The sequence below is a fragment of the Dermacentor variabilis genome, chromosome 3 (genome assembly GCF_050947875.1).
Source record: "Dermacentor variabilis isolate Ectoservices chromosome 3, ASM5094787v1, whole genome shotgun sequence".
NCBI classification, from domain to species: Eukaryota; Metazoa; Arthropoda; class Arachnida; order Ixodida; family Ixodidae; genus Dermacentor; species Dermacentor variabilis.
The window spans coordinates 116835626-116979804 of NC_134570.1; the positions used below are offsets into that span (position 1 = coordinate 116835626).

At 47.2% G+C, this 144179-nt stretch overlaps 1 protein-coding gene across 2 annotated transcripts; it reads left to right on the forward strand.

The window, feature by feature from the left end:
• Positions 1–41276: 41276 nt before the first annotated feature.
• LOC142576218 (uncharacterized) lies at positions 41277–119811 on the forward strand. 2 transcript variants are annotated; one of them, XM_075686237.1, is made up of 3 exons: positions 41277–41672; positions 115374–115678; positions 118857–119811. In XM_075686237.1, the coding sequence occupies exons 1-3, from the start codon at positions 41613–41615 to the stop codon at positions 119089–119091; spliced, it is 600 nt and encodes a 199-aa protein (XP_075542352.1). In that variant the 5' UTR covers positions 41277–41612; the 3' UTR covers positions 119092–119811. The 2 variants fall into 2 exon arrangements, with proteins under 2 accessions (XP_075542352.1, XP_075542353.1); XM_075686238.1 differs by having other exon boundaries at positions 115374–115669.
• The last annotated feature ends 24368 nt before the right edge of the window (positions 119812–144179 follow it).

The following is a 144179-nucleotide window of genomic DNA, read 5'->3' on the forward strand; positions in this document are numbered from 1 at the left end:
CACAAACCCGTCCAAACCTACCAAATTCTGTTAGTGGGTGCTGAAAACAGTGCGTTCGCGAGCGGGGGGAACTGTATGCATTGAGTATAAACAGACTCTCGCTGCGTTTACCTTGCGTAATTATTTGTACTATTTGGTGAGGAATGTCAATGTTAGTAGTATGTATGCGACATGTAACATGTTTCGAAACTAAGGCTCCCACAAGAGGAGAGACACCCGAGAACGTGCTGTAGCCGGATAAAGAAGGGGTGCAATTGACTTCCTGTAAGAGGATGACATCGGGAGGGTTCGTGGATGTGTCGATATACTGCTGTAGGGAACCTCGTTTTCGGCGGAATCACCTGCAATTCCACTGCCACACCACTAGTTTCTCCGCGTTACGCGGCGCCATCATCATCGCGAGAGGAAGCAGGCGGTCGTGCATAGGGATGCGGGCGCCGGGTGCCCACATTTGAAGGTTGCGGCCGAGAGCCTTGGTCGGAAAGCGCGCTTTCGTTGTTACCGCTAAGCTCAGGAACTTGCATGCGTGCGAAAGTGCACTCTATACATGATTTCACTTGCTCCGTAATCCCTATTTGAAGGGCCTCCATTTGACGTTCTATCCTGTCCAGAGCCTCCTGCATACTAGTGCTCATGTCTACCACCAGCGCGTCCATTTGTTTTTGCGGGCGCTCAAAGCGCGCCTCCATGTCACGACGTAGGCGGGCTATTTCAATTAGAGGATGGGGATTTGATAACGAATTGGTAATAGGGGAAGGGGTAGGGAGAGATTTACGGGGGGAAGCGAGATGTGGGGCACCCTCCGCCTGACCTACCTCCCGAGGCGCCTCCATTGCTGTTTTCTTCTCCGGGGTCCGCTGCACCTCTGAAGGGACGAGGGTCACCTTGGCTGGGGCGTTGGTCTGCAGGGCCTTCTTGTAGGGTTGTTGAGAAGATGGGGAAGGAGGGCGCTTCTCTGGGAGGCGCACCGATGCCTCGCGGGATCGGGACCAAGACTTGGGGCGGGTCCGGAACTTGCGACGGGATCTCGAACGGGTCTCTGACCGGGTTCTTTGAGAATATGTAAATTTCGACGAAACAACTGAACAAATGCCGAATGCATTTTTACGCTATAGACGTAGGTATAACTGTTTCGTGCCAGAACCAACTAGTTGTATGGCATGGTCGCCACGATGATTATTCTCATAGTATGTTTAAATACCCACAACAGAGCACTGACGAAAAAGCGGCCTGTTTATATCGCGCTACCAACAAGCTTTTACAGCGAAGCTGTTTATGGCTAGGGTTTCGTGGATTTTTTCGTTTCGGTCAACAAATCCGCCTGTGCATTAACTCTGCTCGCGAATTTGATGGAAAACCGCTTCATCTTATGCAAAATATTGTACATCTCATCACTCGAATGTGCACTTTTAGTAAATAAGTTATCAATAGGCACTGTTTCATGATCAGTAGACTCTCAGGTAGATACTATTTTTTGTTTGCTTGCTTGCGGCGGTATGAGCCATTGCTTAAGCGGGTATGAGCCATTCATTGTCTTACGTGACGGATAAATTTCTTCTTGGCGTAAGCATAGACATGCTTACGCCTTGAATAACATAGGTGATACGAGAATGTGTGTGCGCACCTATCGTGATGATGACCACCAATCGGGACAATAGATGTGTTCGTACCTTTGTTCAAAATTCTGCGTCACTTCGTTGTCGTGGGCTAAACAGCTTTACTGGTCGGCGACATTCACAGAGTGGAATAGATCATGACTTTGTCAGATGATCACCCCGTGTTGGTGATGATAACGTTTGCCAAACTATGGTGCACACCCAAAAAGGGGTGTCGGCCAATCATTGTATCCACGTGTTGATTATGATGACGATTTTCATACAATGGCACCAACCCAAGTCCCCTGTTGTGGGTATGTACCCAATGGAACATGCCCACCATGGGAGATTGGCCAATATGCGAACGGCACATATTCCGACATGCAAAGTCTCCCTCTGCAACGATCACCCCGTGCTCATGATTGTGATTTCCACAGTATTACAGATATCCAAAATGAAGAATCGGCCTAAAAGCGTGTCCGCGTGCTGATTATGATGTTTATTTAAATACTACGCCACATACCCACGACGGGGAATTGACCTAGAAGTGGGCGCTACATATCGTGCCACCAGCTATATCTTCGAAACGATCGCAGCTTGTCGATTATGATTTTCATGCACGTATCCACAAGGGGGGATCCAGCACTAAGTGCGCGGGCGTGTTGATAATGATGCCGATAATTTTCATACAATGACAAATACCCACAATCGGCGATCGGCCTAGAAGTGGCCGGTACATTTAAAGTAAATAAGAAGGCGTGAAGAAATACAAGCCAATATAAGGTTTGTGAGTTTGTGTAGCACGGATGATCGAGAGCACATACGCGCGCGCCAGTTTAATTTACGCCAAAGACAAAGAAACTAAACGGACATATTTATAGCATATTATCCATCACTTTATGAACGCTTCGGTTGACAAAGATTCGAACACGTGCGTTGGATTTGCATAATATTTGGGGGTATTATTCTTTATGGGTGTGCGAATAGTACTTTTCGAGACCGAATACAGTACGAATAGAATAAGGCCAGAAGAGAACCAAATCGAATCAATTACCGAATGGTTTTCTTGTCACCATCAGCCGTTTTCAGAACTACCATAAAAGCATAATCACATCCTAGCATATTCAAAACGTTGGCAAGCCTCTATCACAACATTGCATATTTGAAAGCCTAAAGAATAACCGGTACGAATGCTGTCTATAACCGGCGTTCGTGTTGTCCTTCTCTTCTCGTCCGTGTTCAATTGTGCGCTGGAACGATGTTTCTATACCAACTATAGCTCAGCTGCCCATGCTTAGACTATTTCTTCACGTGCTAGTGCTATGGACAAGAACGGCACCGAGAGCGGCGCTGCTGCGCCGGCGTTGAGAGCGCCGCATGCGAAGCAAAATTCCAATAGCGGGTGGTACCCCTCTCCCATCTCTCGTTCGCACCGCTTTGATTGCCTCCTGCACTGCGCGTGTTTGGGCACGTTTCGTGCCGCGCGCGGTGTGTGCCTACGTGTGTGCGCGTGGACATTTCATTCGAAGGGAGATTTACAGTCTGTTTCACATTTAGGGAAACTCGGAGCGCATTGCATCGCGATGCGGCGAGCGCTTGAGTCAGGAGGCGGCAGCATCTCGCGCAGCTGCACGAGGGGCGGGATCTTGAACGGCGTCGTCTGCTACGGCGGCGCGCGCTGGCCGCATTGTCGGGAAGCGTTCTACTGTCAGTTGCAGGGCGCCGATCTCATGGTTACTGCGTGAAATGAGCCGGTATTCTTTACTAAGCGTTGTGCGACGCCCACTGATACGCCTCGAAGGTAAGTTCATCGCTGAAAGGTGCAGGGCAGTTATAGACGACGTACTGATTCCATACATTCTTGACGGCCCGTTTCTGGAAGGCGACTGTATATTCTAACGCGATAGGTTGCCGATCCACACTGCTCCTGTTGTGCAAGAACTGCCGGAAGAGCGCGCAGTCACTTTCTTGGAGTGGCCGCCTCAATCCCCGCGCCCACATCATTTAAAATGTCTGGGGCTCGTTGAAAGTATCACTGGCGCAACAGTCAGTCGCCCCCGAGGATAGGCTTCGATCCACCATTGTCAGCGACTGAGACGTGTTGCGAATGAAGACATCCCTGATCAAGTCATTCTACACTTCACTGCCTTCCACGATGAGCGCTGTCATCGCTGCCGCTGGGGACATGACGAGATACTAACTGAAGTTCCGAGCATGACGTGTCCGATTCACCGCCGGCGGGCAGGGTCTGCCTGGTGTAGTGAATGATTGTCGAGAAAAATCACTTCCGGCTCATTGTCTTAACCTAAAACATTTCTTTAATCGTATCCGTTTGTTTCATCGTGTTCGACCCCCATAGTTATCATTGTTGAGTGCTTTGTTTTGCTTTCGAGTCAAACAAAGACTGAGCACGTTCCGCGCACATCTTGGTGCGTCTTGTCACTGCTTATTACGGTAGCACACACAGTGAAGAAATATACGTGCACGCGCTCAGTACCCCGGCCTTTCGAAAGAACAAACCAAGCATGCTGTCAAAAGAAGTTTGTGGAACTCCATTATCGCCAATGCCTTCATTGCCTCGGAGTTTGGATTCGCACAACGTTTAGTAAAGAATATAAGCTCAGCTCCCGCAGTACCGATGAAATCGGTGCACTGCCCCTGACAGTAGCACGCTTCCAGACAATGCGGCCAGCGCGCGCCGCCGTAGCAGACGACGCAGATCACGACTCCGCCCCTCGAGCGTCTGCGCCTGCTCGAGCTGCTGCCACCGCACGACTCCATTACTTGCCGCATCGCGATGCAATACGTTCCGAGTTTTCCCCTAAGTGTGAAACAGACTGTACACGCTTCTATTTACCTTTAAGAAGATCGATACGATTGACGATTATTTTTATGGCTGCAAAAGGGCAGCGTCTGTTTAACCGTGTAAGTGACGCTGAGCAGGTAATTGTTTTTTTTTTTTTATTGCGATAAGGCTTGCCCTTAAGGCATAATTCTTGGACTGTATATGTGTATTATATGTGTGCTGTGAGGCCTGTGTTGTGTATGAATTGGAGCATTGTTTTGTGGAATCTTGTCATGTATCCAGCGGTCATAGCTGGTTGTCACACTGTAGCGGAGGCCGGCTTCCAGTAGGAGACGCGAGCGTTCCGATTGTAAACCCGTACATGTCCATATTAGGTGGTATGCATCTGATTCCACCACAGGAACGGAGCAGTATGGACACGTAGCACCCAGTGGTAAATGCGACCAGTTCCACCTTGAGACAACAGCCGGTGTAAGGGCCACCCCGGCCCGAAGCCTCCTAAGCACAACTTCCTCCGCCCTAGTAAGGTGAAGGGGGAGGGAGCAGACACACGGTGGGATAATTGTAAACGACATCGTATGTGCCGCTGGAAAAATCGTCAGCACATACGATGCGGCACATACGAGCTAAAGTCATTTTTGCAGTGTCTCACAATGTTTGCTACAAATCCGTGTTGTCTCTGATGGCGACAACGGACTTCCATCGACACTGCGCGGAAATAAAAAAATATATCGCTGCATAGCACAAGTACGACATGCGCACACAACTTTAACTAGTACGTCCCCTACAATATGGAATAGAGGCAGCAATGTAGACAGCTTGGCCATTTTTTAACAGTGCCCAAGAGACGGAAGTTGAAAGTATTAGTAATCATTCCTGCTTCAGCAATGCCGTCGCGACCAAGACGCGGGCGTGTATCGTCCAGTAAGTCGATCGAGCGATGCAGTGGTGAAGCGGGAATGAACTCCGGTCATGTTCAATGCATCGTGCATGTATTCAATTTCTCGGCACGCGTGAACTTCGGCCACTGCTAGCGCATACAACAGAAGTGGTTTCCATTTTTTGGCAGCGCACACACAAACGAAACACGAGAAAGAAGACAGGACAAGCGCTCGTCGAACAACTCAAAGTTTTTATATGAATAAAAGAATTATGTACCGAGTAATTATTAAATTCATGTGGGTTACATATAAAAACCGTCATACACTCAGGAGTGATTAATGAACGCGCTCGCTTCGTTTGCCAGTTGTTTACTTCACTCGGCGCACCGCAGTAATCCATGTCTGTCGTCTGCTTTTTTCGTACCATTTTCTTGTGGATCGGCAGAATTTCACTGGTGGCATCAACCCTTTCGTGTTTACATTGCTGTCGTGACAGTAAACAACGCAATAATAATTTCCGGTCATCCGAAGAGGCGCCGTCGCGAACACGAGACGTTTCGCGCGCAGCGCGAACTGAACGCGGGCACGACCGCTAAGGGAAGCGGCGGCGGAAACCTACACCCGTTGGAGATGAAATCGTTCCGCCAGGGGAGAAACGAGCGCTGGCGTCTAGGATGAAACTTGGCGTGCGGTCGTCCATTGACGGTTGGCTTAAACAGTCTCCTTGAAGTTGACAAATGTTTATTGCTTCAATAATCTCACGGCTAAGTCCAGCTTGACAGCTGGCGAGATTGCTGGTGTTATTGAAAATAGGCACAAATCTGCAGTTTATGCAATGGTCGGCAAAGTGAGAGCAAGGTGAGTTGTTCAGGACACTTGCATTCTTTTAATCTCACATTAACGCACATGCCGCTGGGACCGAAATACACTTTGCCACAAGACAACCGTTTCGTTGTTTTCTTGACCTTGCGCTCTTCTTTGGCGCTGTTTTGGTCTAGCGCACAAACCTACAACGGACGTGTCCTCGCGAAACGAGCATACACTGACGGCTCGTGCACGAAATACAGTTCAGCGCGTCCCTTCGCTATACCAACATTAAGAGCGCAGCGCATGTTTGAGGTTTCCGTGTTAGCAAACACACGACAACATAACTGTGGGCAATTTTACAAGCGACCAACCTCATTGCGGCATGCAAGCCTCCAGACAGACGGATTGTTTGCGCAGATTCGCTGTCTACACTTGAGCAGCTCTGCAACGTCCAAGTAAATAAGGGCAACCAGTAAAATAATAGAGAAAATTGCGGATTTGACACGCGTTGACTAAACTCGCGGTGATGAAATGGCATTCCATTTAATTCCCAGTCATGCTGGTGCCATTTGATATGATCGAATAGGCCAAATTGGGAAAACGTACATGTGAACACTGAGAATACATCATTCTGTTGAGCGGTTTCGCAACAAGATGAACAACATAGTAGCAGAACTGTCCGTGAGAAGATCTTCTGTGGGATGGTGCAATGAACAAGGCAAACGTTTTTTATATCATAGACCCATGAACTCGGTGTGTAAAGATACCGTGAAACGGGGAAGCATTGTTTCACCTGTTTCCCTTTGTTGTGACCTGCACGCAACACTGTATTTTTATAATCCATCGTGCAAGCCCCTCGTTGTATGCATGCAGAGTGGTGTAGGAGGACATAGATGGCGTGTCGCTGGAGCACAATCCAGAGCTAGGCTACAAACTTTGGGCTTTGTGCAATCATTCATTGTCTCTTCGGGTGATGCTTGGATCACTGCCAGTCAGTAGCCTTGAAAACATATTTCAGTGCAGTTGAAGTCCTTTTCATAGGTTCGGACATGTGATCAAAATACAAGGGACTATTTCATGCAGTGACTGGCTTACGTTGTTGATGTTTCATTTTTTGTGCTTTCTTGTGTGTTGTGTGTACGCAAGCGATAGCTTCCATTGTATCGTGAATATTTTTTTCTTATTTGATAGATTTAAAAGACGAATTAAGCTTTTTTTGTAAATTGTTGAAATAATGTAGCCAGAGGTTGCTGCTTCCAACCTTTTCTGTCAGACTTGTAACTCTGCCTACCTACCTCATCATATTATGTCCATTCAACTATTTCTCTAAACGAATCATTCTTGTTTAGCCACGAGCACCGAAGACATCGGACGTAGCATTGGCTCACGCAAGCCATGTCGACGATGATGTAGATTTAATTTGAATTAATCTGCAGCAAACACCAACAAGGGCATTGCCTCTTTTGACCAGGAAAAAAGCCTTTTAGGAGAGTTTGAGGTGACCCCGCCTCAACAACACTCTGCAGCACAAGGAGAATTGGTCAAGAGCGAAATACAATGTGACAACACACAAAGCAATTCAACTACAACCTTTCATATCGTAGGCTCTGGAAATTAATAATATGCTTAAAATAGAGATAGAAAGAAGAAAAACAAATGGAAAACAACTTGAGATCACGTATGAGGTCGTGACAGCCATAAAGCAGTAAAATATCATGAAAAACCTAAAAGAGTTCAATGCAAACAGAACAGAAATCTACCACAGGTTAGCAAGAGTTCAATGCCAGCATGCTACTATTTGTAATTATGCTTCTCAGTTCGCCCAATGACGTAATAATCAAGCCAATATTTTTCTCATTGTACATGGTGTTCAGCAGTGTGGGCAAATAGAAATGCGGCCGTTGTTTGCCGTAATTTGCGCGGCATATTAAAACGTTTCTCTGTTCGGGTTTCCGTGTGTTATATGTAGTTACATTTTCTACTAGTTTGGCTATCTATTTAAATCTCGGTGCATAATAGCGGGATACCTTGTGTATGGCTTCCATGGTTGCCTCTGTATGTCGCTGCTATTCAGCTGCCGGGAAGGATGCTTCTTTTGTTTTCTTGTATGCAGCAAGCTATGGCAGCCGAAAAAGGCATCCCTAATGACGTCCCGAAAGCGCGGACGAATCAAGTCTGACAACGCCGCCAACGCGATCGACCGCTGTGCTGTGGCAGCGCGCGTGTTTTCAATAAACCTGTGTCCGGGCATATTGTGAATGAGGTTTCATCATTAATAGACAAGATACAGTACAAGAAAATATTATAGAGGCGGAGGCCCCGAGGTCAAAGACTGTAATGAGGCCTCCCGTACAGCGCGTGAGCGTATGAGTGCCAGTCCTGTCGTATTTGTTCCTTCCGTCTTTGTGTTTAGCGCGTTTTCATGAAAAATGTCAAGATTAACTAACTCACCCAAACAAAGGTATTGTTGTAAACTACAGTGGAAGCAACTATTGTAATTTTTTAAAATATCATACCTAGCGTTGGTTTAGGTTTAGAAGTACTGATCAAACTCAGCTATGGACATACTAGTAAAAAGTATAATAATAAATTACATTCGGCTAACTACACAAGTATATATAGAAGTAGCTGTAACGCCCTTATGAAAGTATAAATGGATAACGAGACAGAACCCACCGAACTTTTATTTATGCAGCGCAAGTATTAACGAAGTGTACATTTGGAGCGAGAAAATGGAAGAAAAGACACAACTAAGTGGTTTCAGATGACAAAAGAGGGTATTTCCGTTTTCCTTTAAATTAAAACGATTTACATGAAATTTACATTCACATGAATAGTAGGAGGTAGTGTGCTACAAAACTAAACCGACGAAAAATGTATCTGTGATTACCATAATTGGTGCGTAGCTTGCGAAGAAAGAAATTGTTATTTAAGGCAAGTCGCGTAAGATTTCTTTCGTTAGACAAATTCGAGGTATCAGTCTTGCGATGAGCGTTACCTAGTTGTCGGTATAGAAAGGTACTAAGAATAAAGTTAAGTTCGTCTACACTAATAATATTGACACGTGTACTTCGTTATCTTTATAAGGCGACCAGTTCTCACCGCCTAACAAATGTTATCGCACAGCGCAGGACGCGCCTGCATGTAAAAGAAGTTTCTGGAATGTTATCGATGGTTCCGTCCACTGTCTTTCACCGCACCTTGTGTAATCTGATTGCATGTATGTGCGGCGCGAATAGTGTAGAACTTTGTGGAAGACACGCGGGTCCTAGCGGTTCCTCTGGAACATTCGTCGACTGATCTATAAAAGCCGACGCGCTTGACCCGCTGATCAGATTTTCGACGATCGCCGACCGTGTTCGCCGCTATCGTTGTGCTATAAGTGGAGCTTGTTTTTGTGGGCACAGGTTCACCCAATAATAGTTCGTTTTGTCTTTCACAGTATTGCAACAGTGTTCTTCAACGTCACCACCACTTGTCAACTGGTGGAGGTGCTTTTTGTTCATGTACCGGAAGCCCCCGACAAGCCGTGATCCAAGCCCGGACCGCAAAGAGAACACCAACGTAGTCCCGGACCATCGCGCAAGCCGCCGTCTTCAAAAGCTGCCCCCGGAGCACGGACCTCTACCTGAGAAGACCAATAAGATTGTGGCCAAGGAAATCCCTATGGCAGCCCCAGCGTCCCCCATCGTGCTGAAGCAGCCGACGGAGCCTCCGACGTTGCGCGGTTCAACATTCGAGCACCCGGAAACCTGGATCGAGACGTATGAGAGGGTCGCTGCATTTAACAGCTGGAACAGCGACGACAAACTGCGACATGTCTTCTGCGCATTGGAAGACGCTGCCAGGACGTGGTTCGAGAATCGAGAAGCCACCTTAACGACGTGAGACCTGTTCCGAAGCGGATCCTTGCAAACATTTACAAGCGTGGTGCGAAAAGAGCGAGCCCAAGCTCTACTAGAAACCAGAGCGCAGTTGCCAAATGAGATGATCGCGATTTTCACGGAGGAGATGGCCCGTCATTTCCAGCACGCCGACCCGTAAATGTCGGATGAGAAAAAAGTCCGCTTCCTGATGCGGGAACGTCGGAACGTCGGAAGCTCCCTGGGCTGCTGCCACACGTCACCGACGAATAGAATCTTGACGTCACAACCATTCTCCAGCGCGCCGAAGAAGCCCGACAACTCGCCCGCCTACGGATCAAGAACCAGCAGCCTACCGACAGCGGACACTACAACCTCCAACGACGCTTCGTCGAGTACTAGCCCGGTGACCGTGTTTGGGTTTGGACCCCTATACACCGACGAGGACTGAGCGAGAAGCTTTTGCGTCGCTATTTCGGACCGTACAAGATCATCCGACGTATTGGAGCACTGGACTATGAGGTCGGCCAGACGGCATTTCGCTATCACAGCGGCGCCGCTCACGACCTGAAATAGTCCACGTTGTGCGACTCAAGCCGTACTACCAGCGTTAATGAACTTAGGAACTTCGCGTAACTGACCTTTGGACTTTTGTTTCTTTTCGTTTTGTTACTTTTGTTGAATAAGTGTCCTTTTGTGTTGCGCTCTCTTATATTTGTAGCATCGGGACGATGCTTTTTAAGAGGGGGGTAATGACACGTGCACTTCTTTATCTTTATCGGGCGACCACTTCTCACCGCCTAACAAATGTTATCGCACAGCACAGGGCGCGCCTGAATGTAAAAGAAGTTTCTGGAATGTTATCGATGGTTCCGTCCACTTTCTTTCACCGCAACTTGTGTAATCTGATTGCATGTATGCGCTACGCGAATAGAGTAGAACTTTGTGGAAAGCACGCGGGTCCCAGCGGTTACTCGGGAAAATTCGACGACTGATCTATAAAAGCCGACGCGCTTGACCCACTGATCAGATTTTCGACGATCGCCGACGGTGTTCGCCGCTATCGTTGTGCTATAAGTACAGCTTGTTTTTGTGGGCACAGGTTCGCCCAATAAAAGTTAGTTTTGTCTTTCACAGTATTGCTACTGTGTTCTTCAACGTCACCACCACGTGACAATATTATAGTTATGAAGTAGCTGTTTGGCATAGAAATACTTAGTACTAAAACTAATTATTCTGACAGCCTGGTTTTGCACTACTTGTAATGATTGCAATGGGTTGCATATATTGTTGCCACCGCATGCAATGCAATAGTGTATATGTGAATGAATAAATGAGTAGCATACCGAGCTTTTAAAAGTGTCCTCATTCCGCAGGTCGCTTCTGCGTAATGTTGGTTATGTGTTGGCAAAAATTTCTGGTTAGAATCAATTTCTACACAGAAATATTTACAGGAAGCACTATGTGCGATAAGATTATTACCAAGTTAGAGCGGAGGAATGAATGAGGATGAGCGTCATTTGGACGTGAAGAAAACGAATTTAGTTTTACATGAGTTTATATCGAGTTGGTTAATGTTGCACCAATTTAACACGTCAAGTCAGTATTAAGTTTCGAAGCTAGGTTTCTTGCCTAATTGTAAGAGTTAAAGATAGTTGTGCCATCTGCATAAATAACGCAGTTACAAGAAAGTTGGCAATCAGATACGTCATTAACATAAAACAAGGGTGGGCCAAGTATGGATCCCCGTTGTGCGCCAGGGTTCATTATCATTGAAGGATACCAAAAGGAACACCATTAATCCGTGCCATATTTGTTCTATCTTTTAAGTAATTTTCTATTAAAGTTAAAGCAGGACCTGTTAATGCTATAGTTTCAAGCTTAAAGCATAATATGAGGTGATTAATTTTATCAAAAAGTTTAGTCAGATCCAGCATACATGCCCTTATTGATTTAAATATTAAATTGTTCAGTTAAGGTGATAACAGGTATTTCAGTTGAATAGCCTTTGCGGAAGACAAATCAGAAGGGTGAAAGAATACTAAATTTAGATAGGCAGGAAGGCGCTTGTCTAACAGCCGTTCAATAACTTTACTGAAAAAGGGTAGAATGCCTGTTGGCCTATAATTAATATTCAAGGCACTTTTACCCTTTTTGAATACTGCAGTAATTCTATCTTGTTTTCGTTCTTGCGGGAAAGTTTCAGTCTTAAACATTAGAATATGGATAATTGCAAGAACCTCTGAGATTAAGTGTATAATTAGTTTAATTGGATTTGAATGCATATTATAAGACCCTGTGCTGGTTGCTTTTACATTTCGTGTGGTGTAGTTGAAAAAAAAAAATCGGTGAAGTGGGCGTTGCATTAAATGGCCATTTTGCGTGTGTATATGCGAATCGATACTCAAGAAAAACTGCAAAAGCATCAGCAATTTCTTGTGAGGAGAAATTTCTATCAGCACGTTCTGTCGTTACACTTAATTTCGTTTAAAATACGTAATTGTTTCGCCTATTTAAAAGGGATTTACGATATTTATTTCTTATTAATGTCATTTCCGCACTCTTAATATTTCTTCTCGTACTAAAGTTGTTTGGATTTTTATAGTTCGATAGAAATAAAGTTGGAAAAGTTTTTATACCTGCTAGCGAAGGGGTCGTTAAATGGCCATAGTTTATTTTTATTATACAGGTTGTCTTTTCTTTTTTGCGCATCATCACTTAAAGCTTATCTAGCAGCCAAGGATTCTGTAGGGACGCAAAATATTTTTTTTTAATTTGACTTTGCCGGTGTGGCGGTCAAAATATAATTTTAGTGCAGATATAAAGAAAGAGAAAGCTGTTTGTGGATCTTTTATGCCTGCAATAGCACACCAATCAGCTTGGCTCAGTGAATCAATGAAAGCTTCTTTGTCAATGTTGGCTTTGTGTAAGTGGCTTTGACAGAGTCTTCATTATTCTGAAAGCGTAAAAATATCGGGTAGTGATCAGTCAGATTTTGTAACAGGACGCCCGCATCTAGTGGAGACAGCAAATTTGAAAACGCATGATCGATTAATGTACCACCTTCTTAGTTAGTGCACCACGTAGGAACATTTATCGAGTATTCCTAATTGAAGCTATTGCAACAGTTTAAATACTCTAAGGAGTAAGCAGATGAGCTGTCGAGAAGTTAATGTTAATATTGGCTATAACTATGACGTTTTTATTCTCACCTGCGAGGGTAATCAGCACGTCATGAAGTGTGACGCAGAAATCATTCACAAATGATGAAGGCGAGTGACATACGCAACCTATATTAGATATTTATTGTCCGCATTAATAAAGTCACTTTGAAGTTCAACCCATACTGTTTCACAGTTACCTACGCTGAGAGGAAGGTCGTGCCCTCTTTGGTACGTAAGAGTACTTGAAATATAGGTTGCGGCATCGCCATGATAGCTATAGTGACGATTTGAGTATTCTGCTTCATTGTTAGGAAGGCAAAACAGGTTCTTCTTGTGGCCACTTAACCAAGTTTCCGTGATCCCAGTAATTGAGCATGTAAAGTCAAGTGTCGCAGTAAGACTCGAAGAGTCATCATAGAGCCTGCGTATGCTTCGTGCGTTAAAATTAGTGATAGATTTGGGATTATTAGACACATAATTATTTAGCTCGTTAGTGGTAAAATATGATGATATTGTAAAATTGTCTCGTGATGCGATTTGTCAAAGCCGAAGGCAGCTAAGTGATCAAAGAAAGGTCTGCCTAGGTGACAATCCGAAAGACGCGGCTGCCAGCTCTTTTCCGAGCCTTGATTTGGCAGTTGTGAGTCCGCAAAAAATGGCCATTTCTGGATTTCTTTAGAGTTAATGCCTTAGAAATGAGGGCCTTTTTTTTAGTTGTCAGGTGGTCATTTACGTACAGCGGAGTTTCCTTAGTTTCTGATACGCCGATGTCACCTAGAGTTAGCTGCGTTTTCTTTGCTTTTGTCACGAAGTCAGACGGACAATGGTAATGTTGTTGTTGTCAGCTTTGGTAGGCACACAGTGCCTACTGAAACAGACTACATCCCCGAAATCCTCTGGCAATACTGAGGAAATTTCGTAGCCAATGGTTTGCATCCCCACCAAGCAGTCTTCTCCTTGTGCACATGAGCACCTTTCACCTTGACGTTCAGCTTCGAGTGCTGGTCTACATCCATCACTTTTTCTGTCAATGTGCCCTTGCTAGCTTTCAGAGCGTTATCTTTAGCCATCAGCGTAGTCTTCATCGTTCATTCTTTCTGCCGGACTATTGAGGAATTCAACACTGGTCACCAAATTATCCATTTCTGTTATATTTTTTTTTTCATTTCAACATAGTCTAGTCCTGAAGTGCTCATTTTTCGTAAGAATTTTCCACAGACGTCATCAAGAAACTTGGCATTCAAATTTTCACGTTAGGATTCAAGTTGCGCCCCTCGTTTTGTGAATTACCCCTTCGAGGGCATTACGCTCTCGACAAGAAACCAATGTTTAGGCAGCACAAGAAAAAAAATCACCGCCCAAGCATTCCGTACAGATGGTTACCCAGTGAGGCTGAAACGTACGGCCCTTGTGTTTATCACTGGGTTAATGCCAATTGTTCATTAGGCGACGGCTTGGTAGGCTGCCGGATCCTCGGTACACAGCTTTTGCTTGCGCTCTGCTGCACGAGCCTGTTATTGTGCCCGTGCTTTAACATCGGCACATCGTAGACGAGCTCGTTCCCAGTTCTGGTTGCGGAGTTGCCGATCGAAAGCTGCCTGCTCCTAAGGATTACATATGACGCATGTCCTACCCATTTCGGCCTCGGAAGAAGAAGCTACGCACGCTCTCTGCTGCGAGGGAGAGCAACAACATCACTACTAGCGCAGCTAATTCAACACCACCTATATAGCACAAGGCCTTTTCTCTCCGATCCTAGGCGTCAGGTTACCTGGCTTGACTGCCATAGAATCTAATGGAGATGGTCCTGGCAACAGTGACTTTGAAGTCACCGCTTTCATCACGCCAGCCTTGTCTAGGGAAATTTCGGGCCAGGTAGCGGGGCATTATGGATCGTAGTAAGCAGGCCTTGTGCTATCTAGGTGCTATTGGCTAATCGCGCGCTCCTCTTTTCGCGCATGCGCATGCGGTTGCGCTGGAAGAGTTTTAGGCTTACAGACGACTTACAGATACAAATCGGCTAGCCATATACAGCTTCGCTGTAAAGGACAAAGTAAAACACTAGAACTAAATTCAGTGGGTTCTTGCGCAGAACAATACGCTACGCAGAATTCTGGGGGAAGCTGCAGTGATAGAGGTAATATTACTAAGAGATAATAAGCTTATGACAAACCTGCAGATGCAAAGTAGCTTGCTTATTGCGTGTGCATGCTGTCGCAACCGCTGCAGAATGAGCACCCAGCGTCAGCGCGGCTGCATTTGTACTTCTCGTGTGTGCTATGCGCAGGCGCAGCAGTGCCTCCAGTGGACCAGGTAAGATGACTTGGCCCAGGCACTGGGCGAGGTATGCGCACCTGTATCTTGATTCTTTCTCCGGGAAAGGGTCAAGGCACGTGGTACTTGATTGAAGGAAATCGGGACTACAGGAAAACACAGGGGTGACCGATGCTTCCCGCCTGCGGATGCAAACTAGCCTGATTACTGCACGCGCATGCTGTCGCAACCGCTGCCAGAATGTGATTGACTAAAGAATTTTTATTATTGAATATTGAGTAGTATATAGTGCAATATAAGAATTCCAGCGAGCAAATACCATAACGACGTGCTCAAACTAAACATTTAGCCTTTCCAGCTTCCCCTTAAATGACTCACATGCACGACATGTTCCTAATTAGTTTATTTATTTATTTATTTATTTAAAATACTTTCAGGGCCCAATGGCACTACAGAAAGGAGTGGGGAAGAAATGGCAAGGCGTGCAGCAAACAAACAAACAAAAATATTACAAGGCGTCTTGTAAAGCGATCTTGAACTGGTGGTCATCAGCAATGCTGGCGATTGTGGAGGGAACGTGGTTCCATGCGACACTTGTTCTAGGAACAAAAGAGTCATTACACAATTTTGTGCGACAAGAAGGTAGCCCCACCTTGAAGCGATGATCGGTCCTTGAAGATATGTAATGAGGTGGATGAAACAAAACGTCCTTCATCTCGTTGTTATAATAATAGATTTTATGAAAAAGATTAAGGCGAGATGACTTTCGACGCAACGAAAGTCAGGCAAGTTTGGGTTTTCTTCATAGATGCGACACTGGAATGACGTGAATAATTCGACAAGATGAAACGTGCGCCGCGATTCTGAATGGCTTCAAGAGTTTGAATGAGTGTAGTCTGAGTAGGATCCCATATGGCGCATGCGTACTCTAATTTAGAACGTACCAAGGTTTTGTAAAGTGTTAACTTCAGGGACGATGGGGCATCAAAAAAGTTTCGACGCAGATAACCAAGCATGCGATTGGCGTTGTTAGTTACATATTCTACATGCGTATTCCACGATAGATTAGAAGAAATGTGAACACCAAGGTATTTATAGCTGTGAACAGATGGTAATGGAATATTATTGAGGCAGGAAGTACGCGGAAAATGATTAGTGCTGTGACGAGAAACCTGCATACTTTTACATTTAGTTGTATTAAGTGTCATGAGCCATTGACTGCACCATTCAAATACCCTATCTAGATCACGTTGCAGATTGAGATAATCGTCATGGTTAGTAATTTTCTGATAAACCACGCAGTCATCTGCAAACAGTCGGACAGTTGAGGAAGAAAGGCAAGTAGGAGGATCATTAATATAAATCAAGAAGAGCAGAGGGCCCAAAACGGACCCTTGCGGGACACCAGATGTTACGGCAGAATTACGTGAAGAGAAGTCGTTAGCCGTCACATACTGACTACAGTTAGAGAGAAATTCCTTAATCCATGCAAGTACATTGGGGTCTATGTTAAGTTGATTAAGCTTGAAGATAAGTAGATCGTGTGAGACGGAGTCAAATGCTTTAGCAAAATCTAAATATATGCAATCAGTATCAAAGTCATGATCCGCGTTAATAAACAAGTCGTTAGTAAAACATAACAATTGCGTTTCGCACGAGACTGCTTTACGGAATCCATGCTGATAAATGCTGAAGAAGGAATTTGACTCAAGGAATTCAATGAGGTGCGAGTATATTATATGCTCTAGGATTTTTACTGGAATGGATGTTAATGATATGGGGCGATAATTATTGGGGGAATGTACATCACCAGATTTATGCACAGGGACCACCTTCCCTATCTTCCAATCAGAGGGCAGTGTAGACATCTGTAATGACTGTTGAAAAAGCTTTGACAATATCAGTGCAGAATAAGCTTGCGTACACTTCAGCATTTTTGATGAAATACAATCTGGACCGGCCGACGAAGACACTTTTAAGTTGACAATCAGCCTTTCGACACCAACTGCATCAATAGCGATATAATCCATTGGGAAGAAGTTGGTTTTTGGTATATGCGGAAATACTGTGGGAGTGCTCTTATGAAAATGAGTAGCAAATACATTGTTCAGAACATTGCAGCATTCGCTTTGAGTTACTGGGACATCAGACTGGATTAACTGAATGTGTGTCCTTTTAGTACCGTTAATAATGCTCCAAAATTTACGGGGATTAGAACGAAGTAGTAAAGGAAGAGTTTTATCAAAGAATTCCTTCTTGGCTTTTGAGAGCGCAGTACAAAATTCTCTGTTAAATTTTTGATAGCAAGACCAGTGGTCTATTCTGACTGTGAATTTTGCGCGTCGAAATATCCGCTTCTTTTTGTTGCGCATGCGCTTTAACGTGTTATTGAACCATGGTGAGCGAGTACAGGATGAAACTTTCCTTTTAGGTACAAAACGATCAATAAGAGACAAGAGTTTGTTTTTATAAAGCAACCAGTTGTCCTCAACCGATCGCTGCTCAAAACCGGCGAAATACCGATCAGCAAAGACCTGAAATTCCCCATTCATGCTAGTTACGTCTGCTTTGCCGTAGTCTTGGATGACCCTAGTTTTTTTCTTGTTAGAAATCTTTGCCCGTAGAGTGAAGTGAATTATCGAGTGATCGCTAATTCCCGGTGAATGAGTTAAGCCGGTAACTAGGTCTGGTGTAGTGGTAAGTATTAGGTCTAGAATATTAGCGAAAGTGGAAGTTATCCGAGTGGGAAAGTGAACAAGCTGAGTTAAGTTGAAGTCGTGACAAAAAGTTAAAAATTCTTTGCTTTCAGCTGAGTTGTGTTTTAAGGAAACCAAGTCTTGTTCCCATCTGATGTCAGGAAAATTGAAGTCGCCAAGTAAGAAGAGGGGTGATTTTGGGTATCTGACGAACAGCTGATTGACAACATCGTGTAGTTCATTACAGAAGGATAACGATGCAGTTGGTGGCCGATAACAGACACAAAAAATTATTTCGCGAGAATCAATGAGCACGCGCGCACATACAAGCTCAAGCGAGGATACAATTGGAATAACATGGGAAGCAAGACTATCCGCAACCGCCAGCAGAACGCCACCACCAGACCGGTAATCACGATCACAGCGGTAAAATTTGCAGCACTTTTCACAGTCCAAAATTTCTTGATTTTTAACTTTTGCAGAAAGCCAAGTCTCCGTCAGACCAACAATATCAGCAGAGCAGAAATCAATAGCGGAAGACAATTCCACGCGTTTATTCAGAATACTCCGTATATTCGAAAGAAAAATAGAGGCGTCTTTTGCGCACGATCTGGGCGGACACAGCTATGATGGACTGGAAGTGCCAGCACGTGCAGTTACAGTGCCAGCGAGTTTCGTGACTATGAGTCCGCTTTTATGGGCAACCGTAACTGGCGAGCTCTTAAAATTGGCGGTGTTTGACTGAGGCCGCGAAGCAGGCGAATGAGGAAGTTGCCTGGAGGTGAAGAAAAACGCGCGCCGGGATGAGTACGACGGCACGCGCTCAGCGCACGGCAATGTACTGCCGCCACCCAGAGGAATGAGTAGTTAACGTTGAGTGAAGTGGAAGAGCAAGCTAGGCGGAGGCGCGATGGCTTGACCTCTTCTGGCAGTTGCTACTGATTTTACTTGCGATGCATATGTAGTAGTTCGTTTCGTGGTAACGTCGTCTTCGCACACCATAAGCGGCGTGTGCGAGTGAAACCGTGTGACGGTGAGCCGACGATGGCGGCTCCATCACGCGTGCGCAAAGGGAGGCAGTGCGCTGTACTCTCGCGTTTACTGCACTGTGAAACCGGGGAAGGGGAGGGAGCGGGGCATTGTACTTCGGCCGCGCACGGTCGCGCACGCTTTATCTTGAAAGCGACCTGCTTTGGGGGACAGTCTAGGTGAGCCGACCTTTCGTAGCTTTGCGTGCGCTGTGTTCTCACCGCTGAGTTTGCGTTGAAGCGATAGAAGCGGCGAGGTCCACTTCGCTCGCTACTGCTTCCACGATTCCTCACGCCAGCGTTTTGTCAACGAGTATCCGCGGTCAATGTTGACAACGGGGCAGTCTACTAAAGCGCTGCTACTTGTGGCACGCCCGCGCGAGCCCTGTCTTAAACATGATCAGTGATGCGGGCAGCGGGTGAAGGCGCACCGAGGGCCGATAGCGCCGTGTGCGCTATAGCACCCATACGCTCGCGCGTCATCCGCGTTAGCGATGTGAAACGTCTGTGTAACCTTCATTGCGATAGGAATTATATGGACGCTCCAGGCGCATTTCGGTCGTCGCCGTGAGGTTCTGTACCAAGCCCAAGGGCTATAAAGTCGTCGTCTTGCGCCGTATGCTGTATGTGCGAGTGAAAATGTGCGAGGGGTGAGTCGGCGAATGCGGCTCAATCTCGCGTGCTAGAGCGAGGAAGGCGGGCGGGAAGCGCGCCCTCTATTGTCGTTACACGAGGCACGGGGGGTGAGGTGAGGGACGAGGGTACAGTGAACTAGAATACTGTAACGAGGGCGTTCTGCTCCGCGGCTTCTGCTCACGGCGCGGCCGTGTGGGCGCCATATCTTGAAAGCGATCTGTGACGTGGCCAAAGTTCGCGTCGGCGAGGGCCTCATTTTCAAACCTATCTGCGATGTTTGCAGAGTGCGCGTAGTGGCGGTAGCTTCGTATGCGCTATACTTTCGATGTTTCATTCGCGTTGAAGCGAGAGATGCACGAAGGTCAATTCCATCCCTGCTGCTGCCGTGATTCCTCACTCCAGCATTTTGACAACGAGTTTCGCGCTCATCGAGCGAGATGTGTTCAAGTTTACCTGTGCGCTCGGCACATCGTGTTTGTTAACTTAATTAAAAACACGTTTTTGGGCTAGATAGTTTGAATCCATGATAGAATGTGTAAGCGCGACTGCACGAAAACGTAGAAAAAAAAAAACAGACGCACAGAGACCTCGCTGTGTCTGCGTGTCGGTCTATACCTACGTCCTCGTTCAGTCGCGCTTACACATTATATTATGGTTAATTAAAGTAGCAAGCGAATGTTTTGCAAGTGTATGTTTATACTTCGTGTAACTATCTGCCAATTTGCTATCGCAATCGCTGCTTCGCGTTTCGGGCAAAATTGCAACTTTTTTTTGTACATATGTCTATTGTAAAATATACTTAAATACTGATACAAATAAATTCATTTGATTGTGTATAACAAGTGGTGAAAATGGTTACATGCCTAGAATATACAAAGCAATGACTGAACGTGAAAGCTGCACTGCATGTCCCACGAAATCAATGTACGTATGGTTGAAATAATAGAAAATTTACGGCGCTTGCACTAATGCGAAGAGGAGTGCAAGCGAAGCTTGGTATACGCGGCTCTCCGTCGTCGCAACGCGTTGGCTTTGCGGTCCCCCGCGGCGAGGTCGGCAGGTCAACGACGAGCCCCTTCTCGAGCGCGTTCCCGGCGGCGTTCATCAGAGTTTTTTCATCAACGTGTTCTTCAACACCCTGTCTCTCCTCCGGAGGGAGGGGACACCTGTGAATGGCTGGCCCCCTGCGCTGCATCCACTTCTTAATGTACATAAAACCCCGTTTTAAAGGCCGCGTATGCTGAACCAACAGTGGCTGAATTGACTAGCGTGGTGGCCTCGCAGCGCGGCGGTCGCTGCTTCAAATCCGCAGCCCGACAGCAGTTTTTATTTTCACGCGTCTTGGGTCTTTTCTTACGGCAACACCGACGCCGACACGAGCGAATCAATACAAGCTTCGCCAGAAAAGAAAACGCCTCTTTAGTCACGAAAATAGACTGAGGAGCTGCGTTGTTGTCTCTCGTGGTTACCTTGCACCTCCGCGGACTTGTTATGTTGCGGAAATGACATATAAAAATATATTTACAAAATTTACAAGAAACGCAGCGATACATAAACAAGATGGCTGTCGAGACCGATTCCACCTGTACACGCCAATCGTCTTCTTCTAACTGGCGCCACTCTTGGTCGTGCCGTAACAGTATATTTTGTATATGGGCATAAATGGTCGTACAGGCCTACAAATAAGGCCATATATTGTCATGTGTGACTGTATATAGGGCCTTATGATGCCATAAAAGACCGAGATAAGGCCACTTACCGCCATTTGTGAATCCAAACTAGACATTATATTGCCATATGTTGGTTTAAGTTTACCCTATATTGGGGGCACATACAAATGAAAGTGCGACATATGTGTTGCCAAAGAGCGCTCAGAAGAGCATACACATCTATATGTGACTGCAGTTAAGGACTTTTATGAACATAGCACATGTATCATATAACACATGTCTATGCATTATGCGAGACTACGGTGTTGGGCTGCGAAGCACGAATCCGCGGGATCGAGAAGCTTCCACAGCAGCCACATTTTGATGGGGGTGAAATGCGAAAAACATCCGTGTACCTAGATTTAGGTGCACGCCAGGGAACCCCATGTGGCCCCATACCGCGTGCCTCATAATCAGATCGTGGTTTTGGCGCGTAAAACCCCATAACTTTTTATGCCTCCTGCAAATTGCCCATATCAGTGCCATGTAGATTAGACCATGTAGGCCCATATAATGGCATGTTTTGCAATTAATTTCAAGATAAAAGGAAATGCCGGCAGAACTCATCTCACGATGAATGTCGACGTTATTACGATTAGCCTTGAAACAATGTAGCAACACTCCTATTGCCACGGCCGAAACGTCCCATGTATTTGGCGTTTATGCAGCTGGACGGAGTCTTCCTGCTTTTCGAGCACTACTGATGCATGTGGCAGTAATGTACACTTTGTAGAGCTGATCAGAATCTCATAGATTACTTCTGGTACATAGCAGATAAATGTGATGATGCGTAATATTGATCGCATTAACGGCGACAGTCGTCTTTCTTGTCTTCGAGCTGCCACTGCTGCTTGCGGATACATCCGGTCACTGGGTGGCAAGATGGCGTCGAAAAGGTTCACTAAATAGCGGCACATACAAAGTGGCACATACCCAGAGCCCCAAGTTGGCGCCAAAGGGTCCACTGAAGAATAACACACAACTAATCGAACTCAATGAACGAGGCCCGTCTCTTCGTTTTGTTCTTCACTTGCTCCTCTCAACACGCCATGCCACCTAGCGGCGCCACTAAAATGTTCCTGCAAGGCGACACCCGATATATTCAGACATACTTAGTTAACCAACTTGACGTAAAATAGGTTCATCGAATAAAATTTGGTGCTGGGCTAGTTGGTGATGCATTCTTTAAAACTGATGGTAGCGCTAAATGGTACACGTCGACGTTTAATCGTCGCCGTGTCGTCTTTTCACCGTGTGTTCGTCCTTTTTAGCGCTACCATCAGTTTTTAAGGTTCATTAAAGAACGCCACATGTCGAGTATTGCATATCCAGTGATTCAAGTTGGTCCGACATTTGGTTTCGAACCCAGTTCCCTCAGGAAAGCAGCCAGACGCTCTAGCCATTACACCATAGACTATACCCATTGATCCAGGTTGGCAGAGAATAGGTTAGGCTGGGGCACGCAGACCGCAAAGCGGGTGAAGCTCGCAAGGAATGCCGATCGCATAGAAATATGACCACTGTCCCCCGAATGGCGATGAATTCGCAGCGATATCCAGTCTTAGCGTTATGCATAAACTCCTTGGAAGTCGTTCTAACTCTACACGGCTGCACCATATGCACCCGGCGCAGCACGTAAGGCTACTGCTGCTGGGAAGAAGAAACATCACCCTGGCAGCTACCAGGCGTCTCACAACGCCGGCGTGATGAGGGCCACCAATGCCGTTGCAGGCATCGCACCTCCATGTGCACGATATAAGACGGACGGGAAGCCGCCGACGTTAGTAAACGCGTGATGAAATATTACATAACGACAGCTGACTGTTTCCCACTGAAACGTAAGCATATATGCACTAAATTTTAGCACGAACGTTAGTGTGCTTATATACTCATGGGCAACTGTCTGTGGCTATGGAGGTAAAGCTACGGGCGCGTGGCTATTGCAAAATGTGTTATCGCACCAAGTAGTGCGGCAGCGTTTGACAGTGAGTCTGGTTGCTCGGAACAGACGCTGAATCGGCGCAGCTTGCACGTGCGACGGTTTCGGGTTTCCTTTAACCCGGGAGGAAAAAAATAACCGCAAGAATGGCAAACCTTTACACTCAGTAGAGTGTTCTGTCTTATTTAACTGTTGCTAATAGGGTGTTTGTTTTCTCTTACCCAGGATAAACAAACGTGGATAAACAAACATGGAAACAAACGAGACTCCTTCCAGATGCGCCCTCACTTGGGCTCGCTTTGCCTCCGTAGATTTCCCTTCATAGCCACAGAAAGTTGTGCGTAAGTATAGTGTGTGTGCAGACAACGCCTCCATGAAGGCAGAACGCCGCCCTAGCTCCACCACCGAAGTAACTGAGGGTAGTGTTGACGGTGCGTCCACTTCCCTTCGTCCTTTCTGTATATAAACACACTCTGCGTCTCGAAGAAACTATTTCTACGCCCACGAGTGGCACATGCGCCGTCAAGTGTGAGACAGCACTGCAACCACGCTAATGCGCTTGTGGCATCAGCATAATTGTTATCTCGATAAAATATTCGAGTGACACGGGCTGGCGGAACCGGTGCAACTTACTCAAAGCACAACATCTCTGAATGCGTTCTGACGCCCGGGCACACTATTCAAATGGTTTGTCACGAAAAGCACATAATGTAATCAAACGGGATAAGTTCCTTTTCTGTTGTTAGTTCCTTTGCGGTGCGCCCAAAGTGAATTTACCCCTATGATACTTGAACTTTTTTTGGCATTTGCTAGCGCAGCGCCACGAAGCCTCAAGGGCTGGGCAATTTGGCGAAGGGACGCTACGAGTGCGGCTGCCGTTTGAGATGCTATAAAGCACGTATTGCTTTATAGCAGTGAGTAAAGTTTTACGGTCGTTCACTGCTCATCATCTCTACAGCATATACAATCTTCAACGCGTAGAGTGCACTTCTATATAAGCCCTATTGATCTGCCTGGGGCACTTGGGCAGTGCAGCGCCTGAGGCACTTGATGTTTTCCTTCTTTGTTTATGCCACTTCGAGCTTGGTTTCAGACAGGGAATGCACGACGGCAAAACCAAGCAAGAACTGACGGAATACCAATCAGCCTTAAAGAGCCAATAAAGTTTTGCGCAAGACACCCGCTAAATGCAAGTCCATGGGCGATTCTGCTTGCCTCACAGATGTGTCTTATTATTAGGTTAGTACATCCAGTAGAGAGAGAAAAAAGCTAGTGAAAGACAGGTAGATTATATCTTGCAATTACCGGCTTGCTACCCTGTCCTTGGGAAGAACGTAAATGGAATAAATGGTGGTAGTAGCAAAGAAGCAACAGAATAATAGAGCTGAACTGACACATTATAGGGCCCCTGAAGTGGTTCGGACAAATTTTGTGGACCCGTAGGTTGCAGCTAAAGTTAATCACAATTTGTGTAGCCTGTAATTTTAAGAGAGCTACGGAGGATTACAAATTGCAATCCTCCATAGCCATGCATTTTCTCCTCAACTCGTTCGCCGAGTGAACGGGGATAAGCTCCGCCTTCCCTCGCTCTGCGTCATGATTGCACGGCGTGTCGTCTACTTCCGGTTCTCTAGAAGCGAGCGCGCGAAGCCTCTTCAAGCTCTCCGCCAGCTGCTTGGCAGTCGACCCCAAGCGAGAGCTATCGAAGCATCGTGCGTTGCGAGCATTCTGTCGCAGTGCATAACTCGTATTCCGGTAACCACAGGCGAGCTGGGCGTATCGACGGATAGGTGGAGGCATAAACTCAAGCTGATGAAGCAACTTTAGCGTAGACATACGTGAGCGGCCAGATCGGTCTGCATGGCCCAGCCACCTGTTGGCGCAAGGTTTAACCAGCCAAACAAAGATAATATTGCTAGAAGCAAGTGTAAACATTTTAAACATTTACAGAGACAGCATGTTAACGATGTCGCTCCTGCGAAAAATTTACACCAGCAAAGAAGAATACACTTCGTTACTGCTACTGTGTTTGGTCGAGCCCTGTTCCACCAGGTGGCTGCACCGTACAGATCATCCAGGTTCGCGCTTCTTCTCATGCCGTGAAACGGCACGGTCAAGCAGCCAGGCCCTGTTCCCTCGCTTGCGTTTACACGAATACCGGACTCGCGAAACGCTATTGACATAGTAATCCTCCGGTGTAAACTGGCGGCCGCAAGCGCGCGAATCCTGGCGCCGATCGTATACGATAGCCCGATGCGCTGCAGCCATTCCGCTAATGTGCTGCCTTACAGATAGACACGATGTCGCAGCTTGGCATATCGCCAGTCGCTACGTTTACAGCCCACAACTCAACAAAGGCGATTCATGGTGCTTACGAAAAAACTGACCGACACTGACCGCGGAGCTTTCGTCAAGACGGAGTACGTTGTAGCACAAGCAGACGACACTTGCTGTGTGCCGGAAGTGCTCAAGTCTACTGGGGAATTGTTCTTGTGCATTCTCTTTCTGTTGCTTTCTTTTTATAAAAACAAATAAACTAACATTCGAACTATTACGAACCACATTTGTTCACCATTAAGCTGGGCAAATTATCGATGACGCGCTCTGGGCAGTGTTGGAATCGCACCGCTGGCACGAGTTGTTGGGAACTCGGCGCTGACGCCCGTTGTTGCACCTGGGTCGCAAGCCCCAAGGGTAGCGTTGGCCTGGCGGCCTGGGGTACAACTGGAAGCATCCGAAGGTCCCGGCAAAGCATGAGTCGACAGGTAACAACAAAACCACTTGTTTATTCTAACATCGCAAAGAGTTGGCGGTCAGGCCGACCGAAGTAGAGAGACGGGAGAGCACGTTACTCAACAGAAGAAATCGGAGCCTCTTTGGCGTCCGGGGGCAGCTGCTTTTATACTCTCGCAGTTGAGGGCAAGAAGGAACCCCTCTGTAGACGAGCACGTGACTGTGCCGCTCGGGCACAAAGGGATAAGGTCGCGCAGCCGTCGTGTCGGCGCCACTCGGGCACAATGGGAAGAGGTGGCGCAGCTGTCGTGCCGGCGCCGTTCGGGCACAATGGGAAGAGAAGGTGGCGCATACGTCGTGTCGGCGCCTGTCAGACCCCCTCGCTTCACAGTTGGGGGAGCTCCTCTCCCCGGCTGCCGCGCTTCGACAAGCGTGGGCACCAATATGCACATACACTCACACACGCACATGAAGACACGTGGCATTGGAACATGCCTGGACGCGCTTGGCAGGGAGGCGTAGCGGCGGCGCCGAACGGGCCAAAATGTCTGCCGCTTTGAACGAAGCCCCGGCGTCCGTTGCATCCGCGCCGGCTATAACGCGCGTCGTAGGCGAAACGTAACAGACCGCCCCGCCGGGGGAAGGAGATCCCGATGGTCAGGGGACTGCATCCGCTGTCCGGAGGGTTGTCGCTCGATGATGCTCATAACCAAAGTCGGGCGTCCCTCGACGTTTCTTGAGCGCAGCGCACAGAGAAGGCCTCGTTCTCTCGTTCAGGTTCGCACAGGACACTGCAAAGTGACTTCGGGAGAGTTCACATGTTTGTTCTCGTTCCCGGCAAGCGTTAGAACTCCGCTGAAACTCAACCGCTCAGTCAGCAAGCACGGCACAACCCTCACTAAGCCCTGCCAGGCTCTTTCCCCTTCTATACCACTGCCTAGTTCCTTACAGTAGTCTAGCAGCACTCAGAACGCGTCCACAAATTGGAAAATTGCACTAGAAAGCATGTCACCACTTTGAAACACTAAACAAAAGCAATATGTTAAAAATCCTGCCTCAGGAAGAAAAACATCAGTAACAAACAATTTTGAGGCTGATTCCTACGTTAGGGGCTTCGACTTAAGCCATCGGCGTTACCGTTGAGACTCCCCTTTTTGTAACGCACCTCAAAGGAATATTGTTGCAAAGCGAGGCTCCAGCGCAGGAGGCGGCCATTTTTGGGAGAGATCGTCTGCAGCCATTGGAGAGGGCAGTGATCCGTCTCAATGATAAACCTCGAGCCGGCTAGATAGCATGACAATTTCTGAACGGCCCACACGAGACACGCACACTCTTTCTCGGTGGCGCTGTACGCCTGCTCACGACTGGTCAGCTTACGACTAGCATACAGGACGGGGTGTTCTACTTCTCCATTTTCCCGTTGGCACAGTACAACGCCCATGCCTCGCTCACTAGCATCGCACTGAACTACGAACCCTTTTGTGTAGTCTGGCGATCGTAGCACAGGCTGGCTTGTTAGAGCACTCTTTAGGGCGCTAAAAGCTCTTTCCTTTGTCTCGTCCCATACGACTGTTTGGGGCTCTGTTTTTCTTAGAGCATCCGTCAGGGGAGCCGCGATATCAGAGTACCTGGGGATGTACCTCTGATAGTAGCCGGCGACACCTAAGAACGACCGAATATCGGTCTTCGTGCGCGGTTGCGGGAAGTCTCGCACAGCGGCCACCTTTATTTCAGAGGGGCGGCGACGACCCTGACCAATCACGTGACCGAGGTAGACAACCTCGGCCTGTGCTAACTGGCACTTGGGAGCCTTGACTGTCAAGCCCGCTACGCGCAGGCGGGTTAGTACTGCCCGCAAGTGTGCCATATGCTCAGACCAGGATGCGGAGAATATCGCTACGTCGTCTAAATACGGTAAAGCGAATTCTTGCTGTCCCCGCAACACTTTATCCATGAGGCTTGAAAAACAGTATGGCGCGTTCTTCAAACCAAAACTCAACACTTTAGGACGGAATGTTCCCATTGGTGAAATGAACGCCGCATACCTACTAGCCTCTTCTGTAAGTGGAACCTGCCAATAACACCTGACAAGATCTAGGGTGGAAATAAACTGAGCGCTACTAACTTTCTCAAGGCGCTCCTCGATGTTAGGGATCGGATAAATTTGATCCTTAGTGATGGAATTAAGCCTGCGGTAGTCGACGCAAGGACGAGGTTCCTTGCCCGGTACCTCAACTAAAATCAAAGGGGAGGTATAATCACTCTCACCTGCCTCAATAACACCGAGCTGTAGCATTTTCTTTACCTCAGCCTCCATAATATCGTTCTGGCGGGGTGACACCCGATACGCCTTGGATCGTACTGGCTCTGTGGAGGTAAGTTCTATGTCATGAGTAAGGACAGAAGTCCTACCAGGCCTCTCAGAGAACAGACCTTGAAACTCTTGTAAGAGCTGGTGTAGTTCGATTTTCTGCTCAGGCGACAGCGATGCTCTACTGATTAAGTCACTAATGACTTGATCGGTGTCTTCCCTGTTCGTCACTGAGCCTAGTCCCGGAAGCTCGACCGGAAGCTCTTCAGGAACGTTTACCATCATGCACACCACTGCTTCCCTTTGTCTATAAGGTTTGAGCAGATTACAGTGGTAAACTTGCTGTGCTTTCCGCTTTCCTGGCAGACTCACCACGTAGTTGACGTCTGACAGTTTTTGAACAATCCGTGCTGGGCCCTCCCACTGCACGTCTAGTTTGTTGTTTAGCGATGTGCGCAATATCATGACCTCATCGCCCACCTCAAAACGACGGGCCCTGGCGGTCCGATCATAATAAACCTTGGCCCTCTGCTGGGCCTTTGCCATTGCTTCACCTGACAACTCCTGTGCCCTTCTTAAGCGTTCGAGGAGCTTAAGCACGTACTCCATCACGACTGGGTCGTCGCCCCTGCCTTCCCACGATTCTCGAAGCATGTGAAGCGGAGATCGCAGCGAGCGACCGTACACCAGCTCAGCTGGCGAAAACCCCGTAGCCGCATGCGGCGCGGTCCTTAATGCAAACATCACCCCAGGCAGACACAGCTCCCAGTCAGTTTGATGTTCAAAACACAATGCTCTCAACACGCGCTTCATGACGGAGTGGAGCTTCTCAACGGAATTCGACTGTGGGTGGTACACTGAGCTGTGTAACAGCTTTACCCCACACCTTTCGAGAAAAGTTGTCGTCAAAGCGCTAGTAAACACTGTGCCCTGATCTGATTGGATTTCCGCAGGAAAACCAACTCGCGCAAATATGGACAGTAGTGCATTGACTATCTCAACTGAGCTGAGTTCTTTAAGCGGCACTGCTTCAGGGAACTTTGTCGCTGGGCAGATCACAGTCAAAATGTGTCTGTACCCCGTGGCTGTTACCGGCAGAGGTCCCACTGTATCAATAACGAGCCGTCTAAAAGGCTCCGTAATGATAGGTACCAATCTCAACGGCGCCCTCGATTTGTCCCCTGGTTTGCCCACCCGCTGACAGGTGTCACATGTCCTCACGAAATGGTCTGCGTCCCGAAAACACCCTGGCCAATAGTACTCTTGCAAGAGACGGTCCTTAGTTTTCTTAACTCCTAGGTGTCCGGACCACGAACCCCCGTGCGACAAGCGCAACAGATCCTGACGGTAGCACTGAGGCACCATCAGCTGATCGAACTCCACTCCCCTGCGGTCTAGATACTTCCGGTACAGGACTCCACCTCTTTCCACAAAGCGAGCATTTTTCTTGGCGATACCTTCCTTGACAATGCAGCGTACGTTTTCCAGGCTGCCATCCTTTTTTTGCTCGGCTATCAAAGCCGACCGGCTGACTTTTAGCAACCTATTAAGTCCGTCTGACGTAGGCGCGATGAGCAAATCTGCAGATAGCTCTTCTAACTTTCCCGCATCGGGATTTTCCTCTCCAGTATCTGGTGCCTTTAACGTTACAGACTCAATTTTTTTCAGTTCAGGCGTGCTCTGAATATCGGCTTGCTGCGCCTCTGACCCTTTTTCATTGTTTGATAACGTCGGCCCCGCAACTACCGCCTTTGCAGCGAGCTCCCGAACCTTCGATCTGGTTAATGCCTGAACGCTAGCCTCACCAAACAAAAGCCCCTTCTCGCGCAGGAGGTGATCGGACCTGTTCGAAAATAGGTACGGGTACTGGGGGGGGGGGGGGCAGCATAGATGACACTGCCGCCTCCGTCTCAAGCGCTCCGAAAGGTCCTTCAATAAGCACTTTTGCTACGGGCAGACACACGCTATGAGCTTCCACGGCTTGCTTGATCCATGCGCACTCGCCCGTGAACATATGGGGTTCTACGTAAGACGGGTGAACTACATCCATTGTAGCTGCGGAATCGCGAAGCACTCGGCACTCTTTCCCGTTCACGAGGAGGTCTCGCATGTAAGGCTCGAGAAGCTTCATGTTCTCGTCAGTGCTGCATATTGACAAAAACACAACTTTTGGTTTTGTTTCCGGACACTGCGCCGAAAAGTGACCCGGCTTCTGGCACGTATAAGAAACGCGCGCTTGCCTCGTCTCGAACCGCTTTCTGCGTTCGGCTTCGGCTGCCGCCGTCTCCTTAGTTTCGGTCGCACTGCTTTCACTCGCATCCGCACTACGTGTGTTCCCCTTTGCTCTCATGGGTTTGAACTTCGGCCTCTCAAACTTCGAGCCAAATTCACCCTTTTGACCGTCCTTAGCCCCGCGAGCCCGACGCGTCACAAACTCCTCGGCTAGCTCAGCGGCTTTAGCCACCGTACAAACGTCTGGCCTATCCAAGACCCAGTACCGCACGTTCTCAGGTAACCGACTATAAAACTGTTCTAGCCCGAAACACTGCAGAACTTTCTCGTGGTCACCAAACGCTTTCTCTTCTTTGAGCCACTCCTGCATGTTTGACATAAGCCTGTACGCAAACTCTGTGTATGACTCACTTCTGCCTTTCTCATTTTCCCGAAACTTCCGACGGAACGCCTCCGCTGACAGCCTGTACTTTTTTAGCAGACTCGATTTCACTTTGTCGAAATCCTCTGCCTCCTCTCTATCCAAGCGAGCGACTACGTCGGCCGCCTCGCCGGGTAACAAAGTGAGCAAGCGCTGTGGCCACGTTTCCCGAGAGAACCCCTGCTTCTCGCACGTTCGCTCAAAGTTAACCAGGAACAAACCAATGTCCTCTCCAAGCTTAAACGGCCGCATCAGGTCAGTCATTTTGAACAATACGCGTTCTCCTGCACCGTGTGCCTGACTTCCATTACGAGCGCGTTCCCTCTCTACCTCGAGACGCTTCATTTCCAAAGCGTGTTCGCGCTCTTCTTTTTCTTTCTGCTCTTTAAGTTCGCGCTCCTATCTCTCTTTTTGCTCTCTAAGTTCGCGCTCCTGTCTCTCTTTTTGCTCTTTAAGTTCGCGCTCATGTCTTTTGCCCTCTCCTCAATGGTCTCAAGGCATTCCGACAGCTCGTCATCCTCAGCTTCTAACTCAAGAATAGCCTTTAGCAGTTCTGGTTTTCTTTGTCTGAGACATCCAGACCCAACTCTCTTGCAAGCTCCAGCAATTTCGGTTTGCGCAACGACTTCAAATCCATGGCTGCTTTGAATGCTGCTTTCTCTACTGCCTATTATTGTCTTGCCGCAAACTAACCCGGCAGCAACGACAACCACAATTACCAGCTCTGTTGCTGACACTAACAAAAGCCTGGCAAAGCTCAGAAGAAGAAAGTCCCGCACTCACCAAACCTCGCAGCCAAGTGTTCAGCGCAGTCGTTCCGCTGCAGGCAACCAGTCATCACACAGGGCTCGTTGCACTGCTCCCGGATGGTCGTTGAGCTGCTCAGCATACAGTCAACTGCATATCTTCGCTGCTGGCCTCCGTTGTCGCGATCTCACCGCTGGCAGACAGTTGTTGGAATCGCACCGCTGGCACGAGTTGTTGGGAACTCGGCGCTGACGCCCGTTGTTGCACCTGGGTCGCAAGCCCCAAGGGTAGCGTTGGCCTGGCGGCCTGGGGTACAACTGGAAGCATCCGAAGGTCCCGGCAAAGCATGAGTCGACAGGTAACAACAAAACAACTTGTTTATTCTAACATCGCAAAGAGTTGGCGGTCAGGCCGACCGAAGTAGAGAGACGGGAGAGCACGTTACTCAACAGAAGAAATCGGAGCCTCTTTGGCGTCCGGGGGCAGCTGCTTTTATACTCTCGCAGTTGAGGGCAAGAAGGAACCCCTCTGTAGACGAGCACGTGACTGTGCCGCTCGGGCACAAAGGGATAAGGTCGCGCAGCCGTCGTGTCGGCGCCACTCGGGCACAATGGGAAGAGGTGGCGCAGCTGTCGTGCCGGCGCCGTTCGGGCACAATGGGAAGAGAAGGTGGCGCATACGTCGTGTCGGCGCCTGTCAGTCCCCTCGCTTCACAGTTGGGGGGAGCTCCTCTCCCCGGCTGCCGCGCTTCGACAAGCGTGGGCACCAATATGCACATACACTCACACACGCACATGAAGACACGTGGCATTGGAACATGCCTGGACGCGCTTGGCAGGGAGGCGTAGCGGCGGCGCCGAACGGGCCAAAATGTCTGCCGCTTTGAACGAAGCCCCGGCGTCCGTTGCATCCGCGCCGGCTATAACGCGCGTCGTAGGCGAAACGTAACAGCAGCCAATCGAAAAGCTCACCCTACTTACGTCATTAGGGGAATTTACGTGAAATGGGCAGGGGCGGCTGAAAATTCAGCCAAGCAGTGTGCTGCGATCGACAGCGATGTACATTTTTAAAGCCTTATAAATTACACACTTTACGCGGAGTACTTAGGTGCGTCAATTAATGATCAGAAATACCTACTCTAACGACTTAACACGTTTGTACAAAATAGTCGAAATTGTTTCAGGGTCCCTTTGACCAGATGCAACCTGCTGCAATTTTCACTGTCGGTCGCACAGTTTACAAGCACTTGAATATCGAAGCAGGGTATTTAAGTCAGCGTGCCGAAACACGTCCTGGGAGTTTTTTCCTCCGTCAGTGGGCGATCGTCCAATTTGTGAAACGTGGTGACGAGAGCTTTCCTTACCACACTGTGATGGCGACTGTCACGGAGTTCGTCGTCTCCTTGCAGCCGCAGCTGTCGCAAACAAGGCCGTCAGCCATTTCAATGCGGCAGGAATATACGTTCGTGAATGCTTCGCCGAAGCACTGGCGGCACAGAAGGGTTTCTTACCCTCGTGGAATCGCTTGTGGAAGACAGAATTGCAGACTTGCATCCAAGGTGTTGAGACGTGAGCGTTGGCACATCAACCCGAGTTCCACTGTGCCATCGCAAGCTCGCGCGTGAGCGAGCGAGCCTTTGTGACTGCATCTGATCTCGACAGTGTTATTGGTATACAGCGGAGACCATCGCGGTATGATCGAGAAGCTGCATCCGCACTATCGTAACCAAAACTATATTGCGCCCAAGGCGGCCCAGATGTGTACCAGCTAACCACCGAGCTGTCGCTCGGTTTTTCTTCAGTATAGAGAAAGAAACAAATTGGAACAGAGCTAATCTTACGATGACTGTCGTTGGTGATGTGAATAGTAATTGAGGAATGTAGCGACCGATCATATTCTTAGGTCACTTTCTTTTAAAATGTGTAATGGTAATTACGACACATTCGTTGCTTCGGTTATATGCTGCATACTGCGATATCGTCTGACTTTGCTGTGGCACTCGTTTGCCAGGGGTGCCTTTGCGCAAGTAGGCATGACGAGGAGTATATGAAGGCGACACAGTTACGATTGAATGACGAAGAAGTAAGGATATGGATCCAACGACAAAGGTGTATAACAATGATGGCATGAGGACAGCGAGATGTTCTTTTTTAAGTTATTGCGATATACGATACGATATGCGAACAATGAGACAACGACGTTGGTATGACTAGAACTGGATGGAGAAACGAAAATGACTATGGCACGACCAAGAAGGCATGACCACGACGGTGTGACAACGAATGCATGGTAGCGTCTCTATGTTGACGACGTAATGACGACGATGGCATGGCAACGGTGTCAAGATTGCGATAGAACGACGCACAAGAAATGACGTCGATGGGTCGAGGAAAGTAGTATGGCTACGACGGCATGACGAGAATGCAATCACGATACTGAAGTGATGGCATTGATACAACAACGTGACGACGATGGCAAGACGACAGCGGTATATGACGACGATAGAATGACGGGAGCCGGATGTCGAAGTTACAGTGATCACGATGAAACAACCGGGATGGTATTACGACGAAGGTGTGACAACGAGTGCCTGACGACTATTTGACGACTATGCAGGGACGACGATGATATGACAAGGGCATAAGAACAATGGATAGACGAGTGCATGACGACAATGTCCTGATGACGACTCTTTCAAAAAACCTGTAAGACCAGGCTGGGATGACAACGACGGTATAAGGAGAGCCGGATGACGAAGGTGGAGTGACGATGATGGCACGACCGCGACTGCATTACTATGGCCTAATAATGGACGCATTATAGGGGTTATCTGACGATAACGGCATGCCAAGGTTGGCAAAATCATGATTAAATGACGTGATTATGATTACAATACTATGACAAAGAAAGATTGACGTCGATGGAACGAGAAAGACTGTACGGCGCTGACTTTATGACATCAATCGGATAATGTTGATCAAGTAGTGTCAACGATAAAACAACGTTACGACGAGAGAATCACAACAACTCTGTGAAGGCGATGGTGTGATGATAACGGCATGATGAGAGCCGGATGGCAAGGCTGGAATGACCACGATGCAACGACGACGACAGCATCACGACCTCGAACGTTTACGTAGTGGCCCAAGCTATTGCCCAAGCTTTGTTATTGCCCAAGCTTTATTGCCCAAGTGGCCCAAGCTTTGTTAACGCACGGGCATATAGGCGCGACCTTCTTTCTTGCTGCGTGTATCACGTCAAGGTTGCACTTTCAATATTTTTCAAATTATGTTGCAACTTGTGAACATAAGGCATAAAAACCATTTACCCCGCCCTGTCGTTCCGCGGTTGCCTCTTTTCGCCCTTTAATTCAGTGGCTATGTTATTGCATAGCGATAGAATTACCCGCGAGGGGTAACGTGAATTTTGTAATTTTTGGAGTTGTCCTTTTAAACAGCAAGAAACAAGATAGCGCGCATCGTACCTATCAAGAAACGCCCCTAGAAATGGTCCATCTTCTGCAATGCCGAAGTCTCGTTCCATAGTTTGCGCTCTGCATTGCGCCGTGGACCTCATGGACGACTTGCCTCGTATATAGGAAAAAATTACTGTGGGACATTTTAGAAAATACATGACATGGTATTTCAATGGCTGCCAAGTCGTTGTCGTATCCTTGCAAATGAGCAAGCAGACGCAGCCACTCGACAATCGACAGTGTAATCGACAGTGTCGATTACGTCGCTATCCATATGTCAAGAGCGCACTCAGACGGAAAGCTCCGTGCGCTTGCTCGCAAGTTTACGTTGGCTAAATAGGATTCGGCAGACTTTCAAATACCAGCGCTTTTGCTCCCCGGATCCTCATCCGAAGCTCCACCTTGTCCATGGTCTACCACGAGTGTAGGTAACTCTCATTTGCCGTCTATGGCTTGGAGTGCCTTTTACTAATACGTCCTCCTATCTCATCGGAATCGCCACAGGCCCATAATGTGAAATCTGTGGGGGCAAAGTTATGGTAGCGCCCTTTCTGTGTGCTTTTAATCATTTTATTGCACAAACTAAAGTCCCTAGCAACGCGCTTGCCAAGATTGACAACTGTCCCCTTACGGAAGCCACAATTCTTGCACCCTAGTCCCAACCGACGTCGGCCCGAACTGCTCTTTTTTAGCACTGGTCTGCATATAAAAAGACGCGGGACTGATCCAAAAACTATAGTGTGCGAACTGATGCGTTCCTTTTTTTTTTAATCTTCTCTTGTTTTCTAATCTTTTTCACCCTTAAACCATCCCTCTGTGCTGCGCAGCCAACCGGACACTTAATCTGGTTAACCTCCTTATCTTTCACCTCTTGATTTCCCTCATCCGATGCAACTTGAGCCGGCAGGCCGGCCTAAGAGGACGGACGGACGGACGGACGGACAGACAGACAGACAGACAGACAGACAGACAGACAGACAGACAGACAGACAGACAGACAGACAGACAGACAGACAGACAGACAGACAGACAGACAGACAGATAGATAGGCAGACGGGCTCAAAACGGCCTAAAGTAGACATATAGTTCATTCGCATTCGAATGATGGTGCGAGCGAAGAGCGCTTCATAGAACTACTTCTTTCGTTTATTTTGATTACTTAATTAATTTATTTAATATGCAATCGTGCAAACGCATTCATTTAACTGATGCACGCAACTTCGCGGCTGCTCTTACTCTTGCAGTGGAAACACGCCACGTATATACGATACAAGCTGATGATGAATGTGGTGTTTTCTGGCGCAATGGCCAATATGGCCAAAGAGCGCCAAGCTGCGTAATACATTAAGAAAATTAATAAATTTCGGAATTAACGTAGAACGAAAGAAATATACTTAAGGACAACAAAAAGTTGCACCCCTGAGCAGAAAACAGCGCGCACTTTTTTAGTGACATGGAAAAATAAAGAACAAGAAATAAGAAAAAAGTAAAACCCGCATAGATTTAAAAGCTACACACGTACTTAAGTCTAAGTACAAAACGCGATGACGCGATGTTGAAATCCGTGGAGGCCTGAGAAATGGCTCCAAGAAAATACCACGAAAGTGTCAAAGTCAGCTGAAGGGGTTAAGAATGTTTTTCTTTGAGAGTTGGTTAATATTCCAGTGCAAGTCAACTAAGTCAGTTGTGGTAAACAATGGCGCTCGGCGCCACTAGTATCTAAGGGATAGACTGAATTGCTGATTGTACTTGCTAAAACACGTGACGGGTCTCAGTGACAGTGAATCACATTGAGCAACACAGCTGCGCGGACTAGAGCTGCTTGCGGGGCAATTCTGCGCAGATGGCCGACGTCACGGTCATTGGCGGACTAAAAACAGGCGTATTCCCTGCTGTGAGAATACAGCTTAAGCAGTGCAGGCCGCACACGTATGCGCCGTATACTTCGCATTTGGTGGTCACTCGGGTGATTGAGCGTCAGATGCAATATCGACCATGCAGGCATCAAGGGCCATGAAACATGGAAGGCGACGAAATTCGGAGCGGGATGGATAGACGGTCCCACTCGGTGCACGCGATTCTCTGCAACGCCCTGGCGCCAGTCATTAAGATAGCAGCACAAGTGCTTGCCGTAGTGCAGCTGTTCATCGCAGCTCCTGATTCGCAGGGTACGAAGAGGAAAAATATTTATACGGGTTAGTCTGGTCAAGCTACATGTTTACATCAGAAACAAGATAGCGCACAAAAAGGCGAGGTAACACGAACACAAGCTTTTTGTGTTGCTTCGCCCATTGCGCTCCTCGTCTGGTTTGCGATTGAGCATGGACTGCGATATCGTCGTTTGGTGCCTGTCCCAGCGTAGTAAACACGACAAGGTGAGACATCTGCTTCCAAAGTGTTTGCGCATTTGATTACATCTCCTGAACGTACCTTTGAGTGACCATATGCAACAGTCTCACAGTACACGAAACTCTTTAAGCAACTTGCATGACATCACGCTGTTCTGCGAATACCGTCATGCATCTCTGCTCTACGTGATCCTCATCCCTCATTGTCTATGAGATTAAGACGTCTTCCTTCTCTCACTGCAGCTTAGAGTATGCTAGGTTGTAGCTAAGATGAACCAGTATGCTGCGGTAGCTGAGACGAATCCCTCTAACGCTGATCAAAATGTTTCTCCCAGGAAAAGAAGGACCTGGCTGCAGTAACGACCGCCTCTGTAGCGAGGTAGGCGCATGTCACCGCTAATAAGACGTAGTGTGCTGGCCTTATTCATGCTCTTCATTTCAGGGATAGCAGGGGAAAAGTAAATATGCCCGCCATAGAGATTAGAGAAAGGCGGTTGGAGGTTTGGTAGAATAAGGAGACCACAAACATCGAAGATGCACATACACACCGTTCCCAATACTTGATCAGAAAATTTGATACTGGGAATTTTTTTTGTGTGTGTAGAAAAATAAAGATAGGTAGGACGTTAGAAAAAATAAGCACAAGAGCTTGGTCGCGCAACCCACCACCTCGTTTGAAAGGGGACGCTCATAACATATATACACCCATCCGTGCATCCATCCATCTGCATACACATCAGGCCGTAGTACACTGATCCCTTTGTCCCTGCCTAGAAAAAAAAAAACCACGTGTGCAGCCAGTCGTCGCCCTCCCGTAGCTTCCCCGTTTAATTGAGCAGAAGGAGAAGAAGCCCTGCCTAGTCGTGTCGAGGATGTGCCAAAGTTCAGCCGGCTGAACGACAGACGATTCATCGGTTACAGCAACGAACACTGCCAACGAAGAGGCTGCGTGACATGCGCGTAGAGATAAATGCAATATTTTTATTGTCAATATTGCCACCGACGCCAGATGTCAAAGTAGCCCAATGGATTTTAAAACCTTGAAGTAGTAGTCAGCCTCGGCATTGGACTTAAGGCGCGTACTACGATCAACGATGGAAATGCGAACAATGATGCTCGTCGGTTTTATGCGAAGCATATTACTAGGGCTCAACCCAGCTCCTCAGGCGCGGCGGTGTCGCCTTCAATACCACGTGACACCGTGACGTCACGACAGAGGAGAAACGGGGCTCCAACTCGCGCCGTCGCTCGCGGCGTCGCGGTGGTATATAAGCAGCTGCGCTTGCCTCTGCTAGACACTCACGAGGTGAGATGCCTCCTGGAGAAAGAGCTGCTCGTTGGAATGAGAAGCGAAGGTTGCGGCGTGCTACAGAGACTGCTTCTAGGTGGCTTTGCTACGGCGCAGCGACTACGCGCCCCGCATCGGACGCGGTGAGCGTCGAGCAACGCAGCGTTCGGCGCGACAACGAAATGTGCGCCTGAGCAAGCGCCCCACGCCTGAGCCGACGCCGATGACACCGGCTTTTCTGCGACACGAGCTCCTTAACGCTGTCGCGTTAAAATAAAGGCTAGTATGCTTCGCATCCTGGGCTTAACCTTAGCTAAGCCACAGCCATTTTTTGTCAGCCTAGCGATAATCCAAGGGCACGGAAATTTACTGCCAACTTTGATTTATCACGAGCGGTGTAAGTGACAGATCAGGAATGGAACTTGAACTCGCACCTCAATTCTTGGGCGTATTTTTTGTGAATCTCTTTAGATGTAGAAACATGCCAATGTAAATTACACCGAAGCCGGCTATCCCAAGACCCACAATTTGCTACTCAATGAAAATATGAAACGGAGAAAATATTTAAATGTACAATGCAGACGCGAGCGCAGCGCGCAAACATTGCCTCATCTACTCAAATCAGCACCGGGAGCACAGGCCAGTAAATATATGGTGGTCGTCATTGCAGAGGAGTGAAGAAGTCCAGATAAGTCTCTTCATAAATACATAAGGCGAACACCACCGTGAGATCAGATCATTGAACAGGAACAGCAATCTACAAGACTAAACAATCATTATAGGCAATCTATAAGATTAGCCTCCTTCTAAAGAATCGCGAAAGGCACATGACGCAATTCTCTGCTTATCAGGGCATGACCACAGTTCAAGTACTTCGTTCACTATGAGGGGATGCCTGCCAACGGTGTTCATATGATGACGCAGGCGAACCCGCTGTCTGCCACATTCTGTAATAATATGCTGCACTGATGTGGGGACAGTCGTCTTTTGATGTGACACTTACGCCTCTTGTCAGAGTAGGGCAGGCATATTTCTTCAATCCGCCCTTTATGTTTAGTAGTTCCTGGCTAAGATTCCCGTCTTCCTTGCCGGCGTCTCTGTGCAGCTGAATGGCACTCTTTCCAGTAAAAAAAATGACGGCTTCAAGTTGGTCTGGGATGGTATTAGCGTCACGGTCACCATTCTTTTTACTGTTTATCCAATCTGAACTACTTCCGCATATTGTGTGCATTCTTGGCCTGTTTACACGTGACCGTAGGCGACATGGAGGAAGGAAAAAAGTTAGGAGGAACAATCGCGCAACGTGATTGAAGCCAACCCTGTCGGTCCAACACGTGATCGCATGTAAAAACTGCGCGGTTGGTGTCGGTGTCCCGCTCTGCAAACAGAGTCACGGCAGGGCAGCTGAACAAGCGCGCACTGAATAAAATCTAGTGGCATAGCTACTGGGAACCAAACGTCTGAGCAAATCTCGATTGTTGCACCATGACATCTGCTCATTAGGTCACGTGTTGGGCTGCCACTGAGCAAATGTATGGGCTTCAAGGAGTGTTCGCTTGCCACTGCCGGCTCCGTAACTTAATAATGTTCTCGCCTTACTTTTTTCCTTCTACCACGGTTGGTGGCACCTTTCGCGGGGCCATTTTTTTTCTTGCCTGTCTTCCCGTCCTTCTGACACCGATGAAACCCGCAACGCACGGCTCACACATGTCACACCGAAGAGCTTCCTTATGCTTTCCGAGATCAATCTTATTTTCATGCTTTCGAGTCTTCCCACCTACTTCCTTTCGAATGCCAAACGGCTCCCTCTCAAGTTCTATTCCCTCTCACCCCGGTGAATAGCTAGTACACCTTTGTGTGATATTTGCTTACCCAACCTTCACCCTCATACGGGCGTCACACGTTTCCATGCCTTTCCTGATTCTCTGGTGGCACAAAAAAAAAGAAAGAGGAATTATAAGAACAAGAACAACAACGACAAGAGAAAGTCAGAGAAGGGCGAGAGAAAACCCGCGAACAAGAGGGCGAAAAGGCGTCTCTGCTTGTTGCAGTCTGCTTCGAAGAGAGTTTTCTTGGGGAGTGCAGGGGAAGAACGCGGTGCCTTTCCGAAAGCCGGCGTCCCTCGCCTAGCGTGCGGTGCGGTGAGCGCCTTCTTCTCAAATCGGCCTCTTCCCCAAACTCCGGTGCCCTCCCCTAACTTCCACCCACCTTCCGGCGACACTCGCTCCCTAACGATTGGCCGTTCAACTCCCGGTCACGTGACGCACACCGCGCGCCTCCATAAAGGCGCGCAGCCGCGTGAGCGCGAAACTCAGAGCGCTCGCGAGGCCCTCGACCCGTTCCACCTTCGTTTTGCTTCTCGTGCAAGCGTTCTTGAGGCGGAGCGTGAAAGCCTTCAGGTGTTCCCAGAAACCAGAAGCCACAGCGCGATTGCTCCAGGACGATTATTTTTTTTATTTTGGAAAGGGACGAGGCGTATTTTCGTCTATAGTTTCGCCGCTCAGACATCACGTGGAAGTCCTGAGGTCGCGTAGATTTAAAGTTCTTGCAAGTTTCGCGACTTCGACGCAGCGAAACATTTTGTTGACCAGGCACACTTAATACGACGTAGTTGTTCAGGCTCTCGAGAGGCTGTGCAGAAGATCCAGCCGATTTCATCATGAGTTCTCTCTTCGCCGGGCTTCTGCTGGTCGCCGTCTCCTTGTGCTCCGGCCTCAACGTAAGTGCACTCAGTCATCGACTGCACGTGGTGCAGTCGCTACGTTGTCAATAGCGAAGCACATGTGGCAGACATACGTCTTTCTGATTTGCGTACAAAAAAAAAAAAGAATTAAACTGGCTTTTTCTCAAGCGCGACGGGCGCGCATGCGTTTAAATAATTTGTAAGTTTTTGTAAAGCACCTTTATACTGTTCAAATAATGTTTACGGCTTATGTACACCACGTCGATGATCGCGTTCGAACGTTGACTAAGATTTGAGCTCATTTTGCATTGATGGCTTGATAAAGCCTAAGAACGAAAGTGAGCACGCTACATCTTTTTCCTTTCTTTTTTATGATGTTTTCTGGAATACAGATACAATGAATGATATGCGTTACTTTTTTCAGTAGTTTAAGTTAACTACGCACGGAATTGTGTGTTCCCGCACATTCCTTATCTCGCACCACACGAAGGTTATTATGCAGAATCGAAGGGGATTTACAACTTGCTGCTGGCAAATGTACTCGAAGGTCACCAGACGGAGACGTCAGGTAAAGGCGACTAAATATATAAGCACGCGATTTTCAGGATATCAAGCTCGTTTGCGATGTCACACAGAACTGTATCCTTATGGATTAGCTGCGAATACAAATATTCCATGTTATAGGCACTCAATTAGCTAATTCATTTGGTGAATCTTTCTTCCCGTGCTACGCACGACTAGTTATTTCACGGCACGATTACATAATTACATTCACTAACAGCCTAGACTTTTATATAGCTGTTTCCGTGAGTCAAAACAATATTGCCACGAAGACAACTTCTTTTCTTCGCAAACGGTGTAACGGGCTGTCTTCAATCCCGGCCACGGCGGTCGCATTTCCATGAGGGTGAAATGCGAAAACACCCGTGTACTGGGATTTAGGCGCACGTTAAAGAACCCCAGGGGGTGCAAATTGGCAGACTCCCCCACTATGGTTTTCCTCATAATCAGATCGTTGTCTTGGCTCGTAAAACTCACTATTATTTCATTTTGTCTTCAATCGCAGGTTTACAGCATAAGTATTCATGAAGCCGTCGACTTGTGGCCATAGAGAAAACCGCAACGAAGCATTTGAGTAGATTTCCTTCCCATTCTCTTCGTTGTATAGTTTGCGTGCTTGTTGCCTTCGCAATTTTCCTGTTTGGGCCGTAACAACAAAAGGAGAAAGTGCGAATACTATTTTCGTAAAAACTGTTGCCACGCGGCGCAGACGGAACAGGGAGGAAGGGAAGACAGGATGTTCTTTTATCTTGGGAACTGCTGCTCGTTAACACGTTTCTGTTTAGTAGTTTTCAAAAGCTGTTGAATAAGTTTTTCATCTTTAATATTGCACATTAGACAATCGACCTCCATAGAAGTGAGACGGGAAACAGCGCGCCAGGTGGGGATATTAAGGGGGACAGACGAGGTACATGTAAAAGAGGCTGTTTTGCTCACCACGATAGTGGGGAGCAAAATTGCGAGCGATTATTGTCAATATAAGCAGATGCAACTTAACCACGCACTGCATTTATTGCTTCAGGTGGCACCCCGGTTGGACACGTGATAATTTTGGCATGAAGGACGCCTCCATTCACATTGCTGTGCTTATAGGAACAAGAAACCAGTTGCGCTTCTAGACGTTGAGCAATGCGCATTCTCTTCACTGCGAAATGTAACTGCACCGTTCGGTCGGGCTATATTTTCGCAGCTGTGACGTCAATACCGGTGCTTTGTACTCGACAAAACAGGCTGCACGCCACCATCGTCGGAAGCCAGACAAGGAAGCCCATGCGGCGCGCCTACTCCGCGATTCGGACTGTATACGAGAGAGCTGCTTCGAAACGCGCAGAACAGACTTCGGGGGCTTCTTTAGCCCATCGTCCGCGGTCTGTCCAAGCAGCGTGGTTGACGACAAAGAAGAGCCAGCGGCTGTGAAGTAATGCCCTTGAGTTCATTTCTTGCTGTGCCAATTTCGTACTAGCAATCGGGCTCACCGCATCGACCTGAGTGTCGCGAGAAAAACTACTTATTGTTCAAAGATCAGCAGTGAACATGACAATTATTTTCCTGTAAGCTATGCGGATAAAAGATTATATAATTTTATGTGCTCTAGCATCTTCACTACGTACCGCAGAGCCGCTTTAATGGCATTGACGGTATGATTCCAGTTTTCATTTATCAGACGTACACTTTACCCTTTTGTAACACCGCCAATGCGCCCAATTATGGCGTTTTTAACTTTCCACCATGTCAATGACTTCTGCTAGAAGAGGTAAATTTTATTGACTTGAAAGACAACATTGTACGTCTATTTAAACGACCAAATTTGCGCACGTGTTGTGCGGTGCGTATTGCGTGTGTTATTCCATGCGCTATGGAGATCGTCAGGCACAGCACACTTGGCCAGCCGCCTGCCAGCTCTCGCTGAACAGGTTCTGCTTATTTCAGACCTTGATGAGACAGGGCCTGTAGCATCCCCAACCCAGCGATGCCGTGATCCACGCTTCTTTTTCATTGTAGGTGCTTTCACAGTGTGCGAAAAACTACTAATTATGAAAGTGATTACGATGATGCACAATGATGCCCCATTAAATATATTGCTCTATGGATGGAAACCTGAACAGTTGCACGGCTGAAGAAAATGTTGGTCTCATTGAAAGCGGTTGCTCGGTATTGGGCTCGAAAGAACCGGCGTCATAGGTGAATGGCCTCAGTTATGTCATTCTGTTTTTTAAAAGCAGAGCAAATAGCATTCCGGCGGATGCAAATCATGGTAAAATGACTATGCGGTCACTTTCTGCTGTGGTCGCATGAAAACATTTTGAACGGATTAAGCAACAGCGAACGTTTGTATAAGAAAACTTGTTTGCGCCAAAGTTAAACAGAAATGGCATCCAGTTTTAACTGTACTAGAAAACAGATCCCACGCCCTGTAGGAATCGATGTATGAGAAGCAGTGTGAGGGTAGTCTACCAAGTTAACGAAACGACCATGAGGGTACCAACACGTAGGCGGTTGTTTCATGACCTACATGACACGCACGTCATGACATTCATGTCATGAGCTATCATTTATGTTCGTCATACACTCGTGTCATACTGTGCCAATTTCGGTACATACCAAGACGCAGGTGGCATGTCAAGACCTACGTGACACGCATCTCGTAACATTCATCTCATGACCATTCATTTATGTTTGCCATGCGTCATACTATGCGAATTGCGGTAAATACTAAGTTAGCGAAGCGACCATGACATCACCAAGACGTAGGCGGCTGTTTCATGACCTACATAACAGACATGTCATGATATTCGCATCCTGACGGATTATTTATTTTCGTCATACATTCTTGTCATACTATGTCAACTCTGGTACAGACAAAGTTATCGAAACGACCATGACAGCACCAAGATAGATAGATACCGTCAAAGTCACAAATGTTCGCCAAGAAATGCTTTAGCATTTAAAGCTGCCGCGGTTGACAGCGGGTAAACCAAATAGCACGGTTTTACTTAGTTTGGGAAAGGAGACAGACGCTGCTTGGCGCCGTCATCAACTACCGCAGCTAGCGCATTGACCTTCGTGCTGCATCTCGCTTCAACGCGAACTAAGCGCAGAAAGCTCATCGCATACGAAGCTACGAGCACTCGGCGCACTTTGCGCACATTGCAGATCGCGTTCAAGATATGGGCACCCACGCGACGTACGCAGCAGCCGCTGGTAGCAGCAGGCTAAGTCATAGTTTAACCATGGCTGAGAAGGAAGGTCAAATATGCAGAACCAGGCGTTTCGTGGGTTTGCACCTGGAGTTGAAAAGCTATCGCTATAAAATGGTGAATAGAGTCAGGGAAGTAAAACAAGGTAGCGCGTGTTTGGCTACCCTGCTCAGAAGGAGCGGATGAAAACATATAAGTAAGAAATAGAGAGTCAGTGTGTGTGTGCAAGAATTCAATAGACAGCGTAACGGAAAAAATAAACTGACTGTGTATTAAAGCAGTGCAAGATCGTGCAGCGCTCCACGCTGCCTAATTAACTTAGTGTATGCTCTATCTTATACCATTCGCCCTAAGCAGTCTGCAGAAATTTAAACCAAAGCTTTACACGAGCTCGGGAATTCATTGTAGGCTCTGGTTCTTGTTCTCAGTATTGCTTGCTACAGTTAGGAGTGGCACAATTCATTAATAAGGACACGTAGCAGGCGAGCGTGTGTGCCTCGGTCTGGCTTACAGAGCGCGGCTCGCGTGCGGGTCTCGTATCCTAGGGATCATATGCCGCCCAGGCAGAAGAAGCGGGCGAAGTTAGGTAAGCTGACGAGACCAATCCCGATGCGGCGCAAGCAGAACTCGCAAGCGGGCGCGGTAAGGAAGAGCAAGGCGGATCAAGTTAGGAAAATCCCATCGTGCTGGAAGGAAGCTTCACGGGGAAGCTACATTTGATCTCGCTTTCCTAAATATTCTATTTATGTGCTGAGGTTACCTCACATTCCGTTTTTTATGTTGTTTTAGGATATACTTACTTTCAAAGGTTAATCTCAAGAGCACTAGCTAGAAAGCAAACCAGCGCGATGAGAACGGCTGACCAAGCAACAATATTATATGATCAAGGGTGTTTTGATATTCATAAACGCAACAATAAATAGAAAAAGATGATTAACCCTCCCCCTACGAGAAAATGCAGGTAAGCGAAGCTTCTCTTGTGTCTACCTGACCTTCGTCACGGTTAAGTAACCCCCAGGTAACAATGTCGGATTGCTTTGGCCTACCGCTCCCTCAGCTCGGGATCTTCTCGTTGCTATCGGACTGCCTGGGCTCCAGCGGCTCTAACGGCTGGACCGGCGTGCCGACGGCGAGCCCTTTCACGGCCGAGTTCACGCTATCGCTCGTCGATTGCTGCCCCTTCCTCGGGGGAACGCACTACGCGTAGCCGTCCCATCCGTTTTCCAAGACTCAACGCAAGGGAAACGAAGCCGGCGCAACGGGCGCAGTGCTTGCGAATCCCTTTCCTGCCCTTTGCCTCCCCAGCTGAAGCGAAAGGGCTCTGAACGCTTGCGCGCGTGGCGTAAGCGCGCACTTATGCAGCTGGAATCCTTGCAAATGACTTAGGCTCCGGCGCCGGCGCAGCTGTCGACTCATCAAACTGCTCTTTTCCGCAGCTGCTGTGCTCTGGGAGCAGCAGATTTTTTTTTTCTGCGTAAGCACGACAACGGCACTTGTGAGCCCATACAAGCTTCGTTTGAAAGTGTTTTCTGGGTTATTACAATATTAAACGTCATAGTTAGACTGTCAAACCGATACATTGAGCCAAGCAGTCAGTCTCTTTTCGAACTCAATCTATCTGTTTGCTCGGAAGGAACATTCCGCGTTTTATGCGACCGTACGGGTCACAATTAGGCGTGCATTCAAAGCCTGTCAATTGATGAGCGGGAAGTCTACCCGCGGATACTGCGGACCCCACGTCTACAGTTCGTCCGAAATACTCAAGATGTGGTTTCCACCATGCCGCACTCCCGATCAGTTACTAGTGTGTCTATAGATAACTTCAAGCGCCTCCAGAATGTAAGAACGCCCGCGTACCATGCATTGGGTGCACGATAAGGAAACCCAGGTGGTCCAAATGAACCCGGAGTCCCCTCTGCGGCATACCTCATAATCAGATCGTGCTTTTGGCACATATAACACCACGGATCTTATAACGTAAAACTATTCCAATATGTTTTTATTCCACTCCCCTGACGTCAAATTTACGTAACTACCGGCGCAAGCATCGGGAGGTGACCCGCAGCGTTGCCTGAACAGCCCAATCAAACGCTCTTCTCGATTATTGGAGGTCACTTGGCTTGTAAAACGAATAACATTGTCTACATTGAACCTTTTTTCGTATCTAATTGTCTGACAAGAGGCGAGGAGCACGCTCAAATGGATAGAGCTTCGATGGGGCCAAGGCAGCGCACTTAGAATAGATAACCGGATTGACAGGGTGGTGCCGGCGTCTGCGATTGATCCGCTTTCTCTTACCTAGTTTGCGGCGGCTGGTCTAAATTCGTACCAGCGTGCAGCGGACAGTTAAACATGCTGCCAAATGATATCCTCAGCAAAGAAGAGTCGACAGAACGATGTTTTATACGTGCCGAAAGCTCTCGATAACGTTATACGGAACACGCAAAAAGTTGTGTTATACGCAAATAAACCAACGCTCTCTGCCAGGTGCGATTAGCCAGGACCTGAGCAATTGGCGGCAGCCATCTTTTATGCCTTTCGGAACGGGGCAGTCTCGGGCTATTCACAAAAAATAAAAGTTTTGTTCGGTATATTAATGCGTCTGTAACGCGTACACGTCACATTGACGCAATGAGTTTTCGCGCTTTTGTGGCGTCAAGTGACAGGCAGGTGAAGTGGATGCAGCCTGAAACCTTTTGACCAATAGCAGACGGTTAATGGCGAAAAGGCGTCGAATGAGAAATATATATTTCTCGTTTGTTCGTTCGAATCATGCATAATCAGTGTGTACACGTCATGACTGATTGGTAGCTATCGCGGTTTTCTTGACGTCGTATGACAGACAGGGGAAGTGAGGTTGGTTCAAAAATGTTTTTGACCAATCGTGGAAGGCTGGTTCCAGAATTGCAATAGAAAAGATTAGAACAGCTTTACTTTATAGCGCCCCAGAATTGTTTTAACACCCCTTACTGATCATCTGGATTCATATTTGATAATCTCCATTTCACCCGGCACTCACCAGGTAGCGGAATCACTCCCGTAACACCTGCCCCCAGATTGACGCTTCGCCGTCGATTGAATGTTCCACTAAAACCTCAGCTACATATTAGCACAGCTCACACAACAAGTGTAGTAGTAAATGAAGGCTAACTCCCCTTTGAACACAACGCAAAAGAAAAAAAAAACGCGTAACACTACAGTTTTTTATGCGATTCAGTTCTGACCTTCTAACTCGTACGTGCCCCAAGTATCCTCATGCAACAGAATTGTTCTTCTAGAAAATACAACACAGCGAACCTCGTATTCCACGTTTTGTTATGTGGATATAGATGACACTTGTTTAAGGAGAAAAAAAAAAGAAAAGCTAGGGTTGGTCTTTCTTTCATAGGAATCGGCGAAACACTAAACTGAAGCGTGTCTTCACAGAAGCTGTTGCATGTTTGCTTCAGGAAGTCATGGTCCGCTGCAGCAAAAGGCGTACGATTTGCGCTTCGGTGACCCTGTTGCAAGTTGGCTTGGTGTGCGGCGTCCTGTTGGCAAGTGGTGTTCGGCTCCCGAGTTGCTTCGGCGACGGTGCGATCATTTTGTCCGACTCTGTAGTGTCTTGGGCAGTCAGTTCAGTTGCGACGCGATCAGCTTCAGAAATGCTAGTGGCAGAGTTGGAAGTGTGAGCCGCGAACGCGCAAAGGCGCTCTGCTTCACGCTTGAGTGCCTCTCGCCGGGCCAAATCGAGATAAGCCCGTCGACGCCGCTCCCTTTCATGCGTCGCTTTGCGCACCAGTTTAACGCAATAGTGTTAAGAAGCCCGTGTCACAGAAAATCCGGGTATCGGCGTCGGACGGCGCTCCGGTGAAAATATTTTGGAACCTCCAATACCTAGGCCTGCCATGTGACGTGAGGAACTTACTGAACTAATTGAATTTCTCAAGCCGAAATACGTGCAAAAATCGTAAACTATGACTTACACACAACCTAGATACGTCGGCCCGGGTATAACCCCGGGCCGACGCTTTGCCAGCGTCGCGACGCGTTAAACCATCGTTTGCCGGCACTTTATTAAGGTTAATCCTTATCCTAACCTAGAGACACGATAGCTCTCGGATTGTAATTTGACTATGAGAGAAAACAATTATGTTACGCGAAAAAACAAAGAAAACCATTTTCTAGCGTTTCTAGCATTCACAAACGAGCCGCGGCGTCTGCTATTTCTGCTTGCCGGCGCGCGGTGTCTCGAGGGCCACGGAGCGACGCGCAGTAGCTTGCAATACCTCTAGCTGGCGCTCGCCTCCGGCGCATCGCGGCACACGCAAGAGGCAGCGTTTCTACCAGAAAGCCCGCCTTCGCGCACAGCGTTCGGGGCCAGCGTTTCCCGGTGGACACTACGGTTACATATGCTTCAGTTGCCGGAAAGCGTGAGAAGCTGTCGGGGATCTTGGAATGCTATCGCGTTCCACTCTTAAAGGCCAAGCTTAAGCGTCCTTCAAATTTTTTTCTAGTACTATCGCAAGCGAAGCAGTAGCCGGCGTGTAATGACAGAGCATGCATGTTGAAGCTACACTCCGTAGGCGACGAGGCGCCACAGGCTAATCCGACGCAGAACACAAACCATCTGCTGCAAGTACAAACACCAGGCTATGCCGCGTTGGAGGCTTCGCTGCGCTGTGACTACCGAACCGCTTCCTGTCGGTGCTCGTTAGTGTCACGATGCAGTACTTCGCTTCACCACTGCTATCGTCATCCGATACTCCACTTCATAAGCTAGTTGCAGCACTGCTGATGGTACGAGGCGTACACAGGTAATATCTTTGCGCAGCGGTATATAATTCCGGGCGTAACTGGCCGATTATTGGGTATACACTAGAGTGTTTTATTTTCGACTGCTACATGATACGGTGCAGCGATACGTGACATGTGAGCTGTGTGAATGCACGTCGTATGCTGAGAATTAATGAGGCAGTTACCGCCGTTAGCCGTCATAGCCACCCTAATCGGGATTACTCAGCCAGCATGGTGGCACCCATTCAGCCCAGACCACCCGCTTCGATCTGAATTCACGCTTGTTACTGGCTCTCCGCTCTGTTAGCAAGAAACAAGTGGCAAAATCCGTGATGGCTAAGTCTCATCTCAAGCGGAGGTATGTTTTGTCGTTATTATTGAGATCGGCTGTTTGTTTTCACGCTGCTAGGACTGCAGACACGGAATTGAACCGTAAAACTGGTTTGATTTCCAGTTAACAGATGGCGCCAGATAATTAGCATTGATGATGCGTTGACGATGCGGAACGCTATAAAAGTCTAATTGTTGACTTATTCATTAATTTACTACCCCTCTCTAGCGTGGTAGGTGATGACAAGCGAGAAAACGCCAAGTACACACCGATCATACGCTGTGGCTCAGGTGAACATTTTTAATGGCATTCGCCCGTACTACTTGCTAAGGAAGCTGCAAAGTAGCTGCAGGGAAACCACACAAGTAAAGCGAAGCCCTGCTGTCGTATGCGTATGAACGCATCTTATGTTTACTGCTTCAAAACATTTTTTTGCCTCAATCCACCAACAATGGAGCATGTAACAGGATGGCAGGCGGACGCTGAGCAGACCGTGCGGTGCGGATAAGCACATTTCAAGGGCATTCGGCCTTCCTATTGCGTGTAGCTTCCACGGTGCTGCAACTAGCCAGCTATATTACTCCTTGGTGTTGACGTCATATTTGTTACATCCATGACAGGAAGTCAGACATGGACTCGGGCGTAAAACACTTTCGTGCTAAAATTTGCTTGCATCATTATATGTAAAACTTTTTCAAAGGTTGGCTGGCGTTAACGGGCTTTCTATACAACGACGTCATTCACACCACCCAAGCGAACGACAAAACGGCCGCGACGACAGCCTCCAAGCAAATTGTCTCACAGATGGGTGCATTTTATGATTGAAATATTGTAAAACATGGGTAAGCTTGAAAAACCGTCTCATCAGTTTCTTCCTGTGGCAAGTCAGTCTCTTCGAATTCAGGAACTCTGTTAAGAGTTCACTCGCGGCAGTAACCAAGAGAACAACGCCACCAAGAGAATCTGTTGCCCCCTAAGCCAAGCCCGTGCCAGATATACTTGCGCGACTAAAGTTGTTTAGCAAGTGATCCTATACTTGAGCGCAGAAAGCAAACAAATTCTTGTAAAAATAATTGAAAACAGCCTCAGCGTCTTTGAAGTTTACTGAAGTTCCATTGAGGGACACTTTATATAAGCCACTTGAATGACAAAGCACGGACCAGTGCGTGACACCTGTGGAAGGAGAGTGGTGTGATGAGCAGTGATTCTACCACTTTCTGGTGGCTGTCCACTGATTTCAATATGTTGAATGCTTCTACTAGAGCACAGTCGGAAGAGCGCAAGTGATTGTATTCATTATGAATGCGTCACCTTTTTCTGCTATTGCCAGTAAAGCGACTCTTTAGACAGATTGTTGGCCTGGTTTCTTCCTAGTCATCAACGTTTTAGCAAATCTAAAACAAAAGCTTTTGTAATGAAATAGAGGAAGAACGCCCCGCCGCAAGCAGGATTGTCAACGTAGTCCGCGAGACAGTTCTCGCGCACTGCGAGAACTGTGGGCCTTACTAGACTCACAGCCCACGTCCAATAAACATCTTTTGAAGTGATGGAAGTGCGGGGGTCTCCGCAGCACCTCAACCCTGGAACTCCGCTTCCCACGCCACCATGCCAGCCATGTCGACCATGCCAGCCGATGTGGCCCAGCAAGACGTCACTACCATCGGCCGTCCTTTGCTCCGGCGGGCTTCTCCAAAGAGACCCCGCTTTGCTCAGTAGCAAAGACAGCCACGACCACGACGCCGGTGACTAGCTCACATGGTACGAGAAGGTGAACATGTATAATCGATGGGATGATACCATGAAGTACACTAACACCATCTTTTACCTCTAGGGCGTAGGAAACCTGTGGTATAAAAACCACGAAACGCAGAAACCGCCTTTCATACTTGGTCGGGTTTCGAAGTGTGGCTCTTGGACATTTCTGGCCGCCCTGCCGTCCAGAAATTGCGCGCTGAACAATGTTTGCAAGTTTATGCACTCATCCTGCGTACACCATGGTGAGACATTGGCGAGTTATATCAAGGGCGTCGTCAGCCTGTGCAAGCGTGTCGAAGCTTCGATGACAGAGGGTGCTAAATTCAATACATAATCAAGCGTATCGACTATGAAGTCTTTCAGTTGCTTCTCACAAAGTAGCCTCTCACTGGGACCGTAGTAATTGTGTAAAGATACTATCAATTGAGGAAGCAACTAGTTTTGACCCGACGTCCAATAAGCAACGCGACGAGCCACTCACGGGGCTGGAAGTTGTCTCTGACCACTCTTCCCACACCACACAAATCAAAATGCATCAGCAGCAGCACTGCTGCTGCTGATGCTGCTGCTGTGACGGGTCTCGATGCTAAGTGTTGGTGGACGACACGAGACGCAGTTGATGAGCGCTGCTTCTACTTATTTAGCTCCTATGCTCCGTCACGCGATTCAGGCGAAGATCGCTGAGGCCCTACCGGTGCCCGTCGAGGACCAGCCTGTCGCCGCGCTCCTAAGTTACGCCGAAGCGGCGAAATCGCACCGACCACAAACCTAGTTTTCATTTCAACAAACGAGGCCTACGACAGTCCCTCCTGCTCCCGTTGCTTGGCATGGTGGTGTTGCCGCGACAGCATCTTTTTCGCCTTTGCATTGCTTTGCGTTGTCGCCGCGTCGCCGTAAATCCTTAGCTCACTCCCGATAAGCGGCCGATCTGTTTTGCAGATGGCACCCCGGCCGCATGCAAACGATTGTGGTCGTCGCTTGCAAACGTGTCGGGGCGCTCGTCGTACAACCTACTACGTTGACCGGCCACGCTCACGCTGCGACACTTCCAATCTGCAATCCAGTATGTCCCTAAATGGCCATCCACCATCTGCGTTCCGTCGCTCACCTTTGCCGCGTCAACACTTTTTGTCTCAAACGCGTCTTCGTCCTGCCCCCGCAGAGAAGAGGGAAACAGACTACCGCTGTTTAGGAGGCAAGAACTGCGCTGCTGTCGAAACGCCGATGTCCTAACCTTTTTACCTCGAACGTTGTCGAAGATGTTGTGGAAGGTGCCCGTGCATATGCTCTTACAGCCACTGGTGCTGTCGTTTCCGTTGTTGACGCAACCCTTCGGCATACGCTCCGGAAAGTGACAGCATCACTTAGTAAACTTTCCCTGCGCACAGCAAATAGAATAGATCTTACCGCTTTGTGCTGCCCGTGTCACTATTAAGCGCGTTCACTGCATTGTTGGAATCATCGTCCTTGTATCCAGTTTTATCGACATCATACTTTTCTGGGACTTTCTCTCGCGTAACAACGTCGCAATCGACTTCGCCTGTGCTGAGCTAGAGCTATTTTCACCGTACGACGAGCCCATCAACAACGCCCACCAGTTTAAAGGAACTCGACGTCAAGGAAGACATGGATATTCCACCAACTGCGTCAGTTCTACGCGTACTTTCCAATGACCTTTCCGACGAACTCGTCGTATTCTTTGAGCCGTCGAATTTTTTTCTAACTGGGAAAGCTCTTTCTGCGTTATACGACCCTCGAGGTGCTGAGCGGCTCCAGCACCCTCTTCATCACCAATACCCTTAGTTTTGCCGTCAAGCTGATTCGAGGTGAATTGATATCGACTGTTCCTCGCCACATCGACAATGGCTCTAATTCACCGCTGCCTCAACTACCATACCGTGTTTCCACCACAGAACGCCGAATTATTACAGATCAGGTCGATTACATGCTACGACTTGACGCCATCCCATGGTCGCATAATCCATAGGCCTCTAAAGTGGTTCTTGTAAAGAAAAAAGTGGTTCCTTCCCTTTCTACATGAATTGCTAGCGCCTTAACCTAGATCCCTTAAAAAGACGTGTACCCCTTGACGCGGATCGACAGCGGCCTTGATTGCCGAGCACATTTCATCTTTATATCCGGGCTCGGGGTAATGACTGGTACCCGCGGCAGACGTCGATCGCCCCAAGACTGCTTTCGTCACACTTGACGGATAATGTGAATTCAGTGACACGCCTTTCGGCCTTTGCAATGCACCCGATACCTTCGAGGGCATTGTGGACCAAGTCCACAATGCGCTCATTGTCGTTTTTGTCGTTTTCGCTCCAGGTTTCGCAACACACCTTGTGTGCCTCAGGCACATCCTGATATGCCTAAAGGATGATGCGCTACAGCTCAATCTCAAGGAGGGCAGCGTCACTACGCGGCAGCTGTCGATTCTCGTCCACGTTGTGTCCACGGACGCTATGCTCCTTAACTCAGCTAAACTCCTTGCTGTGGCCAACCTTCCCAAAAAACGGCAACCAAACATTTAGGGAGCATCGTAGGGGTCTGCTCCTACTTTCGCCGGTTTGTTTGCAATTTTGGCTCTATGATGTTACCTCTGACACAGCTCCTTAGCACTACAAGGCGTTTGTCGTCGTGCTCGTCTTCGCCGTCAACTAACGTCTCCCCCATATTGCACCATTACGACCCCATGGCTGCAACTGAAGTGGACGCTCATGCAAGCGGTGTGGGTCTCGGTGCAGTTCTTGCACAACGAAATCCTGGCTTCACCAAATATGTCGTCGTTTATGCCAGTCGAACGCTCATGACAGCTATATCAAACTGTAGTGCTACTGAGAACGAATTCTTGGCAATTGTTTGGGCGCTGGGCAAGTTTCGTCCATATTAATACGGCCATTCCTTGGACCTTGTCACAGAACACCACGCGCTGTGTTGGTCGCCATCATTAAAGGACCCATCAGGCCACCTTGCAGGTTGGGCTCTTTGTATTCAGGACTACGACATCCACGCTATATATCCTTCAAACCGCAAGCATGGGGATGCTGACGCACTTTACCGGTCACTTCTCCCTGTTGAGGTTGCGTCCCTCTTGACCCTTGAACACACGGTGTCCTCTCCACAATAAAACACTGTGTCCTCTGCACTGCGCAACGATCCATGGTTAACTTCACTCATTGACGTTCTCTCCGAAGCACCCACCCTTCCGATATCTCGGACGTTGCGTCATAAAGCTTTGCATTTCCTTATTCGTGACGGCCTTCTGTACCGGCACAACTATTCACCAAAGGTTCGGAAGTGGCTTCCAGTCATGCCACGAACGTTGCACACTCAAATGCGCAACCTTCTCTCTCAAACGCCTTCAGCATCGATATTGCTGGCGTGGGATGTGCAGCTTCATTCGCCAGTTTATTCGTGCCTGCCCTGAGTGTCCGCGACCAAAAAGAACCCCCAATCCAACGATCGATTCTTGACAGCCGCTTCCGTGCCTGGCCTGTCCGTTTGACCGTGTCGGCATTGATCTGTATGAGCCCCTGCTATCCATTACTGCCGGCAACCGGTGGGTTATCGTCGCCGTCGACCACCTCACGCGGTACGCACAAACTGCCGCTCTGCCCACCGCTGAGAATAGAATGTCGCATCCGCCCTTCTTAACCGGTTGATCCTTCGACATGGCCTTCCACGTGAGGCTTTCCGTTACATTAATTGTAATGAAGAAAAGGAGGACAGCCCAGGCACAAGCAGGATCGCCAACGCAGTGCGCGAGATAGTGCTCGACCTGAACCAGTGCTCTTCGCTGCGGACCTTTCGGGATTCACGGCCTACGTCTAATAAACTTCTTTTCACGTGCAATGTTCCTTCATTATTTTCTCGACTTATGTCCAGGTCGGGTAGGCCTGTTATGCTATCAATAATGCTCTCGCATGGCGGGTGGTATATTCTTTGGCACGTATCAAACCAGTATATGTGTAGCTGGCATCACCCTTTCCTTCTGTTGTCACCAGTCGCAGTAGCTTCGTGGCTCTGGCGTTGGGCTGCTGAGGTCATGAGTTCGATACCTGCAGTGGAACCCACATAGTGATGCAGCTAAATGCAACAAGGCGCTTGTCATTAGATTTAGGTGCACGGTAAAACGGATGTCTTGCGCATGCCTTTCTCGCGACGATTGTACAGGCAAGGGCGCTTTTTCTATACTCAGGAAACACAACAGGAACAGAGCCGAAACATTTATAGTAGCGCCGAGTAATGGGGAAAATGGCGACACAAGATATTCCTGAGTTTCCATTCGGCATAATATTCAAATTTCTTGTTTAACGGGGGGGGGGGGGGGTGGAGGAAGGGCGGTTTTCTTGTGGCTCGCTAATGGAGCCTACCGTTTAGGTTGAAATTTCGGGGATGCCTGCCGGCAAGTCAGCTTGTCGATGGACATTGCGGCTGCTCGATAACGACGTCAAGTTATCGAAGTTGGAGGGTTAAACTACTGGTTGTACCTTAATAATGGAAACAATACAAGTAGCCTTAGAGAGACAACGAGTTTCGCGCCGAACTGAATGCTCCGTTTGCGGCGGCCCTTCCCGTGTACGGCTAATTGTTCTCTCGCAGACAGATGAGGCGGGCGAAGGGGCAAGCGGTCGATCCCGGAAAGCTGTCGGTGGCCGCCGTCTAATTTCCGCTTAACGAGCCTTCCTCTGACCTGATTAGGCGGAAAACAACCGAGGGTGTTCGCTTTGTCTGCCTGCCTCGCTTATTTTCATTCCTCGCTTACATTTTTGCGAATGTCGTGCTGGCTACTCCGCCGCAAAATTTCTCGACCGAAGATGCGCACGCACATGCCGTTCGCAGGCGTCTAAAAATGGGGACCTTGACTAATGAGTTCGCGTTAAGGGGTCGCAAGTCGATCAAGCCACCGCAGTACATTATCTCGCACTTTTGTTTATTCTTTTTTTGTCCAAATGAGCCACAAGTCGTCAGAGCGCTAGAAATGTGCTGAAAAGTGTTTTCACTTACAGCAGAACCTCCTGTTTGAAAGAGCACAGCTGATGTTAAAAGAATGGTCTCTCAGTGGATCATGACAAGATGCGATGCACGCTTCGGCCTTCGAACATGGGAGGTGGCGGGTTCAAACAACTTGCGGTGTATATTGCGAACCCACTACCGGTGAAACCGTGATTACGTGCAGCTTTACTTGGCGTCTCTGCGTGGAGCACGCAATTAGCCGCACGGCGAACTAGCCCTGGACGAAGTTTCTCGGTGGACTCAGGGAGCGGAGACGGCGGAAACTGGAATGCGGCAGAAAGACGTCGAAGCGGGTGCACTGCTGGTGTATTTACGCATTCGTGTAGCACAACCTAATGCCTATTGCGTAATGCCCATTGCGTAATCCTATTGCGTTGATTATTGGGCACGGAGTAGATGTTGCTATTTAGCCACATATAATGGTGAGGCAGCTGCGCTAGTGCGCGCTGTATATTGTTTGTTTGTTGGAAGGGAAACAGCTTTTCCATTGGTACGAAGGCATCTTTATCTGAGCTAACGTTTGCAGATTGTATTCCTAGCAAGTGTTGACGAAGAAATTTTTGTATCCAAAATATCCTAGTCGCTTGTTTTGGGGCTAATAGTGGGCATGTTCACAGTAGAAGGCGTCAATTCGTGACTTTCCAAGGCGAATCTTACGGCAACCACAATGTGGAATGACTTGAATTCGAAAACTTTTGCCCAAGCACTCTATCTCGATTGTGAGCACTTATTCGGATACACAGGGTGTCCATTTTCCAGTTTGAGAAGGTATGTCTAAACCTCCTATGGCAGATAGCATTAACTCCATTGTTGAGCCAGATGCTTCAAAGAGCCGGACATTACATGCGCGATAAATCGGAACACACATACAACTAAATTACGAAAATTCACTAAAGATTTTCTTAATAAATAATTTAATTTAATATTGTGATCTACGAATTGCAGCTGGTTAAGTTGCGAGGCATTCAACTAGGAGGAAATTTGGAGAATGGCACGGCTTTAGAGTTATGTTCCATGAAATGCACTGCTACTTCACTAACTGTTTTACCCTATTTTTTAATGAACTTAAGAACAACAGAAACTGCAATGTATTTCGTTGCGCACTTTAGCAATAAATATCTCGAAACTGGTGTCGTCCTCAAAATTCATTCTAGGAGTATACATCACCTATCGAGCTCCCCGGCTACACTTGGTAAATTGAATATGTGCCGTGTAGTTTTTCATTAAGAACTTATTAGTGAATTTCCTTAAGTCAGCAGTGTATGTGTTTTGATTTCTCGGGCGAGTAATGTCCTGCTTTTGTAATATTCCAGCTGAACAAATGAAATTGTGTTATATGCAACTGGGGATTTTAAAAGAATCTCTCTAGAACTAAAGAATTATCACCCCGGTGCAAAAATCAGTGGTTCCAGCGCTAGGTTATAAGAAACTGCAACGTGATTAGGTCGCTGTCCAGAGCAAGGCTAAATGATAAGCCGAGCATGGGATCCAGGAGCAACTTCTGCAAGTGAAAAATGTTATTTCAGTGGCTCATCTAATGTTTCACCTGAATCCACGGAGTATTGCGTTGAAATGCAATTCATCCATTAGTGTTCCAGATACCTCCGTGTTTTTTAGGGCAATGATGAAAAATTGTTATCACAATTCGCCCTGAATTATTACAATTGAACTTTCTGGCAAAGAAGGATGGTAGAAGCTTCAGGGCAGCTTGTATAGTTGGCGACGCGAAACGGCATTTAAACAAGTGGGCCGTACAGGTCCTTTAAAGAAACTGATAAGCCTGAATGCCCATTCAACCGTATTAAGTATCATGTGAGATGCCATATTTACCAAATTTGCGAAACTGTAGTTTTCAGTAAGGAACGAGTGTGATAAGAGAGGCTCGCATCGATGAAACGGGAACAAAAGGAAAACTAGAAATTATGATTAGTCATTAGCGAGCCAACGCAAACTCATTTTTCACGAGTGTAATTGGCCACCTAGTTGTAAACAGAGCGAAAGCGCAATGTAATACGACACTGTCTGTGTTACGCCTAGTTGGCTGCCCTCTTTTATCGCTTTCTTCCATATCTTACACCATGAAATCTGTGCAATCATGTGCACCATGTCGAGTCCTTGGATATTTTCCATTGTACAATCACGCGATGATGGCTGCCGCGTGAATACATAGCAGGCTTTGGATATTTGGGTAAAAGCTGTTGCCCTTTATTACAGTCATCGCAGTTATGCTGCTGTTGTGACCTGTCAATGCGTCGTTAGCGGCGACCTAGATAGCCGATCAAAGGTACTAATAAATCTTGCCTTTGTGCTGCATTTTCCACGGCTTCTTTCATTCTTCATATTTCCTTTTCATTATACTGCAGCCGCAGGAAACATTGGAAAGGTGATGCTCGCGTTAACCTTCCTGTAAGAAGATGTCGGTAGCATAACACAGCAAAGAAAAATAGTATGATCCGGGCAGAAACAGCAAGAACCACGCTGCTGTCGGCATAATGAGTGCGTCTGAAAGAAATAAAACCCTTGCAAGCTACAGCTCGTCTATAGGCGAACTGGTTCTAACGGACACTGGCATCACGGACAAAAGGAAAATACCAGTCATTATTTCGTGCAAATTGTTTGGCACTTGTTTAATGAGGCATGGTACGCGTGACAGTGCATCGACATGCTGGACTACGCCGTTTTTGTAGCACGCGATGCCTTGTTTACGAGGCAGCAAGCTCTCCGCTGTTTTTGAGTGCTGCGTGAGAGGCACCTATTGACGACAGATTCACTGGTTAGTGCAGCTGTGTCTCTGCTATGTTGGTGCGCGGATGATAAATGAACAAACATCAAAGCATGCTATCTTGCCGCACATAATGTGTGAACAGACAGGCTCGACAATAGCACTTTACTGCCACCCCAAAATCTGTGTTCTGTCCAATAAAAAAGCGTGCCTTCGCTGTTCGCGAAAGATAGATGGTTCTCACGGCGTGGCAAGGAACAGCTACGCGCCACGGTGACTCAGCAGCAGTAGTGTTCTGCTTGCTGCACGATGTCGCAGCTTCGATGACAGCCTACTGTATCCGTACTTCGATGGTGGCGCAGCGCACGCAGCACAAAAACAGCGTAAGCTAGAGGAGTGGCTCCGTAGGAGCTCCATTTTCGGCAGCACGTACTAGAGGGTCTTCGCGGCGAAGTCTTTTCGCGTCGTTTTCACGAGAACGATCTCAACTGTCCGGCCATTATCGACGGTGAGCTGCGGCTTGTCCTGCTGCGCTCTGCACAGCGGTCTGCTCAGCCCCATGTTGCCTGGTTGCCGCCGCGCGTGTAGCTCTACGATTCGCTTCTTCAGCAGCGTTTCGTACGTTGCGAGGAGGCGCCATGACGTGTACCGAAGAGTGAACAGAGATATCCAGACTACGCGGCGCACATGTCACACCCTTTGACCCGTGGCACGATGCGGTGCTGCTGATGATGACTACGATGATTTATTGACATCTTCTTTAAAACGGGCCAGTGACACATAATCACCTAGCCTGCTTGAGTTAACCACGTCCAGCTGCATGAAACACGCAACTGCTACATGCAAGTTCTGCATGTCGGAACACTTGTTGGAATACAACGCATCTGCAGTGCAACGTTTGCACTCATCGACGCCACGCGGCGCGCGTTTCACATCGCGGAACAAATGGCACGATTGGATCCTAATAATCAAGATGATGATGAGTTATTGGCACCCTCTTTGAAACGGGACGGTGAAAAACAGTCGCCTAGCCTCCTTGGTTTCACAAAGTATGCTACAGATTGTTCTTTATACTAGCATTTGTGTGTACATATTCTTCTTTTTCTTCCTCAAACCTTCTCTATCTGCCTTGTACTGCAACCTATGCAACTACTACATTTATTGACATAGCCTTTGAAACAGGGCGGTTACATAGTCACCTAGCCAGCTTGATTTAATCGGGTATGCAACACATCTTTTTTTTTTCATTCTACCATTTTGGTATACATCTACTAAATGTTGTGTTTCTTCGTCGGACTCTTTCGACGTTGTACCGCTACCTACGCAACCGCTGCATGGTGTGCCAGCTTGTATAATAATATGAAACTCCAATGCGAAGTGTGCACATATCGACGCTACGCGGCGCGCGTGTCACATGGCGTGTCTCCTCGCGCGCTATAGGACGCGTTTATAGGGCATGTATCTGTTGCAAACTAGCACGCGCTGATGTGACTCTATGCTAGAGTAGCTAAATCCAGTGCAGTGAGTCCGGGTACTATCCTTGCGGGAACTGGGATTTCTTTTTACTCATTCTACGCGACAGGTGCGACAAACACTGATGGCGGTGGCGGCAGCGGCGGACAACATCGCCAACCGAAGCGACTATTGTAATGAGTCCATAACAGCTTACGCCATAACGTTGAACCTCTGCACAGATATAGTACACGTGGAAAGACCTCAGGTACGCACCGCGGCAACTCTGTGGCTGTGTCGCTTCGGTGCTGAGAACGAGGTCGTGGGTTCAATCCAGGCCAAGGCATTCGCAGTTTGATGAGTGCAGGATGCAAAAACGTACTCAGATGTAGGTGCGCCTGAAGGGACAGCAGGTAATCAGAATTAAACTGGTGTCTCCTACTACGGCGTGCCTCGTAAGTATATCGTGGTTGTTCCACGTGAAATACATAATTTGTGTCTTTAAATTACCTGAGGTGGTCAGAATTGATCCAGAACGGTTCACTTCAAACCCTGCATACGCCAGGTTCAGGCGTTTATCTTTAATCTCAACTTTGCTACCATGATAAGCCTGATCTCGCCGCCTCTAAATCACGATGTTCTCAGTACTTTGTAGAGGAAGTGACGGCTTTCCAATATCGATTATGGCGAAACACAAACCGAAGTTAGTCGCGTTACGGAGTGGGGCAGATGCTCAGTGACGTCGGTGGAGTAAAAATTCCCACTTTCTGAGCAGTGCACGAGGCGTTGGCCTGACGAAGGCAAGCAAGCACACAGAATTGCCAGTATATCAAAGAAGTAAAGGCGAGTAAACAAAGCGGGGATGAATTTGTCCTAAAACATAGGACGTATAAGACGCACTATATGGTGTCCATAACGGCATAAGGTAATTAAATTGTAATTAAGGCGGAGTTCTTTCTTTTATAGCCTGTCAAAGAACTCCAAGAAGCATCGACAAAATAAAAATGAGGGGTTCGAATATTTTAGTGTACTTAGAGCCATCAAAGTCGAATACATATGCGCCGTTTGCACAGGATGCCACGCGGATACTTCTCACCAAAACGGGCTGGTTATTATCATCATTTCTGCTCTGCTTTAAAAACTAAGAGAACTTTTCAAACAGCATTGTCTTTATACGGCTTCGAGGTACAAAATATGTGCGCATTAATCTTCACAATACGAATTTCCTGCCTAAGAACGTGACACCGTCAATTAGATATCGGCAACGCTAAGGCAAAATATTTCATTAAGCAAGAAGCGAGCGAAGTGTTAGCAACATCTGAAAAGCAAAACACAGGTACCTATTTGTCATTTGCCGCCGCTCAAGCATGACGTGGCATTTTCTTTGGCACTTTACATAATCAGTCGGATTATGTTCAACTGAAGCGAGGTGCGATTCATTAGAAAGATTGCATGGCAATGGAGCGGCCCCCGCATGAATGCTCCTCGATAAAGAAAGAAATTCGTTTGCCATTTCGCTTACGAATATATTTTCCCATCCTTAGTCGCGTGTATCATCAGGCCTTGCTCTGTAATTACTTGTGCCACTTAATAAGCGCGAGTCATCAGATATCAGAGCTGCCTAATTATCTTCCATTGAACCGCACAGATTTTATTTGTCTTGAACACAGCTGCCGGCTTTCCCACGTTACAATTCCCAGAGAAAAAACTACATAAGTGAAAATTGTACAACGTGACAGCTTACAAAGAACAAACTACAGCTGAAGCTCGAAATGCGGAAATGACTCAGCGCAGCTGCTTGGACGTGCTGCCGTAACTCTCCGTTTGTTATTTGAAGGCTTAGAGACCTTTTACAGCAAAGCTGTATAAGGCTAGCCGATTTGTCCGTCCGTCCATCTGTCGGTCACCTGTGCGCCAAAAACTCCTCCGGCGCAACCCCATGAAGATGCGCGAAAAAGAAACAGAGACAAAGGGACGCAATTAGCCAACACCCCAAGATTTCACAAAGGCTATTTACTATGACGTCACGCCACCTGGCCCGAAATTTCCATTGACAAAGCTGGCGTGATGAAAGCGGTGACGCGCAAATCACTGTTGCCTATTGAGGATCATCCCCATTAGATTATATGGCAGTTGGGCCAGTTGACATGACTTCATGGATCGCAGTGAAAAGGCCTTGTGCTATCTAGGTGGTGTTAGATTAGCTGCGGCAGAAGTGACGTCGTCGCACTCCGTCGCAGCCGAGCGCGCGCGGAGGAGTTTCTCTGCGGCTCCAAAATCGGCAGGCCACGCGTCAGACGTACTCCAGAGGAGGAGGCAGCTTTCAATCAGCAACGCCGCGAGCAGAAACGGGAACGAGCTCGTCTGCGCCGTGCCGATGCGGCATTCCGGGCCCAAGAACAGGCTCGTGAAGCCTAGCGCAAACAGCAGCTGCCTGCCGAGGATCCGGCAGTCTACCAAGCCGTCGTTTAATAAACCGTCGGAATTAACCCAGTGATAAACACCGGGGCCGTACGTTCCAGCTTCGCTGGTTAACCATCTGTACAGAGTGTTTGGGCGATTATTTTTTAGCATGACTATACGGATATATCTTGTGAAAACTAACGTCAGATATGCCTTATAGCAAGAAATCTGGTCATATATTATCTGACGGTCAAGCTTTACATCCCTGATTTACTTTCTGTGCACCTAAAACACTTTTCAAAACCATGTTTCACCTGCTGCAGTTGTGCTTTTACGACAAAATTTATGTTTCTTCGTGAGAAATGACTCCTCTCCCAATGTCAGGCGTGGCAGGAAGGCAAAAAGCGTGGCTGTTACTGCATTTTGTTGGCGCACGAACACGGCAACTAAATCTCAAAAATCGTGATAGTTAGGCTGCATTCGGTATTTGAGTTGTCTGTCATTAGGCCTTCAAGTTTTTACTGAAATAGAAAGGAAAACAATACAACTTAAACTTCGAGACATTTCTGAGTGTGGTTTACATTTGCAGTATCGTGGCTGGCTAACTTGGAATATAAGATCCGCCGTTTCGCTGGAGTAACTTGAACTTCGAGAACTTTGTTGCACATTTTTAGTCGCTGTCATGTGCGGTTGCAGAGCATACTCTCCACCTAATTTCGCAGCGATGACACTGCTTGCTTTAGAATACTGAAAGAAAAACTGTCATTTCTGAGCCAGGTTTCATGGCTGGAATTCTGTGCCATGGGCCGTTTACGAGAAGAGTGTGCTTCGCCATCACATAATTCCAAACCTAATGCGTCCGTCTAATGTTATAATCGGAAAATAGCCACTATTACGTTTAAAGTCCCGTTCAATTTCTTGCAGCGGTTGTAATCTGCCTCTGCATGGAACGCCTTCAATTTTAAATGAGAAATGACAACGTTTTTGCCACAACTAGTAGTAGAACCCATTTCTACTGTTGACATAGCTGATTGTGATGCGTCTTCATTTTTTAGTGTCCCAACTGTTCTGGCTCTCACGATGGGACTTTGAAGGAATGCTCGAAGATGCAACAAGAAACTCGTATTCTTCAAAAAATGGCAGGAGGCCAACCTTAACGTAAAGCGGCTGCTGAGTCTGTTCGCCAAAGTGGAAAACGCTCTCGAAAGAAGTGCTACAAAGCCATTTCAGAAAAACGGCGAAGTGGGGCGCAGGCACCCCGACCACCTCTGCCCGTGCGCGCATCGACGATGGCAACTCGGCCTGCTGCTAATTCAAGGCGGGTGAAAGCACGTGGTGAATATTCGCCTCCACCGGCTGATACAGACATGGAATGGCATTTGCTGCCCTCTAGACACATGGCCATGACAGCGGGCTCTAGTGGTCCTCTGCGCCATGAAGCCAAGATCGACAGGGCCGATGAAACCGGGGACGCTACAGGCAAGCAAGGAGATGGACATAACGAAGAGGAAAACGTTCAGAGAATGCTGAAGCACCTGCTAGAGTCAACGCTCGTGATTTTTTGTGGTGCCCAGAATCCGGCCGCTAAAAGTGACCTGCAGGTGCACGCCGCACTGGAGGCGCTTATCGAAGATATTTAGATGCCGCAAAGCTTTTGCTTGGCGCCTGTGCTGCTCACGCAGGGGAGGCCCACACACAAGCCTCGTCTCAGCGCCTTTATCCCTAGGTTCACTTGAACTAGGTACTACAGAGAAGACATGGAACCCGGTAGGGGCTTGATCGATGACATTTCTGAATGTTTATCATCAGAATGGTGAACTTGCTTTCACTGTTGTTCATCCCTCTTTCTATGTCATTATCATCTCTTCATGGCACTTTTATGTCGTAGTTCCCCCTACTCCTGTGCAGAGTAGCAGGCTTAGAGCGCGATAGCTCAGGTCGACTGCTCTGCCTTCTTTCAAATAAGTTCTCTCTCTCTCTGTCTTTCTCTAGCAATTCCCTCTTTCTAATTGTCACTTTTGCTAACAAATATACGTCAAATTCTGTACCTTTACTATCTCTAACTATAAACATATTCGATATTGTGTAAATTTCTGTATTTTTACCTTACACCTTACAAGTCCTTTTGATCTAACGTTATATCGCAATCTTTAAAAGCGCTATGCAATTTTAGCAGCAAGAGAAAAAAAGCCTGCTGTGTGCAATGCTCACATAACTGACGATTAAGTAGGTGGCAGTGGTCGCATCTGCTGTTCACGATTGTTTAATTTCTTGGTGAAAAAATAAAGTTTTAATAATCTCAAGTAGATTATCATGTACCCGATACCGATACTGATATCATCTACTTGATAGCTCAAATTTGCTGCTTAAGGTTACACATGCCGTTGTTCCGCATCGATAGGAGGCCGCGACTTTTGTTCCGTTCATGCTAAATTGTTTTCTCACAAATTAAATGCGTAAGCATTTCTATGGTTACCCAACAGAAAAAGTGTCCGTCCTTTCTTCCTTCGCGTAAGACGATCGCTCTCGAGATAGGGCCAGTAAGCTATGCAAGAAGACGACGATGAAGGTGCGAGCAGTCGCACGAAAATTTGGAGGTGGGCCAACTTACATTTGGCGTTTAAAATCACTTCTTGTTGGGTTAGTTGGTAGCTGTTCATTGTAAAATATGAAGAAGCCAAACAAACGGACACACACAAGAGAAGAGAACGGGACAGGGCGCTCTGTCCCGTTTTCTTCTCTTTTGTGTGTTCGTTTGTGTGGTGTCCTTATATTTTATTATAATTATATTTGGGGTTGGGGGCCAACTTGAAATTTGCGGATGGACCAACATAAATTTTTCGGTAGGCCAAATTATATTTGGGGGTGGGCCATATTGAAGTTTGGGGGTGGGCCAACTAAAGTTCTAGGGCGGGCCATCTAAAAGTTACGGGTGGGCCAACTTAATAGGAGAATTCCAGCAAACTTGAAAGACAAAAACCGAGAAGCAGACATCGACAAAGCGACAGAAAAGCAGCGATCTTCCTGTCGCTTTGTCTATGTCTGCTTCGCGATTTTTTGCTGCTTTCAAGTTTGCTGGTATTCTCCTTCTATAACCATGTACCAACTAGCCCAACAAGTCACCCTCATGGGCCAACTTAAATTTGTGGGTAGGCGAACTTGAAATTTTGGTGTATCCCTACTTGAAATTTTCGGGTGGCCCAATGTTCATTTGAACGGTGCTGAGCGTCCTTGGAGCTATGAACGCCTCGCGCGGAAGCGAGTGCGTTGAGACGCTTGGCGCGGTCTTCGTTGGGGCTTACCGAGGCGCGGACAGAACGCAGGCGACAGCTTGCGTGGGCAAGGAAGGCGCGCGTAACGCAGGCTTGCGAGAGCGAGAGCGAGGGTGTCATGGCTTAGCGGCGATGCACTCTCCCCTCACGCAACGCCTCTTAACTTAGGGACACATAACGCACTAGGCGAGCTGCTAGAGGCACATTGGGTCAGCCATCGCCAGCGCCTCCTGCTCACTACTACTGGCCGCCATCTTCTCACACGGCTAGGATACTCTGTCCCACCCCTTGAGTCTGAAACCCGTCCAACGATCTTGTCGTCAGCGATACGCCAAGCACTAAGTATTCATCCATTTCCACGTAATATGCACCCCGAGCATGACAAAGGGCGGCGCAAAACCCGTGTACGATACATTGGCCGCATGCTTGGAAACATCCCGGAAACACACAGTTTATATACGGACACATCACGCACTCAAGAGGGCTATACCTCGGTAGTTTTGGATGGCACCGAATCCCTGAGAGACTCTGCTGCAATGCGCGGAACAAATGCCGCTTACGGAGAAATTCTCGGTGTTTCTCTTGCAATTTGATACGCCATCCGTGTTCCTGAGGAACTGTATGTATTGACGGACTCGCAACAGGCATGCCGGGCGTTCCTATCAGGACATGGCATCCCGAGAGCGGCGCACCAAATTCTCAAACAGATCCCGCAAAATACTCTAACCACACCTCCCCGCATCCACTTACTCTGGACCCTTGGTCATACCTCGCTGCCGGGTAACGAACGCGCACATGCGGTTGCCCGAGAAATTTCCCTCCGGGCGACTCGGCGTAGTGAGGCGACTAGTTCAGAGTGGGGGGATCCCTTGCTCCGTTATAAAGACATACTCCGTCATTATGCACGCATTCGTCGCACCCACGCCGCACCACCGCCGTCCTTCTCGCGGGAGGAAGCAGTGGCATTACGCCAGTTACAAACCGCAACTTTTCCTAATCTTGTCTCTCTCAATAAATTCTACCCACACTGTTATGCAGATCGGTGCCCTGGCTGTGGCAGCTCTCCCACAATCTTCCACGTCACGATTGAGTGCACTGCAAACCTCTTTCCTCCCTTGCCAACTCTCCTTTACCCCCTACGCAATAAAGAGCTGTGGGACGATGTCCTCCGCGACGGACCTCCCGAGGTCCTCCGAGCAGTGATACAACGGGCTCGAAACATCGCCGGAATCATCTTAGGGACCCTGGACTGAGGGTTCCTCCCACACTGCTCTCGCCATTCAGATATTATTAATAAAGATGTTTTACTCTTTCTCACGCGCTACTGCGGCTGCTGGGGTTTCCCTTTCGACGGCTCTGCTCTGCCGAGGCGCGTTCGTGCGTTGCGTTCCGGCTCAATCGGTGCAATTGCATGGAAAGGCTTGGGTGCGGTGAGAAAATCTGTCACTTGTCTACTAAACCCTGAGCATTCTTTGCCACCAGAAAGGTCATGGGGAGATGTACATAAGCTAGGAAAAGCAAGTAAGCAACAGTAAGCAAAAACAGTCCAGCCGAGCCAAACAATGTTTACACATTAGTAGACAATTCTCAGGTTTTATTAGTTTCTTTTATTGCGTATTGGTTAGCGCTGGCACAGTGAAGTGGTACTCAACATTTAATTTGAATTGCTGAGCTGATGCCGTTCTGGTTCGAGGGCCTGTGAAGTGCACATGAATCTAATTTAGCGTTTTACCGAGTTCTTCTCATTTTCTTAGTCCATAAGCGAACCGTCATCGTACAGTGCCGCAGCAATAACGTTGGCAATGACCAACCAGAACAGTGTCGACACGTTTGCCTCAACACAACAGTGTACCGGTAAAGCGGACGTGGGGATCCCCTCACACAACAATATTCAATGTTAAAGAGAGCAGCCGGTGATTTTCAGAATAACACAATGAGGGCCAAGTCATCCCCCCCCCCCCCTAAAAGAAGTTGTCTATTCAACTTCGAAACATTTTGAAGGGGCAGTGTGTTCAGCCTGTCAAAGCACACACTTGTATAGCCAGCATGGAGGGTAGGTGTTCCAGTGTATGAACGCAGCTGTTTCAGAAATCTGCACAACCTAACGGACAGTATAGTGCTTCTTGCCTCGGAAGAATGGACCCACGGTTTGGTTCAGAACTTCAAGTCAGGATACTCACAAAAGCTACGGAGCAAAAATTGTCCCATTACCCATATCTCCACCGCGTATAGCGAAACTTACACTGTCGAGTACTTAGCCCGATGCCCGTTGTTCGTAGGCCCAAGTGTCACAGTGCAGGTCATGCGTAAATCACTCGCATCACAGAGGTAACTTCTACGGCCACGTGCAGCCAGGCACCACCTTTTTTCGGAGGTCGTGCGTAAAGCCGCGCCGAGTTCTGGATCGTAATCTGCACTAAAGCATAATCATGCATAATGCTTGACGGGCCTAGCTGACAGTGGCAACACATTTTGCAAGAATCATCTAATTTCTCACACCCACTTGCAAAAGGGTTGAACCGGCACGTTCAGCTCCCAATGGAATTTTTCCTTGAGCTAGCAAATTTATCATTGGATCTGGAATGTCATTTTCTGCAACCTTCCCCTGTTTCCTCAAACAAAGAAAAGAGGTTCACCATCCGGCCGTCATTGCCCTGATTAGCACTAGTTAACACATTCCAGAGTTAGATCTAGCAAACATAAATACCCAAAATAGTGGCAAAATTGATAGCCGTAACCGAAGAATAATTTGGTAGTACAACACAAGCTAACGCGGAGTTTCTGCGTTAGGCTCCCACCGGCGGCAAGTTAACGTTCCACTTTCATTTCCCTTTCCTTCATTACTTTATACATTTCAATTTCAGCGGCTAACTTCCGCTGTTTTTTCCTTGGCTTCATTCTTTATTCGCATTATATGATCATGATGCCATAAGAATAAATTAAAAAAAGCACAATCGAGTTCATCACTCCTTCATCCTCCGGGCTTGCTTGACGTCTATGGTGTTGCGCTCCTTAGCACGAGGTCGCGCGATCAAATCTCGGCCGGGGCGAAATAGAGGCGAAAAGCAAAATCACCTGTGTCACGTGCATTGAAGGCACGTCGAGGATCTGCTGATGGTCAAAATTAATCACCAATTTCCCACTACGGCGTGCCTCACAACCAAATCGTCGTTTCCGTACGTAACACCCCAGAATTCAATTTAATCACTCCTCTGATTGCATTCTTCCATACCACCTTTGAAAGTCTCACTACCTTAAGAAATGCGACCGAGTTTTTGCAGAAGGTTAGTATACGCTGTTTGATAGCAAACAATCATAGTTTGAGAAAAACAATATTAACGTTCTCTATGCAATGACCTAATAAATCTGACCGCGATCTCCCGTCTCCTTTCCACTACACACTCATCCTTGCATTGGGAAGAAATCAAATTGAGGGCTTGTTGTCGCACTCTATAAGGTTAACATGCCGGTGACGTACGATATGCCGTTTTTTAAGACCTTCGTTGGATTTGAAGCCCTAGTTAACTCGTGACTCTACCGGAACCTCAGACTCCATTCCACAGCAGGATCTAAATCGATGCCATCGTGGCGTGAGTACCTCCTCGTCTCGTGGTCGTTTATGGGCCGTGGGAACTTCTACGCATGTGTTCTCGTTTCCGATGAACTTCGCGTCCTTGGGAAAAGGTCGCGCTCCCCGTTCCAAACGAATTTCACCCTCGTACACTTTTATTTATTTTTTATTGCAAAAGCAGCCACGAAAAGAGAGCGGCGTCCAAGTAGGCACCACACTGACTCGTTCTCCCTGCACATATGTATGCAATCACAACTTTTTGCTTTTATTTTCCATATGCTAATTGTGCCATCAGCGGGACGTATAAAGTGGCTCGAGCAGCGTTCTTCGCGGCGCGCAGCGACGAGAAGAGGAGCAAAACGAAAGACAGGAAGGGCGGCGGAGCGCTTGCGAACTATCGTAAAGACAGGCACCTGCCGGCATGAGCCTCGTTAATCCGGGCCTAACTTCGTAAAAAGTCTCTCGAGCACTTTCTCCCGGTTTACGAAGGCTAAAGCGCGCGGATAGTAGATTAACTATACGAGAACGGAGCTCATGCTCGCAAGGCGTTCCGGCGGGATTTGGGAAGAAGGAAGACAAATTGGGCCGGAGGTGAGGACGCCGCAGCAGCCACAAACGGAGTTAGCAGAACCGAGCTGTGCTCCGTGCTTGTATTTTCGAAAAACAAAAACAAAGAAAAACGAAAGTTCGTATTTACGGATAAATTAGTCCGCGCAATTACGTATAACCGCCTAACTAATGTTCTCTGTTCTCTCGCTCTCTCTTTTCTTGTCTTCGATTTCTATTTTTGATTCTTTTTATAAGATATGTGCGAGGATTTTTACCGTAGCGGCTGCTGAATGCACCTGCACTGAATTTTCTTTGCGAATGCCTCAGTAAGAGCACCAGAATACTACAAATAAAATGAAAAAAGAGAATTCTTTATTGTAACACACTCTTAGAGCCAAGGGTGTTTCGCCTATTTCAGCGGGCTTTGGCATGTATCTAGAGTGTCACTTTCTCCCATCATAGACACACCAGCCATGCTCCAGAAGCGACAACGAAGAGAGCGCACCTCTTCCTTGCGTGATAAAATAAATTCATGTCGAGGTAAAACTGGTCCACAGAACGTCGGTTCACACGCACGTCTAAAAAACACAGATCGAGGGGGTATGTGCCCATTACTGGCCATTTCTTCATAATGGGAATGTGTCACTGTGACGCAAGGTGGTGGTGGTAACAACTTTATTGACACTCTGCTCAGTTATGACCTGGCAGGCCCGAGTCCTAGAATGGCCCTCACGAGGAGCGACCCTTTCGACCCAGGCAACGAGGGCTTTTTGTACTTTTTCTTCCGGCGTTCTGAGCAGCTCTTCCCACGTCTGTTGTGAGGGAGCTGGCAGGAGCGACCTGGGAAGGGGTAAGCCCTCGCACCCCCAAAGAATGTGATTTTGGGTAGCCAATGTTTGATTTGTGCAATTTTGACATATTGGGTTCCATTGCCCGTTGGTAATTATGGCTAGCCAATGTGGGTTGGGGAACGATTTAGTTTGGATTCGACGCAGGATCGAGGCTTGCGCTCGCGTGAGGCTTGCGTTTGGAGGCGGGTAAATTCGCCTTTTTTGCTTGTAATAGTTTGTTATTTCCTGGTATGTCGTCGGTGCCTCATCCATGGGATCCGAGTCTGAGGGGCACATCTCCCGGTTGATTAGACCTCGGGCTACCCAGTGCGCCTCCTCATTCCCTTGATTCCCCGAATGGGCAGGGACCCATACGAGTTCAACAGTGTTTTCATTATTAAAGTCCCGTAGGACTCGCGCTGCACATACGCCTATGCTGCCTCTCGAAAAGTTGACTATTGCCCTTTTGGAGTCGCTTATGATAGTTTGCACGGAGGGATTCATGATGGCCAAAGCAATGGCAGTCTCTTCCGCTTCCACGGTGGACGCTGTGACCACGGTGGACGCTGTGACCGGAGAGGGGACTTCCCTCTCCGGTCACGACGCTCACTACGTAAGTTTGGTGATTTTGCTTTGCTGCATCGACATAAGCGGTGTGCTGGTTGTTTGGTACCTTTCCTGAAGGGCCTTGGCTCTGGCAGACCGCCTCTTGTCGTGTCTCCCAGAGAGCATGTTCTTGGGTAATGGTTTTATAACCAAACGGCTTTTGACCGCACCGAGTAATGTTGTTCTTCCTGCTGAATTCATAACGGGATTCAGCCCGAGTTTACTTAGAATAACTCTGCCAGTTGCGGTGCGGGAGAGTCGTTCACGTTGGGCTGTTTTATGGGCCTCCACGAGTTCGTCTAGGGTATTGTATATACCTAGCTCAAGTAATCGTTCAGTGTTCGCATACCTCGGGAGACCAAGGGCAGCTTTATGAGCTGTGCGAATGACGCTGTTAACCTTTTCCTTGTCAGAAAGGCGTCGGTGGTAGTAAGGGAAGGAATACACGACGCGACTGATCAGGAAAGCCTGCGTCAAATGGCAGATATCAGCCTCCTTCATACCGCGGTGTCGTGTGGCTACTCGTCTGATTAGGCCACATATTTGGCGGGCTGTCGTCCGTAATCGGACAATCGCCTCAGAATTATGGGTGTTATGTTGAATTAACATGCCCAGGACTCTTATAGTCAGTACGGGCGGAACTGGGCCGTCTTCCATACTGACTCGTATAGGGAAGGTGGCGTCCCTTTCGGTGGCGTGTTTGGTTGATTTATCACGAATGACGAGAAGCTCCGATTTTGTCGGCGAGCACGCTAGACCATTCTGTCGCACAAAATTTTGTACGGTATCCGCGGCCGCTTGTAATTCTTCCGTAATTTCTCCATCGGAACCGCTATTGGTCCAGATGGTGATATCATCGGCATAGATGGAGTGTTTGATATGCGGGATGCTTTCCAGTAATGGAGGCAGGTTTCGCATGGTCACATTGAAAAGGAAGGGGGAGAGGACCGCACCCTGAGGGGTGCCCCTTGTACCTAATTGAAATTGTCCGCTTTTAATGTCCCCAAAATGTATTTCTGCAGTGCGATCCTTGAGAAAGCTTGTAATATAGCTATAAGTGCGCTTCCCGAGCGCCGCTCTCGGGCGCCCGTTCCTGGGTTGAGCGTCGGCGTCCCTCGGCGTAACAGCACGAACGTGCTCGTGCCACTGCTCGCGCCTTCGTCGTCGTCTTGTTCCACAGCTGGCTCTAATTTCTACTCATCACGCTAGCCTTCCCGTACTGTCCCTCCATCTGCGAAGGTGCTGACGGCACTGGTCCACTGCCAGTCGGTGCTGCGGTTTCGGGCTCTAATTCTATGCCTCAATATATCGCGAAAGGAAAACACGTTTACAGGTACGCTCAAATTTTGCATTAGGAAGTATCGTGATCGTCGGAATTTTTTTTTATATATATGTTTCGTACTTCCCTGTGTAAGCACCTGTCATCACCTTTCTTCCTATCACAGGCACAATGCACCAACTTCGTCCTCGTTGGGTCACTCTTTCGTGTCTCTCTGTACATTTTCCGGATTTCGTGGGATTTGGTTCGAAATATGCCGTCAACGTTGCAGCGCATAAACGTGAACAATACGTGATATTATACGTTACATAGAATAAAAAGAAGAAATCTTAGGATCTGACGCGCGATAACCATGATCTGCTTACAAGGGACACCGTAGTGGTAAACTAGGGACTGATTTTCACCACCTGAGCTTCTTAAACTGGCACCCAGTGCCGGCACCCAGCGCTTTTGCATTTCACCCTGATCGAAATTCGGCCGCCGCGGCCAGATTTCAAACCGACCACCTCGAGGTACCAGCGCAACGATATTTGGCCATGAAGCTACGGTCGCGGGTCATTAAGAATAAGCACAATTGGACACACCGTATTTATTTTATAGTATTTAATTACTACTAACACTATGCCTCACAATGTTTATAACTTGTGCGCTGTATCCACTGCAAAGGCCAACTGCAAGAAAATTTGGGCCGTGTTAGAACCATGGTTTCAGATAATTTAGATATGAAGGAATCTCTGTTCGAAATTTGGCGTTCGAAATATGAACTGAAGCGATACGAGATGCTCACAAAACTAACAAGTTTCGATACCGAAAGTGCAAAATAAATAAATAAATAAATAAATAAATAATTAAATAAATAAATAAATAAACGCCGTCATTTCCGCTCGCCGGGCATCACGCATGATACAGAACGATCCAGAAGGTGGTGCCCGGCTGTCTGTGGCTCACTGAAAAATCTCTGAGAAGCCTTGGCGGGATTTATAGGGACAACAACCAGGTGCACAAGTGGTCAAGCGAGCTGCCCTTTAAATACTGCTGACATGAAAGCTATACAATTACCAACCCTGCGGTTTTACCAAGATCGCTTCAGGGCCATTTGCTGCTCATTTATAACAAAGTTAGTCAGAATTGAATTTTGTTCCAGTTGGTGGCCTTTATGACGTGCACGATGTTTTTCGCTTGTGGTCTTTCTTTACTTTAATGCCGGAAACATTGACGAAAGTGTGTCGCCGAGCTCTACACAACGCTATATTTTTCATTAAATGAAAGAAAGGCATTAGGTTTAATGAATGCTTGAACCAAGCAACCAATTCTCTACTACACATGACACAGCTTTCTGCGTGTATTTAAAGCTGCACAAGAGTGAGAAATACAGCCTTAGTAATAGTCCACGAAAGGTCACGGCAGTAAGAGCAGTCACTCTTAGTAAGTAAGGAGCCTTGGTACCGGGACGAGATTACCATTACTTAAAGAAAAGCGAATAGGGCCAAGTTGCCCCAAAGGAACACCACAGTTACAGCAGTTACGGAGAGAGTCGATTTTCACTTGCCAGCACGAACTTTTGTCGAGGGTCTGGTATAAATTTTGCGCTGAAATTGACAAACTTTTCATACACCAGGAATTAAGCTCGGAAGAACGGCTGTAAGTGAGACCAAGTCGATACGTCGCCGAATTGTCCCAAATAGATCGTCTACTCAGATTTCTTTGTCTCTAGAAGGAATGGAAGCGTGACAGAGAAGCTCTTTAACTTTGTCGGAGGTTGAACTGCGGCGGCAAAAATATGTCATGGCACCTGGAACATGGCGGGTGATTACAGCACAATATGTGGGTTTGAAAACATAATGCTTTTCTCATGGTTATCGAAACTTGACGTCATGCATACAGGTATTTGGCCCTATACAGTTTCATGTCTTCATATTATATTCTACTATCCCTTGAGTCGACACAGCCAGTACAACAATAGCTGAGATTCGCAATTCCAGCTGTTCCTATTAGTTAAACAAATCTAATCAATAATTCTATATAGTAGTCAAATGAATTGTTGTATCCAGGGAGGGCTTTATCGACCGACATTATTAGTTCCACACACTCAAACTAAGGGAAGGGCAAAACATGATTTGATGCACAGTCATGATCGCATGGAAGCCTACACTAAGCAAATGAACTTAATTTACCAGTGACTGTCGTATTCTTTATTAACTCTGCTGAAGAAAAGACGTGGATTCTTTGATTAATGCTATGTTGACACATGTACACCTGGAAAGCTATGTGCCTTTTTTCGTTTGCATTGTTTTGGTAGCCACGGAATGCGCGGCGTCGTACCGCTGTTTCATGCAGTTTTGTGCTCTACAGTTTCGGCGAAGTGACATTAAAGTGAAAATTTTAACAGGAACTTTTGCTCTAACAGCATTTTATCTACTAAATACTCTGAAGGATTGTTATACCTACAGTTACGTTATAATAAAAATGTGTACTTCTGTATTATAGTAGCTTTACGCATTAAGCCTGCTCAGTAATTCTTCATGAATTGCTAGAGCAAAAGCGACGACACAGATGAGCTCGCAAAACTTGACGAATTGCCCTACGATCAGACTTGGCGTACAAAGTAATTTCCTAAATGAGTATATTGTTAATTAAATACAACATTATGTCAGAAGAATCGGAGATCTCCATCAAATCGCGGAAGCACAGAACTGGTCTCTGCAGTTGACGCTTTCGCTCAGAGCGCTTTAACTAAAGGGAGTTCCGGGAATGGGACTAATGAACGCTACCAGGGACATCGCTAATTAAAACGTTTCGACCAGGGACTGCCTTGCCCGGGAATTCTCTTCACCTCTGTCATTCTGGATGAAGGGCGAACGTTCAAGTACTCTCTAGGTTGCATGGCGAAGAAACCCCTCGCCGATGTCTCACGAGCACTGAGGGATGACGGAGTTCGAAATAATTTGTCGGTTCACTATGCTGTGCGATTTGCGTTGGCATCCACTGCGTAGTCCAAGAGCTTGAAAAAATAAATAAGAACGCTAGCCGTTTCCCTCCATTGGTTCAGGATATTTGTCAAGGATTTATGATTTCGCTGCAACTGTCACAGCTCTGCGCCGCTTACATGAGGCGTTGGTGGCGTAGAAACTGTGCTTACATTATGAGCTCGAATAAAATTATTAGATGTATTAACTGTATTATTATTATTAACTGTATTAGTATTAGCATTAACTACACTTGCGTCAGGTTGCCTATGAAGAAGCAAGGTCCGTATTCGTTTAGAAAACGTTCCTACGTTTTAGTTGTTCCCGAGTGCATATTGCAGCCCGTCCCGATGCCGGACATATTAGCGAAGGCAGTCGGTCAATCGCGAAGAGCACTTAAGTACGAAAAACTTTGCGAATCCGGCCAAGGGAAGTTTTCCAACGACTCGGGCATTCCAATTTTGCTAACTTTTTTTATGAATTCGTAAAAACGATCAAAGTGAAGGTTAAAAATCATATTGCTCGCCGAATTCTCGAATTCACATGGCATGTTGTCTTTACGAAAGTTGACTTTTCCGGGTTGTAGGTCGCGACTACGAAAGTTCCCTGCCTACCCGGACAGGAACCTCCCTTGCGCGGTGGCAGAACTTAGTTACTGAAGACATTTATAATATGATTAATAAGTGGGAGCAAATCGCTATATATGCGCGCCAGTGTTCCCAGATGAGTAAGCCGTTGCCATCGAAACAGTCTATCTCCTGTTTCGTGCCTGCCGTCGCCGAAGGAACTCGATGCGAGAGTGGCGTACACCAAGGCGTAGTAATCAGCCCACGATCAACAGCTTGTGCTTCCTGACACAGGCCGGGTATTAGTTCCGAAAGCCAAGTGGGGCAATTGCAACAGCTGCCAGAGGTTTCTTCGAAACTAAGCAAATAATTTGTCACTAAACGTGGCTTTCACTTTATTCTAATTGCCACGAAATCAATACGTGTATAATGTTAACCCAAAGCGGAATTATTTTAAATTGCCAAGCTAGGTTAGAAATGCTTTATCAATGCATTGCGCCATGTTCGGCTTACGAAAGCAAGAACTAATTTACATAGTTACCATAACGTGAGGTTAAATGTGCCCGCTACCGGCACGCTGTACTCGGGCTGCACCGCTGAGCCGCAGTTTGCGACAAAAATGTCGCAAAAAAGTTCAAAAAGTGACAAAAAAATGACAAAAAAGTTCTTTAAATTAACATTTCATAGGGCAGGCAGCCAACACATAATTCTACTGCTGTTTCGGCTTCCATAATTAGGCTCTGTAGATTTCTGGCGCGCATCCGCTCAGCATTTCAGGATTAAAGCAGCAAGCTGGGCGTTGCCTAACCTATACGATTCAAACAACACGCCCAGCAATTACTCAAAGTTACTGAATGTAAAATGTCCTTCCCAAACAATTTATTCCCCTGATCTACTGTAATGCTCAACTCTCTGCCCCATATCCCGGATTGCTTATTTACAGAAGTCACCGCTTATTTAGAGGCTTCCTGTAGCATTTGTATTAGAGCGACGCAACGCGTTTTGCCCAATCACTCAAAACGACTTAGGCAAATAGAACATTACAATGTGTAATGCTCATTAGGCGGGAGCGTTTAGTTACTGTGTGACCGACTCCTGCCACCAGTTTAGGCATTGCGTTTCTACCGTAAGATTGCATTAATTATACCAGTTATAACCCTCTTGAAATCAGAGTCCGCATTGAGAGCCCTTACTAGGGTTATCAAGTTTTTCTTTGCCGGTAATGATACCTACGTCAGGGAACATTGGCTTAAGTGTTGGTGTTCGACATTAAACCTTGCGAATGGGCAGAAATGTATGACATGAAACCATGCAATACCAGGAAGATCTGCTCTCCAGGGAGTACGCCCACGCAGTTCTAGCGAGAGTTCCTGGTTGTGCAACGCTCTTCTGTCTTCTGCGATACAAGAACGTCAGCTACGCAAAAACAAAATGAGCCGACGTGCAGGACCACGTCCTGGAGAATATTTTTGCGAATGCTTGTTCAGACTAAAAGAGAAAATCTCAATTTAGGAGAGAGGGCTAATATTCTGGCCGTCAGAAAGTTTAAGCGGAATAATAAAACAAAGCGCTGTATTCGAATCAACGGAGCACTCGATTTTCTCTTTATGTTAGTATGTTTCTATTTTTGAGAACTAGCTTGATCTGCTTACAAATGCTTTGAGTTTGAGTGCATGGTCACGTATTAGTGTTATGTACTTATTCTTCGTGCCCAATGAAATTTACATTGCCAGTTCGTGAACGTCTTTCATTGCATTTCTTAGCTTGTCTTCTTGTTTGCAAGAGAAATCAGTCATTGAAATTCGAGCAAAACAAAAATGTCGGCGCTAGGAACTTTGCAAAGTAGTTTCGTTCCGCTTCGATTGCAAGCTATATATGTGTCAGTGTATTCATATTTGTTGTTAGTTCCTTTTTTTTGTGGCTTGAATGCTGTGCATTGCACTTATTGTCCAAAATATATATGTTTGATTTTGCGTGTGGCTCAACTTTTTTCGGTGCCATTGTTTACTATTGGTGGCTTTTGCTCATCAGAAGGAGTTGAGTAAAGCAATAGTTTTACTTGAATTTGCAGTTGCATTCCTTTTTTGTTTCATTGCTTTCGTGGAGTTATCTTGCTTTATTCAGTGGTATTTTCAGAAAACTGTGTCCAATGGGAGAAACTGCCGGACATGCCGGTTTTACCAATAGTTTTTTTGTCTTTATTAAGCTTCATGTTTGTGCATGCTTGCCTGTATTGCTTGCCTAGATTACTGCTATAGATTTATATTACCTCTTGCTAAACCTCTGTAATCACTGAAGAATACACATACGCACGCGCACGCACATGTGTACACCCAACACGCGCATGCACCGACACACATTTCTCAACTGAAAGAGCTTTCGCAGAGGTAGTATCGCGCCATTAGCAGTTAAGTTCGTGCAAGTGAACCCTGCGACGTGACCACGATTGGCCCGTAGCTCTTGACGGAGCACAGTTTTCGTGCATGTAAATTTTATCCAGTCATGTATAGATTGGCTGTGGGAAAATAAAACCAAACTTAGTCGCATGTTAAAATGTGCGCGCGGTGAAAGTGTCCTGACTAGACCGGCGTATGGGGGCCACATTCTGAAAAGTTAAATTTCGTAAAAACTGTCTGTCACTCGCAAGCTACTTACATCAATAAGGCGCATTTCAACATGAAGATAACCATATAACCAACCCTTATATATAGCTTTCATTGATTACGAGAAAGCGTTTGATTCAGTCGAAACCTCAGCAGTCATGGAGGCATTACGGAATCAGGGTGTAGATGAGCCATATGTAAAAATACTGGAAGATATCTATAGCGGCTCCACAGCCACCGTAGTCCTCCATAAACCAAGCAACAAAATCCCAATAAAGAAAGGCGTCAGGCAGGGAGATACGATATCTCCAATGCTATTCACAGCGTGTTTACAGGAGGTATTCAGAGACCTGGATTGGGAAGAATTGGGGATAAAAGTTAATGGAGAATACCTTAGTAACTTGCGATTCGCTGATGATATTGCCTTGCTTAGTAACTCAGGGGACCAATTGCAAAGCATGCTCACTGACCTGGAGAGGCAAAGCAGAAGAGTGGGTCTAAAAATTAATCTGCAGAAAACTAAAGTAATGCTTAACAGTCTCGGGAGAGAACAGCAATTTACAATAGGCAGCGAGGCACTGGAAGTCGTAAGGGAATACATCTACTTAGGGCAGGTAGTGACGGCGGATCCGGATCATGAGACGGAAATAATCAGAAGAATAAGAATGGGCTGGGGTGCGTTTGGCAGGCATTCCCAAATCATGAACAGCAGGTTGCCATTATCCCTCAAGAGAAAAGTATATAATAGCTGTGTCTTACCAGTACTCACCTACGGGGCAGAAACCTGGAGGCTTACTAAAAGGGTTCTACTCAAATTGAGGACGACACAACGAGCTATGGAAAGAAGAATGATAGGTGTAACGTTAAGGGATAAGAAAAGAGCAGATTGGGTGAGGGAACAAACGCGAGTTAATGACATCTTAGTTGAAATCAAGAAAAAGAAATGGGCATGGGCAGGACATGTAATGAGGAGGGAAGATAACCGATGGTCATTAAGGGTTACGGACTGGATCCCAAGGGAAGGGAAGCGTAGCAGGGGGCGGCAGAAAGTTAGGTGGGCGGATGAGATTAAGAAGTTTGCAGGGACGGCATGGACACAATTAGTACATGACCGGGTTTGTTGGAGAAGTATGGGAGAGGCCTTTGCCCTGCAGTGGGCGTAACCAGGCTGATGATGATGATGATGATGATGATGATGATGATGATGATGATGAACATGAAGATTCCCTGTGGTCTGTTCTTACGAGGAGTTGTACCTTCAAAACCTTTTTTCCCTTTATAAAAGCTGTCACAGTATTGCTTTCATATGAAGTCATTAGGTTTGAAATGCATGTTATGCCATTATCTTTATTTTGAAGATAATTATAGAAATTTGTCCAGATTGATATTTAACTGATATAGACCACCTGCTGCGTGTCACTGTCCACGATATGCCACAGAAGGACAAGAACTTGCTAACGCTCTCCAAAAACTGGACAATCGGCCACTTTCCATGCAGCTGCTGGAACACCGCCCCCATCGCTGGTCGGCCCACAAAGTGGTGAAGGCACTTTTGCGCTTCTTGAGGACAACGGGCTTGTGTGAACGTCTGTGACTATTAGTGCAATTACTATTAGACCACACGTGTCAGCTAACTCACCGCTAATTTCCTTCTTTCCTTCGCTACTCTCTCTCCCTGTCATCTTTGTTTTCCCCTTTCCCATTCCCCCGGGGTAAGGTAGCCAACCGGACGTTATTCTGGTTAACCTTCCTTCCTTCTGCTTTTGTCTTTCCTTGCTTCCTTCCTCTTCTTGTAAGTGACCATAGAAGGCGATGCGCTTTTAAATGATTTCTAGTGGAGATTCTTGTTTGGAAAGTGGGGGCCAAACTTCGTAAATCATTTCATTAGTAGGCGCTGTTTTCCATTGGCCTTCGCTAATAATGCGTCCAGCATCAGGATTGCCGGGCATGCGATCGAGCGAACAAGTATTGCGTAACAGCGTTTTGTAAATATATGCCCAGGATTTGTGCTTGTCGTCCCCTCATTGTCTTTTTTTTGTATCTCTTTCTGATTACATCGCAATTCACGAGAAGATTCGCCCATGTCGTCAAATTCTCAATGCACGTCCTCGCTGGTTTAGCTATAGCTTCCAGAAATGTCCACCGTAAATAGGGGAGGTCGCACGCTGCAGGTCCCGGCCAAGTCGAGCAGGTTGCGCGACACGACCTCGGGCGACGCGACGCTAAAGCGAAATTGACATTGCGGTCACGATTCTGCCCGGATCCCGAGTCAACAAACCGTGCTGCGCTGCAGCCGCCACACGTGGCCGCACCTCGACTGCTCTCTACAAGCAGACTGTTGCTCAATGCCGCACCCCGCCTCCTGCATGCTCTCCTACACCCAAGGAACGCCGCTAACCGAGGAGGAAACAGCAACAGCGGCAAGGATGAATATCTTAACAGTGTTTTCACTACCCGCGCTTCCTTCATTTTGGTGATTTGCTCATTTTCGCGCCGATGAGGTGCGTTGTTGTTCCTGTGCGCCCACACGACAACCACGCCCCGCATTTACTCTTGCGGCTATATGAAATCATGTATTATGCATACATAATGCCATTGTGAAAGGCAAGTGCTCTTCACCGTACGCGAGTGCCTGTGTTTGCGGTCAAAGCATTACCTTTCTTTTAAAGTGCTATCCTGTCGAAGTGTGAGGCATATCCGATGTAGAGAACTCTTGGTGCAGTTATGGATAAGGCCCTTATCAGCGGGTCATCAGCCTCAACAAGTCACTGTGAGCATTTTTAAATAGAGCACGTGGCTATGTACTTCGTGTAGATAACCGCATTCACAAGAACGTCCTCTCTCCTATGTTTAGTAGGAGGATATTTGCAGCTACCATTTATAGACTTCACTCTGTCCGCAGTTCGAGTCTTTATAGCTAACCTAATATGTTTTGAGACCCTGGTGCACCGTATCGGGGAAGACACATTGAAGTTCAAAATGAGTGCCAGTTGATGCGAAGTTGGCGCAAACACGACGACAGAGAGACACAAATTATCGTGTTCTGCGTGCGTTCGGCAGTAAACGAGTATGTTTTTGTGATAATGAGCTCATCAACAAACGAGTGTCCACATTCAGAGGCCAACATTCTAAATGGCGATGTCCTTTGGCTGAAATTATTACGATGTGAAATGGTGGACACTAAAAAAATAAACTAAAACGAGAATTGATATTCTCACTTACAAGAGAAGAACCGCAGGAGATGTTCTCTCGTGGATGAGAATTGACCTTGCGCGAAGTGCGAAAAGAGAAGCGTTTTATTGTAGCTCTAAAAGAAAAAAATAGGAGGTCTTGCCGCAAATCTCAGGAGTTTGCAACAAGTACGTTACAGTCACCTTTTCAGCTGCAACACACGCATGGGTTACTCGATCAAAGGAGCGAAAGACAAATACGACCACTGCAAAGTATTAGCAAAAGTGCCCGTCGCCCAAGAAGTGTCACGGGATAAGTGGCGTTGGAATAAATTGAACTCCACCAAGGTAAACATTTCTGTGAAATAACTCACAGAAAGGAAGATGAGTGACATGAATGTGGAGAAATTGTATCTGGAGAAACAAGAGGCACGATAATTGCGACAAAAATAATACCAGCAATAATTGTGAAGAATGCATGTGACAGGAAAAGACCATGCTTTCTTCAGCGGTTACCAAAATTTGAAGTCATGACGATGAACTGTAGTCAGAATGGAATAACTCTGCGTTAAAGGCGTCACAGTTCCGTGCCTGCGACAACACATGTCCGCGCAGTTGTATTGGTTGAGATCTAGTGGAACGGGCTTCACGGATGGCGCCTTCGCTTCAGCGCGTATCACTGTTGCCGCTTCAGGCTGAGACAGTGTGAGGGGAACATTTATATTGACGTCATTGTAAAGCAGCCTAATCACTAAACAAAGCTGGCGTTAACTTCGGCAGATGCCAGAATAATTTAACTCATCGCTCTATCAATGCATCCGCAATGCTACAGTGGCGATGGAAAGCGCTTTTTTAGCACAAAACCATGGGTGCTTTTATCTGCTTCATATTGTGCTACGTAGCCTGGGTTACCGATGTATTTTTTTCCAAATATTCCTTTCACGGTTGTTTCGTAACTAGGATTTGAAAGCTGCGAGTCAGTTGAAGCTTTCGAAGTTGGCGCGAGGTGAGCGGCTCTGTCTTCGATATGCTCGTGGGAGCTTTGGGCGTTTCTGAATGCCAGTTTGCCCCCCTGTTGCAGAAGATGAGACACGGCGCGCAATTTGATAAGAAGACTTAAGTTATTATCCCTTGGATATTGTCGCACTCCTCACTTTTTCTTTGATTGAATACGTTCTCTATCTATTCGCTTGCCCATACATAATGAGCATATGTAAGAGAGCGGTAAGCTAAAAGCAGAAACTGCTGACACTTCTTATTTTTTTATGTTGAACGCATAAAGCTAGGAACTCTCGCACTCGAATGTGGCCGTATTACGATGCGCTCTGCTCTTTGAGTAATTCAAAGACCACGCAAGTTCCAATAAGATCCTTTGATGATATGCGAATGGTGTCACGTGGAACGACGAACTTGAATTCATTTGGGTGTTAAGTTACTAAATTATTTAAGAAGGACAGAATGTCAGCAATATAAGCGCCGGATAATCCCAAAGCATCCCACAGCGCGTAACTTACTGCTGCTGTCCCGAAGTATTTGCCGCGGTTTTTTTAACCGCGTTGGGCCCCTTAGGTCGATTTTACTTTTTCCAGACCTTCACCGTTCGACTGGAACTGAGGGGACATTTTTTTTTCGTGACGGTTCGTTATACATTCGTTATACACAACGAACCGGTACAGTGATAATGGACTATATTTAATTTTTTGCTCTTTTCAGTTTAACACTTACTCGCACATTAAACAAAAATATAGCTTGTTTATATAAACCATTCGCATGCAAAAGAGAGACGAGCGGCAAGGAAAGTGGGAAAGAGAAAGTTATTTGAAAATGTTAATTAGAATTATTTCAACCGCGGTGAGTGCTCGCCAGATAATTTATTACTACTGCTAATGCGTCTGTCCAACCATTGTACTTGTGAGTATAAAAAAGAAGTATTCGTTCTTGCTAAATATGTCCAGGAAGATCCACTTCTGAACAAAAATTGCACTTGGACCTATTTTGAGGTCAGCGCAAATGTGCGGTTCTAAGAAAGTGTGGGCATAGGAACACGAAACTGCCAAAACCGTTTCGTCGAGTTTAAAACGTTTTGTTACAGTTGCGTAGCTGAGCCAGACGGCAGGGCTTGGATCGTGGCCGCGCCGTCCTCATCTCGAATGAGGGGCAAATAGAAAGGATCTTGTGTGCTTGCTACACTGTAAACTAAGTTACAGTTTAAATAGGGTGCAAGAGTAAATTTCTCTGTAACTCACGCCCTCACACCCGTAGGTTGTAAGGATGTGGTTATATGCCGGCTTGCAGGCTTATGCCTCCTTATGTTGTCGTTCTGGCACCTGGAACTGCGCATCCAAAATTTATTTTAATCTTAATTCACTCGTATACTGTATTTGGTACCAGAAACTGTACAATAGCGCAGCGCGTCCTCTTCCAATCTCCCGTTGCGTTGAAAAACAGGTGCCCCCGCTCGTAATGTAGCCAGGGCGTACCGACATCGCTCTTTCGTGATTTCGCTATCATTTAGAAAAATTTCAAGGACGCCTAAGCTAAGCCTTTAAGCCTATGCCTTTGAGAGTTGAACGCGATGGCGCTCATTGACCCCTTATCATTTTCATGCTTCCCGGCAACTGCAGCTTATGTAACCGTAACGTTTAGCGAGAAACGCTGGCTGCAAACGCCATGCACGAAGGCGAGCTTTCTGGTAGAAACGCGGCTTTTTGCGTGGCTCGATCTCCTGTTATTGTTTCACAATTTTAATATTTCCCTCTGAGAAGAGCCAACATAAAGGACATGCGCTGTCGGTGTTTTGTGTTCCATTACATTTGTTTGTGAGCGGCCGTTCTCAATATTTCGAGGAATCGCGGGATCGAATCCCGGCCATGGCGGCCGCATTTCGATGGAGGCGAAATGCGAAAACACCCGTGTACTTAGATTTAGGTGCACGTTAAAGACCCCCAGGTGGTCGAAATTTCGGGAGTCCTCAACCACGGCGTGCGTCGTAATCAGAAAGTGGTTTTGGTACGTAAAACCCCATAATTTAATTTAATTTTTTTTTTAATATTTCGAGGAATAACATTGTAAAGAATAAAAGACAAGGTATGAGCAACTTTCGTGTTAGAGAAACGGTTGGGTATGCGTGGTTTGGAATTTGGTTCCAATTTCCTTTCGCCGTGGCGACGTCCGACGCCGGACACCGGCTTTTCTGCGACACGGGCTCCTTAACGCTGTCGTGTAAAAATCGCGCGCATGCGTGTCTCTCTCTTTGGTTAGTGGAGTCCGTGATTGCCAATTGACGGAGCGACTGCCTCGTCATCAAGCAGATTCGCTAGCACGGATGACGTTTCTCCTTACAGCAGGCAATTTAGAAACGTTCGTAGGTAAGTTCATCAGCAAGAACGACAACTTGGAACTGATGGGCTCGATGGCGGTGCAATAGGCGCGCAAAGCACCAGGCATCTGTTGGGCTCCCATACCAGCGGCAAGTTGGCTTTTCGTTTACCTAGTTTCCCCATTACTTAGTATTTCTTCATAAACATGGAAAAGAGCAGTTATTGTCCCCCCCCCCCCCCTGTCCACTCTCTTTAACTTCATTTCATGGAGGCTTCAAGCTGTATTTACGCAAGTGAAACGGCAAGTGATTGGATTAACAACGTTCTTTTTTTTTAATGCGAGGGTAAATGCCTCAGGGGGTTAACAACGTTTAAATCGAGTCCCAACTTGTCTTGCCGGAGTCCATAATCGATCGTTCGTTTCCCGCCATTTAATTTCAACAATGTAACGTAAGCCAAGCTTATGCGACCGATGCTAAATAGATTAGCCACCATGTTTAGACCAGAGCAAAATTGATTGTTCTTGTTTGTTTCGTAGCATTGTTTCGATACATACGCGTGGACGGACCTACCGACGTCTCTGCAAATGAATGTGAGCGCGCGTAGGTACGCGTAGGCAAAAAAAAAGAAGAAAGAAAGAAAAGAAATCGCGAATTTCCCTCGAAATAAGCATACATCTTTTGGTGGCGTGGGTGCTCGATTTTACAAGGGTAAGTGGACAGGTAATTGTTGCTTTAGAAATTGTTTTAATTATTTATCTGATCTCATTGCAGCTCGTTCTTAATCTCCGCTAAATTAGGGCTCTTTGGTGACGGAAATGAAAAAGAAACTTCAAATAAGGCCAGCCGCTGCTGAAGAGGTTTCACGTTACTTTAATTTGAACAAAACTTTATATCCCTTAATGTAGTAAGGGAAATTGGCAGGGTGGATGGGGAGAGAGGTTTGGCGCTGTTGTGAGTATTTATGCGATCCTCTCATAAGAGGATCTCTGCGTTTCTAAAGTACAGTGTCTCAAGGGCTGGAGAGCGAAATTTCTGACGTAGTAAACACCAGAATACGCATAGTCTGGAAGGAAATAGTGACGTAGAAGGAATTACCTCATAACAGTATGTTCAAGAATACTCCCTATAGGATTCCACTAGACTTCCTTTTTTATTCGTAAGATACTAATGCCCGTTTTGATATTGTTTGTGTGTTTCTTTTCTTAACATCGAACATAATAAAAACCTAGAATATTTCCTCGCATTACGTCATTACTTATTAATTCGGTGCCCAGGCAGACATTATAGCGCATAATTTTCGCGAAAATTACGGCATCACAAGAGATGATTACGGCATCGCCTGACCTAATGTAGCATCGTACTGCATCGTATGCAAAGAAAAAGCGGGGTCATCGATAAGTACGCAGGCGTCCACAGCTGTGAGGCTGTGCGCTGACAGCAAAACATTGCTGTACATTCTACGTGGACGATCTTCTTTCATACATCGGCTAACATTTCGGTTACGGCAATTATTGTTTAAACAACATGATTAAAATGATTAAATAAAGCGTGCGTGTGCCTAAATTATCCATGCTGCGAGAACTCTTTTATTTGTAAAGGAACATATAGGGAATTTGTACGAAGGTGTATGAGGCAACTATGTACGTTATACGCAGTAGCTAGCGTTCTGGAGAGCTACGTAGGGTGGCCTAAAAGCTAAGCATCTCCTAGTAAGCTGTGTGAGTGTTCACGACTTTGTACTGTGAACGAGCGTTAATTGCGCAACATGGCCGGATTATTCTAGTGTTTCGACAAAGCTTTCTTAAGTCATTGTGGATTTTTTAAATTGCTTCAATTCAAGAGCAAGTCGTACTGCTGCACTGTTGCATTCTACAACGTATTTGTGATTTCATCATTTCGTTTTGAAGCGCTTAGCTTTCTTCGGTTAAGTTTTCTTGCTGCCGCCACTTTGAGGATGAAGACTACGAGAAGAATATTAAGCAGAAGATGTGACCTATTCCCGCTGCTCTTCGCACAGTCTGGGTAGGATATATCCGACGCACATGGTTCCGAAGAACCGAAACCTCCGTAAACATCCTTGTGGAAGAGCGGCTCCTCTAAAACATCAGCGGGAGAATGGGGTATGATGACGCTGGGACGACGAAGGCAAGATTACATTGGATGATTGCCCTGCGACTTTGATGCGAAGGTGATGAAACAACGACGACGGTGCGACGGCAATGGCTTTACGAAACTGGGCTAAGTAGGATGTCATAAACATGACGGCTATACGACTACCGTGAATGCTTGACGACGACTGTATGACGACTATCGCATGACGAACACGTATTGACGACAACGGCAGGATGACCACAACATTACGACGGCGTGATGACGGTATAACGAAGACGGTAATATTACCGTGCACTAGACTGACGAGTGCGTGACCATGATGGCGTGAGGACGGCAGACTGATGGCTACTGAATGACGACGGAATGTTGACAAGGGCGTGCGAAGACGACGTGACAGCGCATTGGCCTCGACAGAGAGAAGACGGCGGAACTAGGACGACGGCATGACAATGAATGAATGGTGGTGATAGAATGAAGATGAGGAAATGACGACGACGGCATGGTTGTGCGCAAGCTCACGTGTAGGCTCGTATGCCTCATCTGCGGTCGCCGCCACCTCTCTTTTGGCGTTTGAGCCGTGTGCTTGCTCAGCCTCTTATCGAACGCTCTGCAACACGTCATTCAACATCACACGCCGGATGTGGTGAAAGAGAGCAACCAGCGGAGTGGGAAAGCTATATGCTGCATGTCGCAGCATTTGAGCGCGGCTGTAGGCTGGGGTACCAGTGATGCCGGTGGTAGGGGGAGTGCTCTCGCATTCTGCGTACATTGCAACCAAGGAGGCTGGATGCAGCTAGCGTTTTTAGATGCGGTCGTTGACACATTGCGCCCCTGGTCGAAGATGCAGACGCTGCCGTATGAGACGCTTAGCGTCTGTGAAAAGCGTGAACAGCTTGAACAGCCGGTAGCAGACGCTGCGAGGGTTCCTTGAAGAAGTGACTGGAAGTGTCAGTTGGCTCCCGCGTATAGGGGTATGCCAAGGTCGTAAGAGGAGCGCCACCCATAAGATATTGCCACAAATAACCATGCACTGCTGAAAGCATGCAAAACGTATTCTTGGACAGAAACCATGCTTGATTCTTCATCTTTTGAATTCGTGAGAGCATTAGGAGTGTCAAAGTAGAACAAGGATTATGCGAAGTGCGGAAAGCCGGTCGAGTAGTAGAGGCACACACACACACACACACACACACACACACACACACACACACACACACACACACACACACACACACACACACACACACACACACACACACACACACACACACACACACACACACACACACACACACACACACACACACACACACACACACATATATAATATATATATATATTTATATATATATATATATATATATATATATATATATATATATATATATATATATATATATATATATATATATATATACGTACGTACGTAGGTATATGTATATATAGGCAGTACGGATGCTAAAGCATTGTCTCTCGCATTCGCCGCTCCAAAATGGCTGCTGAATTTTTGTCAGCAGAAATAAATTCATCTTTACGAAGAGCCACGGCCGTAACGAATCAAGTAAGCCTTACATCGTCACTCTAGCCTTGCTGCCAAAACCTGAGTATAGAAGACTAAGTCGTGTACAAGTTAGCATACGAGCAAGTGGAGCCGGTATGTGTCACGAAAGGGAGTCGCTACGGATATGCGCACCGTTCCGTGGCGAGCCGGGAGTAATAAGAGCTGTCGTCGTATGGCGCCGGTCCTCGCGCACAGGTCTCGCCGCTCCCTACGGTTCGCCAAGCAATGCAGGGGCTGGCGGCAGAGCACTCTTGACAGCGCGGTGTGATACAGCCACGCAGAACTAGGCCGTTGCAGAAGCCGTATAATCTTTTTCTCCCTGCCCATTGCTTTTGTGCGTTGTCGTTGCCCTATTTGCTGGAAGCTGTTATGCGCGACCACGAAGGCGGAAACGGAAGACCGGGAAAAAAAAGCCAGGTCGTACGGAACAAAGCAAACCCAATGAATGCGAACCACCTCTTCTGCTTCTAGTTATGGCGCCGCTCCGTTTCCTGGTCACCAGTCGCATAAGCTGATGGCGTGGGCTTGTCTTACGCTTCATTCGCTGCCAATTTAGGTTTGGTGTTAGAAATGTAGCGAACGCCTTTAGTATAGCAGAAATAAATTAGGAATAGGCAGCGGGAACAATGGTCCTATGAGGAATGCATGTTTGCTACAGTTTATTTCTGATTTGTTGTCTCTTGCTGCTTCGAGAACCATGAGAGAAAAAAATTATGAGCAGCCTAAAAAAGCTCTATGTAATCCGCAGGCGAATATGAAAGGACGGTGCTATCATTTGTAATAACACCGCTAAACTCTTATTGCGTGTGCGTAATAATTTTTGTTAATATTTCCCATTTAGGGCACTGCAACATTAGCACTCAATTGTCGCTCTTGATATTTTGATTGAGGACCATGTTTATGCAGCGCTTTCTGGCATATTTCCTTTTTTCTGACCTTCGTCATTCGCTAACAGGTCGTGACAAGGTAACTGTATAACCTTCGACGCCACGCCTACGTTACTGCTGGTATCGACCACTCCTTGCAATTATGATAAGAACAGAACTGATGGAAAATGATTCTTATATGATACGGCCCCACATTTCGTATCAGTTAAGTTACTTTCTTTTATACAAGTCTACTTATTGAAAGGCTGGCTCCAGACTGATGATTTTCTTCCTCGACAGCTGCCTGTTGCATACGTTTAGAGATATTCATCGTCAATATGGCCTGAAAATTGTACAGTCCTGCACCGATCCCCTCTGTCAGGATGAAAGGCGACCAGTAACCGCACAATAATTCTGTATAAGGTCAATGCAATGTACAGAGCCAGTATGTTGTGATATGAGCACACCGAAATTTGTAATGCTTTGACACCCATTTAAGTATAGTCTAAGCGTTTGGCGAAACGAAAAATTCACCCCTGTTTTTGGGAGGCTAAGCGAAACTTTTGTACACACTTACTCGCAAATTTCTTCGTCGGTACCCACTGTTCGTTACTGAGGTCAATATTTGTCTCACAAGCGAAAAATCGCATTACTCTGGTGTAATGTTTATCTAGAACTAGTTTAAATTAGCAGAGAATAGCAAAAAATATGGCTAGAGGCCTGACCCTGAATGGGCACTAGTGGATGGCCTGAAAAAAAAAAAAAACGGACGCTTTATTTCTTATTCATGCGTGTATACTACATGCTTCACGGTAAATAAAACAAACGACTAGTGGCAATGTGTTGCCGCTTTTCAATGCGATCAAACGTTCGGTAAATGTATTGCAATTATTAATACTAAGCTTCTCGACATGACCAGCTCTGGAGCAGTGACCTGCTGAATACTCTCCATTGTTGCGCATATCGCACCTTTAACGAGACCTCACAGCATCTCCCGACTTTGCTTGAGTACACAGGAAAAGCAGTAGAGACCTGCAAGGCTAATTATTCAGGGTGTCCCACGCAAATTTAGCCAAGCTTTACAAATATGGAAATGACACGTGGCCGGAGAGAACCAAGGTAATGTTCTTAGCTATCTCTTGGAGATACTCAGATTATTTTTTTTTTTGCATTCCATCTAATTACGTATGTAATCCCAAATAATTAACTTAACAGATATTACAATTAGATGAAAAGTGTCAATGAGGTAATTGTAGAGCTACATGAAAAACTCCCGATACAGCTTTCCGTTGCTCAATGCGTGCTACATAAAAGTGTTTTTGCGAGCGTGAAAGAAGCCCGCGAATACACGCAAAAATTGCGGCGCGAATGGCCGTTCGAGGCACTCGTGTGCCAACGCGCAAAAGTACGTTTCTCTTCTGACAGCCACTAGCATAGGTCATGCGGATTCACGCGTTGTTCAGAAGGGCGATGGAGAGCCAGCTTGCACACGTCGGCGCACTTTCGCCTACGTGCGAGCGCTGGGACTTGGCAGCAGCTTGGACGAGATATCTGCTGGCTCCGCTGTAGGTGCCGACGGAGGTGAAAAAGAAAATCTAACACGCCAATTAAGCTCACGCAGCAACAAAAACATATATGTAGAGAGCAATCAGATATAGTAGGTAAATAAATTGAGAAATAAGAAATAAATCGACACATGTGTTTTGCTAGGTCTGAACGCAGGCGATAGGCAACGACGGGATAAGATAATGATTACATTCCAATTCCTTTTTTTCTTTTCGAGTTTCGTCATTGATTCGGGAGCAGCGCTCTGCTAACGTCATCAGCCGTATCGGCCGTTTGTGATCGGTGGGGGGTAAGATGAAAAAAAAAAAAACAGAATCCGGAGAAAATAATACTTGAAACACGCGATCCCAGATCACTTTTCTATTATTATTTAGAACTCTTGTTTTGCAATGATGCATTTCTCGTCGCCTATCTTGGTTGGCTTGGACGCCGCTGCGTTGCAGTTATCGCGAGCATCTGTCGCTGCCGCGATGAGCGATGAAGCAGGTACGGAAAACGAAATCAATTGGCACAAAATATGGATTTTGGCTTATTGATTTTGTACTAACGCTCAGTGGCGCCTCCTTGAGAACGTGCGCGTTTCAACGCTTGGTTGATTTGTTTGGGTGTGATGCTGCACATACGTTTGCAATGCGTGGATTCGGTCGTCGTTTGAACGTTACGTGTTTTTAGGCCCCTATCAAACGAGTTTTGTTGGTGACGTGATTGCGTTTTTCTTTTTGTTTGTTTCCTGAGCGTAATTGCATGCGAATCGTAAGGCCATAAGAAAGTGAATTCAGTTACAGCAAAACGACTCTGTCGAGCATGCGGGTGTGGAGCCAACAAACGCTAGAGTTGAGAACAGCAACGCGCGAGAAGACAGACACGTTACTCTTGCCGAGAACATCGAAAACGCCATCACCAGCTCAGAGAGTTCTCGTGTTGCTCGCTGACTGAGTTGTGCCTTTGTCATTTCTACTCCGTTGTTTCCGACGTCTTCGCTTGCTGCTTTCATTGGTTTAAGAAACCGACACAAAAGAGCGGCGTCTTCAGGCACTTCGAGTGGTGGTGGGGGCAAAAGGAAAATTCAAACGCTGTCATAGTTATTCTAGAACGGAAAATGCCATCGCTCAATGTCTATCCGAACTACTGTGCTGCAATTGAGGTCTCGTGAAAAATGGCCGTGGTGTCTGTGTTGAAGACGGATCTGTGGCAGGACGAGAGGCAGGTTCAGTGACGGTGCATCACTGTAGTTGGGACCATTTCTGGTCCGTATTTGGTCCGTGGCGATTTGTTTCGAATCGCTTTGCACCCGAAGCTTCGCGACCTATTTGAATAGACCCTGGGATCTGCGTAAAGACGCTTCAAGCTTGGTGGGTGAAAGATAAAGAAGTGAGTTCGTTCTGGTAGCGACCAAACCCTTCCACTTATGAACACGCGAGCATCATCGTTCCAATCGCGGGTATAGTGGTCGAACACACGCGCTGGCGCGCAAGGCGATGCTGAGACTAAAGTTCAGCACTGGCAAATTCCTCAGCAGAGACGAGGGAGGTGAGCACCAGAAGGCAGGGCCTTGCGTGAGGCAAAAATAGCACCACTCCAGGTTTATGATCAAGCGCGAACCACAAGGGTCGTCTCGCCAACCGCCCGTTTTCCAGTATAACGGCACCTGTGCGAGGTGGTGGAGGCTCCGAAGAGCAAAACCACACCTTGTTGCCTGAGGAGGCCCAAGCAACTATAGCGAAAGCGAGAATAGCGTGCTCAGTGAAGTGCGAACCGCAAAGCGGTTGCTTTATTGAGGAAACGTTAGTAGTGCGTTGTTCGCGACAGCAGAAATTGGTGGCTGGGGATGCGCGAGAACGGTGGCCGATGCTGCTTAGCTCGCCGGCACCGTGGCGCGACGGCAGATACTTGCAGACCTCAACCTCTTTGTCTCTTGCATGTCCGGGGCCGAGCGTTCACTATATAGGATGGAATCACAAGGGACGTGCTTGCTGCGCATCGTTTATAAAGAGCTTTCGAAAACAGGTAAACAACTATAGGGAGTGATGCATAAAGTGATATCGAGGGGAACTCGCGTTACTTTTGCAGTGTAATGTTATTTATCCTGCCTGAGAGGCGTTCGCGCGAATAGACGCTACCTTCTTCCATCCACGTTGGCATGCCAACAGAGGAGAATAAACTTATAGATAAGGTTTTCCTTTTATTTCCTTTGGAAGCCTCCTTTCGTCATAATAAAGGCGTGGTTAAAGAGGTTTCTGCATCTATACATACGACCTAAGCGTCAGCTTCAATGCAGTGTTCGCATAGATGTATAATTGACTCGCCCGTGCATGACGATTATAAACGGTGTTGTTCTACCGAAATCGACTGCCTAAAGTTCACTGCTGTGGCGTCTTCTTCACATCTTATAGTGTAAACTGCCGTTGGCATTTAACTCCACTAAAAATTACTTGCGTAATTGTTTGTTGTGCGATGTTGCATAGTTCGTTAAGATGAAACTACAATGTTTTTACAAGTAAACAAATAGCCGTTGAACTCGCGTTTGAACGAGTAAGACGAGAGGCTGTGTTATAGTTCCCAACTTGGCAGGTCAGAGGTCGCTATGCGTAACAGCCTCATGGAATCACGCTTGCGTTGTCCAGTATGCTTGGGTTTTGTCGCGTTTCTATTTAGCCAGTCTCAGATTTATGACAGAAACTTCAAACTTGTGGAGACGGGTTAAACCAAGATACACCGGCATAACCATATTTTATGCTTGTATTTCATCATCTCCTTCCTCCAAACATTGCCACTAATTTTACCTGCGACGCTCAACCTATTATGACGGCAAGACGCAGTCTCGCACGATAGCTCATATTAGGAATTTACACGTTTATTTTAGCACCGAATAAAGCTTATTCGCTTGCACCATTTCTTCAGAAGTGTCCCCTGAAAAAATGAAAAATAGATAACTTCGTCGCAGCAAAAGTATTTACCATGAAACTTTTGTCGCTTTACATGAGCTTAAAGGGCAACGCCGACGATTTTTCGATGTATGCGTACCCTGATAAAATTTTCAATATATTTTCTCTTTTGCAATCTGATTATCTGCGCCACACGATATGACCGCAAGCAATTTACTTGTCATGAACGTCAATTTTAAATATTCTTTGCGTGTTTACTCATCCCCATGAATGTGACATTTTACTCGCCCCCCATGTGCTTGTGACGCCAGAGACTCCAGCGCCACTTCGCCCAGAAACGACGAAGCTGGCTACTTTTTCCGCTAAACAACGGCCGGCAATCGTCGTTTTGACAGATGCGATAACCGGTGTTTCTCTTCCTCTTGCCGCAGCGCAATGAGTTGTGCTTGGGCTCGTCAGTTGACTTGCGCGGCGTCGGTGGGTCAAAAGCAAACGGCGACCCTTCAGCGCTCATACTGTAGCTGAGGTCACCACTGTCTTGTTCGAAAGAGCTGCGAGAGCAACCCGTTTTGTCAGAAGACCTCATCAGCTTCGCTTTCTTTTTTTTTGGCGTTAGCGCCGCATGTACGGCTTGTTCAGACCGCTTTCTGCGGGTTTGCATTACGGCAGTGTAGGACCTGACGTCATCGACTCAACGTGACGTCACTGGAAGCAGGTACCCATTTCGGTACCTCGTTTATTGGTTATTTAAAATTGTTGATGAGTTTCTAAGCGAACTGAACCACCCTACCGGTGACAAGGTTGTCAATGCCATTATAAAATGACGATGTCCTAATATGGCTAAAAAGAAACGTTGCAGCTGCCCTTTATAAAGCATGTCGGAAAGTTTCTATGGCACGTGTTTGCTTGTGTTCGTATAAGTTATATAAGGGTTCGAATGCTGAACAGAACTAATAAAAGATAATGCGGTGACCTATATAAAGTACGACCTGTAGATTTTTTTTTGTTAAAAGTTTGTGTCGCACTTAAACAAAGCGGGTGGTCGTGGGGGTGAAACGATTTCCGGCTTCTCAAATTTCTAGAGGGCCATTCTTCGATTTTTATGAATTCAGCTACAAGTATGAGCTTCTAAATGGCGCAATCCATTCAAGCTGACTCTGCGTTTTGCTATAAATTCTCGAAAAACTTCGCTTCCACTTTTAAATTAAGTTTGGCAGTTCGGCATTGACAACACAAATTCAGATGAAAGGCTAAGTGTAAATCAAACATCGGCAATCTTGCGTCCACTTCGTTCTTCAGGCTGACTGTAGTGCAATGAAAGCAATCAAGTGAATCGAGGCTAAATTAACTTATCACGCGCGAACGCATGCACATTTTTTTTTACATTCCAACCTTGCGAAATTAGATCGCGAGAACAGTACAATTTGCATACTAAATATTTGTACACGTGTGAAGAAAACTACATGTTGATATTACGTAACGAAATCGTTGCGTTTTCTTTTGTGCCCCATATTTCGAAAGACGCTGCTCAAAGCTCTTCAAATTTAGGCCCCCTCGAGAGAGAAACTCTCCTTTGATTCTCCTATCGGCGACGATGGCATTCAGCGAAAGGGGTCTAAAAATATAATCAGAAACTTCACATGAGTACGCGTTTTTGCCTGTGACCTGCCACTTCTTTCTATTGCCTCTGATGTAACCTACTCAAAGTATATTTTGTTTTGTTTTTATATATTACTTGAAGAATATGCGTTCTTGCATACAATGACCAGTACGAGAAGTGCGCGTGGACTAATGGTGCCCTCAACAGGAAATTTCGATGTTGAATCTTCTTTACGTCAGTGCCCTTGGTACAACTAGTGCGAGTACCACTGGCATGTAGAAACCGAAAGGCCACGACAAGAGCGCCGAGATGCTAACGGAGGAAGAGTTCTCGAACGTATACCCCAGTTTGGAGTGAGTGATTAGGATGTCATAACTTCGAAGCTGTTGGACGATATACGAAAGTGTGACAGATGGCAGTTGCAGCCGCGTGCATCGAGTAGAAAATCGAGAAATTGAAAGTCCGAGTCGAATACAGCACCACATGATTTCTGATCTAGTTTAATATTATTACGATATCATCGATAGATGCTCAGGAGACTAGCCGCCGTGAGAACGACGATGAAGTGGGTCTGTGCCCTTGGCGCGTGCGAGGGTCGGCCTGGCTGTCTGGCTCCAGTGTGAATAGCCTGTAAATAGCCTCTTTCGTCCATGTCGTCCCACACGCAACATTCTGGTGGAGGTTAGCGATCCCCGTCCTCGCCACAGAACTCCGAAGTGGTCGGTACATCGAGCTTCTCACCATGCCTCCCAGTGACAAGACCGCCTCTGCAACGGCTTTGGCTTGTCCGACTGCTCCAATCGTCACGGTTCGGCCTGGCTGTCTGGCCCCAGTGTGAATAGCCTGTAAATAGCCTCTTTCCTCCATGTCCTTCCACACGCAACATTCTGGTGGAGGTTAGCGATCCCCGTCCTCGCCACAGAAATCCGAAGTGGTCGGTACATCGAGCTCGTCAACATGCCTCCCAGTGATAAGACCGCCTCCGCAACGGCTTCGGCTTGGCCGACTGCTCCAATCGTCACGGTTGCCCAACATCGCGACCCTGGTGTGTTCTCTGGCCTGGAGGGAGAGGATGTTGACGAATGGATCAGGCTTTATGAACGCGCCAGTGCTAATAACAGGTGGGACCCAACGATTATGCTCGCCAATGTAATCTTTCATCTCGGTGGCACCCCACGCGTTGTGCACCAAACGCATGACGACGAAATAACCAGTTGGGACAGCTTTAAAGAAAAGCTACGGGAACTGATCGGCGACCCCATTGGGTGCAAGGTTGCCACGAGAAAGGCTCTTGCGTCTCGTGTTCAGACATCTACACAGCCGTACGTTTCATACATCATCGACGTCTTGGCTCTATGCCGCAAAGCTGACGATACTATGTCTGAAGCAGATAAAGTGGCACATGTGCTCAAAGGCATTGCCAACAATGCTTTCAATTTGCTTGTTTTCGGCAACGTCTCGACTATCAGCGCCATCATAAAAGAATGCCGTTGCCTTGAACCAGCTAAGAGCCGTCGTATCACACATCCCATACGCGGCTACGCAACACTGCTGCTACGTCGGTATGTGAGCGTCGACCGTGTCAGACCACCGCCTGTGACGAAGTAACCCGTATTGTTCGCCACGAGCTCGAGGCCGCTTGTTCACGAGCTTTCTCCGCGAAGTCTCTTGATCCGCCAGTAACCATAATTGCGATGATTCAGGTCGTCGTCAGACAGGAATTTGAGAACATGGGTCTGAACTCCGCGTGTTCAACGTCTCAACCCAGCGTTCCCCAGTTCTCCAGCGGCACTCCTCGTCCCCGGCAGTCCTTTTCTGGCACATCTCGCCGCAACCCGTCCGAATGGCGTACGCCTGATGACAGGCCGATCTGCTTCCACTGCTGTCGCACCGGCCACGTCGCTCGTCACTGCCGCAACCGATGGTCGCCACCTTCTCAGACATACGCCGCTGCTTATTTCCGCACCTTTGGACACTATGCCACCTGCCATGAACCCACTGCCGCTGATGCTCCTGCTCCGAACCTTCGCTACAGCCGCTCACCCTCACCTCGACGCAATCAGTCTCGTTCGCCCCAAACCAGCCCCTTCTCTTCGCCGCCTATCGCCTCCAGGATCCAGCTGGAAAACTAGGCACTGCAGCTTCTGGAGGTGAAGCTGCGTTACCTACGAACCAAAACCTTCTTGACGTTGACGTTGACGGCTATCCTGTCACGGCACTCATCTTTCTATTATGAGTGCTGCCTTCCGACGACGACTGTACAAGGTCCTCACCCCAGCGTCGGCACGCGTCGTCCGCGTTGCGGATGGCGGTACTGCGCCTATTATCGGCATGTGTACGGCACGTGTCAGCATCGCCGGCCGCCACACTACTGTCCTCTTCACCTGGATTGCTCATTGCCCCCACGACCTCATTCTCGGCCTCGGTTTTCTCTCCGCGCATTCTGCTCTTATTGAGTGATCTGCCAGTACGCTTCGCCTTGAGTTGCCGATTCTCACAGAACCTTCTGACGCACCCCAGTACCGCTTATGTCCCACCGGCTTTCTTCGCCTGCCGCCAAAGTCAATAGCTAATATTCAACTGTTGTCTTCCCCACCAGTTCCTGGTGGCGAGTACCTCGTCACTCCTCTGCCCGGCATTCCACTACAGTATGACGTCAACGTGCCTCACACTATACTTACTATTAGTGCAACCCGCACTCGCATGCCTACCTTTAACTTTGGATTGGCAAAGCGATTTCTACCGCAAAGTATTTGCCTTGCCAACGTTGATTGTCCCGGCGACCATCACGGGCCAGCTTTATCGACCGATGCTTATTGCGAGCTTAGCAGGACCCTCGCGCTAGCCTCGGGCGCCGATCCCAACACAATAAAATGGTTGCGACGACCTGTCCTCTGCGCAGTCTGAAGACCTTTGCCAAGTATTATAGTCCTACCGAGATATTTTAGACTTCGACGATCGCCCTTTAGTCCAGACGCTCGCGGTGAAGCATCGGATTGTTACTGGCGATGCTACGCCTATTCACCGACGACCGTATCGAATTTGAAGTGAAGTGAAGTGAACAAAATGCTAAATGAAAACTATATTGAGCCTTCTTCGAGTCCCTGGGTGTCACATGTGGTGTTGGGTAAGAAGAAGGACGACACGTGGCGCTTCTGTGTAGACTGTTGTCATCTGGACAAGATTACTAAGGAGGACGTCTACCCACTCCCACGTATAGACGACGCCCTTGACTGCCTCTACGGTTCCACTTATTTCTCTTCTATTGTTCTTAGTTTTGGATACTGGCAGATTGCTGTTGACGATATGTACAGAGAAAAAACCGTGTTCATCTCACCTGATGGCCTATACCAATTTAAAGTAATGACGTTTAGATTATGCAACGCCCCTGCCACCTTTGAGCGTTTGATGGACTCCTTGCTCCAAGAGAGAGAGAGAGCAAATGATAACTGAAAGGTAGGGAGGTTAACCAGGACTCAGCCCGGTTGGCTACCCTACACTGGGGAAAGGGAAACGGGGACGGAAAGATTAAAGAAACAAGAGAAAGTCCACCGGGGATATCGTTCAGTCACTCAGTCCGGATCACAGACGCTGACTCAATCCTTTCAAATATCGCAGCAGCGCTTTTGTGGCCTTTTGTAGCTGCGATATGCGAGGCCATGGTCCCAAGATCTTGTTCAAGGTGAACGGTTTTCTATCTAACTGGTTGAGAGCTGTGCGGAGATCTTGTCTTTCATTTTCAAATGATGGGCAGTCCACATGTCTCTGCTACCTCGACGACATCATCGTCTTTTCGCCAACGTTCAACACTAATCTTGAGCGTCTAACAACTATACTTGATGTATTTAGAAAGGCAAAGCTGCAACTTAACTCGTCCAAATGTCGTTTTGGCAGCCGCCAGATTACTGTTCTGGACCACCTCGTTGGCGCTTCCGGAGTACAGCCTGATCCCGACAAAACTCGCGCCGTCCGAGACTTCCCGGTTCCGAAGACAGCCGCAGGCGTTCGACGTTTTGTAGGGCTATGCTCATACTTTCGTCGTTTTGGTGAATATTTTGCGGCAGTTATACACCCCTCACTAATCTTTTGAAGAAAGGCGTGCAATTCTCGTGGGGTATTTCAGAAGCCACCGCCTTCTCTCGTCTCATCACTTTTCTCACCTCACCACTTATTCTCGTTTACTTCTATCCTGATGCCCTGCAGAATTACGTACAGATGCGGTCAGGTACAGGTACGGTCATGGCGTAGGTGCCGTCTTAGCCCAACGTCAGCGTGGCCAGGATAGCGTCATTGGTTATGCGAGCCGCCTCCTAGCACAATCGGAGCTAGGATTCTGGCTGTAGACGCGGTTATGACTGTTTTGGCCTCTATGTAGATACCTTACGCAAGTACGTATTATATTGGCAATAAATACCATGAACGACAATAAAGTGCTGGCGTGGCTCAGTGGTACAGTAACTGACTCCCACGCAGTGGGCCGGGCTTCGGTCCCGGTGGGAAGTGAGCTTTCTTCTTTCTCATTCCCGGCGATAGCTGCTACGGACACCCGACACCGGCTGCGGATGTGGCCGTGGCGGACACCGTCACCAACTAAAACGGCCATTGGAATGTGTCCATAGGAGCTTGCGCTGTAAAATGCAGGCGTTATAGATGCTCCGAGCTTCGGGATAAATATGTGTGGACGCGCCGTTTTCAATGGTCTCCTTTGCCGAATGTCAGTGCATTTGTGTGCGTTCCCATTAACCGGTTAGCGCATTTGGTAGGTCGGGACTCGTAGGGTAGCGCCTCAAACACGGTTGTGGCAACACGTGCACTTAAAGGGTGCAATAAAGAGAAGCAGTAAATCACTTTAGGCCAATAAAGTAACTTTTGTTTTCAGATTTCCATGCTCGGTAATTTGGTCCTAATGGGTTGATTTTCAAAAAAGAAAAAGAAATGAAAGTTCGAGTTTTTAAAATTTTGCGCCTAATTCCTAGAGTCGGCAGTTTGGTGGGACGCCTCGGATTCAAAAGAACTTCTTTGACATTGGAGCCTCTGTGGGTTCTGTAAAGGTCATTGACACTTCGTAAGTTCAGTCTCTGCTTTTTTTAGCATGAAATGTCGTCCATCTGTAGCCTTGAAAATTTAACTAGGCCGGAGCAGATGCCGGCAAAATCCATGACATCACGGTAAGTCGGTGCCAAATTTTAAAAGCGGCGTCGCCACCCTTCTTTTAGGACAGAGTGGCGTTCATTGGTAATAAATAAGGGTAATTTACTGGCAAAAGCTAATTTTCTTTTTTGTTTTTCCCCGTAGGAACGGTTACTGCTATAAAAGTGAACATTTTCCAATTACAACAGTAACTAAAAAAAAAAAAATTAGCCGTATGCTTATGTCAGGCTCGAAGGAATGAAATATGCAGGAAGCAACCGTAACTGCGGTGCCTGGTTTCGTGTTACGGTATCTTTAACATGACGCCTTACGTTAATTTTAACTAATCAATGCAAGTTTGACGCTCATAGGTACATATATAAAAAGAAAACACCTAAGCCCGTGCGACTCTTGTCGTCATTTGCGCAAGCGAACGTAATTTACCAACAAGAATGCCACTGTTTTTATCTTAGTTGAAAAGTGCGTTTAAATGGTACTCATCGTATACATTATGGCGAGCCATCGCACATGACGTCACGCTCTCTCAATCTTATTATGTCACAAAACTATTGCATGAAGCAGTTCATCGCCTTCTGTAACTGTTAATGGATATAATTTTACTTGCCTTTTGGTTTGCCGACATATAGACAAGTTATAATATGCGCATCGCAATTATGCGCCAGTGTTTAGGTATGTTTGTATGTGCGGTGTGCGTATTCTTGAAGATGTGCATCCATGAGAATGAAACAATTTTTTATCATTGTAATTTCTCTTTGAAGTTCTCGTATACTGTTTTTGGTCACGTGAACGCCCGCCTATTTATGCTTCGAAGCGTCAGTTTTCTGGCCACGAAGTATACAGGCAAGTTTGGTTTATCAGCCAGTTCTGCTTTGAGGATGAAAGAAATATTTTTGATTTCCATTATAAACACCTCAGTTTTGAATACTTGTCAAAACTGGCCAAGATCTAAGTGAAGTCACCTAGAAGTATCTTTCTTAACAATTTACGAGGGCGGTTGAAGCGGTTGAAGAGGTTGAAGCTTCATATGTCGGCGGCTATACTCATCAGCACAAAGCAAACAAGCACCCCCCCCCCCCCCTCCCTTCCCTAAAGAAATGAAAGAGCGGAGGAAAGCACCGAGAAACACTAAAAACATCCTAAGAGCACAAATACGAACGAAAATTCTGAATGGCGTAGAAGGAGGGAAGAAAAGAGACTACGAGAGATTACACAGATGTTGACTGTTCCTGAAACAAGCACTGGAAAAGTACTGAAAGCACCGCGAGAAAGCACCTTGGCGTGCATAAATTTGCCGAAGGCTGGACACGCGAAAGTACACATAGCTACACCTATGTCCTATAGGCATAACTACACCTCGCTTGTTTTACCTTCTTCCCGTGCTCGACATGGTCGCAGTTTACATGACGCTGTTCCGCACTATAGTGATTCAGTGTTTAAGGCACCCACGTGCTCTCTGATGCACAGTTGCAAAACAACAACAGAAAAAAACTCACTGATCGATGAGACTGGTTCCATTAAGTAGGCGAAGTGCTGAACGTGTCTCATCCTCTCAGAGTGTATAGCATTCACGGTGGATCCGCCTTCCCAGGAGACTCTCGGCGAATGATATTGGCGTTATAAATGAAAAATAGGTTTCCTTGTCTTAGTTCGCTACCGTGCTCTTGTACAACACTCCGTTGATATTTTTAGTGACGTACATCTGAACGTTCTCCCTTCCTCAGATCATCTCGCCGGAACATTTACAGCTTACGTAGCCCACTGTCGCAGTAAATAAACAAGCTCATATAGAGAGAGTTAGCTCGTGGGAACAAGTGCATGCTATCCCCACGTGTTCTCAGCAGCTGTCATCCTAATTTGTTTTCAGCCATAAAGCAGTATACGCGAAGGAAGGCACACGCTCCCTTGAGGCTTACGTTCCGCACATAAAATATGTTTCATTATAACAGCGTTCGGGTAGACACACGCGTGCCGACTTTAAATGCACGCGTGGCCATACGCGAATCCTAAGAACGCACCAGAAACGTTTTCACGGGCCTGGTGATCGGTGCTTGGTGAAGACGGACTTGGTAGATGTGAGGTGTTATTTGTGCCATCTTATTTACAAGGGAGAGTACAACTTTTGAGAGCAAAGTAAGCCACACGATGTCGAATGAGGTGCAGTCAGATGTGTTTTCTATGAGAGCACATGAGAGCGCACTTAGTTTCCCGGCATCCGGACAAGCCTAAAGTGGTATACGGAGGGCTGTCTTCAGGAAGATGTGAGTGGATTAGTGAGTCCGCGTGCGTCAGTTAAGCATCCTGCCTGCGGCGAAAGCTCGCAGGCTCGGTAGCGGTCATTACGTGATACGCACTGCGTCGCGTTAGTGGACGCACTATGCGATTATATGAGCAGCACAGCGCACGTAGCAAGCGCCGGGGAAACTGCGACAGTATGGCGTAAATGTCCTGCTACATATCTTCATTAAAGAAGCGTATCACAGATAAAGGTGTTACATTGGTTCATTCTATGCGCCAGGACGCTGTTTCGCCGCAGTTATTTCAGCTGGCGAAGCCTCTTACATTTTGTTGTGTGAATAGCACATAGAGCTTTTATAAAAATAATCGAAAATGAATAAAACGACTCGGCGGCGCAATAAGCAAGCCACTGTCAACATGAAGCTATAAATGAGCGAGGTAGTAATCTGCTACGCGTAACTTCAGGAACGGGAAATGAGGTTGTCATTACACTGAAGAAGGTAGCTGAGTTGAACTTAGTTCATTTGAGACATTGCCAAAAAATGTTCTCTTCTCTGGGTTGCCCCAGCTGCTCCGTCTCATAGTACGCAATGAAAAAGAACACGCACCATATAATATATTGCTTGAAGTGGAGAATGCTAGCTCGCGAATTGCGCAGAAAGCGTGGTGTTTGGCGTTCCCTTTCACTCTTTTTGTGACCATTCAAACGAAGCGCAGGCATACTGCATCTGTTAACAAACTTGTTGCGCAACAGATATGTCGGGGCAGTAGAACAAGCCAGCCGTATCTGTTCCGTAGTGTTCTACACAAGGATCATAGCAGATATTTTTCTTGGCCACACACACATTTTTTTTTCGTGGCCACATGCACGCACACACACACGGAGCTTCGTTCTTCATCTACTGAAGGGAAGGTGGTGAAGCCTTCTTACGTGTGAGTGAGTAAACACATACTTCCGGCCCACGATCCCCGATCAAACATTTGCTGTCCCTGTAATCAAGCATTCATAGTGACAGTAGTTCTGAGAAGGAGCCCAGCAGGCCACAATACAAGACACTCGGCTGCTTTTAGAGGGAAAGCTCTATTACGCCATGTCTCTCAAGGTCATCTATCGCGTCGCAATGACCTTGAGCCGCCGGCGCGCAAGTGTGCCAGGTGTGACATCATGCCACGTGATCCGCGGAGGAGACGTGTCGCAGCTACACTTGCTCGGAGCCTCGTCGCTGCGATGCCGCGTGACTAGATGAGGGCTAAGGGTTAAATATAATCAGACGTAGCGTGAACGCGCGCACACGTTACGCCACATTGGCGAGACCAATAGATAATGTTGACCGATGGTTCGACGCACTGCGCAGCCAACGCAACCGGATGCGGCCAACGCGCTCCGACGCGTCTGGCGTCGAGCGACGCTCGCCCCCACGCCAATAAGTTCGGGCTATAAATGACAACTCAAGCAAAGGCAGAGTTGTCTGCTGAAACACCGGAGCAAAGCGAGGCCAGATTAGCACGTTATAGAGAAGTTACCAAGCGCGGAAGTGGGCCAAGATAGAAGCTACTGCAACCGCCGCCGTCGTTCAGCAACGCGAACAACAAGAAAGAGAAGGCGACGAAGCCATGGATACAAGCAGTGGCACCCACATTGTATGTAGTACGTCTGACGAACTACACCCTTCAGCTGGCAGCAAGCTCGACTGCGACGGCCAGGTTTCATTGCGACTTCACGGACAAGCTGTTCGGCAGCGTGTGTAAAGGGTGTCAAGGACTGTGGCCTAACTTTAATGAAACACTGTGTGCATAGTCTTCGCACAACCATGTCAAACAGACCTTTCGCTCATGATAGCTAGGTTTACCAGAGTGAAACCTCAGCCGATTTTTATTAATTAATTTATACTGTCAACCCTACGTTGATGGCTCCAAGAGGGAGGGCACAAAAGAAAAAAAAAAGAATACACACACACATATACCAACTAAACAAGTGTATCAATAGATAGTGCAATCCTTTGAACACTTATCCAAGGATTGCCCAAACTGTCAAACATCGCTTGAATCAACAACAAAGCTTGGTAACGCTTTCCACAGTTTAATGACGGTTGGAAAAAATGAATGGCGAGGTACACCACTTCGAGTAAAGTATGACTCTAAAACATAATTCTGATTCACACGAACGCTTCGATTCCCTAACAGTGTTGCACGCACATCTTTATCAATTTTCATACTCTATGAATATCTGGGCGCAAACAAAGTAACTTAAGTAGGCTCAGGTTCTAGAAATATATAGTAGTCGCTCTGGAACTCTGTCCAAATCAATGGTTACCAGCCTCCTAGTTTCATTCTGCCCAGAACGTGAGAGCAATCGATCGAAACCACACAAATAAGTGTTGCTCTGGTCTTTCGCGCAGCTGACAGATTTCTCGCGTCGTCCTTGGTTATGTGTCGCTATCACAACAAAGAAGTAGTGGATGCAAGGATCAAAGTTATTTGCTTTTCATAATGCGCTACCCAAACGAGGCCTTTGTTAGAATAACAATTCCGAGGGCAGGTTTGAGTGGCAAGAAAAGTATACGTTCTTTTTTTCATCGTAGAACCAGCCACACGTTAATAAATACACTCTATGACACGCACACATGTTCGTGTGAAGAAACACACTAATGCTCAGACGCTAAGGGAGCGTTACGAGCATAAGAAAAACAGTAAATTGACGCTGTGGAGAACCGCTGGTGCATTGCTGCCTGAGTCACCGCCTTCCGATACCATAACTATAACTAACGTTGTCAGTAAACAAAAAAAGAAACACTCGAGCGACGCGCCATCTCGTGGACGTGGGAGTTTGGACGTCACGCCTGCGCCTGTGTCATCATGAACCCATTGTTTCAGAGGCCGGAAGCTTCGCAGTGGCGGTTACACACTAGGTTGTGTCTGCGTATCAGCATGTGCTCTTGCTGCTTCCGTTGTTTTTATTATCACACGTCGGGTCTTCCTCGAACATGGATTGGTTCCTTTTCCGGGTCACCGTTGAGCATAGGCGCACATCACTGGCGAGGACGAGCATCAAAGTGTCTTTTGCCCGTGGGAAAGTCGCCAGGCTTGGGCGCCTGTCGTTTGGAACAACGCAGGCACTGAAAGAGAGCAGACGATCTGTTGCAAGCGCCGGCTGGCGCACTTTTTTGCTTCTCCAGCGCTCGTGTCGGAGCTGCAATGTGAGATCAAAGGCGTTTTGCAAAAGTAAACAAGAACTAGCCGCCCGAAAACCTATTCGCACCATTTACCGCGTCTACAAAGTTTTGTACGCTCCAACTTTGGTACTTCTCTGACTTTAAGAAGATGCTGTCGACCGCAGTGAGAGCCTGCTGCTTTCCTAGTGAATTTCTTCAGAGTTGGGGCAATACCTGAAACATGCGGGCAGTTTTCCTTGCTCTCATCAGAGCTGCTTGCGGAAGCCACTGTAGTGTTTGCGCACCTTTCCAAGGCAGACTAGGCTGAAGGTGCAGCACCTAGCTACTGGAGGAGACGGTGACGACATGCAGCAATAAGACGTACTCGCAATTCACATATCACTGGAACCCGAGAAGAAACTGTTGCACTTATCTCTGAACGTTGCTCTTCTCGCTGTTTGACTTTACCGATCTGCAGCAACTCGGGGAACTCAGACGGATCTTAGAGTATTTTAAAACGAAGCTGTATGCGCCTACTTTCCTGGAATGGGCGATCCTGCCTGGATGCTGGGTGCTTATATATATATATATATATATATATATATATATATATATACAAACCAGAAGAACGGAGGTTAACAGAGGGGCCCGATTTTTATTCATCGTATCATAAGGAACCAACAAACAAAGGCACCAAGGACAACACAGTGGAGATTACTTTTACTTAATAATCAATTTATTCAATTGGTAGGGCATCGCGCGCGTCATTGAAAGACGTGAGATCGTTCCCCACCTGCGGCAAGTTGTTTGTTGATCCACCTTTATTTCGATTAATTTATCATTTCTTTAATTGGATTATTAAGTACAAGTAATTTCCCGATTTAGTCCTTTGCGTGTGATGACATATGTATATATATATATATATATATATATATATATATATATATATATATATATATATATATATATATATATATATATATATATATATATATATATATATATTGTAACGCACAGTTGAGTGACGGTACTTTAATCAATCTACCTTGGGCGAACTTGTGCCCGACAAAGAGCTAAACGAGAGCCTCGCTAGAACGTCCACAGTCTTTTCGCAAGAGACCCGCACCTCTTCTTCTTCCCTCGTGTCCCGCGCTGATGGCACGTTGCTCCGATTGCGCGTGCCTTGCGGGCCCGTGTTGCCCGCTTCACTGCCGCTATCTTTCGCAGGTAGCAGTAAGCAGCTGGACGGACGCAGGAGGCGGCTGGCGCGTAATTTGAAATGATCTTGCGTCATTGTCCCCCTTCCAAGAGTGCATCGTCCCGATGCGCATACAGAAGGCGGTGGTTTCCAGACTTTCAGGAATTCGCAATGTGTGTAGGCGGAAGCAACTCTTGCCTGTCGTAGTACGGTTTCATTCGGACGACATGGACGATTTCTGTTCGATGCCGCCGTCGTGATGAGGTTGCTTGACCTTCTGGAGCAACTTCGTAGTTCAATGGACTGATTCGGCGCATTATCCTATACGGGCCAAAATCACGACGAAGAAGCTTCTCTGACAGGCCGCGCATCCGTACGGGAGTCCACACCCATACTTTGTCTCCAGGTGCATACTGGACGTCTCTTCGTCGCAAGTTGTATCGGTCCGCGTCAGTTTGTTGCTGCTGCTGAATGCGGTGTCGCGCCAGCTGCCGTGCTTCTTCAGCTCTTTGTGTGAAGTCGCTGACGTCATTGTCATTTTCGAAGGTCTCATCTACTGGTAGCATTGCATCTAGGGTTGTGGTGACGGTCCGGCCAAAAACGAGTTGGAAAGGTGTCATTTGAGTCGTCTCTTGCACAGCGGTATTGTACGCAAACGTGGCGTACGGTAGTATCCTGTCCCATGTTCGGTGCTCCATGTCCACGTATATTGATAACATATCAGTCAGTGTTCTGTTCAGTCGTTCAGTCAGTCCATTTGTCTGCGGATGATATGGGGTGGTTTTTCGGTGACTCGTGTGCGTCAATTTCATGATGGACTGTGTCAAATGGGCAGTAAAAATGGTTCCTCGGTCCGTGATGAGAACTTTAGGAGCGCCATGCCGTAGTACTATGTTAGTGACGAAAAAATCAGCGACTTCACTGGCCGTTCCCTTGACAAGAGACCCTGTCTCGGCATATCGAGTTAGGTAGTCAGTTGCAACTACGATCCAACGCTTTCCCGATGACGATGTGGGAAAGGGGCCAAGTAAGTCCATTCCCACTTGTGCGAATGGAGTTTCCGGTGGCTGTATCGGTTGTAGGAAGCCTGCTGGCTTGAATGGTGGTATTTTACGTCTTTGGCAGTCCCGGCAGGTTCTTACGTAGTGTTGCACAGAGTTCAATAACTTTGGCCAGTAATACTTCATGCGGATGCGTGCGAATGTTCTGCTCACTCCTAAATGTCCTGCTGATGGGTCGTCGTGGCATGCTTCCAATATCTCGAGTCGTAACTTTGAAGGTACGACGAGCAGAAAAGTCTCTGCACTATGTTCAAAATTTCTTTTGTACAGGACATTGTTTCTCAGGACGAACGACGACAAGCTGCGGACAAAAGGTCGTGGAATGTCAACAGGGTGTCCTTCTAGGTAATCAACGAGCAGGCGTAAATCCGCGTCGGATCGCTGATGCTGAGCCATTTGCGATGTTGTCACAGCTCCTAGGAACGGGCAATCGTGTTCATTTTCCCTAAGCATAGATTCCGTGTATTCAATCGGTGCACGTGACAAGCAATCAGCATCACTGTGCTTGTGACCGGACTTGTATACGACCGTTATATCGTATTCCTGCAGCCGTAGACTCCATCTAGATAGCCGTCCAGATGGGTCTTTGAGATTCGCCAGCCAGCACAATGAATGATGGTCGCTGACAGCTCGGAAGGGTCGGCCATATAAGTATGGTCTAAACTTGCTGATGGCCCATATCACCGCGAGGCATTCTTTTTCTGTGGCTGAGTAGTTCACTTCAGCCTTCGAAAGTGTTCGACTAGCATACGCAATGACTCGTTCCTCTCCGTTTTGCCACTGAATGAGAACGGCACCGAGTCCTAAATTGCTTGCGTCTGTGTGAATATCAGTTTCGGCTTCCTCGTCGAAATGAGCAAGAACTGGGTGGTTCTGAAGGCGCTTTCGGAGCTCATTGAAAGCGTTCTCCTGCTCATTCAACCAGACGAAAGGCGCGTCTTCCTTTGTTAGCCGCGTTAGTGGTTCGGCGATCCTTGAAAAATTTTTGACGAAGCGTCTGTAGTAGGCGCAAAGTCCTAAGAATCGCCTAACAGCCTTTTTGTCGGTTGGTTTTGGAAATTTCTCCACGGCCGCAGTCTTCTCAGGGTCCGGGCGAATGCCTTCTGAACTGACGACATGGCCGAGGAAAAGAAGCTCGCGAAAGCCGAAATGACATTTCTGCGGTTTTATCGTCAGACCTGCTGATCTAATAGCTTTCATCACAGCCCGCAGTCGTTCCACATGCTGCTCGAAGGTGGTAGAAAAAATTACGACATCATCAAGATAAACGAGACAGGTTTGCCATTTCAGACCGGTGAGCACAGTGTCCATCATCCGCTGAAACGTGGCAGGTGCGGAACAAAGGCCGAATGGAAGCACTTTGAACTCATATAGTCCGTCTGGCGTCACAAATGCCGTCTTTTCACGATCTCGTTCGTCCACTTCTATCTGCCATTAGCCGCTTTTGAGGTCCAGGGAGGAAAAGAATTTGGCATCTCGTAGTCTATCTAGAGTGTCATCGATTCTTGGAAGTGGGTACACATCCCGCTTTGTGACGGCGTTCAGCTTACGATAATCAATGCAGAAGCGCAAGGTCTGGTCCTTTTTCTTTACAAGTACCACAGGCGACGCCCACGGACTTGCCGACGGCTGAATTACATCATCTTTCAGCATTTCCTTAACTTGACTTCCTATAGCTTCTCTCTCTTTTGGTGACACTCGGTAGGGATGCTGGCAAATAGGCCTCACTGATTCGTCGACAATTATCCGATGTTTGGCAATAGATGTCCGCCGGACTTTGGATGACATTGAAAAACATTCGGCGAACTCTCTTACGAGGGCTTCTATTTGCTCCTTCTGTCTGGGCGATAGACCTGGTTCGATGTCGATGGCTGCAAGGACAGAATCCGCATCTTGGAATTTTGATGTTGAAATCTCTGGGATGCTCAGGTCTGTAACTTGGACGAAGTTATTAAGGCTGGCAATAACGGTTCCTTTCGCGACATGTTGCACCTCATTTCCAAAATTAGTGAGGAAAACGTTGGCACATCCACCACGCAGCTGAACAAGCCCTCTTGCCACGCAGATCCCTTTTTCGAGTAGGAGACTGGTGTTGCTGTCTGCAATTCCTTCGCAGTCACTGAACGCGTCGCTTCTTACTGCGACGGCTACGCTGGATCTAGGAGGAAGCATCACGTCGTCATCGGCAATATAAAGGGCGTCGAATTTTTCTTCAGTGTTGAATGCTGCGATAGCGTGCTTTGTTGAAAAGGAAACACATGATTCCCGCAAGTTGATTACAGCGCCATTATCCTGCAAGAAGTCCATGCCAATAATCAAGTCTCTTGAGCACTCGGGAAGGACGATAAAGCTAGCGACGTACGTGAAGCCTCGTATTCCTATTCTACCCGTGCATTTTCCAGCGGGGTCGATGAGGTGTCCTCCTGCGGTGCGAACTTGTGGCCCTTTCCATGGTGTCAGCACTTTCTTCAATTTCCTGGCAAGCTCACTACTTATTACCGAGTAATCTGCACCTGTATCCACTAACGCGTTCACTTCGTAACCGTCAACAAACACACGTAAATCGGAACCAACGTCGCTCTTGTGGCACTGGTTTCTGAGTCCCTCGTCGTCGCTCGGAGTCATCGATGGAGGTTCTTGTCTTTTCGCGTCGGCAGCGACCTTACCTCCTGAGGTCGCTGACTCTAGTTTTCCCGAAGCGGGCTCTGTGAACGGCGTCTTGGGGAGCTTGAAGACGGGCGGGGGCTCGGTGACCGATGCCTAAACGGCGCTGCTGATCGAGGTTGGTGTTGCTGGTAGGCGTATGGGGAGCTCTGACGAGTGGACAGGTATTCTTCAATTTCCGAAGGACGCTTACCATTTCGGGGGCAAGGTGCGTTCACCGGAAAACCACGAAGCCCTGCCTGGCGATAGTGACACATTATGTACAGGTGGCCAGCCTCCCCACAGTGGTAGCAGAGGGGTATTCGGTCAGGAGTGCGCCATACATCAGCCTTCCTGAATCTTCTCTCGGGTGGCGGCAGTGTAGTTCGAGGCATCGAGCTATTCATAGAGGAAGTGGCGGCGACGTCAGCACGTGCGGGAGTTTGCCGCAGCACATCGGCATATGAGACGCTCGGTTGGCGCACTCGTAGCGCTTGGGGCTGCGCACTGAGCTGTGGTTCTCGGACGACCTGCCTGACCTCTTCACGAACCAGGTCTGCCAGGGAAGAGGGCGTTGGAGCGTTCTGGTCAAGCCGTAGCCGCTGGAGCTCTTCTCGCACTACAGATCGCACGAGCTCTCGTATGATGTCCACGCTATTTCCAAAGACGGCTGGAACTGTGTCTACAGAGGTGATGTTCATCTCCCGGTTGTACATCCTTGATCGCTGTTGCAACGTGCTTTCCATTGTTGTTGCCTCTGCACGAAACTCAGCGACGGTGCGCGGCGGGCTCCGAACCAACCCTGCAAACAGTTCCTGTTTTACGCCGCGCATTAGGTGACGTAGTTTCTTGTCCTCGCTCATGTTCGGATCGGCTCGGCGGAATAGGCGGGACATGTCTTCTACATACATGGCCACACTTTCGTTATTACGCTGGTTTCTTGCTTGCAGGGCAGCTTCGGCCCTCTCCCTGCGGTCGGTACTCGGGTAAGTTGCCAGCAACTCCCGTCGGAAAGCATCCCACGACACAAACGTCGCTTCGTGGTTTTCAAACCACGTTCGAGCGCTGTCCTCTAATGCGAAGTAAACATTTCGTATCTTGCGCTCTCCGTTCCATCCATTGAACTCAGCGACGCGCTCAAAGCGTTCCAGCCAGTCCTCTGCGTCTTCAAATGTGTCGCCGTGGAAAGGCTCTGGCGTCATTGGCGAGTTGACCACGATGTGAGTTGGCGTGGTTTGAGTCGTCATCTCGGTAGCGTTTCCGCTAGCAGATGCTGACGCTCCGATGGAAACCGGCAAAGGGGAAAACTCGGGGGGCTCACCACGTAGGCGACGACTGCTGCGTTGGTGAACAGGAGTCAACTCGATGGGTCCAAGTCGCCGTGAGTCCGGGCTCCTTTCTCTGGCTTGAGAAGGGCTTGAAATCATACCCCGCACCTCCACCAAATTTGTAACGCACAGTTGAGTGACAGTACTTCAATCAATCTACCTTGGGCGAACTTGTGCCCGACAAAGAGCTAAACGAGAGCCTCGCTAGAACGTCCACAGTCTTTTCGCAAGAGACCCGCACCTCTTCTTCTTCCCTCGTGTCCCGCGCTGATGGCACGTTGCTCCGATTGCGCGTGCCTTGCGGGCCCGTGTTGCCCGCTTCACTGCCGCTATCTTTCGCAGGTAGCAGTAAGCAGCTGGACGGACGCAGGAGGCGGCTGGCGCGTAATTTGAAATCATCTTGCGTCAATATATATATATATATATATATATATATATATATATATATATATATATATATATATATATATATATATATATATAACAAAGGTGACTACTTCCTACTATATTGTCGGCTCAGAGGCATCTCTGAAGCACGCCGATCTTTTATAATATAGTGAATTATACTTAAAGGACTGTGCGTTTCTTTGATTCAGCCATTTGACATGAGCCATTGAGGGTGGGTCCGTTCTTTACCACTTCTCCAGATTGATATGACTCGCTGTGACAACATCTACAGAGTCGGTAAATGTAGTTTTTTTTTCTGTGCCTGCTTTTTTGTTTCTGTGCGTACCACGGTCGTCAACATTCTTGCTTGAACAAGCATCATACATCGGTCTCGCCCTGGCGCCATCGCTGAGCACACGTCTGACACTCTGCATTCTCCCAAATTGAAATTATTTATTTCGGCATAGCTTGTGAGTGATGCAGTGCTAGACATAAGAATTGCAGGAGGAGAGCGTTTTTACTTTGTGGCGGATAAACAAAAAAATATTTCATGAGGTTACTGATGGCATAGAATAAAAGTGAATAAAATGGTGCGCATTACTGTTACTTCAAAACGCTTAGTTCAGTCAGCCTTGACTGAACTTTCGGTTTAAATAAATTCCAAATATGCGTTGGATCTGCAAATTTCTCGCTCTTAAGGGCCGTTTGTCATTGCCTGGCCATCTTCGGTAATAATATGCGCTGCTTCACTATTAGCTGGCATCTTTTCTTACGAACAGTTCTAGCAGAACAATCATTCCGTGAATACGTGCCCTGTGTCGTAAACGTTTGCTCATCACATCGTTGACCAAATACTCCGGCAACGATTTAACGCAGCTGTTCATTCGTGAGGGCACGTTGCATTGGCTGCTGGCCTTTAACTATTAATATGTCCAACATTACAATCGGCTGGAATCAGCTCTCACAAGAAAATTTAGCGTAAGAACTTTTTTTGGGGCCCTAATATTGGGCTTCCGCTGACCGGCTTGTTCTCTTTTTGCAGGAGGCGCGGGGCGACGAATCCGGCGGTGGTCTCTCCCCTTCTGTGGCTTCGAAGGGCACCGGCAGACTGGACAAGCTGAGCGGGCTTGAGTACCCGCGCGGTCCGGGCGGCCACCGTCACGTGGACAGGCTTAGCGGAGGGGAACTGCTGCGATCGCTGGTGCTGCCGTACGTTCTGCGCGGACTCTCCTCCTCGTCTCCCGACTATGTGTCCCGTCGAAGCATGGACAAGGCTGGCAGCGGCGAGCACATCCGCACGGCGGGGGCTTTTCTGCCCGGCTCTTTGCCGGCCAAAAGGCAAGCACCGTGCGTAGACGCTGCTCTCTTGACTGCACTTTTCTATTTGTGGACTTCCTTGGCGCACTTTTACGAAATGCAGGCGGTTCGAGTCTTACGAGAAGCGCACAGCGCGCAGTGGAGTTCTTTAGTTCCGCTTCTGTTAGCTGTTGTGACGACATGTTCGCAGATAGCATGAATGCGCCACTTAAGCGTTCGTACGGGCGTTCTCGTCCGAGGAATGCGACTGTTCCCATCACACCCGTCACACGTGTCGAGCTTCCACGTCGTACCGGTTGCGTCCACACTCCACGAATAGTCAGGAGCCGCGCGAACGCCTCGCGGAAGGCCTTCAAAATGCCGCTGCGCCACTGGAAGGTAAGCAAAATAAAAGGTGGGGTCATTACGCAATAGTCCCGTGTTTGTGCGGTTCCGACATGGCAAAAAGATCAAAATGAACGCTACAGGGCCTCTGTCAAAGAGAGAGCAACTGAAAACCTCGCCACCATGATCTTATAACATTTCAACTGCCTCTACATTGGCAGCCGCAAAAACTTCTTTCTTTGATTCTTGCGGTAGAACGCTGTGTTTGCATGCATTACAATTTTTAATGAATAAAATATTTTCCGACAGATTAAGGTGACGAGCCGTTCCAATCAAAGAAGCGAAGAACATGGGCCTCTATTCACAAGAAAGCTTTTATTTAGTATAGTTTGTACGAACACTCATGGCCGAAAACATCTGTGAATCCGGTCCCTGAATTTCCTTGGTAGAAGAACACTCTGGGGATTGAGAGAAATTTCTTTTTGTCCAGGGGTTCTTTAGATTTTATAAAGCTAAATGCTTACCATGCGTGTATCTAGATCTAAGTACACCAGCGTTTGTGGGTGACATCTCCACCCAACTCCAATAAGTGAAACCTTCAATATGATAACTGCACATGTTTCAAAACGAGTATGCAGGAAGCCCACATAGTGTTTGTGTAATGATGGCATCTTCTTCAATGGCCTTGTTTATTAGTTGTTATTTATTTTTGCCAAAAAAAAAGGGAACTGTGTGTTGGAGTTCTGAGATCTGCAATACATAATCATGCATATTCGTTCTTCACACTTTTGGCATCAGGGCAAGCATTCACGAAACGTTTCTTAATGTCGCACGTAGTTGCCTATCGCGGCGGTCATTGCCTGCGTATATCTCGATCAAGAGGGGCCGGCGTCCGAAGGCGCTCTTAGGTACCAGAAGTTTAGTAAATAAGGTCAAGCCTTATGCATGCGATTTTTGAGGTAGGCACATTGTCTCAAAAAGTTATCACTGGAACTATTAGAAGTTTTGGTCTGAAGCTTTGTCAGTGACTAAACGATATAACGAGGTGGTTGCTTTCTGAATGCATTGCCGCAAGCACCTCGCAACGTTGACTGTCATTAGGCGCTTGCTTCTATCATTCGTGGTCCATAATATTCCCGGCATCTCCCCCCCACTCCTTTCAACCTCCGAAGCCCGCTTTTCTCTTACTCAGATACAAAATCTCCTACATTTCTCAGGTTGTGGCCAAATGCGGTTATTGAGTGTGTCAATTTAATTTATGTCGTGATAAAACATATTTTTTGTAGGTCGAATAGATTGAAATTTATTTCTAAGCTCATTCTAAGTTATTCACAACATGAAATGTACAGGACTGACATAGAACTGATGTCGCCGTGCAAGTTGCTATGCCAACCCAGTCTCTTGCTTTGAGCCATATTCACAGGCGAAGTCCTCAGCACGTATACACTTTATTATTGTCAGAAGTTGTTTTCCACCTAAACCAAAGTGGCAAAATTACACTGACCTTACTAGAATCGTAAATAGAATTGGCAACCTACCTTGATCACAAAGTGCAATAATGTCAATGCAGTGTACCTCTTCACAGTGATTAAATTTTATTTGGTGCCTTGCGCACTGATGCAGCGTCACAACACTTACGCGCTTACGCGTGATTTGCAACGAAGCGTAAATACTCATGGCTATAATTGCTGTCTTTCCTCCAAAGTAAAACTTCCCAAGAGCGTTGTCACTAAGATTGTGCAGGGTTGCTATGTCTATGGGCAATTCTAGGTAAATTTTTTTATACATTTGTGCAGACGGCTGTTCATCGCCATTACCACATTGTCGTGCAGCTGCCGCGGCTGCGCATCGAAGCAAATCTGCTCATGTGCAACGACGCCTAAACGCGTGGTTTCGTGTCATTAGCTACTTTAGCTCGACAAGCCTTTCTGCGGTGAAGCGAATTATTTCAGTATCATGTCGCCATTGTGGGAAGCCGTCCTTGAGTTTGTCTGCCGCATGTGAAAAGCCTGTGGTTTCACCACCACAAGCCGTGTAGTCTGCATTACCAACTCCAGTAAACGATTGCATTGGCGTGCTGAAAGATATGGCGTGCTCATACACAAAGCCACCCTGTAGGCGCCACTGGGCCTGCGCGGATTGGAGAGTTTTAGCTGAGCGCGTTAACGGACCAGCGGGCCCAGAGGGTGAGTGGAGACGCCACCATCGCGCCGCACGAAAGGAAGAGATTTAGCTCAGCAATCAGTCGCTCGGTCGAGCGGCTTTACTGCGCCACATGTCGAACAAGGTTGGAGTCCTAATGAAAAGACCAGTGCGCTCGCTTCGGGTTCTCAATCGCGGTCATCCACTTCAAATCGTCGCCTAGCGGTCTCGTTGCTGAAACCTCTCGCAGGATACAGAGGTCCTCTGCAGTGGTGAAACACTTCCGAGACTTTTTCGCATGCAGGCGAGCCCGCGCCGCGTCTGAACACGACGCCGACGACATGGCGCTCTTCGTGCACATGGTCGCCGTGTTTGTTTCGCAGCAAGAACGCTGCTCCGCTGCGCGAACTACACTGGGGAAAGGATACCAGCGAGCGAGCGGCCCGCTGGCGTAAACACGCTGTTTACCCCAGCTGACCGCGCATGCGCAGTGGCATCTCCGCTCGCCCGCTGGCCCATGAACCCGCTTAGCTATAACTTTCCGTTCCGCTGCCGGTATGAGAGCTGTGCACAAGCGCACCGTTGTTCCGGCTACGCGGTTGTGTGCAAATTGCTAGCCTATATATATGCCGGTATGAGCGAAGCGGACCGTAAACGCTGAACGAAAACTCTCTATAGTGTGGGCGATTGTGTGCTAATTGATGCGCAACGCTCATTTTCTCGATGAACTGATCTTTCGCAGGTTCGACTCGCTAAGTGGTCTGACGTTCGGCGGTGACCAGGCTGGCGTGCACAAGCGCGGTTACGGCCACGGCGAGTTCGACGAGATCGACAACGCGGGATGGCCGGGCTTCTACAAGCGCAACTTCGACGAGATCGACAGGAGCGACTTTGGGGGCTTCTACAAGCGCAACTTCGACGAGATCGACAGGACCGGTTTTGAGGGCTTCTACAAACGCTCGGCTACTCGGGAATAATTGGCGTCGCACCCATCCCGCTCTATACCGACCCTGCCTTTCTGGTACAACTGCCGCGCGACACCCTCCTTGAAGCCGGTGCTTGCCTGCTCCTTCGTATTACGTAAAGTTAAGATATTCGAGAAATTCCAACCTTTCCATTACAAATTACAACCCGAGTCTGGTCAAAGGCTGCGTACAAGTCGGAAATCAGTGATTCATTGCAATGGTACCTTCGAGTTATCAGTGGCTCTTCGTTTACCGATTATGTCGTCTTGATTGCCCCTTTCCGTTGCCCACAAGCTCTCAATGTGGATAACTTAGCACTGGTGACCTAGGCGAAAAAACTGATGACAGCCGCTCATCTGCCTGATGTCCGATGGGCTCGCCTCAGTAACCAATGTGGAAAAAGTGAATGAATGAAAGTGTGCCCCGGTGGCTGGGGCACACCGACAGCTTTTCGTCGTGTAGACTCGGCGTGTATGCCTGCAAGTGTCTCCTATTGGTCAGGAAGGATAAATGTGTTGAGCGTGAACTAACGGGTACAGTGAAATGAGCAGAGACACTTATACTTGCCGGGGGAGATGGCGGCGTGCGAGGGAATAAATTCGAGTGCTACCTTCAAGGGATAATAGGCATTAGCTTTTGTCCCCAGGGAAGAATCATGCATGAAATGGATCGAATTGTTTATTCGACGTCCTCTCCTTTGTCATTATGTAAATAAAGCTTGTTCAGATTTGATCACTTTGTTTTGTCAGTGATGGGTGGCTGTGGGGCAAATTGAGCTAGAAGGTTTGCTAGAAAAAAAAATATTCTGCAGGAACCATCGGCGATGGTTGTCAATGAAAACGAACACACGTGGACGAACAAGCGTTTTCCTTATCGAGAGTTCCACAAAGCTGGCGCGCGACAGTCCTGCCCCTCCCTTTGCTTCCCACCCCTTCCCGCACCTTCGACTTGGTGTTATATGCTGACTTGCCGAATAGGCGGCGCCTTACGGAGCCGCCCGCACCGGTTTCATTCGAAACCTCGATTGAAAGGGAGGCCACTCGAGTCACCCTTACCCGCCGTGGTTGCTCAGTGGCTATGGTGTTAGGCTGTTGAACACGAGGTCGCGGGATCGAATACCGGTCACGGTGGCCGCGTTTCGATGGAGCCGAAATGCGAGAACACCGGTGTACTTAGATTTAGGTGCACATTAAACAACCCCAGATGGTTAAAATTTTTGGAGTCATCCACTATACGGCGTGCCAGAAAGTGGTTTTAGCATGTAAAACCCCGTAGTTTGAGTCACCCTTCCAGAGCGTCGATTGATGCATGTTTGTAGAACAGCCGCAACCGCTGTACGAGTTCCTCCCTTAGGGGTATTTTTATATGTTGTAATGTTCGTGATGGGGGGGGGGGGGAGAATGTTTAGCTGCACTTGAACCAACGTATCAAAGTGTTTATTGAAAAAAAAAAAGAACGCGTGTCCTATCTGGTTGCTGGGCAATTGATTATTCTTACGCAGGGTTACCTTTCTTATTTTGTTGGCCATGGAAACGATAAATGGCCTGCTGCGTTGAGCGCGACCCTGGTGGGCTTTTTTATAGGCTCTTCCATTTATCCAGCGGTAGTAAACAGTCTATTTCGAGGGGTTGCTTGAGAGAAGTTTATTGTTTTCTTTTTCTTGCTCCTAGATGTTGTTTTTTTTTAGTTGGCAATAGCGCAAGGCCTTCAGCATCCACCTTTTCCTCCATTATCGCAGCTGAACTTTCAAAGTTAAGCGTCACCACAGTCGCCGCATAAGAATAGAGTGTGGGACTTATAAGAGGGTTATAGCTGAGCGGGCTTACAGGCGAACGGAGACGGCAGCCAGCGCCACACGAGAAGAAGAGTTTCACCTCAACCATTTCTTGCTCGGTCGAGCGGAATGCTTTGCTGCGCCACCTGTCGAACAGGGTTGGAGTTACTGTGAAACTATCAGTGCCGTCACTTCAGGTTCTGGATCGCGGTCATCCGCTTGAAATCGTCGCCAAACGGCCTCGTAGGTGAAACACCTCGCAAGCTGAGAGGTCCCTTTCTGTGGAGAAACACCTCCGAGGCTCCCTCGCCTGCAGGCGGGCCAACGCCGCGTTTGAAGACGACGCCGACGACGCGCGGCTGTTCGTGCGCGTGGTCGCCATGTTTGTTTCGGAAAACCTCTGGTCCGCTGCGCGGGCCCCGCTGGGTAGAGGCTAACAGCGAGCGAGTGGCCCGCTCCGTAAACACGCTGGACGCCCCAGCAATACCACACATGCGGAGAAGCGACTCCGTATGCCCTCTGGGCCCGCTGGCCCGTAAACCCGCTGTGCTATAACTATTTTATATAGTTTACCACGCACCATTGAGCTGAATTTTTTGCGGTGTCTACTTGAAAGTCGACGATGAATATTTTTTTTAATGGTGTTGGAATTGCTCAGGACCCTTTAATGATTCTGTCGGGCACTCGACATTGTGCATTTTACTCTTCAAGAAATATGGACTGCCAACAGGCGAGGACTTGGCGCCGACTTCAAACAAACACGTACCCAAACCTACACAAAGTTAACCGCTTTTACCACACACGACGCAATGAAGTATGCCCGTGATGCTGTGACACGCCAACATTACCGCACATTACGTGAGTGTACCCAAACAGAGCTACATATATAGACTTCACAGTACAAAAAACGCAAGGCTTTAACAGGCAGGGGGAGGCGCGGCTTGCGGACGAGGACAAGCTTGGATATCCAAATGGCTCTCCTGGACCAAGCCTAGCAAGCCGCTCGCACCATTGTAGCCCTGGGCTAGGGGCGCCAACCATGGGATTTCAAATTTATTTTATTTTATAACGTTTGTGTCTCTCTCTCTGTCTTCAAGAAAGTCTACAATAAACTTCGAACTTCAAAGGCCAAGCGTGCCCCTAACCTGGGCACCATGGAGTTCGCAACCTTCCAAACTCTCACTGCACCCAGTGGCAGATCTGCTTGTACCGATCGCCGACCCGATGCATTGTCCTAGGCTTTGTGACATGGCTAATGTATATCACCGGGGACAAATTATTTACTCTAAAAAAAATATCGACTGCATAACGTACATGTACCTCGTTCGACTTTCTTTGCGCTGATTACCTGCGGTGCGCTTCTGGCACGGTAGGTGCCATACCTCTACCTAAGGCGCAATGGATTCAAGTATACAAGGCAATTCATCACGCGTTGACCCTTTGATTTGAATTGTGGCCCTTAAGTTATCTGAAGGGCCTGTAAAAACTGCATATTTCCAATGTGTACTTGGAAGTATGCAAGTGCCGACCTTGATAGCCGGAAATCGTGCCTTTGAAAGAAAGAAACAAATAAATATAAAAAACGTGTGCGGTAAACCATCTACGGTAATAAAGTTCCCTTTTTTCTACTGCTCAAACTGTCTGCCGAGAACGTACGGTGCAAAAACATTTCACGGAGCCCTTGCCTTACATGAATGCAATGCAAATTTTACACTGGCTCTAAACGAGTTCAGAAAATTCCATGGTATGAAAATAAATGGGTGACTCCTTATCGTTGCTGATAAACCCTTACCACACGTAACCCTTATAGACACACGTATACCCACAATAAACATACGTATACCCTTAAATATACATTTACCTGCATTCTCAGCCTTCCAAATAACTCTATAGCGGACTCTAGTTTTAAAGACTTTCTTTGATTCATTTTTCACGCTCGTGTGTAAGCTGGGCACTCATTATGAAGCTCATGCCAGGTTATTTACCCTGTTTTGATTTACTCAAAGCAGGCAGCAGTGCGCCACCTTTTGTTAATTTTTACACCAACGGACTTTTGCTCATTTCTTTCGTCGTACAGAGTGCATACCCCTGCAAAAATCACAGCTTGGCGCGACTAGACGCCCGAAAAAGTACCGCGGCAACTATAGCAGCGCCACAAGGCTCGTAGCAGCTGAAAGGTGAGCTAGCCCAAATGCGCTGGCGTTATACTCGCTGGGCAGGTCAGCAGTACAGGAGGCCGTGCTCGCAACGCGGTTATGCGAAAGCTCACACGTGACAGTCCCGCCCTCGCCTTCCCGCTACGCCATTGTGCGAGAAGACGTGCCCCTATAGCCTCGGCGCACTTTTGTATCCCAAGTCTGACCACCGAACATAAAGCAACGACAACCGGCATCCTACAGCGGACAACCAACCATCGCCAACCACGAAAAATACGCGACTGAGCTAAAGAAAGATATTTGCCTTATGATAAATAAAGGTGAAAAATGATAATGATGTCTTGGCCGCGGCGAAGAACCTAAGAACATCAAGCTCTCGGTCACACCTCAACACTATGGCGCAATACACTTTGCGCACTTAACCTTTTCGTGAAGTAGCCCAAATGCACTAACATAGATGGAACATCCAAACAATCCAATAGCTTCGGTCTCAGTCTATAGAAGAGATGAAAAAAAAATATTTTTTAAGGGAAGATTCAATTCTGTCTCGGGCCCAACTCCACTTTCTCAACCCAGAAAAATGTAGCACGAAGAAACGCTTTTTTGAGGCAACAGTATTGGCTCAATCTGAATAATTTGGTTTTCTGAAATGCCGGAGAAAAGATAAGGCTAATGAGTGTAGGCCACATTGTTATGATTTCGGGCCTGAAAATATTACACGAAAGTTCTCGAAAATTGGTAAGTATAAAAAAGAAAGAATTGAGGCACGAAGTTTAAAAGATGTCGTTATGCAAAAAAAGGTGAGGCGTGCAGACAGGACACAAGAGAAGTGGACAAAATGATCGCCGGCTATCAACTGAAGGGAGTAGTGAGGCACAAAAAATGAAGGAGACACAAAACTCATCTGCGCAAGCTCTGTAATGATATCCCCTCGTGTCAGTCGGGTACGTGTGCCGGTCTACGTGACAGATAGCTGTTAAGACGATGAGCAAAACGTGAACAAGGTGAATGCAGGAGCCAACGTTTCGACAAGTGGACTTGTCTTCTTCAAGGCCTTGAAGGCCTTGAAGAAGACAAGTCCACTTGTCGAAACGTTGACTCCTGCATTCACCTTGTTGACGTTTTGCTCATCGTCTTGAATTGCCATCTTCCGCATTCCCCGTCTTTTCTCGTAGATAGCTGTTAAGGCACTTAATCTCTTTCTTATGTAAGTTGATCGAAGGTTGACTCACGCATGCACTTTCACCATTATAGATATGCCATGCCTCTACCATAAGACGCGTGTCTTCATTCTTGTGCCTGTACAATATCGCGCATTCATCTAACTCTGGCGTGCAGTTACAACCCTGGCAATGAAGGGAAAGATTAAAAGGCGATCCACCGGCTAACGACATTTTGTGTAACCTAACACTGAAGGCTGATATCGCAATTCCGTAAATTGCATCTGTCAGACCATTTAAAACGGAGCTAATCTTATATAACCGTTTACAAATTAACTTAAACATTTACGACGCTTACAAGAAATTTTCTGTACACTCAATCACAAAATAAGTGTTACGATGCAGCTCGTTGCACACTACTTCAATTCTGTCTGCTTCAGGTGTCTTAATACGTGCGCTTGAGAAAATCGTGCTACCGCTTTCTTTGACATGCTTACGGGTTGCAGACATAATCCTTGACATTTATTCTTTTCAGTTAACCTTTTTTTTTCAATACATTTCAGGATAAATTAAAAATATGCTTTGTATACTGTCACTACACTTCAACTTTTTATTTATATGCAACAAACCTCCTAACAATCGCTGTAGTGGTCGAGAAAAACAATAATTTCTTTGTTTCCACGCGTTTCAATACCATGTCCTATTGTCATAAGTAGCCCCAAAGTAAAAGAATACTTGGTGTGTCATTAAACCCACCAATATATTAGCACCCTGCTCTACTTTATTGAACATAAAACAAGTATAGTTGCACGTATAATATGCTCTAAAAGCTCTATGACGCAAGAAACACTTCCTGATTAAAAATATTATAGAATGAAGAAGCTGTTCTATAGGAATGACTGCAACTACCCTGGCAAGTAGCGAGCTGAGTAAGTCGTTAGACCAACATCGCAGGATACAAACCGCTCGATATTAACGTCGGAGGAAAGAATCGCACAACGTGGCCAGTCTACTAACGACTAAGCCTTTTCTGTTGGTTACAATATATATATATATATATATATATATATATATATATATATATATATATATATATATATATATATATATATATATATATATATTGCTACGGAGTGGTATTTCCACTGAAGGAGAGGCGAGCAGTAAGAAAACGACGACGACGACTGGAGGCGAGCGCGGGCTGTTGCCTCTTGGCCAAATCCGGCGTAATACGTTGTAAATATGTTTGTATATAGCTTTTCATCTGCTTCTTCTTAGGCAACAATATAAAAAAGGTATGCGACAAGTGAAGGACATACAAAGTACATCGCGAATTTAAGGAACTCATAAAGAAGCCTTATTTGTCTTGTAACGACTGGCGACTGGCAAACTGACGATGCAGCATATGCAAGAATGTGGGAGGCTTCGACAAGTTTCCTGGTTATTTGATTCTTGTATTTAAACCGAGACTAAGTTTCTTCAAAAAAGTGAAAGGTCAGATTATGAGTACAAAAGCCATGTTGTCTGAGTGTTCATTTTTGCGTTTCTTCCGCCCGGTTTCTTGTGTATGTACGGAATCGTTAGAAAGCCATACTGGGTCTTCGGAATGAAAGATTCGCAGTTAAATAGTTCGTGCCTTTCCGGTAATCAAAACAAAGAGGGCAACATTCTCGCTGTACTCAATCTACAAAACGAACTAATGGATGAAACGTGGATAAAACACGCGGAGTTGTAGACCACATTGTAAGATGCTGGAAACTTGAAGAGTGAGAACAAAATTTGGGGAAATAGCCCTATGTAGACGCAGTTGAACATCTGAGAAATCTGTCATCAAATTTAGTGTAGCACAGAAACGAAAAACGCAAGCACGCGCACATATGTGCGCTCAAAGAAACGCGCCTGCGCGCGCACGCACGCACGCACGCACGCAGACACACGCGCGCACACACACACACACACACACACACACACACACACACACACACACACACACACACACACACACACACACACACACACACACACACACACACACACACACACACACACACACACACACACACACGCACGCACGCACGCACGCACGCACGCACGCACACACGCACACACACACACGCGCGCACGCACGCACGCACGCACACACACACACACACGCGCGCACACACACACATACTGTTCAAAGCAAGTTGGCGTAGCCGGCGCCACCTTGCCTCTCGGTATCGACGGTGTAAAGTTAGGCCCGCGCCTGGAAGTCTACAAGATCTCCAGGGGGGGCGAGGGGCTCACAGTGCGTTTAGTTCCAAAAAACGATGTAGACTAGTGGGGATGCACCTCCATGTTTCACTCACTCGGCTCATGCTACTGGCATGAACGTCGCGTGTGCAAAACTCTTAACATTGCTGCAGTGCAGCTGCGTACATTGCATGCCACACCGTGCTGAGTACACTGGTCTCAGTGGAACTGTCAGCACACATCAAGATGCGTACGCTGACGGTTTTCCTATTGTCGCATCACGTGGACATTGGAGGATCGTCGTCCACCTTGCTGGTGGCGGCGCTCATCGCCCCGCCAGCATTGTGAGACGCCCAGTAGCGGCCAGGCCTCAATGACGCATCAGTAGTCTCCTCGAGTGCTGTGTAGTGCCAGCATGTGTCGCCCTCGCGGATTCTTTGAAGGCCGTCTGAGGAGCTTCAGATCAGCGCCATAACCTTGCTATATCAATTTCATCGCTTCGATCGACATTCAGGCGAAGCTATGCATTCTTTACGAAAGCGAACCTAGGAGGACATGTGTATATTCAAATGATTTCATTCGTGACTTTTGAAACACATAAATCTCACGTGGGTTTGGTCGAGGTATGGAGCCATGCGTGCGGCGAGTCGTCTAGCAAAATGTTAAGCAAATAAGTTGAGCGATATCTCTGGATGTACAAGATAACACGCCATCATTGGTGCATTTAAAACTCATGTCTGCATCACACGCCACCGTAAGGGAGACAGTGGCTATGTTTCTATAAAGCGCGCTGAATTTCTTTGCACGGGAATTGACTTTCGATGTCTAGATATACATACCACTAATGTCAGTTACTTGGGCTGCTTTTCGGATAAATGAATTGCAGATTTTCGTCGCGGGACCTATTCGTTGTGTACTTACCGTATATGCCGATGCTATAGTTTGTACCTGCATGGAGTTGTTGCCAATTGGTATCGGTTATAAAAGATATCCATAATTTTACGTCATAAGCGACGATTTGAAGAATGGCCGAGACAATAAGTTCTTATTAGCTGAAATAATATGCGTACGTTGCTGATCATTTCTTCACTTGTTTTGCAGCTTTTTACAGTAAACTTTATTTAGAACTTATCAGCTGCATTAAAGACACATTTTGCGGAACCATGCTATTTTCGAAAGCTTCCTTTCCCAGCGCGATTTCTTGCATTCAGTAGAAAAAAATCTTCATTGTGTTTGATATCTATGTTTGACCAACAGAGGGTTAAAGACAAGCGTTAAGAATGGGAAGCTGTGGCAGTACTGCAAATATTTCCCACCTACCGAACCTTCTGGCAGTTTTCTCTTGACGGAAAAATATTAAATGGGCTTGAGCAACAACAATAGCACTGAAGAAGTCGCTTGCCTCATGTTTTACCTTACACGCTGGACATCTGCACACGCCCTGGGGGTGATGAAAAAACCTTTCTCCCGCACATCGGGCTGCAGTCTGGCTAGGCGAACGTTTTTTTCGTTGCTGTAGCGCCAGGTGAGGCCCAAATAGACGAGACGTACTAGACGATCATTGTGCCTCGTCAAGGCTCGCCTGTGTCTTTCTGCAGTGGAACGAAGTAGGTTAGCCCGCCGCCTCATCCAGCTATCAATCTTGATTCTCACTAGCTCAGGATGGCTGCATGGCCATATTGAAGCTTTGTCGCTCTCGCCGGTTACATTCACTGTTCAACATCAGCTTATCTGTAGATTGCCCACGAACCACCTAGAACTCGAAGTGATATTATACGTAAGAATGCAGTGGTTGCCACAGCCCCTAGCTTGGTGTTTGTTCAAGCTGTGGTTTCTCTTGTTTGTTTCTATAAATAGCCGTTTCCGTTGGAGTTGTTGTCCGCCGCCACCACCGGCGATGTCCGTGGCAGCTATCACCAGGGGGATTGGCCAATAAATGTTTGGATTGTCTTCACGAATATAAAGGTTAGGGATACATATAAAAACGCTAGAATGAGAAACATGCATGGCATAGCTGAATAAATCAAGCAAGCTAGGTGACTGTTTATCCCAGCCCGCTTCAAAGGGGATGCCAATGAATCATCGGCATGACGTAATAATTCTGCGGAAACCGGCAAGGTGGAGAGAAGTAATTAATAAAGGGAGAATGAGTATTGTAGTAGCACTAAGGTACGTTTAGGTGGATGTCTCATTTTCCATCTACTATATCATCATCATCATCATCATCATCATCGTCGTCGTCGTCGTCGTAATCACTATTGTAGCGTGCCACATGCCACGCAATTTTAGATGCGCACCACGCAGTGTCACTACGGAGGCAATTTTTCATTGCGGTTACACGTGATAACACCAGGTTGCATGCCATGTAAAACTTGCGTAGGTATCTCTACAAGGTACGCAGTTTGGGTTTTCTAACAAGTATGTTGCGCCTACACACCATGAGGGATTGGTGAAGAAATGGATGGATTGTCATGAGTGAGAAAACAAGAATGTGTACGCAAAAATACTAGAATGAAAGCAAGTATAGCATACTTGATAAGATCAAGCAGGCTGGGTTACTAATTGTCACCGTCCCATTTCAAAGGGCATGCCAATAAACCATCATCACCATCATCATATCCATCGTGGTCAACCACACTAAATCCTGCGATGGGTCAAGCGATGTGACACGTGAGCTGCGAAGTCTCGTTACCCGTGTTTACTCTTCGGTACCACGTTACTGCGCCTCCTCGCGAACTACTAACCTCTGCTGAAAAAGCGAACCGTAGAGCTACGCGCGCGGCTGCAACCAGGCAACGTCGGCATCAGTAAAACCACTGTGCAGAGAGCAGCACAAGCTCACCGTCGACGCCGGGCGGACAGTTCCGATTGTTCTCGTGAAAACGATACAAAGAGACTTCGCCGCGAATACCCTCCAGTGCTTGCCGTCAAAAATGGAGCCGCTATGGAACCGGTCCTTCAGCTTACTCTGTGATTGCACTGCGTGTGCCGCGTGGGCGCGTGAATCTTTTGTATTCTTGGTGAAACTTGTGAAAAAGGTAACAAGGTGACTAGTAGGATCAAAGCATTAACTTTTTGCTCGTTTTTTGACCTTCTCGCAATTCATTAAACACCTCATCATTCCTTTCTACAATTCTTCAATGACAGCTCCAAAAACCATCAATTCAGTATTGACCGACTCTCGTGGCTTTCAGCGAAAGTTGCCACCGCGATAGGATACGTATGATTGTCCTAATACTAGAAATAATGCGGTCGTGACAACTGCAAGTGCTTACAATTTCCACGGCTACATGTGTTCATGCGATTCACGCCCTTCCTCTTCTAAAGTATCTACCGAAAAGCCCCGTAATATGTGAGAATAAGCGTTCCTGCGCACTCCAGCAGTCAGGTAACAGAAAGGAGATCGCCGCACACTCTCGGATCGGCGCTATTTCTTTACATTCTAACTTATTAACCTTGTATGCATCTCCTCCATATAAGAATGGTTTGGAACAACGGTAAGTGCCCTCGAGTCCGTCCGTCTACACGATTGATTCAACAGCTGTGATTGTTCACATTATTTCCAGGCGCATCATTCCTTTTTAATCATATTGATAAGTGCTGTACAAAAAACATAATCGCTTTTCTGATTGATACGAACGTGCAGCAAATAACGACATGAAGCTTCGGCAGCCTCACTATATAGAACGACATTGTCTAATATTAGAATGTGACCCCATTGATTTAGCGGTGTTGGTTGGTCAGTCGCTCCTTCTACTTTATGCGCACAGAAGCTGGTACTGAAATCCGTCTACCCCCCGCCTATTTTATCTTATTATATGCCTACTAAAAACAAATAAGGGTATCTTCTAAACTTATCAAAGCTACAAACCACGCGAGCTCAAGAAGGCATACGTGACCAATAATGCGGCTTTCTGTACGCTACAAATCATATTCTTGCAGTGCATGCATCTTAAGCATAATAATTCACCGCTCAACTGCTTTTCTTTTTCACCGAAAATAGCCACGCGAGCTCAGAAGCTAATTCTTTGTTCCAGTCACGACGCACCTTTCTTCAAGAGAACAAAAGGGGCGGGGGGAGGAGATTTAGGTCGCGCCAGCATTTCTTTCTTTGGCTACACAAGTCACGTTTGGTGGCTGCTTTTGTTTTCCAAGGAAGAAATGTAGCCTTCTCTAGCGCGGAAGAAAAACAGTCCGACAACGCATATAAACTATAGACTTGGGCGGATGTGCGTAACAAGGAGACGGGCCGTTAAACCCTTTCTGCTCGAGTGCTATATGGGAAGCGTCTTTCCCAACAACGTTTGCGTCATCTGCAAAGACAACAAGTCAAAGAAGTTGCTTTTTGTGTAATTTAGGAAACGGCATACGTAAGAAAGCAAGCGTGGTGAGGCTTCGAGAATTGCGAATATCCTGTTCTTAGTGCTCAGCGAACCTCTTGTCTGGAATTGAACAAAATAGCAAAGGCCTCTCCGTAGCGGTTACGGTAGAACAGTTCAGGCTATATTTGTTGGTGAAAACATACAACCCTGCGCGCTTCGCACCCAAGTGCGGCATTGGTACGCATTCTCTGTCAACGCGATGTAGGCATGAAAAATGTTTTCGGTGTCGTCTTTTAACGCGAAAGCGTTAAGCGCTCCACGTCGCAAAAAAATTGTTGTCGGCGTCGGACATCGTATAGCGAAAAATCATTCCGAGCAACAACCACGGAGACCCTCTGCGCGACACAGAGGTGTTGCTGAACTATTTGAATGCCTCAAAGCAAAATGCGTCCAAAAATCGTAAAGTACGAATTAAACAAATATTAAACAAAACCTACGGACATGATAGCATTGGAGTTTGATTTGAACACACCAGAAAACATAAATATGTTACACGGAAACTGAAACACAAACCCCATTTCGAGCGTTTCTACCATTCACAGAGCGGGGCCGTCAGCTCGGTTCCTCGCAACGACACCATCGCGCCCGCCTCCGCTCATCCGCAAGAAAGCTGCGGTTGCCGGGAAGCGTGACACGCAGTCAGTGATCTTTGAATGCTAATGTGTTCCACTCTGAAATGCGATGCTTAAGCGTCCTCAAAATTTTTATATTGCGATTGCTGTTTTACGGACTCTCGAGGTGTGTTCGCGGCGTCGGCGCCGTCGTGTGGTCGTTGTATCGACGGCGCACGCACGGTCCACTCGTGAAGGTCTCCGGAGAGGCGCAGTGTGTTTTGTTTGCAAAACAACCCATCGACCGCGCCGCCACGCTCCGCTCAACGCACTCTGCCACAGCCAGCACGTCGTTCTTGCTTTCGCTGCTGGCATTAGCACTGCGAGCACACGCATTATCGCTTTCGCAGAACAACTGCGTGCACATCTATGGTGCACTCACTTGTCTTAGGAGAACGAATAAAACGCGTCAAGCTGAGTCTATTGAATCATTTGATTGGGCGCTGACAAAGCTGACAACCTTCCGTCGGTCTCATCTCCTGCACCATGGAAGTTCGAGGCCTGCAACTCTACCGACAACTATCGTCATCACGCCAAACTTTGTGACACTCCTTGTGTCACAAAGTTAAACAAATATTTGTTTAACTTTGCTGCTTCGGGCCATCTCGCCTGCGCATATTGTTTGAACACCACGCGAGGAGCTGGAGAACCACGCTAAACGTTGATATCGCTTTCAATGCTTCGCTTGCGGTAGGAATTGCCGATTTCTTTCAAACATCTTTATATTTACGACGGAGGAGCGTATTTATTGAAGGAGAGGCGCAGACGCCGAGGTGAACCAGTTCAGCTTTTTCAGCGTCCTCCAGGCTATCACGAGAACGAAAACGATAGCTCCAGACGAAGGTCATACGTGTGGAATCGTCCCTCTCGTGCTTAGCTTTTTTTTCTACTGCTCCACATGAGAGGCACGCGTCACTAGCAAGAACTGATTCTTGGTTCTTCTCTCGTTTTGGCTTGCCTTATACAGCCTAGGCTTGAGCTTACGGCAAACGATTGTCTGGCCTTCCTCGGTATTTTGTAGACTACAAAAGTCTTCACAGTGCAGCTACGTAACAAATGACTGCTTTTCACCCTGTATTTGCCGTTCACTAGCGTTGTCCACATTCCAAGCTGCGGCGAAGGCCCCTTGTTTTGCTTAGCAGGCTCCAGCTTCGAACTATAGGTTCATGCCTATAGTTCGAAGGAACGGATCATGCCTGCTGGCAGCGAGGGAAACCAGTAGCTGCCTCAGGTGTACAGAATGCAATCGCGGTTTTATTTATTTCTTTACCTTCTCAATTTGATTTCATAAACATTAAGGAGTTTGCAGCAGCACCTGTTATAGTCCTAATTGTATAGTAGGGGCAGTTGAAAGCCAGAAAGTCCATTAAACTTCACAGTCGCTCCGATGCCATCTATGGGCCCATGTATCTATAACAGTAGTACTGAAAAGCAGCAAGACCAAATTTATAATAAATGCAATAAGAAATGGATATGCATTATGTGCTTAGGCAGGAGACAGAAACTTCAGTATTCAAGTGTTTAAATCTCCAAAAGCGAGCGAATGCGAAATTCGGATGACGGCTTTTTTTGAGTGCCAACTTCGGTTGCGAATATGCCACGTTTTTGTGTCTCCATATTTGGAGTTAGGGTCTGTGCTGTCTGAATGTTAACGAGGCGCCCATGCACATTTCCAAAACACCTGTGATACGCTTTAACCCTGCGCTGAAGGTGCTTGCGCCAGTAGGGCGAAAAGAGATGCATTTTTTAAGCGTAAATCTGATTCCCACGCAGTGGCGTGCATTCAACCTTGGAAATTCTTAAGCCAGCGTGTGAACGCTAGGGTATCAAAGGAATCTGAATAGGCAGCAATATCAGCACCAGTTCTAATTTTTGCATATTGCTACGGCATGAGCCGGGCGAGAAGAAGAGGAAGAAGAAGTGAGCTGGTGCAGCCTCAGGACGCCATCTTGACTTTACCATCCATCTCGTCCCTTGAATAAAGCCGGTTTAACATTAACCGTGACAGTTTTGTGGTGGAGGTGCGGGGTACTTCGACCAAGACGACGGAGCTGCTGCAGCAAGTGCCACGCCGGAGCCGACGCCTCGCTCGACTGCCTCCAACACCGCTTGAGATCCCGATGTCCCACAGCAGCGACGAACAGCCTTCTCTGGCAGCTCCAGTGCGAACAACCGGCGCCTGGATGCATCAGATGGAGCCCCGCCCTTTCTCTGGAAAATTCGGCGAAGACGTGGAGGAATGGCTCACCCACTACAAGCGTGTGAGCAAGTACAACGGCTGGAACTCCACGACTCAGCTCGACAATGTGGTTCTGTTCCTCACAGACACGGCGCTAGTGTGGTTCGAGAACCATGAAGATACGCTCACAACGTGGGACAGCTTCGTTACTCACCTCACAGAGTGCTTTGGCGATTCCACCACGAAACGGAAGCGGGCGGAGCAGACATTGCTTCAGCGCGCTCAAGTCCCAGGTGAGACCTGTACTACGTACATAGAGGCGATCCTGAAGCTTTGCAAGACTGTCAATCCTCGAATGTCCGAAGAGGACAAGGTTGGACACCTTCTCAAAGGCATAGCCGAGGATGTTTACAATTATTTAATCGGAAAGGAGAGTCTCGCCTCGGTCGCCGACCTCATCAAGCATTGCCGCACATTTGAGGCCTTGAAGCTGCGCCGTATCACGCCAAAGTTTGGCAGGCTAGCAAATGTCACAACGGTGGCAAGCGTTGACGAAAACGACAACTACAGCTTTCAATTTGACCTTGCGGCAACTATAAGGCAAATTGTCCGCGAAGAACTTGAACGACACACCAAAGGGGCGGATGTCGAACAGCTTGGTTGCGCTTCCAACCAACCTCAAGAACATGCATCTGCTGTGTCAGCATTGTCTGTCATGCCAGGCGTTGCAGACTGTCGAGGTGATCAGCTGCGACAGCACCGACGTACCTTTCCCGACGACATGACGCACGATCAACGAACTCGTCGAGCTACCACCACGAATCGGAATTCGGAAGATCGCGTTTATTATTCGCAGCGTCCCAGGGTTGACTCCGAGGCATACAACGTCGGTCGCGCATCTCCTGTATGTTACAGCTGTGGCGCCTCAGGACACATTGCTCGTTTTTGTCGCCGGCGCCGACAGACAACAACATATGGCCCACCACCAACTTGGCCTAATTTTGGACGTGATAGTTATGACGACCGTTGGCCGATAGACCCTGCAAACACCACAGGCGCGCCACCTCGGAATACCTTCCGTCAGTATAGTAGAAGGAGTGGCTCGCCAGCTTCTGACCGCAGCCTGACGCCCCCAACCAGTCGCCAACGCCGTTCACCGTCACCACGGCGACGTGCTACGTCTCCACCGCCGTCGGGAAACTAGCCGGCGCGGCCGATGGAGGTAAGGTCGCCGGACAGTCTGTGTATCTGCGAAATACTCCTCTGCCTATTATGATGGTGAAGAACAAAGTGCGTGTGTTAATTGATAGTATACCTGCAACAGCATTAGTGGATACTGGTGCTACCGTTTCCGTCATGAGTGTGACTTTCAAAGAGAGGCTGGGTAGGAAAGTTATGTTCCCGTGGAATGATGGTGTGACGTTTCGTGGTGTCAGCGGAGAGTGCCTAGTTCCCCTTGGTATTTGTGTTGCAAGTGTTTTATTCGGAGGAGAAGATCTTAAAACAGAATTTCTCGTACTACCGCGATGCACTCATGATGTGATTCTCGGGATTGACTTTCTTCAGGATTGTGGTGCATCCGTTAACTGTGGCACAGGCGAAATTACTTTGAATAGCGCGCTTCTCGCCACCCTTGCCGACACATCCTTACCAGTGAAAAACTATTGTGTTGTTTCGAACGATTTGCTGCTACCGCCTTGGTCGCTGTCACGTATCCCTGTCAATTTCGCTGCTGCCGACCTTTCATCGTTTGACGCGCAAGTCCAGCCACTTACGTCGAGCTGCGCAAAGAAAGATGTACTTGTACCACGCTCTGTCGTGAGAGTAGTGAATGGCGCCTCCAATTTATGGGCTTTCAATTGTTCTTGCGTCCCTGCCGTTCTCCCGCGTGATATGAAGCTTGCTGAATTTGACGAGATTACTTACAGCTCCATTACAGTTCTAAGCGAGGAGGAGCAGTCTCATACTAGCGATCCCCAAAGAAGCATTTCTGAAGAGCAGATCCTACGAATGATCAACAAGGCACTGCCCTCACATGAGCGCCGCGCTCTCGCACAAGTTTTGTGGGCACATCTTTCTGTGTTCGATTTCACACAAGGCGACAAGCAGGCTTCACTCCCGCGTTCTCGTGCTCGCCACAGAATTGACACCGGATCAGCGCACCCCATTCGGCAAAAGCCTTACCGCGTTTCTTCAGCAGAGAGGACAGTTATTGCTGAACAGGTGAAAGACATGCTGCGTAAAAGTGTTGTCCAAGAGTCTTCTAGTCCGTGGGCAGCACCAGTAATCTTAGTAAAGAAGAAGGATGGATCGTGGCGGTTTTGCGTTGATTACAGGAAACTGAATGCGGTCACCAAAAAGGATGTGTATCCGCTTCCTAGAATTGATGATGTCATCGACTGTCTACATTCCGCTGCCTACTTTTCATCACTGGATTTGCGATCGGGGTATTGGCAGATACCCATGCACCCAGACGATAAGGAGAAAACGGCCTTCGTGACACCAGACGGTCTTTATGAATTTAACGTTATGCCGTTCGGCCTTTGTAACGCGCCAGCAACATTCGAACGATTCATGGATACTATCCTCCGAGGACTTAAATGGGAAATTTGTTTGTGCTACCTCGATGATGTGGTTATTTTTGGCAGCACATTGAGTGAACATAACAGCCGTCTCAATCTTGTTCTGGATTGTGTCAAACAAGCCGGCTTGATCCTAAATTCCAAGAAATGTCGTTTTGGAGAAACCGAGACGTTAGTACTTGGGCATCTGGTCGACAAAAACGGTGTGAGGCCAGATCCACGGAATATTGAGGCAGTCAGCTCCTTCGAAGCACCGAAGTCAGTGCGGGAGTTGAGGAGTTTCTTGGGCCTGTGCTCGTATTTTCGGCGCTTCGTCCCAAGATTCGCCGACGTGGTGTACCCCCTAACATGTCTTCTCCAAAAAGCCGTCCCTTTCAACTGGACATCGGCTTGCGACGACGCGTTCCGTCAGCTAAAATTTCTACTAACATCAGGGCCCATATTGCGTCACTTCGATGCATGCGCACCTACGGAAGTGCACGCTGATGCCAGTGGCATCGGCATCGGCGCCGTACTTGTGCAACGTCATCAAGGAGCTGAACACGTTGTGGCTTATGCTAGTCGCTCTTTGACTAAGGCGGAACGAAATTACACTGTGACCGAGCAAGAATGCTTGGCAGCTGTTTTCGCTGTCCACAAATTTCGACCTTATATCTACGGACGCCCGTTCACTATCATTACTGACCACCACGCGTTGTGCTGGTTGGTGAATCTCCGTGACCCGAGTGGACGACTGGCACGTTGGGCTCTTCGACTGCAGGAGTACGACTTCGTTATTTCCTACAAGTCCGGGCGTCGCCACGCAGATGCGGACTGTCTCTCCCGCCTTCCTCTGACGACGACGGAGTGTGACGAAGACAATTTTGATGACTGTTTTGCTCCCATTTCTTCTACATTCCCAGACTCGATGACTTTCAAAGCAGAGCAGGAAAATGATATTGGTTTGGAACCTCTATTTGTGGCCGCATCGCGTCCTGGAGCCACCGGTCGATTTTGTGTCCGTGACGGCCTGCTTTACAAGACCAATTATTCGGTTAAAGGCGCACGCTTCCTTCTGGTGGTGCCGCAGAGTCTGCGAACGGACATACTGAGAGCCATGCACAACGATGTGACCTCTGGCCATCTAGGATTCATAAGAACTTTGAACCGGACACAGGAGCGTTTTTACTGGCCCAGAATGCGGGACACGGTCAAGCACTACGTCGCCAGTTGCGAACAATGTCAACGCTACAAGCGCCCTACGACCGCTCCGCCAGGTCTTCTCCAACCTCTGCCGCCGCCTCGCCTGCCATTTGAACAAGTGGGTATCGATCTTCTGGGCCCATTTTCCCGATCATCTAACGACAACCGATGGGTGATCGTATGTGTCGACCATCTGACCCGTTACGCGGAAACGGCGGCCGTGCCATCTTCAACAGCTGCGTCCGTTGCAACGTTTTTGCTTCGATTCATTATTCTTCGACATGGTCCCCCCCGTGTGATCATTAGCGATCGCGGTCGTCAGTTCGTTGCGGACGCCGTAGAAGAACTGCTTCGTCTCTGCAGTTCGCAATTCCGTCATTCAACGCCTTATCACCCTCAGACAAATGGGCTTGTAGAACGTACGAACAGAACTCTAACTAACATGCTGGCCATGTACGTATCTTCCGATCACAAGGACTGGGATGACGTACTCCCCTTCATCACCTATGCGTATAATACTGCAAAGCATGAGACGACCGATTACAGTCCTTTTTATCTCCTTTACGCACGTTCACCGCTAAGCTGCATTGACACTATACTACCGTTTGACTTTCACAGCGAGTACTCTGTTGCCAAGACGCTTTGTCTTGCCGAAGAAGCCCGGCGTATCGCTCGTCTTCGTACTGTGGCATCGCAAGACCGATCGAAAGAGCGCTATGACAGCCGACACCAGTCTGTCTCGTACGCCAAAGGAGACTTTGTGTGGTTGTGGACTCCTCAACGTAAACGTGGCTTATGCGAAAAGTTTTTACCTCAGTACACGGGCCCATTCGTCATCGTAGATCGCTTGAGTGACTTGACGTACGTAGTGGCACGCTTGACGTCGACTGGTCGTCGGTCTAGCCGGACCCAGTTAGTACATGTTGCCCGTCTTAAGCGGTTTCACCCTACGCTTTCCGAGTGATTTGGACTTGCCCAGCGGGCTTCGTCTGGCAACCGGGGATTGCTACGGCATGAGCCGGGCGAGAAGAAGAGGAAGAAGAAGTGAGCTGGTGCAGCCTCAGGACGCCATCTTGACTTTACCATCCATCTCGTCCCTTGAATAAAGCCGGTTTAACATTAACCGTGACAATATATATAGAAAAGCATACTCGCATGCCGTTTGAGCCGTTGAACATTAGCTCATAAAAGTTTGGAGTAGGCCACTGTTTTGAGCAAAGTTGGACGTGTCCGCGGGAACGTTAGTGTTTGGATAACCGCAGACAATCTACCGTGGTGGCGTAGCGACTTCGGTGGGGCGCTGCTAAGCCCGAGGGCGCGGTATCGAATATCGGATGTGGTACCCGCATTTTGATTTCCTCGAACTGCAAGAACACCCATGTACTGCCCATTGCCCAGACATTCAAGAAACCCAGGAGCTAAAAAAAAAAAAAACCACGGAAGAATTGATCTAACGATGGCTGTCGACGGTAATGGGAATTGTATTCAAGGAATGTAGCGACAGACCAAGGTGAAACGACAGCGTGACAACGATGAAATGACGACCACGGCATGACTACGATGGCATGACGAGAGTCTGCTGTCGAAGTTACGCTGATGAGAATGAGCGCTTGGTTATCAAAGGAATCCGCATAGGCGGAGGCATACAAGCCCCAAATCGAAATTTCGCAGATAGTAAAGCATGCACGGATGCCAGTTGAGCCATTAAACTTTAGGTTGTAAAACTTTAGAGGAGATCATTGTTTAAAGACTTTCAAGCAAATTTGGAAGTGTCTGCGGGGGCGTTAGTGCGTTAGACAATTTACCGTGAGACGGATCCTGGCAACGGTATGGTAACGAGTGGATGACGACGACAGTATGACGACGATTGAGTGACAACAATGGCACGACAACGGCATCATGAAAATGGATAATGACGAGTGCATTATGTCAATGGCGTGACGATGACTGTATCACAAAAACTGGATGACGATGATGACATGACGACGATGAGATGACAACATTGGTATGACGATGACAGCAGGACTAGAGTCGCATGTCGAAGTCACAATGATGATGATGGAACGATCACGATGGTATTCTGGCATAGGTATACCAATAAATGCATGACGATGATGCAGAGAGGACGATCGCATTACAACGGCGTCAGAACGAAGACATGAGCACGAGTGTATTATGACAGTAGCGTTAGAATAACTGCATCGCCAAACCTATATGACGACGATGGCTTGACGACGACGGCATCACGAAAGTCAGATGACGATTCTGCAGTGACCATGATGGCACGACAACAATGGCATTACGACGAAGGTACGATGGAGCCATTATTTCAACTGTCTGACGAGGTCGACATGACGAGTGACAAAAGCACCATAGATTGGCTGCAGTATGATTACAATACAACGGCGAAGAAAGACTGGCGTCGAAAGAATGAAGAAGGTGGTAAGACGATCACGGCGTCACTATGGGATGCCATTACTGAAGGGGTGACAATGATAAAACGACAGCATGACGAGGGTGGCGTGACGACGACTGTGCGGCGATAATCGCGTGTTTACGACGGGATGATTAAATCAAATGAAAAAAAAAATCACTGCCCTTCTAGTGTGAAGATGGTCAAACAGCGAAGCTATGTCAGTGACACCGAATGTTACACCATGCAAGTCAAACTTCGCAAGCAGTCCTTGCTTGTTGCTCAATTGTGGCGCTTACGCACTACGGGGGACTGGCCAAGACGCCGGCGGTTAAAGGTTAAAAGTTATAGGGAAGGGGAGAGAAAAACATAAAGGCAGTCTATATTGTAAATCGTTTGTTTCGCCATGCTTTCATCTCATTTTAACTTTTGCGTGCTTCCCATGGTGAGCGTGATTTAGCAGTGCTTTTTGTTTCGGTTCTTACAGCGTTTTCTTTTTTTTTGCACGCGTGAGGTTTCTGTTTATTTATTTTTATTTATTCATATGCACTGCGATCTTAAACAAGATCTTAGCAGCGTGGCACACGAGTAAGTTCACAAAACAAAATAAATACAGAAATGGGGAATTGCACTAAAAAAATTCGTCACACAAGCGCAAAAAACAGGTGCAAAAAACAGGCGCAGAAGAACAGGCGCAAAAAAAAAAAGACAGGTGCAAAAACAAGGGCTTCCAGTCATACAGTCAAACAGTGCTATCACTAACAATCTCAGCAAGTGCAAAAAAAAAGTTAAAGATATGTTTCGAAAAGTGATAATGAGTCCTGTGTTACAGTTTTATCGGCCTGCTTATTCCAATGTACTATAGTTCTCGGAAAAAAGGAGTACTTGAAGCAGTTGACACGTGTTGTAAACGGAGTTACAGCTAGTGAGTGTCGCTGTCTGGTAGCGTAACCTGTTGCATGGGTGATAATGTGAGACGTGTAGATGTTGTAGTGACCATTTATTAGTTGGAAAAGGAATTTTAGACGACATGCATGATATCTGTTATTTATAGAAGGCAAGCCGCTCCGAGATAAAAGGTTAGTAATATATGTATGTATGTATGTATACATACATACATATGTATTGTAGATGAATCGAACTGCTTTTTTCTGTAAGCTTTCTAGCTTTCCAATATCGCTTTTAGTGAACGGGTCCCATATAACTATAGCATATTCTAAAACGGGGCGGACTAGTGTTTTGTATGCCAATAGACGTACTGTTGGTGTGGAGGATTTTAATACGCGTCTTAGAAAAAACAACTTTTGGCGACAATTTGCTATTACTGTGTCAAGGTGCTTTGACCAGGAAAGATCCTTTGTTGTGCACAAGCCAAGGTACTTATATTGCGCTACCTTTGACAAAAAAGCGTTTTCTGTGCCATAGCGATATACCAGTGGCTTCTTTTTTAATGTTATCCGCATATATACTGTCTTCTCGAAATTAATGCACATTCGCCATTGTCTACACCACTCAACTACCTTATTTATGTCCCTGTTTAACCTAAGTTGGTCTTCTTCCATTGTTATTTCATCGTACAGAACGCAGTCGTCAGCGTAAAGCCTGATTTTAACAGAGATGTTAGTGACAATACCGTTTATATATAACAAAAAGAAAACGGGGCCAAGAACGGATCCCTGAGGGACACCGGAATTGACAGCAGCTATAAAAGAGGTTGTTTTCATTACAGTAACAAACTGATGGCGGTTTGTGAGATAGGCTTTAATCTATGCTAATATTTTATCATTTTTAAGCACAGCTCCTAGCTTATGAAGCAATTTAACATGAGACTATTTATACGCAATGCTTTAACCGAAGATGGACGTCCCACTTCGCCATTTACCAGAGTTTCAGTCTTAAGCGTATGTTTACGAACGATTGATCATTGAGGCAGTCAAGCTGAAGTATCCAAATAAAACAAACGATTTTGCGCGAAAGTATTGTGGATAATAATGTCTGATAAAAGGATTCTGACGATATTACAAAACCCGTAATTCTCCATACACTTTTCCATGGCGCAATCGCACACGACCTCCCTTTCTGAGAGCGACACTTTGACTCCGGTTTTACGAACTCCTATTCCTTCCGCATTGGAACGGCTGACAGCCCTGCTTGCGGCACCTGCGGCTGCAAGGAGACGATCGCGCACCTCCTCTGTGACTGACCCCGTTACAATGTGCCAAGAAAAGTGCTCGTGACCACGCTCGCAAAACTGGACAATCGCCCCTTCACAGAAGAGAAAGTTCTAGGACACTGGTCCAGTCGGCTTTCGGCACTCAAGGCCGTAAGCACTTTGCTGAAGTTTTTAAGAGGTTGTGAACTGTTCAATCGTCTTTGAATGTTGTAGCGCGTACCATCACGTTACTGTGCGAATTTCTCTCAGTTTTTTTTTTCTCCTTTTATTCTCTTTACCACTTTACCCGGCACAAGGTAGCCAGGCGGTACTCACGCTGGCTAACCTCTCTGTTGTTAACCGCCTTTTGTCTCCCTCTCTCTTTGATTTCGGTTTTGACATGTGCGCGACGTTAACACTCTTTCAGCCTTAGTCTACCAGGCTCTGTAGCTTTACTGCTTTCTATATATATATTTATTGTTACTGTGCATTTGGACAGGACCGTGCGCGCCAGAGGGAGACGAAATGATAGACTGTCTCCTAGAGCTACGTCCTTTGTACCAGCTACCAGCCTGTGCGATTAGCTTTTCTCCGTGTAAGTAATTTTAAATGCATTTCTGCATCGGGATTCCTTTTCGTAACATTCGTGGCGTCAGCTGCTCTGAAGGCTGCTCAACATCGTCTTCACAGGACGATGCTGCAGTCGTTTTGGGAAGTCGTGCAAATGACTGATAAATACGACGGCTTTTCACCTGCTCGAAAAGTTTCCCCTCCATGCTAATGTCATTAACTGAAGTACAGTTATTACAAATGAATAAATTGAAGGCGTCATCTGTGATACCTTTTAAAACATGTCCTACTTTTTCCCACGCCAGCATTTCAGCGTCCGCTTTGCGGCAGAATGCCAGCACGTCTTGTATATGGACGACGTAGCCTTCGGTGGACGTCTGAACTCGTGATGCCAACTCTTTCTTGGCGATGACCTTTCGACTCAGTGGTTTTCCGAAGAGATCTTGCATCTTCTGCTTGTAGGTGTCACAGTCATGGAGTTCTTTGTGGTTTTAAAACCACACTCGCGCAGTACCTGCCAACTAAAAAATTATGTTCGTCAGCATCACTGTGGGATCCCGTTTGTTGTGGGTGCTCACCCACTCATACATCTCCAGCCGGTCGTCAACGTCGGCGGCATCCGTGCCCCAGAAGGTTCCTGGATCACGCGGATGCTTGGGTACAATAGTCGACGCATTCGACGCAGGCGTTGCCGACTTAGGCACTGTCTCCTGCGATATCGTTGAAGAACCAAAGCGGCGGCCACTGCGAAGCTCCGTCCTAAGTCGTAACCCCGCACTTCCACCAAATGTTATGAAGAGCAAGCCCGATGCACAAATGTATTTACAACTATATGCATGGGGAAAATTACATAGGGAAAAGCGCAGGCTGGTACGAAGGTCGGAGCTCCTAGAGAATCTATCACTTCCTCTTCGGCTCCCTCTTGCTTCCACAGTCCTGTCCAAATCCATGATAACAATATTTTTATGTTTGTTTGTCCAGCGAACTTATTGTTAACAATTAATTGTTCATAGCCGCTCTTTCAGATGTCACAAAATTTGAAACACGTAATATCGCCTCACACAGTGGCGCTTCACAATACAATGGGTACACCCGGAGTAAAACATGAAACAAGAAAGAAGCAACAAAGACACGTTGAATTGAAGAACGTGCTTACCACGATGCTCTATGCAAAACGCTTTGCGATTGCAAATCAGTTCACGTGCTCGCGCCAACTTCATGGAGCCAGGCGACTGCTATTCTTTATTTATATGGATTGAAATGACGTGATCGTCCGTGATATAGTATTTTGACTGACCTCTACAGAAGCACTGCGACAAACAACTTCCCGTCCAGCATCTCGCAATTCTTAACTTATCTTCTTACGCGATTTTTATTCCTAACTTATCATCGCCCATCCTCCAGTGTAGGGTAGATAACCAGTTTCTTTTTGTGGAGTACTTCTCCTGCGTTTCCCCAAATTGCGTAAACAAGGGAATTCGTTTTTAGATTTTCCGTTCAATATCAAACCTTCTCATAGAGGATTGGTGCTGGCTGAGCATGACATTTCTGTCCACAAAAGATGCTTCAGTTATAAATATTACAAGAATTTCGTTCAAGCCGACGACATAGGCACTAGATTACTTCTGTTCTTGCCTGTGTGTTCCTGTGAATGATATCGATAATACTATGTAGCTGTTTTGTAATATTCCGTAATACTGCATATAT

Coding starts and splice junctions, on each gene's coding strand:
- LOC142576218 (XM_075686237.1), top strand. CDS start 41,613: ATGAGTTCTCTCTTCGCCGGGCTTCTGCTGGTCGCCGTCTCCTTGTGC. Junction 41,673..115,373: donor CCTTGTGCTCCGGCCTCAAC/GTAAGTGCACTC, acceptor CTCTTTTTGCAG/GAGGCGCGGGGCGACGAATC. Junction 115,679..118,856: donor CCGGCCAAAAGGCAAGCACC/GTGCGTAGACGC, acceptor GATCTTTCGCAG/GTTCGACTCGCTAAGTGGTC.